This window comes from Stenella coeruleoalba (genome assembly GCF_951394435.1).
Source record: "Stenella coeruleoalba genome assembly, chromosome: 3".
NCBI lineage: Eukaryota > Metazoa > Chordata > Mammalia > Artiodactyla > Delphinidae > Stenella > Stenella coeruleoalba.
Genome location: NC_137148.1, coordinates 48,892,014 through 49,013,909, shown reverse-complemented (window position 1 = coordinate 49,013,909; position 121,896 = coordinate 48,892,014). Strand labels below are relative to the sequence as shown.

The 121,896-nt window shown below is 37.3% G+C and overlaps 2 protein-coding genes and 1 pseudogene across 8 annotated transcripts; 1 reads left to right on the top strand and 2 right to left on the bottom strand.

Annotated features, from left to right (window-relative positions):
* The first annotated feature begins 3,492 nt into the window (after positions 1–3,492).
* Positions 3,493–14,563, top strand: DIMT1 (DIM1 rRNA methyltransferase and ribosome maturation factor). Of its 3 annotated transcripts, XM_079918940.1 has the most exons (12): positions 3,493–3,981; positions 4,340–4,413; positions 5,557–5,643; positions 7,381–7,442; positions 7,527–7,620; positions 7,710–7,759; positions 9,373–9,496; positions 9,633–9,725; positions 10,565–10,629; positions 11,490–11,553; positions 12,801–12,907; positions 14,430–14,563. In XM_079918940.1, the coding sequence occupies exons 1-12, from the start codon at positions 3,903–3,905 to the stop codon at positions 14,470–14,472; spliced, it is 942 nt and encodes a 313-aa protein (XP_079775066.1). In that variant the 5' UTR covers positions 3,493–3,902; the 3' UTR covers positions 14,473–14,563. The 3 variants fall into 3 exon arrangements, with proteins under 3 accessions (XP_079775066.1, XP_079775065.1, XP_079775067.1); XM_079918941.1 differs by lacking the exon at positions 4,340–4,413 and having other exon boundaries at positions 3,828–3,981; XM_079918939.1 differs by lacking the exons at positions 12,801–12,907; positions 14,430–14,563 and having other exon boundaries at positions 11,490–11,791.
* A 2,950-nt stretch (positions 14,564–17,513) lies between these two features.
* KIF2A (kinesin family member 2A) lies at positions 17,514–84,893 on the bottom strand. 4 transcript variants are annotated; one of them, XM_079918934.1, is made up of 21 exons: positions 84,617–84,893; positions 50,428–50,522; positions 49,916–50,035; positions 42,310–42,364; positions 41,203–41,325; positions 40,537–40,637; positions 38,684–38,779; positions 36,925–36,979; positions 36,372–36,534; positions 34,192–34,282; positions 34,029–34,092; positions 33,355–33,446; positions 32,848–32,990; positions 32,340–32,544; positions 31,488–31,598; positions 30,394–30,461; positions 26,993–27,106; positions 25,803–25,953; positions 22,488–22,589; positions 19,942–20,077; positions 17,514–17,651 (listed from the first exon to the last, which is right to left on the bottom strand). In XM_079918934.1, the coding sequence occupies exons 1-21, from the start codon at positions 84,678–84,680 to the stop codon at positions 17,566–17,568; spliced, it is 2,235 nt and encodes a 744-aa protein (XP_079775060.1). In that variant the 5' UTR covers positions 84,681–84,893; the 3' UTR covers positions 17,514–17,565. The 4 variants fall into 4 exon arrangements, with proteins under 4 accessions (XP_079775060.1, XP_079775061.1, XP_079775062.1 ...); XM_079918935.1 differs by having other exon boundaries at positions 41,260–41,325; XM_079918936.1 differs by lacking the exon at positions 26,993–27,106.
* Positions 44,314–47,458, bottom strand: LOC307184447 (poly(A) polymerase alpha-like; annotated as a pseudogene). The gene is made up of 3 exons: positions 46,061–47,458; positions 44,963–45,838; positions 44,314–44,614 (listed from the first exon to the last, which is right to left on the bottom strand). The product of its transcript is annotated as a poly(A) polymerase alpha-like (transcript).
* Positions 84,894–121,896: the final 37,003 nt, after the last annotated feature.

Genomic DNA, 121,896 nt, shown 5'->3' with positions numbered 1-121,896 from the left:
GCTCACAATGTTTTATTTTTATTCTTTATTATATTCCCTGGCACATTAAGAATGTTATCATTTCAAGCATGCTGTGAATTTAAATAATCCTCTTCTACCAAAGCAAATGTTATTGTAATTATTTTTCAAGTTATGATACACTTTGTTAACAAAAAACACTATAAGAATGGCAGTAATCAATTGTGCACACCCAAACTGAAAAATAATTATTTTTAATTAACAAAGGATATAAATATGAAGCAGAGAAGCATAAAATTATTTTTCACAATTACAAAGCCATTCATAGCTGCAAAGATAACTCAAATACATTCCAGCATAACTTGCATACACATTTCTTTAATGCAGCTCATATCCCAGCCTCACACATTCCCTAGGGCTCATGGATCCATGCTGCACCCAATACTGTCTCACTTCTGAATGTTACCTTGGTACTAACAGAAAAAAAAATCCCAACAATTGGATGCAATTTGGCCACAAAAATAAGCAATACCAATTATTAGAACAATTTTCCTGTACTGATGAGGGTGCCCTTCCCATCCTTTTTCAGTTCTGTAGAAATTCCTCAACGAAATATGTTATTTTAGTGCAGAAAGTAGTGAATCCCTACCTGCAGTGTGCATCAGAATCTCCTAGAGGGTCTGTTAAAAATGCATTTGCCAGGGCCAAATCCTATTCTGATCCAGAATGTTTAGGGTGGGCCTTGGGAATGTGAATTTTCATTACATGTGGTATTTGTTTGTGAGGGCTGCCATAATAAAATACCCCAGACTGGATGGCCTAAATAACAGAAATTTATTTTCTCACAGTTCTGGAGGTTAGAAACTCAAGATCAAGGTGTCAGCAGGGTTTGTTTTTCCTGAGGCCTCTCTTCTTAGCTTGCAGATGGCTGCCTTCTGGCTGCGTCCTCATATGGTCTTTCCCCTGTGTATACACATCCCTGGTGTGTCTATGTGTGTCCAAATTTCCTCCTTTCATAAGGATACCAGTCAGATTGGATTAGGTCACAATCTAAAGGCCTCATTTTAACTTAGTAACCTCTTTTAAGGCCCTATGTCCAAATACAGTCACATTCTGAGTACCAGAGTTTAGGGCTTCAACATATGAATTTTGGGGAAACACAGTCCACTATGTAACATGTGCCCTAGTTTTTCGGATATAGGTGACTCAAGGTTCATACCTAAACAAACACCAATTCAGTCTGTAGGTAAGCTAAATGTGCACACTCACCTCAGTCATTTAGTTTTATGTGGCTTATTTTGTGACAACTTCCAGGAGGGTCTTGCTATTTCACTCCTAAAGAAAATTATCATTTGGCTTCCATCCTTATTGTCTATCATGCTACATAAAATAGTCTCTCCCACCCACCCTGTTGATCTCTTTCTCCTCTACTTTACTTTTTTCTTCATACTTATCATCACCTGACATAATGTCTGTTTTTCCTCACTAGAATGTAAGCTCCACTTTGTTTTGCTCACCACTCACTGTACACACCCCCGTGTGCAGAAGAGTGATCCAGGAAGATGAAAATGTCCTGGAGGTGATCTTGCATTCCTTCTGTCAAGAAAAAGCAAGGTCGGGACTTCCCTGGTGGTACAGTGGTTAAGACTCCGCCTGCCAATGCAGGGGACACGGGTATGAACCTTAGTCCAGAAAGCTCCCACAGGCCGTGTAGTAACAAAGCCCATGTGCCGCAACTACGGAGCTCATGTGCCACAACTACTGAAGCCCACACGCCTAGAGCCCGTGCTCTGCAACAAGAGAAGCCACCGCAATGAGAAGCCTGTGCACTGCAATGAAGACCCAACACAGCAGAAAGAAAGGAAGGAAGGAAGGAAGGAAGGAAGGGAAGGAAGGAAGGAAGGAAGAAAGAAAGGAAGAAAGGTGACTGAACTAAGGAAACTAGGCAATTTCACTGTAATAAATAACAAATGTTAAAAAAAAGAAAAAGCAAGGTTTTCTGCTGAGAAGGAGCTGGGGAGGTGGTAGGGCAGGAGGCCTGAGAAGAATTAAGATTTGAAGATCCTTTATGGAGAATGGGAGAGGAAGATTAGAGGGAGTTCAAGAAGAGCTGGCTAGGCAGCATTCAGAATCCAGCTAAATGTAGAGCCCGTGAATGTCTCCTACAGGTACTGTGTGTGAGCTCCAGCAGTTCTCACAGCTGGAGAGGAGTGGAGAGGGAAAATGGATATTTTGATTCCTCAGTGACCACCATTGCTCCTTGGGATAACATTTGAGGCCCTTCACCCTAAGTTTCTATTTACATTACTTGTTTACTTCTCAGCTACATCAAGTTTCTTTTTCTTCCTTAAATACCCTTATATCTTGACTTTGTTAGTACCGTTCCCTTTGAATTCTCAAACTTTCCCTGGCTAATTTTTGGTTCTCTTTTAATGATTCAGCTCAAATATTATATTTTGAAAATGTTACCCAGTTTCCTCAAGTATTAGCCATAGTGCTAATATCATGCCTCTTTTAAAGCACACTGTCTTTGGAATACAGACCTGGGTTCAAGAGGCAGCTGTCATTTACTGTGTGATCTTGAGCAAGACATTTAACATTCTTTTTTTACCCTTCAGTTTCCTCATCTGTAAAATGAACACAACGATAAGCCCCTATTTTAGAGAACTGTTTGAAATGGTGAAATAAGATATCAGCAAATGGTGCTATGTCTTCCTCTATTGATAGAAATTTCTTTAAAAGCAGCAATCAGGTCATGTTCATTCTTAAATTCTTAACATTTGACAAAGTGCCTGGCACACTGTAGATTCTCCAGAATTGTGGAATAAATTAATGATCAGTGGAATTAAAGAGGTAGTTGAAGATGCTACTAGGGTATACAATTTTTTTTCCTAAATTAGAATTACAGCAAAGAAAGAGCAAGGCTTGGGAATGCTCACAATCAATTGTGCAGGAAAGTCTGCTTTGGTAAAAACATAAAAAGATTGTTTCTTCAAGGAAATAAGGTACACACAGAAACATTAAAAACTGAGAACCATTACAATGGCAGGCAAAATAGACATGGACATTGTATTCATGGAACTTACAGTCGGATACATTGTCCTATCACAATACCCAATGCATAACAATTACCACATTTACAGAGTTTCGGACTTTTTGTCTAACTCTCTCAGTAGAATAAACTTTGAGAAGAGCAGTTTCCCATTTAACTTTGAATCTCTAGCAGCCAATAGTGTTTAATACACAGCTAGAGCTCAATATGGAAAAGTTTAGGAAATTAACGACGTGGCACAGAAGGAAGTGAAGCAACTAGTAGCTCTAGTGGAACTAGAAAATTACATTCTCAGAGTTACTTTCTACAACTCAAGCAGCGGAGAACTCACTCCCCTAGAGGAGCAAGCTCCTCTTCCCAAGTTCCTGGGATTCTCACCCCACGATCGGCTGGGAAACAGGAGCGAGGCACGTAACAAAAAGAAACCTTCTTTGGATTTCAGCGATTCCAGAACCTGGCCTGATGAAGCATCCACAGGCCTAACTACGTTAATATAAGTTAAACTTCCTCCACAACCTTGAGGTACCACACCAAAACCTATTTAACCCATTCGGTGTGGGTAGGGGCGAGGCCCCGCCCCCGATTCCAAATTAGCCAATCCAAACTGCCAGAATCGGTAGCGCGGTGTCTTCTGTGATATGTAGGCTTCCGAGGCCAGGCTTTCTCCCAGCTTATGACTTCAGTTCCCGGCGGCCAGCGGGCCCCAAGGTCGGCCCTCTTTCTGGGGGCGCACCACGGAGCAAGCCAGTGGGCGGGTCCTCGCCCCTCCCAGACGTGGCCAGAACCTGTGCTGTTGGTGCGGGCCGGCGATTCCCACGTGGTTCGGTGACTCGCGGTTGCAGGCTCCGGTCCTCTCTAACTTCACCGGCCTGTGGGCCTGCTGCCTGCAGAGATGCCGAAGATCAAGGCAGGGGCGAGCGGCCGGTGCCGCGAGCGGCAACAACAACGGCGGGAGCTGAAGAGCGCAGGAGGTGGGGACAGCCGGGAGGGAGCTGGGGTCAGTCGGGTTGGGTCTTCCGGCAGGACCGAACCCGGGGCGAGGACGGAGTTCTGGGCCGGGACAGTGAGACCAGGCGTGGCCCGTGCTCTGGGAGCCGCGCAAGTCCCGGGTTTCCCGGAGCGCGGGCCGCAGGCCCGGCGCGCAGCCTCTGGCTTCCTTTCCAGCAGAAGGGGTGAACTGAAACTGTCTGTCATCCCGGCCCCAAGCGTGACGTTTGGTGGCTCTCGTTGGCGCACATACTTTAACCCAACTATCCTGCTTTCTTTTCTGGGATGGTCCAATATTTGATTTTAGTTGGGCAGTTAAGGCTGTTTCATGTTTTCTTCCAGGACTCATGTTCAACACGGGGATTGGGCAGCACGTTTTGAAAAATCCTCTCATTGTTAACAGCATTATCGATAAGGTGGGTGTGGAAGAGGAGAGGGAGAGAGTTATTGGGTTACTGATTTTATTCTTAGGAATATCTAAGCACAGAAAGGATGCCTGGCACAAAATAGATGCTGTATAAATACTTGTTGAATGAATTGAGGAACTGTGTAGGATTCACAAGCTGTCTTCAATATGATTTGCTTCCTTCTGTGGGTCTCGGTTTCTCCTGGCTCCAAATTCTTTTATCTTTCTGTAGATTATTTACTTCTTAGCTTAACATTTCTACTTGTTCGATTCCAGATTATTATTATTTTATTCCCAATCACTTTTTCTAGGCACCATCTATCACTGTTAGTTTTTATTTACTCCAGACCCTAAAATTATGTCTAAACAGACACCTTTGGAAGTTTGTTCCCCAGAGAAACCTATATGGTAGAAGCCAATGCCACACATAAACTCTTTGGAGTATTCTTCCTGTATGGGTCTATTGATGTTCTCTTATTGTTTTGGATGATTGGGTGCTAGGACAAGAAACACAGGTGGTGCAAATTACTTTCAGGATTGCAAAGGAAGCATCCTGGAGCTGTAAAAAGAACATTACATAGGTAATCTCGACTTAGTGTCGTTTACAGAATGAGAATTGGCCTAGCTTTTTAACCTTTTTGGCTCATGGATTCCTTTGAGCGTCTGATGAAAGCTATGGACTGCAGCTGTGTGCGTACAGACACCAAGTTTTGTGTAAAGTTTCTGGATACTCCTGCATCCCTGAAGCCATACATGGATGGAGAATTGAGAAATACTGGTACAACGTGTTATGGTTCTCAGGCAAGGTCATCATTTTGACCTTTCCAGTTTGAACTTGGTGATAACAGAGTTGATAACAAGATGCTGTTGGAATCATTTCAAAGGTAGAAAGCAGAATGCAACTCTCAGAAAGAACTGCTATTCCTGCTTTTCTTACTCCTATCTATTGCCCCAAGTTAGGAGAGGTGTTAGATTTCCACTTGCACCTAATGTTAATGAGATAATTTTGTTAAGCACATAGATCATGAAGGAATCTTCTAAAAAGGGAGTCAGGATAGGATCTAACTGAGCACTTTTGAGTAAAGATATTCAGATGTAAATTAAATTATTACAGATGTTCCTGTAAAGCTAAAGTGGTTGTGCTTGCTTGTAGGCTGCCTTAAGACCAACTGATGTGGTGCTGGAAGTTGGACCTGGAACTGGCAATATGACTGTAAAGTTGCTAGAAAAGGCGAAAAAGGTAAAAAGAGGATTTTGGTATCCTCTTGTTTGGTATCAGAAATTACTATGTGAGCAAGCTCAGGTGGCTTACAGATCTATTTAATTAATTGCTCCTTTGCTAGAAACTTTATCTTAGAAAATATGAGCGAACTGGGTGAAGGGGGTCAAAAGGTACCAACTTCCAGTTATAAAATAAGTAAGCCGTGGGATGATGGACATGATGGTGACTGTAGTTAACAGTACTGTGTAGTATATTTGAAAGTTGCTAAAGAGAGTAAAAATTCTCATCACAAGAAAATAAAATTGTAATTATGTGGTCATGAATGTTACATTATGTTGTACACATGAAACTAATGTTATATGTCAATTGTATCTCAGTTTTTAAAAATGGATTAAAAGAAAAAGAAAATATGGGGTATATCAATCAGGAAACAAAACCACATTGGATATTTCAATACAGGGAATTTAATATAGGGAATTGGTTACATGGTTACTAGAGGACTAAGAGAAAAAATGGGAACACTGAGGTAACCCAATAGTAGTAATTACAGAGAGCAGCTACCACCTCTAGGCTCAGGGGAACAAAGCACAGCAATTGGAGTTATTGGACCTTAGTACTTTGGAGGAGATCTAGCACAGGCCTCTGAGATTAGGGTGTCACCTGGCCACCGCTGGTACCTTCTTTGTCTCTTGGCTCACCTAGTTCCAGTTAAATTAGACCACTGTTTTGTCTTCTGGTGGAAGTAGACAACACATTTTAAAGAACTTATCTGAAGAGAGCTCAATGAAGAGACCATTGACAAAATGTGGGAATGTTAAGGGAACCAGTAAACATTAGTGAAAAACCTAGGGACTAGCAACAGCAGGAAATAGTTACTATCCAAAGACCTCAAGGGGCAAGAGGAGGGAAGTGTGTTACCGGAGCCCAGTAAGAGCAGGAGCCATCAAACAGGGGCCACTCATAGCAGAACACAGCCGCTGCCAAAACTTGTGCAAGGCACGGCCAGACATTAGGAAATACTCAACATTGCCCCTTGCACCGGTAATGCCTTTCAGCAGGCCGTTGCCTTTCAGTAGCCAATCCCAACCAGAAGTCAAAGGGCAACGGAGCTGAACTGTATGACCCTACAGGCACAGAGAAAGCTGGAGAATGGACCTGGGAGCTAAACAGACTAAACGGCACATATATCTACTCTGTAGATGTGGTCTTCCTGGAAGTCAGTAAAACCTCAGCTTATATTGAAATAAAATTAAAATTTTAGCCTATCTGGCATCCCTTTTCATTTACTTGAGAAGTTATCCGTGCTGTATGTTCTGGATCTCAGTAGATGAGAGAAGTGATATACTCATTCCAGGAGCAGTTGCTTTGTGTGCTTCTAAGAACATTTACTACAAAGACATATTGTGTATTTTTTTCGTCATCAGTTGAGTTACAAAGCGTGGAGCCATATGAGCACAATACTTCTGTCAATTATTTGGGTAGAACGCTCACATAGTCCGGTTGTCTACTTTTCTGGGTGGTGTTTTTGTTGTTGTTCCCTTAACCCCATTCCCACATTTTGTAAATACTCTCTTCATTAAATTCTCTTAAATAAGTTCTTTAAAATATGCTGGTAGAGTACAATTGAAGGAATATTGATGGTAGAATTGGGAAAAGGAGTTTAATTCATTTAAATCATGTAAGAGTTTCCATTGAGATAACAGGAAAAGATTTATACTCTATAATTAACCTAAAAAAATTTTTTTTTTAATTTAGGTAATAGCCTGTGAACTTGACGTAAGGCTAGTAGCTGAACTTCACAAAAGAGTTCAGGGCACGTGAGTATACATAATAGAATTAAAGTGCATTTCAGTCTCATGAAACAGTATTCTTTTTAATTGCTTTTTTTTTCTTATTATCAGGCCTCTGGCCAGCAAACTTCAAGTAATGGTGGGTGATGTGTTGAAAACAGATTTGCCATTTTTTGATGCTTGTGTGGCAAATTTGCCTTATCAGGTATGTTTTCAAAATGTAGGGAACAGTATATATCCTAAATTGTTTCCTGGTGTGTCTTTCCCAGAACTAACTAGTTTATTCTCTTACAGATCTCTTCTCCTTTTGTCTTCAAGCTGTTGCTGCACCGACCTTTCTTCAGGTTTGTGACAAGAAGAGCAAAGTTACTGCCAAATCTTAGGAAAATTGACAGTTTAGGCCATGAACACAGACAGCCAAAGATTAAGGTTAATTCAGTTGAAAAACTACTGGAGAATTTGTTTTGTAGAAAATACCAATTTGTGTGCTGCTTTCTCTCTCTCTTCTCTCTCTTTCTTTTTCAATTGCCAGAGTTATTTGGGGGAGGTGTGGTCTAAGTCCTGCTCCTGAGACCAGGTGGCCTTTCCCTATTTTCTCATGCTCTTGCCATTAGCCCAGGTCAAACTTTTTATTACCTTATGTCTAGATTCTTACAGTGGCCTCCTAAGTGGTTTCTAGTACAGTCTGTACCAGTAGTTTTTGAATCGCAAGTCAAAAACTCCTTAGTACTTATAAAATAGTGAGCCATGACTGTCATTTTTAAAATATTTATTTATTTTTGGCTGCGTTGGGTCTTCGTTGCTGCATGTGGACTTTCTCTAATCGTGAGCGGGGGCCACTCTTCGTTGTGGTGCGAGTACCTCTCATTGCGGTGGTTTCTCTTGTTGAGGAGCACAGGCTCTGGACACGCAGGCTCAGGGGCCATGGCTCACGGGCCCAGTTGCTCCATGGCATGTGGCATCTTCCCGGATCAGGGCTCGAACCCATTTCCCCTGTATTGGCAGGCGGACTCTTAACCACTGCGCCACTAGGGAAGCCCCATGACTGTCATTTAGAAAAAAATGACATGGAATAGAATATATCAGAGGGCATTCAGTGCATGTCATCGAGGTGATTATAGTTTCGTGAAACTTTTTGTTTGAGTTCCCTAAACATATATATATAGAGAGATTTGTGGCAGGTGTTGCAACGTCAAATGTACTTCTTAGTGTGACTTATTGTCAAAAAAGTTTGAAAGTCAAATCCCAGCTTTGAAGATGCTCTTCTCCTGTTCAGGAGCTTCCCCCTTGCTTGCTGAATAAAAAGTCCACTTTCCTTAACCTGTTAAACCAGGAGGACACTGATGTCACAATCTGCCTCAGCTCTTCCACAGGGATGTTTACCACCCCATGAATACAGTTCAGCTACTGAACCAATTTTGCTCGTTTGGGTTTTGTTTTTTAAAATATTTATTTATTTATTTGGCTGTGTTGGGTCCTAGTTGAGGCACATGGGATCTTTTGTTGTGGCACCTGGGCACCAGAGTGTGCAGGCTTAGTAGTGTTGCCCTGTGGCATAGTGGGATCTTAGTTCCCCAGCCAGGGATTGAACCTGCATCCCCTGCATTGGAAGGCAGATTCTTAACCACTGGACCACCAGGGAAGTCCCTGGGTTTTGTTTTCCTAGAGGGGCTTATCGACTAGTGCTGATCTGAAATACTTTCTCATCATTGAGGGCTTACATTTGCAAGGGGTTGGAGCTACGGCCATTACACAATGAAAAACAAAGGCAGCTGGATCATTTTGTGGTAATAAAGCTCAGGTTGAAAGTGTTCTCCTCCCTTCTGGCCAGCTGGACTAATTATTAACCCCAGATATTGCTTTGCTCTATTTCCCACTTAAGAAAAGTCATTGCAGTTAAAATACATTTATAGTTGAAAATGACCTTGTTCCTTATTCCTTTCTTCTGTCTTTTCAGATGTGCTGTACTTATGTTTCAAAGAGAATTTGCTCTCCGACTGGTTGCAAAACCTGGAGATAAGTTATACTGCAGACTGTCAATCAATACACAGCTATTAGCACGTGTGGACCATCTAATGAAAGTACGTGACTGTTGTTGAAGTAATGTGGCTTAACTCATCCTTGAGCATCTAGCTGTGCCTTCTGGGAGGAAAGCGTATTTGATTACTATTTAAAGTTGTTTTTGAGAGGACTCCTTAAACATTTTCTGATTAATAGGTTGGAAAGAATAACTTCAGACCACCGCCCAAGGTGGAATCCAGTGTCGTAAGGATAGAACCTAAGAATCCACCACCACCTATCAATTTTCAGGTGAGGTTAAAATAACTAGGTCATTCAGTAAAGGGAAAAAAAAGTCCAACCTGGAAGATGTGTGTCTGTAGCAGCAGAAAGGTAACGAGTCAACCTAAATGTCTAAACAGGAGAGTGTTAATTATGATACATCCCTGTGATGGAGTAGATGGAATTATTTGACACAAGATAGTTGTTGAGGACCTCAAGAGCATGGAAAATGTTTGCAAAAGGTAAAAAGATTAGAATGCCACTGCAATTTGCTGAAGATTATAGCTATGGAAAACATGTATCTATTTGAATAAGACATGGAAAACAAGATAAAATGAAAATAGTTGTGTTAAATAGTATAACACTTTTTAATCAAAATTCTAATTTCTGCCATTTAAAAAGAGAAGAAAGCCAGATGATGTGATGTAAAACCTTACTGCAATCACATGGGATAAAAACGTGATTGCTTATGTGGTCAGTAACTGGTGGCAGTGGAGTGGTTGTCAGTTATTCCTGCAAGGTTTACTTAGGTGTGTTGTACAGGCTATATTCTAAATCATGTCTGTTTTGAGTTTTTTGAAAATGATACTTCGATTTAAATAAATGCCATGTTCTTTGTTCAGATGTGGAACAAATATGTATTTTTCTTCTATTTTTAAAATTGAGGGTAAAATATTCAGTGAGGTGCACAGAAGTGTGAAAATCAAGTATGCATCTTACTTTTGCATATGTGTGCCAGCCAAATCAAGATATAGAACATTTTCATCACTCCATCACTCCTTTCATTTTTATATATTAACACAAAATAATACCTAGTAGGTATAGGCAGGTTTAATATTCTGTAAGAAAATATCCATCTACTGTTTCAGGAATGGGATGGCCTAGTAAGGATCACCTTTGTTAGGAAAAACAAGACACTGTCTGCTGCATTTAAGTAAGTATTTTACTAATTTATGATATATGAGGGATCAGTGCTTCAGATACTGTGCTAAGTGCTAGAATTTGGTCCTTTTTCCTGAACAGATACCCTAAAGCATAAACATGATCCATGTCCAGACACATTTTTATCTTTTTAATTTTTTTTTTTTTTTTTGTGGTACGCGGGCCTCTCACTGTTGTGGTCTCTCCCGTTGCGGAGCACAGGCTCTGGACGCACAGGCTCAGCGGCCATGGCTCACGGGCCCAGCTGCTCCGCAGCATGTGGGATCTTCCCGGACCGGGGCATGAACCCGTGTCCCCTGCATTGGCAGGCAGACTCTCAACCACTGCGCCACCAGGGAAGCCCTATCTTTTTAATTTTGTACTTTGTGAGGCAGGAGAACTTAATGAAGAAAAGTTCCTGGACTTGGGAATTAGATCAGGTTTTTGTTTGCAAAATGGGAAATAACCAAAAACTGACCACACATCCTGCCTACTTTTTCCTTGGAAAGATGAGGTATGATGGACCCCTTCCACATTTTTAAAAGATTTATGGCATTTTAACTTGGAAAAATATAGCAGCAATTTGGGGCCCAAGGTCAAAAGAAAGGTGAAAGCCACAATGAAAAAAAAATGTTTGTAGATGATGTTTTGTGGAGTCTAGAACTTCTTTAAGAATGTGAGAGATGTTTATCAGGACTTACTTTTTAAATATTAGTAGTTGCGATTATTTCAGAAGTTTAAATATTCAACACCTTTTTTAGTTCCTTAATTTCGCCATATGGAACGTAAATTTAATCTTATAATAAACTTAAAGGAAATTATTTATAATCTGACTTGGGAATAATAGTGATATCATGTCTTTATGTAATACAGGTCAAGTGCAGTGCAACAGCTACTGGAAAAAAACTACAGAATTCACTGTTCGGTCCATAATATCGTAAGCAGAAAATGTTTCTGTTGTTTCAGTAATTTGTTCTGTTTTAAAATGTCCCTCTATTTCCTATTCTGTTTCATATATCATTACAAGATTCTTAATTTTGAACATTCCATAGGATCCTTAAAAGACAGTATGTCATGTCTAACTAGCACTAGAACTTGAATTCTAACAGGTCATTGCTGCTATGTATTTTGCAGAACATATCTGAACACCCTTGAATACTCCACTCCATCCACTTTTACTGACGTTTTTTTTTTTTTGCCATAAAAAGATTCAGTTGAATCATAATTTTCTCAAAGTTTTAAGCTTGTGTAACTTACTCAGCGTAAAATAATTGTGTACCATTTGCTAGCCTTTGAATTGTGGCCGTCCCTTCTTGCTTGTTGCTTACGTAGCAATTACAAATTTAAAGTTACTATTTTCTCAGTTACTATTTTTTAATACCCAGAAATTGAAATAATTAGAACAAAGTATGAGATAAATAGCAGATTTCTGGTTGTGAACCTCATGTCTCTGTATTATATTATCTGTGCAACATTTTCTTTAACTAGTTGTGTGTGTGAGCACACATAGACATATCCATATATATAATGACTGTGATGTTTGATAACTTTTTAGTTCTTTCAAGCTAATTAAACGGAGCGGACAGATAAAAGCAAATTTCTTTTGTTTTTTTTTACTCAGATCTTACATGGTTTAATGTACCACATTGCTACCTCCATTTTATGAATAAAGTCATTGTACATCTACCTACATAGGAAATATTATGCTGGATTAAGACAAGTTTTTAGATGAAAGATGTAAAGTATGAAATATTTTCAAGGGCTGGAGAGGCCATCTATGAGAAAAACTTAACTAGCTGGTAAAATGAAATTTGTACCAAGAATATGTTACTTTTAAAGAAGTAACAATTGCTGTAAAATTTATGTTATAGTTTTAATTATTTTATGTGTTATGAAGTACTTTGTGACGCCTGAAACAACTATTTCAGAATTTCTAAGAAGAAAAAGGGCAATATACTTGATTTAACTCATTCAAGGTCTTCTGTGTATTTCGTATATGCTAAAAAATCAACCACTTAACTAATGAGAGATCCAAGTCTTAATCTGCACAAACAGGCTTTCCAAAACTATCATGAACTGATAAGGTGACTGTTTATGACTTACTGAACTAAAAAAAAAAAAAAAGAGTCAAAGTGACTTCATTAAAGATATGTTGTTCATTTATTCTGAATCTTATATTGATAGATAATACCAGAAGATTTCAGCATAGCAGATAAAATACAGCAAATCCTAACCAGCACAGGTTTTAGTGACAAGCGGGCCCGTTCCATGGACATAGATGATTTCATTAGGTAACTACATTTTCCTTTTCCTACATTTTTACATATCTTTACTGTGACACCTTCAGATTTAGAAATTTAAAGGCTTTTAAGTGGTATAAGGTGCTACCTGGGAGTTATTGCATAGCACTTCCATGGTATGGAATAGTATTTGGTGTAGAAGACGGAGGCTAGTTAGCTGCAGCAGAGTGAACACTTCTGTAAGAACAGTGGTGGGGAACAGTCCGAGCCTGGAGATAACCTCTGTGGCAATGTGTGTGGTGGTCTGCATGCTCCTCCCCTCTAGCCCCCTCCCCCAACTCCCATTCACAGTTAGTCTTAACAGTTTGTCTCTTCAAAGTAGCCTGTAAGGTAAAAGAATCATAATATATATAGTTGGGTCTTTCTTCTTTATTGAGAATAGCTTTTAAGTATGAAATAATATTAGTTACAATCATATCTGGTTATCATTTCTAACTGGTTCAGTAACTTATTTTGTGGACTGAGGCAAGTTCCACACACCTGAAGCAAAAGAAGGGTGTCATAATTAACTGGGCAATATAGACTGAAATTTGTTTTCCTTGGATTAAGAAAGTAAGTCTTAGCAAAGCAGAGTAAGGCGTCAAATTACCCAGGTAATTATTAACCTGTATTCATTGTTTTTAATCACTAACACTCTGATTTCCTAACTAATAAACCATAATTTTTTTCCTGTTTATCCAATTCATTTTTAAAGCTTCCATGGTCTAGAGGCTGATAAAAAAAGAGGGTAGATTGTTATAAAAGTCATTGGTTTGACTTTTCTATGCTAGAAACACAGTTGTATGTAATTGAGACAAATGGCGCTTATATTTTATTGGCAGGCTAGCAGTACTACTGAGTCTTTATTAGATGTTAATCCTAGGAGTTGAACATTATTCATAAGTACCTATCTTCCTTTTTCAGATATCTTAACCCATCTCGATGGTTCTTATGGGCCATTCTGAAAATAATCTCGGGCAGGTCTAAGTAGAAATATTTCATCTTATTTTCCTTCATTCTTATTAATCTTCTTCAAGGTTACTAAACATGCAGTTTGCTAACTAGGATCTAATAAGTACACAGGTATCCAGAGAGAAGCAGTATTTAATTTGAAACTCAGTAACAGCGAACTCAGAGAGGAAGAATGGACACATGAGATTAGCCATTCATCTCTCTCCTGCCTCTAATTCCAAACAGCTTCACATCCACTTACCAGGTTGAAATGGAACAAGGGCCAGTGTCCTCTTAGGCCAGGGACAGTGTAGGTCTAAGATCATTTTAAATTCATCATGCCTTAAGACATACAGGCTATGACAGAAGAGGCACCAAAATGATGTGGTTTTAACCAATATACATCTCATAAATTTAGTTGAAGAATAAAGTTTCTTTAATGACTAGTGTTAGGAGTGGGTGGGCTTCACAGGTTTGCTGATGTATTTGTGTTTTAGAATTCATGGTATAGGGACTATGTATGCACTGTTACTTGCTACAAACTAGCATTTCAATACCATCCCATTTTGGTTTCTTTTTTCAGATTGCTACATGGATTCAATGCAGAAGGTATCCATTTTTCTTAGGTATCTGCAGAAGAGAAGTTTCCAAACTCAACAAAGTAGAATTATATATTCTTAATAATTTGAGAAGATGAACTATGCTTGGACACTATGTGCTTGACTATTTTTGATTTACTACTGTTGTCACCATTTATTACTCTGAATTTTTAAGGAAGTAAGTCAATTCTAACTATACAGGTTTTTTTTTTTTTTGGATTTGGTTTGATTTTAATACACAACATAGGGCAGGGTCCAATTTATACATGATACTCTTCAAGTTTAAGAGCCGCAGACACGCACAACTTTACACTTAAAAAAGTTATTTCTAACAGTGTATTATATAAAGATGTTACACTAATATTTTCTATGTTACATATTACTATGAGAACCTTTTTTTAGGATTTTAGCTCTTTAGGCCTTTGTTCTTCAAGTCATAAGAAAGTTAAAGTATGCTTAATTTAGTCACATATTCCCCATACCATTTTTTCTTGTTATTCATGTGTACAGTAAAGCAATTGTTTCCTTGTTTCCTAAAATGTTGTTTTGCTTCTCTCATTCTTTCTCTGTTTATCCTATATAATTTCTATCACTGCCTACCCCTTTAGCAATCCTGCAGCATAATAGGCTAGGGTTCTAGGCAAGCCTGAGTCTGCTACTGCCACCACATGGTGCCAGGCATATTACTTCTGGGCATTCCTTACTTGTAAATGAGGATGCTCAACTAGAATGAAATGAACTATAAGATTGTATGTTTTTTCTTGGCGAGATAGTCATAGATTTAAAATTTCAAAGGGTTTTATAAATCAACACTGGCTTTAAAGTTAAAATCCAAATTTTAACAGAGGTACACTGAGTGAACCTAGAAGGAAAAGATAGGTTGTTTGCATAAACAGATTTTTTAGAAATCTGGCTTCAAAGTGATATATTAAAACATTCCTATATAACTAAAATAATGTATATTTTTAGTTAATTATTAATAGGGATATCAGCTTTCAAGTCTGAGAAAGTAAAGAATGTTTAATCCAGATCCAAAAAATTTAAGTTATTCTTTAAATAACTGCACAAAGCCACTTTTGTTACATAAATACTACATAATTAAGAGTAGGTTTTTTTAATCTCACAAAACTACTTAATTAGCAAAGTTCACTTGTACCATCTCTATCCTTAAAGGAAAATTTAAATTTAAGATTTAATTCAGCTTTCCCTCTTATTTCCCTGTCCTCCTATGGACTGCTGAGTTTCAGTCCCTTTTATAACCTTCAGATTTCCCTATCTGTAAAACTGAGGGAATGGATTATACTACCAAGATCTTTTCTGGTACTGATATTTAATACACCTTGAATACTAATCAGAATGAAGCCATTATAGTATAAGGCAGTACATTTCAAATTGAGGAGACCTTCCAGAGATAGTACCCTTCTAATTTAAATAATAAATTAAGACTTATCTGTTGTGCTTTAAAATGAGTAAATTCACATATCTCTATGTCCTTTGAAGATCATTCCATAGATTTAATAATAAGCACACTGTGAAAATCTACACTTGTTCTAGATTTCAAGTTTACAGAGGAGCTTTTCACCATGGTGTTAGGATTCCCACAGCGACCTTCTGAGTTCTGTGGACAGTGAAGTAGGGAATCTGGCTCATGTGACTCTATTCATAGCTTCCCATTAGCCCATATGAATGAGCTGGTAGTTCCCTAGAGTAAATCAAAACAAGACACCCTTGGGAGACTTTTTTGTTGTTAACGTACTCCTAGACACTATCCTGGGAACTGAGGGAAAACTCCTAGAGAGATATATAAATCTTGTAACAAAATATTTACATGAAAAGTGGCCAGTTTTCTTCCTTGGAATAGCAATCTGTAAAAATAAGTGCCACCATTTAAAAAGCAGCATGCCCTAGATGAGCTGATTGGTGAGAATTCAGCGATGCTCATCAAATCATGGTGAAACATCATACGTTAGGTAATGGCTGGAGCTTGGGTCAGATGTGCCTTTCAAGGCACAGTCATCTCTTTCTTAGCTTAAATTCTTTTTCAAGAGAGTTATGTACTGTCTATTCTTGGCTTAAACTAACAGTTCTATTATGGACTACTTTCAATGTACATGTACATATTCATGCATCAGAAGCCAATTTCCTTTAACAGTACCATTTAAAAGGTTCATTTTGGGGTGCTAATGGACACTTCAACTTAAGTAATGGTATTGGTAAAGATCAAATTGCACTATTAGTCTTGTTAATACCACACTGGAACACACACTGCATATATATGTATTATCCTAAGATAAAACTCTTTTCAGAATTTCATTACTTTTTATTATACACCAACTAGTTTATATTTTAGTTCTTTACAAAGAAAATGCTAAGAAAATTATAACCACATGTTATATGGTTTTAAAATCATAATTCCAGATTTTTTTACATATAAGATGGAATGGTCCAGCAGCTATGTCCACTGTCACAGACTTTAGTTCCATTCATTGATATGGCACATCCTGCAAATCTAGTCACACACAAAAAATGTCTCAATTACAGTAAAAATGTACACACAATAAAGGTAATTTACAATGACAAATAAGGAATGTAATTTATCTTGGCTGTGCTTCAGAAATTTAGGGTCAGTAGCCTTAGTCAAGGCACAAAGCAGGAAGAGGTGAGCACAGCTGTTTCTAGAAGTGGGCAAGGTATGTACAATCACTGATGAGGTATGCATGCACGCAAAGGATTTAAAACTGCTCAGTCTTGCTATGAAAATTGAACTGAGTTAAAAGGAAATGCTGTGGCTTCCCCCTACTATTCACCTCTGGATCAAGTCCACAATCTTACTTCATCATACAGAAAATAAAATTGGCAAGGATCTTCAAAAGTAAATCACTATGTGGGTAAATGAAACAAAATGCTTCACTATTCCCAAACCTTGGTTGTGCCTTCTGGACTAGAAGCATCTTGTAGACAAAGGAGTGTTTCACAAAATTGAAATGTCATTCAGGTTGAAGGGACAAGACATTTTCCACAGACACTTAAAATTTCAAACTTTCGAATGGCCCTTACAGCTGAACCATTGTATGTTACAGTAGCGAGGGTTCTGGGAATCCTTTAGCAGCAAATGCTGATTTAAAGGGCACGGGGTCTCTTCGGGTTGATTTGCTTGCTGGCCTGTTCTTCCTCTTGTAGAGCTGCACGAAAAGATTTCACTTTATCTTGGAAAAAGAAAAGAACAAGGGAATAAGTTTTGCATTACATGCAATGCAGCACACAACTTTATGGGTCCTATCAAATCAGCTCTCTTTATTAACTCAGGATTTTTCCTTCTTTGTTGTCCAGAAACTCAGAACAGTGCTCAACTATAGCAACAGACTCATTAGATTCCTGGAAATACTTGTGGGTTTTTTTTGTTATCTTCAACAGATTTCTGTTCCATTTGGCACATTTTACAGCATTCAATTTTAATTTATTTGAATTCCTTTTTGCAGTGTAAAGAGGCTATGTATGTGTGTAAAGTAGACATTTCTTCTCTCAATATTAGAAAATGTCTATTCCCAATTCCTATTTTACCTTTTTAAACTATGAAATTTTAAGATTATTTGCGTTTTTAAGAAGACATGTCATTTTTTCCTTATCAGGGATTGCAAAAGGGCATGATGGGGAAGGGAAATTACAGGACATACATTTCTTGGCCTTACAATTCTGTCCTACTGTCTATCGTGTACTGATTCAGTCACTTAAGAGTAAGAAATACGTAAGTAAACATTGGAGGAGGCAGATAATAGCTGTGTGAAGATGAGAAATCTTTCCATAACAGTGGTTCTCAATTTGGGAGTGATTTTCGCTCCCCTCCCGGGGACATTTGGTAACATCTACAGACATTTTTGATTGTCACGTTGGGGTGGTACTACTGTCATCTAGTCAGTAGAGACCAGCGATATTTGTAAGCATCGCACAATGCACAAGAGACAGCACCTTCCAACAGTTTCCCAACTTAAAATGTGCAAAGATTATGGCTTTCAGAAAAAAGGAGAGATATAAAGTTGGTATCTCAATTTCTTTCCCCTCTTCCTAAGTAAAACGATGTTGAAAAAGTTGACTTTTCTGAAATTTAGAAAGGAATTTAAGGGGACTTCCCCAGTGGTCCAGTGGCTAAGAATCTGGCTTCCAATGCAGGGGACACGGGTTAGATCTCTGGTTGGGGAACTAAGATCCCACATGCCATATGGCAACTAAGCCTGCACCGCAACTAGAGAGAAGCCCGCATGCCGCAATGAAGACCCAGCACAGCCAAAAATAATAAAAAATAAGAAAGGAATTTAAGGACTTCTGGATTTGATGCCTGGTAATACAAGATAATAGCTCTCAAACTTCTTATGTTAATAACAAAATTATCTCTGGATGGTAAAAAAATTTTCTTCTAAGGAAGGACTGAATAATATAATATCTAGGTAGTAATTTCTTCAAAGTTTGCTTGCTTATACATGAATCCTGAGAAAATTAAGGAAAGGAACTAAGTTGAAAGCTACATCTTACAAAGAAAAAAAATTAGGATGCATTGTGATCTGTCTTCTGAATAAAATGCATACCGAAAAAGCTGCTTGTGCATTATGACAGATTAGAAAAATGATCAAAACACTTTAAATCAAGGCTTGAATATGAAGAACATGAAAAACAGCAAATTTTAGAAACCCTACATCTGCACAAACAATTCTAAATTGGCAAAACGGTCACTGCTGACTCTATAAGATACGATTTCAAATAACCAACTTTACAAAGAACCTAGTTTAAAAAATTTGAAGCAGCTTGTCTGATGCTAAAAACTAGCAACTTCAGTCTGGTTTCATGTTGCACTGCATGCACACACAAAGAAACCTACTTGCATATAAATGAAGATAGCTAATTTGCCAAAACCTAAGAAAGCACATACAATACATGCTTATCTGAAGCTGCAGAGAGAAGCTAATTAAAAAGCCGAGAAAGAAGCCATGGCATGTAGGTAAACCACATGCCTCCCTTCATAAGCAAAGTAGAAAGAGTTGTTTTGAAACCTTCCCCTTCATTTTTTAAAACAAGTGTTCAAAGAAAAAACATGACAATATGCACAGAAAGGAGATGCACATAGGAGGCTAAAGAAAGATGACCCGTAATAGACCTAAACCAAGAAAAATAATTCTGAAAAGCATCGGCCCACCAAACTAAAACTCTGAATGGGTATACAAAATTTACAAACTTGTTAAAATATATTGTCCCTCTTTAATCAAAAGATGTCTTTACCTTCTCCAAAGACTAAAAAAAAAAGATGACTAGAGAGCACTTGAAATGATTTTTCATGTTTCATTTTTAGAAAAATCAGAATGGTTCGTTGGTCTTCAATACCTCTAGAAAGATGTTAAATGTACCCATAATTTTCACTTCAGATATCTTCTTACAATATGAAATCCTCCCACTAATTACATACAAATATTAGGCAGATTTCAAACACTAAAATGAAAAAAGAATTACCCCGCAGCTCAGTTAAAATGTCTATTTTTTGCTCAAGAATAGCTTCAAGTTGTGTAGCATATGAATCTACATCATAGTCTACTTCTTCAGTCATCTCTAGGAGAGCCTTTTCATCTTCTAACCATCGAATAGATTCCTGAAATGACCAAGAAAAAAAAAATCAATAATCCAATGAGGCTATTTATAAGACAGAAACCAATTAATAAATTTCATGTTAATCAAACATACTCAAGATAGTATTCTCTAAAATATTAATAACCATAAAACATCTTTATTATAGAGTAAAACTAAGAAATATTTCCTTAAATTTGAACACAAACACCACTGTGACAGGCCAAGTAAGATGACTTCATTTTCCTATTATTACTCTACTTTGAGTGGGGTTTGGGGGAGGGAATGAATCAGACACACACACACACACACACATCAATGAGCATAGTAAATCTCAAACTTCAACAGCTGTCCCTAAAATAGAGACAATGGGTGTAATAATAAAGTTACTGATCAATCTGATGAGGCCTATGGGAGCCCAGAACTTGTAAATCATCTGGAATTAACGTATCTATTTGGGGCCTCACAGTGGTTGAGCCAAGAGGTAATCCTAAATTCTACACACTAGCTCTTCAATATTATCGACTGTAAGGGAACACTGGATAGCCCTTTTTTTTTTTGGCCGCACCGTGTGGCTTGCAGAATCTCAGCTCCCTGACCAGGTATTGAACCCGCGCCCTCCACAGTGAAAGCGCAGAGTCCTAACCACTGGACAGCCAGGGAACTCCCAGGATAGCCCGTTTTAGAAGAGTCAAATGAACCACTAAACAGTAGCTACTTACTACTATTCATAAATGCTTCAAGGAAACCATTCCTTTTTTAAAAAAATAATTAATTAGTTATGTTTGGCTACGTCGGGTCTTTGTTGCTGTGTGCGGGCTTTCTCTAGTTGCGGGGAGCGGGGGCTACTCTTCATTGCAGTGCCCGGGCTTCTCATTGCGGTGGCTTCTCTTGTTGCGGAGCATGGGCTCTAGGTGCGCGGGCTTCAGTAGTTGCAGCACACAGGCTCAGTAGTTGTGGCGCATACCTCATTGTAACAAGGCATTCACAAGTCTACTGCTGGATTCCAAGACAATTCAATTGTGCTGCACACACAACTGTTCTATAAATGTACCAATTTAGTTCTGACACATCAAGTATAAATTTGAGTTTGAAAGCCTCACCTGACTGAGTTTTATGGGTGTCCATATTGTTCTAGCAATTTTCTTAAATTACAAGTGTCCTTTTTTGATTTAATCTAAATACCTAGGCCTCTGAAGAGATTCCCATAATATGGATTTGACTAAAACTGTAACACTTTTAATGTATACGCTATTCTGAAGTTATAAACAGTTCTCTTATGTTTTTGAGACCTTCATCCAAGTGCTTGAATGGCGAGAGCTGAGGAATGTTAATGTCTGTTTACAGATAAATGAAGATTTCTTCAACATCAGAGAAGGAATATAGGTTAACAGGACAAAGGATTTATATACTGTGGGAAGGGGGTGGGGGGCAACCTGACTGTACAGTCTCCATAAATATGTTCAAAATTATCTTCACTTCCTCAAAGGTATCACCCTCCAGAATATTTCCTTTTTTTAAAAAAATAAATTTATTTATTTTATTTTAATTTTTGGCTGCGTTGGGTGTTCGTTGCTGCATGCGTGGGTGAGCAGGGGCTACTCTTTGTTGCAGTGCGTGGGCTTCTCATTGCAGTGGCTTCTCCTGTTGGGGAACACGGGCTCTATTTGTGCAGGCTCAGTAGTTGTGGCACGTGGGCTCAGTAGTTGTGGCTCCCGGGCTCTGGAGTGCAGGCTCAGTAGTTGTGGCACATGGGCTTAGTTGCTCCACGGCATGTGGGATTTTCCCAGACAGGGCTCAAACCCATGTCCCCTGCATTGGCAGGCGCTTTCTTAACCACTGTGCCACCAGCGAAGTCCCCAGAATATTTTCTTGTTTATAAAAAGGGAGAGGGGAGGATCGTATGGTAAAAGGTTTTTTAAAATAGGTTTAACACACAATGGGATAAATACCTAAGGAGTTACTGCTTTAGGAAGGGATATAATACCCCTCAGTCATCTGCCACTGACAGCTCAGTCAGTACAGGAACTCTCCTGAAATACTCCTCCTTTTCTACAAAGACTGACTCTTCCTCAATTGTTCTGATACCCTTTAGCAGAGTTTTTCCTACTGCTGTCAAACAAACTGGCCTACCATGAAGAAAGGGGTAGTGGAGGGTAGAAGTTCAACTCCTCTATAAACGGACAACTGACAAAAGCAAATGAAGTGGGAGAACAGAAGAAATAAAGTAGATCTTTCCATCACAGCTGCAAAGAAAGTTTGTAGTGATCATTCATTCTATTCAAAACGTACTGTGGCATATGCCCTACAAATACACATATACTTACACATAAACGAGTGTTATTTTTAGATTAGTGTGATACTCAAAGAATTACAAAAGTTGGTAGTTAATTTTTCTAGAGAAACATTTGATTAAAGATTCTGTCTTACTTTACCTGGAAGACTGCCCTGTGATCTTCTACAACTTGTTCTTCCATTTCTACCATTTGTGAGACAGCTTCGTGGAAAGTAAACAATTGTGGAGAAACCTCTTCTTCCTTAAAATAAAAATAGTTTAAAAATTATGACATAAGTTTATATTTTAAATGTTATAATAAAAAAGTAGTTTTTCTGTGTCATCTACAAAAATGCAACTTAGAAATTGAGGATGCTTGAATGTTAAAGACAACTAAAACAAAACATGAAAGGCAAAGCCACAATTTCTTTTTATGGGTCAAAAATATTTAACATAACACTCAGTAAGACAAACTTAAACACATCAGTAAGAGACAGTTTTCACTTATCCCAAGCTTTACTGCAGAATTACTGTAAAAAAGCAATCTCTTTTGGAGTGCAACTTTTCAAAAATACATTTATCACAGGCTAGAAATATACTGAAATATTTCCTCAGTGTTGTTTACTTTCCCTAACAATTTAATTCACATATATGTCTTAAATTTCTTTTCACTAGAAGAGAGACGTAAACATAGTATCTTTCATGACTGTGACTATCAAATTGGTATTCTGAAGGATTCAACTCTTACTAAATTTTAATTTCTGAATTGCATTCTACAATTTACTTACTGGTTTTTACAGAAATTTTAATGGACAATTCACAACTTTATCAACAAAAACTCACATATGTATATGCAACATATATTTTGGTCCTACATCAAGTCAAACTTCTCTGGCCTTGCTTTCTTTTTTGAGCTTCCTTCCCAACTCTAACATCTAATGATTTATTTCCTCAAAATGTGGCTGTAGTGATTGAGAAGTACCCTTAAAATTGTTTTATAAAATGTCAGTAGGTAAAGCAACATTTTTCAAATAAAATACACAATTCTAAATATATGTGTATTTTCGTTAAATTAAATATTATAAGTAGACTTTGACTTATTTGACTCTTTCATCAATAAGCTGCCATCCCTAAAAGTTTATATAATCAAGTTGGCTAAAGAATTTTTTATTTTTTCTTTGGGAAAAGAGCCATCTGCTTTTAATCAGGACATGCAGGCATGATTCTCTCATATTCTCTGTCCTTCTGGTAAATACACAGTCAACCACCTTTACTCATTTTATCTGCCCACTTCCCTGCCAAGCCAAGAATGTCCTGTCTTTTCTCTGCTTCAAGATATTATGCAAACTCCTATCACTTCCATGCAGCCCACTCAGAATACTTTTTGTCTATACAACTACTTATGGAATTCTAATGCACTTGATTATCCTCTAGTTTGTCTACCTGTATTACTTTTATCTCCAGGGCATGTCCTGGACACTATCCCATTTTAATCTACCTTGTTAAAATTTAATATAGCAATAAGAATACGTACACATGCACCAATACTTAACTAAAGGCTAATGCTGAACCATCTCAAGACAGTTCCTTGGGGAAGGCAAAGTTGAAAGAAATCCACACTCTTTCATATATAAGGGAGGTTGCAAGAACCCATGATGTCATGCTTAAAGCCTCTGGATTAGTTCTGGTCACCTAGCCAACCTCTCCAAATTAAGGTCCTGCAAAGACCAAATAGATGCAAGAATAAAATGTGAGAGATCTGCTATAGGGAGTGCCTATCTTGTTCTGGTTTTCCATATCTCTGGAAGCACCGTATCTAGGATCAATGCAGGGTTTGCTTTAAGGAATTTTTTTTTTTTGCTTTAAGGATTTAAAAAGCAATTGCAGTCTCTTTCAAACGTTTTGGGGACAGGGGATAGACTAACGCCAGGATTTCATTTTTAGGTCTTTATCCTCTATGGTTCAAAGTTCAGAACTCTTATTTTATTTTTTTATTTTATTTCATTTTATTTTTTGCGGTATGCGGGCCTTTCACTGTTGTGGCCTCTCCCGTTGCGGAGCATAGGCTCCCGTCGCGCAGGCTCAGCGGCCACGGCTCACGGGCCCAGCCGCTCCGCGGCATGTGGGATCTTCCCGGACCGGGGCACGAACCCGTGTCCCCTGCATCGGCAGGTGGACTCTCAACCACTGCACCACCAGGGAAGCCCAGAACTCTTATTTTAAACCAGGTTTCTTAACTTCGACACTACAGACATTTTTGGGGGGAGGAGGAAGGCTGTCCCTGTGCATTGTATGTTTAGCATCATCCCTGGCCTCAACCCACTGGATGTTAGCAACACCATCCCACCTGTGACGACCAAAAAATATCTCCATACATTTTTCCCTGGAGAGGGGCCAAGTCACTCTTGGTTGAGAACTGCTGCATTGAGTCCTACTTTGTAGAGTATTTTGAAACATGATAACAAAAAGTAGGATATCCGTTTGTTTACTCTAGAATATTTTGGACTTTAAAATACCTGCTGGAAAGTACAAAAACATTAACTTAAGTTATACTGTTTCCAAAGAATATCTTATTGCAGCAAGCAATCAATTTAGCTGACCTAAGATTTCACTCTGGTATAAGAAAGACCCAGATTTCAATCCTGCTGGGCTTCAGTACTTACTACTTGTATGATCTTAGTCAAGTTAAAAACAGGGATAATTATAGTATCTACCACACTGAATTGTGAGGACTATACCAGATCATAAGATGCCTAGCAAATATATGTCATGAAGTAAGCAACTAATAAATGCTACCTTTATCATTATAAGAAAATGCCACTATAGGATTCTTAGTGGGAAAAGAATGATACAAAACTATATAGATTATACATTTAAAAAATGAAGTTAAATAACTATGTGAAAATGTGTTTGTGCTTTTTTGTTCTTTATACCTCATTGTCCTTATACAGTGGGCACATATTATTATTTTTAAGTAACAGGGGAATCAGAATTTTAAATTTATGAAATGTCACCAAACATTCAAAAATACAGAAAGCAACCAGATTTAACAAATGTCAGATTTTTTCCATTTTTGATACAGTTCATGAATCCTTTTAATGCATGTGCATGTGTCCATAATCTTGTTCTAAGCTTTATACATGTGATATATTGTATGTACAATTCTTAAACTTGTTTTTTCCCTGTATTACTTTAAAAATCCCCCAATTTTAACATCAGTATAAAATCTGGAAAAAAGAATAGTTAGATCAGGGGTCAGTGAACTTTAGTACATATTTTGGGGTTGTGAGCCATACAATCTTTGTCACCTCTGGTCTTAATGAGCAGGGCCATGTTTCAACAAAACTTTATTTGTAAAAACAGATGGCAGGCCCATAGGCTGTAGTTTGCTGATCCCTGATTTAGATGATAGTTTTCACTTATTCTGCTATGGATGAAATGACTTAGATAATTACAACTATATTATGTCACTTACATTTTGTTCACAAAGAAGTTTTAGATCATCCCTCTGAGGGGAACTCCCCACACCCCACTGTGCCTCTAAATCATCAATCTGATTTGGTGGATGGTGCATTATTGGACGGACATCACTAGCAGCAGTTGGATCCACAGTCAATTCTTTCACCCTATAAACACATAAGAGGTATCTATAATTAACAAAGATTCATGCAGAGGAACAAGAAATATCAACCTATTTAATATAAAAGCAATTCAATAAACATATTAATATTGATGATGTCAGCTTTCCAGATCAAATCTAACTGAAATCTGTTGAAATACTAAAGGTATGTTTAGCTGTGAAGCTTTAGGAATTTACTTAGGTATATAACTTTACAATTACTTCGAACATAATTACTGTGCATTACAAATTGAGAATCAACAAAGTATGCAGATTCAGTATTTCAAAATAAATAAGAGACACTTGTTGCAACTAAATTGCTGAATAGAAAAATGCTAACAGTGGCACTTAGATCAATAAATAAATCACAGTCAAAAATCAGGGATTTTTTTGTTTTTTGGCCGCACTGTGTGTCACACGGGATCTCAGTTCCCTGACCAGGGATTGAACCTGCACACCCAGCAGTGGAAGCGTGGAGTCTTAACCACTGGACCGCCAGGGAAGTCCCCCAAAATCAAAGAATTTAATACACTTTGCAGATTTGGTAGTTAGAAGGCTCAATTAAAATAGCTACATGTGAAATATTTCTAATCTATAAAGATTATAAGCTGTAAAGTTCTATCATTAAAAAAAGTTTACCCCTTAAACTTCAATTTACATATTTGGGAGAGGGTACACTTTTTTTTTTTTAAGTCAAGAGGAGCCTGTGATTTCCTTGCAGACAGAAAGAATGTAAACTATTCATTTTAAATAAGACAGTTTATCCTTCAATGGTAAATATGCAAAGATGACATCATCCTTAAAAAGATGAGAGGGGAAAAGGAAGCCTGAATTCTAAATCAACATTTTAAAGCAAATTAATAAAGTACATAAAAATGAAGATCATGCAGTATAACCACCACCTGCCAAACAAAATGAAAATGAAAAATAAAATGGCTCAGGACAAAAGTATATGGTATGAAAGTAAATGCTATAAAACATGTATACATAGCACAATCCAAAAGAAACTATTAAAATAAACATCTTATGTATAGAATGAAGTAGACCTGGTAATTGAAGGAGAAAAGTCGTCATACTCATAAGAAGGAGAGAGATCAGGGCGACTGCCACTACCCTGTGAGAAGGGAATGTCTGATGGACTAATTCCAAACTCCTTTACTCTGCAGCACCAAAACAGCAACAAATTAAAAGAAAATGCTCTTGTAAAGACAGCAATGCACATTTCAAGTTTGCATTTAGTACTCAGTTTAATTTGTTTAGAAAAGGATCAACGTTGTTATGACAATATATTTACACTATCTTAAAAATAATCAATGTGAAGAGGCTTTTGAACCCGTCTGTTCTATTGACTCCCTACTCCATAGTCCTTCCTTTTCTCATGATCTTTCTAGAAGTTTAACGAGTCCATCACCTAAATTTGAAATGCCCTGTATTTAGCTACATGACCACTCATGTCTAATTTCCTTGTGTAGTCAATACCATGAATATTTTATTAGCATTAATGAGTCCTCAACACTCTTGCAGTCTTTTCAAACAGGACACAAGAGAATTAAGTCCTAATGGCATACACCATTTATAATTAATTAACTTCTTTCCTATGCACCTAGAATGGTATTAGCTATAAAGCAATCCTTGAACAAACTGAGAAAACAGTCACTCAGATAATTTCCTGTGTTTGGTGATTCAGGTGACGAACAATGGTGAAAAAAATCCTTTAGCAATGGAATTTAAATTGCTTTTGCTAATGTCTCTGACAGTTATATTTAACTAAATCATGGCTTTTATTATCCAATTTTTGTGACTCCCTATGTCCTCTTTAGGCCAATCCCATTTCATAACAGTAGGCAATATTTGTTAATTACTTCCTATATATCAGATATTATGATTAATATTTTTAGACATTATATTATTTAATCATTACGACAATATTGCGATATTATTATCACCACTTTACAGATGAGAAATAGGTTCAGAGCAATAAAGTATCTTACCCAAGTTCATTCAATGAGAATGTGGCATAACTGAGGTTCAAACCTAGCTGTGAGTACGAACCTTATGTTTAAACACTTCAATATACTAACCATATTCTCTGTTTTTCTCATTACTTCTCTTAGGTTGAACTAAATGAAATTACTATTGTTATACATCAAAAATAGTCACATAGATCAAACTAATAATTCCTTTTATTTAGAATCTTTATTTGACCTATTGGTAATATCTACTCTGAAAGGTTGAATACCAGATTCCTTTGCCTTTATCCTTTTGGAAAGCTTACTTACACACGTGCTGACAAACCTAAATTTCTAATACTGACTTAATAACTCTTTTTACTCCCAACCCCATTACTTATTCTTTCAGAATCTCCTAATTTAGATACCTATTAGCCCCTAACCACACATTTTTCCTCTATTCAAAGCTCTCTTGCCCAACCTAAACTATTCTATATGCAGTAATTATATTCCTCAAATGAGCTATCAAATGAGGTTGAAAATCTTTATTCCTAGAGATATGGAAATAAAAGACAGAATTATTTGTCCTAGATGGTTAGTAATGGTTGCAAATGAATCACATTACGTGATAATAAATTAAAATATTTTACTTGGACCTAAATGAACTAGAGGAATAACCAGATACAGCATTTTCACATCAGGGGGATTCCTTTGCAGCCAGAAGTCTGAAGACATGGAGGGTTTTAATTCTACAACACGGCAATCATTTTACTACACTAAGCTGTTCCTCATCTCTCCCATGAACAATTCTGAAACAAGAAGCATTTTAAATTAATGAAAAAAACCCCACAATACCAAAAATGTTCACTACAAAGAATGATTAAAAGTACTATAGGGGCTTCCCTGGTGGCGCAGTGGTTGGGAGTCCGCCTGCTGATGCAGGGGACGTGGGTTCATGCCCTGGTCTGGGAAGATCCCACATGCTGCGGAGCGGCTGGGCCCGTGAGTCGTGCCGCTCAGCCTGCTTGCTCCGCAACGGGAGAGGCCACAACAGTGAGAGGCCCGCGTACCGCACAAAAAAAAAAAAAAAAAAAAAAAAGGTACTATAAAGGTTCATAGCTAGAATCTTATAATTCAAAGTTTAAAGGGTATTAAATTTAAAAATAAAGTTCAATTATTTTTAAAAGTTATTATTTTTAATATCTTTACAAAAGGTCAATAAGTTTATACTTTCCAACAGTTTTTACTGATGATTTTTAAAAATCTCTTTAGTTGAAGCAAAAGCAAAATACCAAAGAACAAAGCGTATGATCTAATTTATGTGAAGTTCAAATACAGCTACCTATATTGTTCAGGGATACATTCATAGGTAGTAAAACTATTTTTAAAAAGAGAGAAAGAAAATTGAGAAATTTATTCCACAAAAGTCAGGACAATGGCTACCTTGGGGTAGAAATTAATGGATTTAGGCATGTTATTCAGGATTCGTGATTAGAAAGGGACACATGGGGAATTTTCTGGGGGACTGGAAATGTTTTATTTCTTGGTCCGATGACAGGAATTTTCACTTTGTAAATATTCATTAAATTATTCACTTGTGTTTTGGGTACTTTTCTGTATGCATATGTATTTCATACTTTAATGAAAGATTAAAAATAAAATTTCCATAGTGATTAAAACAAAAAAATAGTACAAATACTCATGTTTAGCAAAATTAAGAGATTCTCCACACTAGAAATGGAATACAAAGAGGAATTTTATCTCTAGGTTAAAATCACAAATGCAATATGTGATAATACAAATTTAAAACTATATATATAGTCATTCAAAACAAGAGCAATGGGAACAAATCTCTGGAACAAATATAAACATGCCTATTACAATCCAAAATTCCAAGGGCATTTTGTGACTATAAGGAATAAACTGCTTTAATAATGTGTAACGCTTTTTGTCCTCTCATTTGTAATAATGCAATTGTCTATTAACGTCTGTAACACTATTGCTGTAAATAATAAAATGTAACCCATACAGAACACCAGAAAGAACTGTGCTATCCCTACTTAAACCCTAGCTTCCCCATGTATAATATTTAAGATTATCAGAAATAATTTTCAGCATATGCAAAACAATTTAAGAAATACGGACTGGCTCCTGATACTCACTTACTTTTGAGTCTTAATATAATAATAATAATTTTCATGATTTAAATATAGTAAAATATTATGAAATATAACTTGGTTAATGGAAAAATACAATCATGTTCTATGATTTTAAGACCTATTCTACTAAAAATATGTCTTCCCAAATTACACAACACATTTCCAATTATTTTTAGAATAAGACAAAATGATTCTAGACATCATTTCAATGAATAACATGCAAATTTTTTTTGAAAATGTAAAGAGCAATGCAGTAAGATTTACCCTATCAGATATTAAATCAAACCATATATTGTTCTATTCCCTTCAAATTTCAAAATAAATAACCATTTCTCATACCTATTTGCATATCTTAATGTATTGAGAGTATTTTCACAGGATGCCATGCCTGGAGAGATTGTGGCAATCTATGGGGGAAAAATGCAAAGGTAAAGAAAATGTTATAAATGATGACAAGTAATACTGACATATGGCTCAGTCAGGTCTAATTTTAATATGGTCATCTAAAAAAAGAGTTATTAATGATACCTTAGCTCCAAGATAATTCACTATCTCATACCCATAATCAAAGAATAATTATAAACTCCAGTTAAAATATAAACAACTCTGATGGCACCACAAAATGATCAAATATCAGGCAGAAAATGGAGGTCAACACCTAGAAGAAGGGAGTAACATTGAGTGACTGTCCGCCCCTACTTTTGATAACTTTTTTTGCCTAAGGGCAAACTCTGCTGCTGTCACACACGACAACTAAAACTTCAATAGAAATCTGGAGTTTCACTGGTTAAACTAAAGGATGGAGTTTGGAGGTAGGCACCATAGCAGCTGGGAAGTGAAGTTTGTCCCAGAAGAGAAATAACCACAGAGGAAGAAACTCATATTCTACATATATATTTATACTACCCAAATCTCTGGCTGACCCCTGAACACAAGGTTGACTGCAAGAAACATAGCTAAGTCTAAAAGAGCTAAACAGAGATTTCAAGGTCAGTTGATGCCCACAGCTGGGGAGACAAGAGTTTGGAGTTCAGCTAAGTTAACTTCCAGCTAAAATAACAACAACAACAATAACAAAATCAATAATCTTTAGAAGAACATAACAGAATCCTGAGTGTCCATAAAATATTCATTCATAATGAAAATTATATAATCCAAAATTCTAGATATATGAAGAAATAGAAAAGTGTGACCAATATGCAAGGAAAACAGAAATCAATGAAAACCAATCTCACAAAGACTCAGATGTTGGAATTAGTAGAATGCATTATAACTACAATATAATCCTATCAGACGGGCAGGGACCACATTTCCAAGTATCGCTGTATCTCTCACAATAGACTTTAAATGACTGTCATTAATGTATTTTATAATTTTCCCATATATACTACATAATTATTCATTTAAGATTAAAACAAAACAAACAAACTTACCATGCAGGTACGAGAGTTTTCACCTATGAATGAATCTCTTAACACCTGAGTGAGTTTACTTGCTCGGAAAGGAGTATGAGGTTTATTTCTACCTAAGGCTCTGATGCACTCCTGAAAATTAAGAAAGCAAATTTCATAGATTTTACTTCTTATAAACAGTAATCTTAATGAACATATTTAAAACATCTCTTACCATAACCCTAACATTTAAGATCTGATCAGCTCTGAAAATTCTATTAAGAGATTTACAGCATAGTAGAAATGTTCCCATAAATCCTAATTCAAGAAAATGAAATTTGGAAAACAAAAAAACCCAATCCAAAAGACTACTTTATTAATTCCAAAAGATTCTTCTGGAGACTATGATTAGTGTTTAGAAGTAACAGGCAGTAGGATAACTGTAAAAAGTTAAACTTTTAAAGTGGTACTACAAAAGAAAAAAATAGAATGCTTTCTTTGCTTTGCTAGTCAAGGAAGATATATAATAGTGGCCTAACTTTTTGAAAGCCATTCCACATTTTTCTGAGAAACTTTCTTAGCTCAGTTTTATGGTTCCTTGCCCTCCTTCAAGAAAAAAGACTGATTAATGATTAAGGCCCTCTGGAATCTCCCTAAGCAGCATTGGAATTGGCCTGCTGACTAACAGATCTTTATCTACCTTAAAAAGAATAAATAATATGTGTAAAGAAAATTTCTGGGTACAATATAAATCTGTAACTGCAAACATAAACAACTAAATTTTGATACCTCTCTTACTTATTAGAAAAAACAAATAGTATAATTTTGTAACTGAGTAAACAAAAATGAAGTCAAAAGTAAAAGACTTTTCACAATTAAATGCACTTTATTTACCTTGAGTGCTAAAAGGCTTTTATTAATTTCAGCACCTTCAAGCCTAGTTTGCCTGTCTGCACTGGAAGTATCAGCTCCTCTTTCATTTCCAGCCAAATCGATGAGAGAAAATTTGCCATGTAGTTTTCCTTTCCTTCTAAGAATAATCTGAAACACTGCATGGCTCCGAGATGAATGTGCATTTGCAGATGTTTGACCGGATGTTCTACAATGTAATTAAGAACATTCTGATATGTAAAAAGTTCAATTTATATGTGCAAACCACAATATTTTCATTAAAAAAAGAAAAAACTATTCAGTTTTTATTATTTAAATACAAAAGAGACATTTTGAATTAGCAACACAAACATAACCAGATTAATACAATTTAATCTGGCATACTTCAAAAGTTTTTATGAGTAATGATTTTACGTCCAAAATGCGCTGAACAACATCCTTGCTTTGCTTTTGAAAGTATCTAAAACTGATCATGAAACTGTTTCGCTTTCTTAATTAAAATGAGAGCTACCTGCAACTGTTGCCTATGTCAATGAGTTTCAGTACATCTTCAACACATTTGACCTCCCGTTCCTGTAATCCCACCACTTGAACCTGCTGTTTTCCATCTTCGAGCACTCTTAATTTTGTTTTCCTGTTTAGCAAGTCAAAAACCTAAAAAAAAAGAAAGAAAGCTAGCTTTAAAAATAAAAAAAAAATAGTTCTATAAAAATGAGTCATTCAGAGTCCGAAAATTATTTCAGAGAATTCTAGTAATAATGTTATTAGAATAATAATGATCGATACTGAAGTTAAAGAGTTTCAAAGAGAATTTTAAAAAATCTCATCACAGAACTTTAACATAATATTCCAAATACGTATAACAATTATGTGGTGGCAATGACTGCCCAACAATGTGAATATTGCTGAACTTCTACGCTTAAAAATGGTTAGAATGGTAAATTTTATGTTATGCATTTTTTAACCATAATTTAAAAAACTACAAAACAAAAAATTATTTTTTTAAGTTTCCACTTACCTTACCACTATAAATTTCAAAAAAGGTTGCATACACTTGAAGTTCTAACTTCTTATAGTTTGGCTTCTTTAGCATTAAAAAAACGTCTCGAGCTGTCAATAATTGCATATGGAGAAAATTTATTAAGATGCAATAAATATTGTTTTAAAAGAGCAATTCAAATTTTCTGTTTTTAAAAAGCAATTCTAATCAACTAATGTTTACCTAGAATGATAGTATCAATAAGAAAAATGAAGATTAAAGTGGATATTAATTTTCAAAAAAAAATAGTAGCAATAGTTTTTCTACATTTAAAGTTTAGAGGCCACTCTCCTTCATATTCAAGAAGAGAATGCTACTACTTATCTTTATAAATAGCATAAAATTATAGGCGGTCATAATAAGGTTACTTTCATAATCATACCAAATGGAAACTTTTCACAAAGCAGTTATTCAACAACAAACGCTAAGCTTCAACAATGTGCCAGATTACAACACAAACATAATCAAGATTTTTGCCCCCAAAGCACAGTTCTTTTCAAAACAGTCCGCTAATCTAAAACTGACATAATATATAGTAAGTATAGCATTAGTTACCCTTAAAATTCTGGACAGTACTTCCAAATCTTATTTCCAAGCCACCTGAATAATATTCAAGAAGAATATTATAAATAATATGCAAAAAGGGGAGTTACCTGCTAATGCATAAATTCCTTTAGAACAGTCTTGGTTCTTTCCTGAAAAGTCACCTCCCATTGTCTATATGTTAAAAAGAAAATAGAATTTAGGTCTTAGAATTAAGCTATAAGGAAAATAAACTGGCTTCATACCAGGATGTAACTGTAATGAATTACTTACATGAGTCTTTCCACTTCCAGTCTGCCCATAAGCAAAGCATGTAGCCATTCCCCTTTCAAATATAGTTTCCACTAGTGGTCTAGCTGTAAACCTTAAAAATAAAATGTACCAGTCAGAACATACAGTTAATATTTAAATTAAACAAATAAACAATAAAACTAATATCAAGTGTTATTATAAGCAAATCTTATACCAAGATTTTTAACAAATCAGTGGGATCAACTGCGAGGCCACAATTGACCACTGATTTAAAATTTTAAATACCTATGTCCTAGGATTGCTTAAAGCTCTTTAAAGCATATTTTCAAGCAATAATTCCGAAATAAACAAGGGCCACAATAATAATGGACAGGGAAAAAAACCTGATAGTAACTGAGCTTAAGACATAATATATAGAAGACAGTAGGAAAGTTTTAAAAAATAACAACAAAATATGGTAATATCAGCCAGACAAGTAGGACAGATATGAAAACCAAAACCAAAACTAAAAACCCCAACCCAACCCAAAAAAAGTATCAATGGTTTCAACAGAAACAGAATCAAGAGTGGTAATCTCAATACAGAAAAGCTAGAGGGGAAAAAAGTACAAAAACATTATCTAAACAAGTATAAAAGTGGTAAAATTTCCTTGAATGTGAGTAAGTAAATATAAATTATGCTTATAAGACAATGAATTCTGAGTTGATAGCCTTGATTCAGGAAAAGGATGCCCAAATATTATGTATTGGTATAATCACTGCTGGAGTTAAAATAAAAAGGTAGGGAGGGACAAAAAAATACTTCAATGAGCAGAGCCCTAAAAGCATGATAGAAAACAAATCTACTTTTTACACAGTCTTCAAAAGAATATATGTAGAACACTTTATACAGCTCTATTGATTTTTTTTTTAAAGGCACAATGGAGAAAGTACAGAACAAAAGGAGCAGAAAAATGTTCTAATCAAAAAGAACTGGAAATGAGTCTGAAGAGTGATCAGACCAAAAAAAAAAAAAAGAAGGCTAACTTCTCAATCCATAAAAGTTAAGGATAAGAGAAAGGGGAGAGAATCAATACTGGTAAAATTAAGAAGCATAAATACAGGGTGAAACACAAAATGTTTACTAAATCTAGCACATACACAGAAACATACTTTTATTTATAGTGATTTCTTGAAAATGGTTACAAAAGTCAGACAGACATATTTTATGAGACAGGAATGGAAGCAGAGAAGGGAGTGAGGGGGGAGGACAGGACTCAGTTCTCAAAAAAGTAAAAAATACACAATTTATAATTACAATTCCCTTTCAAAACAAATTTTTCACAATACCTCTATCTAGCATTCACATGTTCTTTAGTTTTGTCCTCTTTCTTTACAGCTGAACTCCCAGTTTACTGGCTTAAGACCAGTGGAGTTGGTCTTATCTCATTTATAACATCTTCAATTCTTAGGATTCTTATTAACCCTTTAACTTTCTGTTTTCCAGTCAAATTTATAAAATAAAAGGGCAATGAAACATAGCATTCAAGTAACTCAAGACAATTTAATATAGACTGAAATAACAATGCTGCTAAAACTGACCTATTAAATAATAAGAAGTAAATGTTTACAAACTATGTATAAAAATCTAAATTTGGATAAAAATGTGGGATATCAATGCACAATACATGTAAGGTTGAGTTGTTTGTAAGTTGAAAATGTGAACATGCAAGAATTTCATGTACTAAAACTATTCCAAAGCTTAGAAATGATAAAACTAGGGAAATGCAAGTAGATTTACAGAACTTTTTTTTCCTTAAGTGGCCATATGTGCTAAATAAAGATTCAGACAAATAAGTGACAGATGTATAACAGTTATTTCAAATTTCTTCACTACTGCAGAGATCAAAAAGTAAAAAATAGCCACATCCCATCTCTAGAGGTACAGAAAATGTTTTCTAGAAATTCCTTATCCATACATATGGTATGTTATATAGTGTATAAAGTTAATCATTAATGAAAACTGATTTGGGGAGCATTAAAGAAAACAAGTGTTAAAATTCATTATCATGTTTATTAAACATTCTTATTTGTTTAAACTCAGGGGGAAAGAAAAGGATATTACACCTCTGGAGAGATATGCCAAGATCAACATAAGTTTCAGTGGTGGTGGTAAACACACAGTATAAGAACAAAATTCTGATTTAAAACAAATTTACCTACCTGTAAACCATTTCATTAGGAGCAGAGTCATCAAAGGCATAATCAAAACGAAATGTTTGGTTTTCTAGGTACCTTGTTAAATCTACTTTTTGTTTTGGTTCATGTACCATCACAACATCTTTACTAGGGATTGTGATTACATCAAGATCTTTCATTTGAGTTTCTAAAAGAATAAATGAAAATCAGTACCCAGTAATTTTCACAGTATTTGAATTAATGCACAAAAATTATTTTAAGTAGTAAGAATTTCGATAAAAGTAGTAAGTCCTGTAAATATAAATATCCCATAAATATGCCATTCAAGTAAACAGAATATTTCAACAACAGAGTAAAAAAAAAAAAAAAAATCAAGATTTCTGTAAAGCCAGGAATGGCAAAAATTCTTAGAACAGTATCACATCAACAGACCTAACCATAGAAATCTGTATAATGGTTATGTACAAATGAAATGATTTACATTTAACTCTTCCAAACCAATCTGATTTCTGCTATTATCAAAATAAATTGCAAACAGGACAAAAATGAACCCTTGATTAGAACTCAATAAGCATACCTTTTTTATTGAGTGGTCGTTTTCTTACACAAACACATATCCTATGTTCATCAATCTAGAAATAAAATATTTTTTTCCAGTGATTATCAATGGTATATAAAACACTGAAAAGTTAATTATGTAATATTTCCTCCCGAGGTTTTAGAAATTTATGCATAGCATAAATAGGATAAGTAAGCTTAAAAAACAAATTAGCTTGAAGAAATTTTAATAGCCATCAGACACAATTATTTCAAAAATTCTAAGTATAATGGAAACTCGCTTATTTTGTCATTTGGTAAACCACTAGGAAATAACTTTGTAGAGGACATCACCACTCTTAGTAGCAATAGGTTCACGTTAAGAAACTACCTTATTCACTTCAAGATGTGCTGTATACGACAAAAGTAAAATTTCCTACCAAGTGGCATATTTTCAGATTGATTATAGGGAAAATTATAGGCAAAGATAACTAGCTGTAGACAAGAAACACAGTTCTCAGAAGATTATTGGCCAAAATAATTTGAACAATTTTATAATATGCCAATTCTTAGACATTAAATTTTTTCATAAAATTAATGTTCCCAATACTTGCCTTCTAATGATATTTAGTATAAAGCAGAAATTGGCAAAGTACGGCCTGAAAGCCTAATCCAAGCCACTACCCACTTTTGTAAAGTTTTACTGAAACAGCCATACCTATTCATTTATGTATTGTCTATGGCTGCTTTTCATACTACAAAGGCAGAATTGAGTAGTTGTAACAAAGACCATATGGTTCAAAGCCAAAAATATCAGGCCCTTTTCAGAAAAAGTTTTCCAGTCACTGTCATAAAGTATGAGCTCAGATGTAGGTTAAACAAATGAAAGGGTAGCAAGGAGTAAAATATATGAGATGCAAATGTTATGAACTACTCTATTAAATCATATGTAATACACCTGCCTTAACACAGGTGTATTATATGTATTTTGTGTACCCAATACATTCCGTATACACTAGGTCAGATGTATTTTGTGTACCCAATTCATTCTGTATACACTAGGTCAGATGGATCATTTTTCATAAATACAAGTTACTCACAAAAGTATTCCCTGTTCAATAAATTCCCATTCTTCAATAGGAAAGGAGGTGCATAAGACAGAACATTCTTCAAGCACTAGATTTCTAGTTTACAGCAGTCCTCAACAGCCATCACTTATTGTTAAAAGCCAGAGTAACATTTATTTTAAAATAAATTAGTAGTAAGTTGGAATGATGGTGGGATCTACAGCCCAAGCCAAGAGGAAACAAACTTGGAATTGAGATAAAAGTATAAGTGATGGTCAGAAAGGAAAGTGGGTCTTCTGACATCATCCTTGACTGTTGCTCTGTCCTACCAAGGACACAGAGGCTTGCTTTGAAGTGGATTATCTTTGTGAGATGCATGTCTAACGTATCAAATTATGGGAAATAATGAGAAAATAAGGGTAAGTGCGAGTGGTTTCTTTCTTTCTTTCTTTCTTTCTTTTTTTGGATGCATCACGTGGCTTGTGGGATCTTAGTTCCCAGACCAGCGACTGAACCCGGGCCTTTGGCAGTAAGAGCACAGAGCCCTAACCACTGGACCGCCAGGGAATTCCCAACGGTTTCTTGATCTTCTTAAAATAGAGAAGGAGAAGAAGCACCCATAAAGAGAGAAAAAATTACAGAACTAAATACAGTATTAACTTAGGGGGTATCAAACATGTTTTTATTTACAGCATAAAAAGTTCCAGAACAACTGTTAATAAAGAATCTTACAGGATCTGCTGTTGTTAATGGTCTATAATCCAAACTTCCTCTAAAGTCTCTGATCATACACATAATTTCATAATTTGGGTTTGTAGCGTCAACATCCTGTAAGAAGACAGAGAATTCATCATTTATTATAATTACAATAATGTAGTATTTGTTGCGTTTATGTTATATATGGTTTGAAAATTAAATAGGTTGCGTCATTTATAACAGCCAAGACCAAACTCAAACCTGAGATGTGATATAGTTTCAGAGTTCAAGATTAATAGTATGCCTAGGAATCACTTTCATATTAAAAAACACAATTCTGTTAGTCTACATGCCTTCTGTTAACTCCAAACAAAATACTCCTTATTAAAACCACCTTTGACCTATTTCAAATATGTTATACGTATACCTTAATTCTCCTAGAAAACTGAGCAAAACAAAAACAGTGTTCATCCTAAACATCAATAAAGAACTCTAGAAAAGCCGAAATTCTCAGAAAAATGCATTTAATCAGATTCTTCTTCCTAATTCCTAATTCAGTGTTTCAGCAAAGTAGAACTATGGATTCATTTATGTTTATTTCCTATTATTAATGACTCTCTAAAAAAAACTAAGGCATGGTATAATACAGCCCCAAATCAACAGGACATAGAATTTAAAGGAATCAAAAGCCAAGATAATTTTTTAAATCTTTAAAATTCAAACTACTGCATGCTAACTGCAATTTACTATTTTGCTTCAAAACTGAGAAAATTCAGATTAAGATACAAATAGCAACAGTTAACAGCCTCTCCTAGCTATGAGTATAAATTGTTAAACATTTTAGGTCAGGTTCTTTTTCCCATATACTATATGCAGACTTGCTTTGAGTACAACTAAATTTCAAAACTGTTAATGTAACATACTGTCAATTAACCTTTTGGGAAATAACACCAACTATGTCAACTGAGAAGCAGAATGTAAAGAAGAGGTCACAAAGAGATGTAAAAGTATTATGAAGTACCCACAGGAAACACCAGGTGGCATCTGTACTAAGTATCAGCAGATACAAGCATTATTCAAAACCCAACTGGTCATTCTCAGGTCACTTTCAGATATAAGTTGATTTATTCAGGTTGAGTATTATACTGATTCCACAATTCCACAACACAACATCTTTATGATTAAGGGCATTTGAACATACTCCTAAATAAGGAAACAATCCTGGTATTACAGGAAACAAGTTCTGAGAATATAATAGATACTATGCAAGCACAATGGAGGAATTATTTGTACAATAGCATAATTTCTAATATGTGAAGACCTGTAGAGAGATAAAAGACCAGTCTTCTAAGCAACTTTTCCATTGCTAGTAAAGTTTTGCTACTATCTAAAGGAAATGTGAGAAGAGGGGCACATCAGAGATACTCTCAACATCTAGTATAAATCAACACACAACGAATTTCCACCCTTTCATTGTGATATGCTGAACTTATTAACCATGGAAAAACAATAAAATGGATAGTATAACCATATACCTTAACTTGATGTTTTTCTGAATGTATTTTTAGTCCTTTTAAAAAGCCAAAATCCTATTATTCTCAATGTTATACATCCATTAGAGTTCTGTAACACAATGGCTTACTATTCAAAATGGAACAAGCTTTAGGACTAACACATACCCACTAAAACTTGAAAAGTTTATGTAGTAAAAAATCTGTTATGGTAACTTATTTCCCCAAGAGTTTATATTATTCCTCAATATCAATTTAAGGAACTATATTGAAATCTTTAAATGAATGCCTCAATTATTTTTTCATAAGCCAATCACTTTCACTGACACAGTCTAATCCTTGGTTGGTGCATAAACAAAATATGTTTCTGTTACAAACCTGGGCTCTTTTTTCTCTAAGTTCTTGCTGTTGTAGTCTCCTTTTTTCCCGTTTTTCTTGTAATTTCTCTACTTCTTTCACACAATTAGATTTTCTACGTGCTGGAAGAAACAGATGAGCTGTAGAAGCCTAGTTTTCTTTTTAGAGTACCATACTTATACACAAAAATTTTATGTATGAAATTTTACCACACACACCAAAATAAGGTACACAGTGACAAAACATGCCTATGACAAATATGTGAACTTTACTTATGAGCTGCTTTAACAAAGCTAGGAACAGGACAATATACAAATAAGAGTCATGAAAAATGACTCTAACATATTGATACATGTCATCTCTTGGTTTAGAATCAAAGATCTTTGAATTGGAAAGGATCAAGAAGCATAAGCATTTCTTTTATAACATCTGTCAAAATTATCTGGCCATAATTTTAAATTCAAAGCAACTGAAACATTGTTATATTTTTATATTTATAAATTGTTTCCTCCAAAATATACATTTAAAAACCCAATTAACAGACTAAACTAACAACAAAAAAATTTTTCCACAATGGTAAAAATAAAATCTGCAATTAAGTTTGTAATTTGGGGACTTATAAAGTTGACCAAGAGAAAATACATGTATGCCTAAAATGACTGAATCCTTGATACATGATTTACATACAAGGGGGTCCAAATTCCTTTTTTGCAGCTTGAACTGGAGATATATCTGAAACACTACCATTCTGTTGTGCAGAGGAAGACTGTTCAGGAAGTTGACTAGGCCGTGCGCGTGCAGAACCAACCACTGAAAGTGAAACAAAATTTCAAAATATATGTAATAATCAATTCTGTTCAATAAATAAAACTCAATCTGAATAATTTATAAAAAACCAAGCCAAGCTTGATTTTAAATAGTAATTTTTAAAAAGTAAGTGTGCAAAATACAGATTTTATACGCATTCTCATTTTGAAAAACTTACACAATTCAGAAATACAGCAAGTAAAAACATAAAAGTCCTGCAACTCTCCTTTTGTTCTAAATCCCACTCTTTGCTTGTCAAATATGCAAATCCTCAACAGAGAATTTCCCACTGTGGATGTTACAAAAGTGGAAAAAGCAGTATTAAGTTAAATATAAATATCACATTTTACAAAGAAATATAAATGTTCACAAGACTCAAAGAATAGTGCTGAAAGTGCAGGACTTTCCCTCTACCTCCAATCTTTCCTCTAATACCTACACCTGTCCTGCCTCAGCATCCATACATACAGAGGAAACATCACTATGAGAAAGGACCATTCTGTACTGCTGAATAGTAGAAAAGAAATTAACTGTGCTTTATATCACCTAGCTGAAAACATATGAGAGATCTGAAATTAACTGCAATTGATACCTGTTCGACTTGTCTTCAAAGTTACCCATGACATTTTTTGAAAGTTTGTTAGCCAGAAAATAATGTAAAAATATCACAATGACTAAACTTACCCTTGTGAATCAATTAACTACTACCCCATTCCTTTCTTCCTCATAATACTCTCCTCAAATCTGAAAAATTATTGGGTAAATAAGATGCCTCAAAATGGCATATATCACGGAGTTTCACATTCATCACATACCTTTATAAATCATTTTTTTTATATCACTGACATTATTGTGCTGGGAAATCAAGACGATATCAATCTTAAAATTAGCCATGTAACGTTTAAATGAATAACAACATCAAGGGTAATATTTACTTTTGATTTACCTTGTCAGGGCAATAGGCAAAATTAATAGGTAAATTTTTACCTCTATTATCTCTTGGAGGAGGATCATTCTTAATAGAAGCCACAGTCCGTCGATTCTATAGAAAAGAAAATGTTCATTTTACTTTCTCTCTTTACTCCTCATATATATGTCTATCATAATCAGCTTCCTTTATTTATTTATTTTTTGCTGTTTTTTTTAATTGTGGTTTCAATGGAGAAGTACATCATCCACTCACAAAATAGCTCTTGAAAAATACAAGTACAGATACTATAACACAAAGCAAACTCTAGTCATGAGACACTACGTACATCATGCGAAACCAACAGTCTGATCTCCAGGTTATGAAAACTAGAATTAAAAAGTCACTACACAGAAAAGGTCCAAGTTCCCAGCTTGGCAAAACTTGGGTGCGGTTACATGAAATGCTTAATAAACTGAATTCTTTTTCCCCAATGTGTGAACAAAATGACAAGACTAAGTCTGTACCTGGCAATTTCAATCTAACTCTGAAGCTACACAGAACACACAGACACCTTGTAGACTTCACCTGTTAGTCTGACCATCTTTTCTTCTTAGGTGGTAGGAGGAAAGGCAAGGTGACTGTGCAGAGCAAAGATATGGGACGTATAAGTACTGTATACTAGACATTACAAAGTATGGTGAAAAGAAAGCCTCAATTAATGCATAGTCTAAGGGGGAAAAGACTACACTCCAACTTTGGAAAGTTAATTTAGAAGGATAGGGGAAGAGTTTAAGTAATTACAGTTTAACATGAAAAATGTACGTGTGATAGAATGGAACACAATAGAGGATTCATAAAACATGCTCATCAGAAAAATCTGTTGGGTTTGCTTTGTCCAGATTAAGAAAGAATAACTAAGCTTATCAACATCTGGCATCCCTCATATTCTGTAAAGATGAATGCACTGCTGCTTACTTATGTGGAATTATTTATTGACAGGATAAAACAAAATGAAAAAAGGAGTAGAGAGCTGACTAGATGTCAAGTGCTTGCTAGAAATGATTTTTAAACGTTTCTACATGTAAAATTTACTGACAAATTTTAGTCAACCATTTAAAAATCAAAATTTGTTTAAAATTCTTGGAGAAAATGCCTTTTTGCCCACATGTTTAAAATTGAAAATCAACTTTACTATAGACAGGAGTTTTGTGGAGCGTACAAAATTCCTTATATTTAGAGATCAAATGGCCATCCAAGATAGATATCATGTTTCACAGGCATTATTTTTAGTCACCCTAAAATTTCAGCCATGGGACCAAAAGTTAGTGTTCTGTGCCATGTGGCCACAGGGTCACTGCTTTCACATCATGGCTTAAGAAAATACTGGCATTTCGTTTTTTATGAAAGAAGTCCTACCTTATGCATACAAGCAAAAAGGGGAAAAGAAAAAGAACGGGGAGGGAGCAAAACCTTTGTTTCAAAGACAAGATACTGAAGGCAAAAGAATGTGGAGCTTTAACAAGCTCAAAGAAAAATATTCGCTGGCTGATCGCTGATTTGGATGCACTCTAAACAAGTCTATAAACAAAACCAATATAGCATTTCTTAATCATGACCCCATCAAAACGAAGTATCTCCTAATTATTCTTTCAATGTCAAATATATACCCTAGAGTTGACATTTCATTTTTAAAGGTTACAGCTACCTCATAGGGACTGAACTAGATGTACTCTTATCCTTTCTCTGAAGTACAACAGTACACCACTGCACAATGGCATCCAATTTGAAAACTAATGGTAAAGGAAATTCTTCAGGAAAAAATGAAAATCTATCAAGCTTAAAATCTAAAATTAGTTCTACTTTCTAATAAAAAAAAATACATAAAAGTGCATCATCAGAATAAGGAATTCTTATGCCAGCTTGTATTGCAAATTTTCCAAACAATGCAGCAAACATAAACCCAGTCCACATGTCAATTATGAATACAAACACAGCTTGAGGTTTTCTTTTTTTAAAGGCAGTAATTTTTTGAAATAGTTAATGCAACTGTTGCTAACACAATTATCACAGTACTCCTGGCTTCACATACTAACCTGGACTTCCGATCAAGTGCTGATTAGTCCAGTAAGGGAGGTCACAAAAAAAACCTAAATCCATTTTCAGTCATGTCTAGTCTTGTACCCTCCATTCTCCTTTCTTAGCATTTGAAGACAACAGGTTGAGTTGGCAGATATTGTTTATGGGCCCCTGAGGTTGTTTTTACCGATTCAGTCTCAGTTTTATTGAATTCCTGATAACAGAAATAGGATTTGCAGGGAGAGCAGGCCTATCAGAAAGGTCTGTACTGGATGTTTTCTGAGAGGCCAACAGAGAAGCCGCTGTCTGAATGGTTTCCTTTTTTTTTTTTAATAAATTTATTTTTTATTTTTGGCTGCGTTGGGTCTTTGTTGTTGTGCACAGGCTTTCTCTAGTTGCAGTGAGTGGGGGCTACTCTTCATTGCAGTGCGTGGGCTTCTCATTGCAGTGGCTTCTCTTGTTGCGGAGCATGGGCTCTAGGTGCACAGGCTTTAGTAGTTGCGGCTCGTGGGCTCTACAGCGCAGGCTCAGTAGTTGTGGCGCACGGGCTTAGTTGCTCTGCGCATGTGGGATCTTCCCAGACCAGGGCTCGAATCGGTGTCCCCTGCATTGGCAGGCAGATTCTTAAGCACTGCGCCACCAGGGAAGCCCAATCTGAATGGTTTCTGATTGAGTTGTACTTGTCTCTGTATCAAGTTCCTCCTTTGTTTCTGTTTTATCATGCCCACTCAAAGCAAGACAGCATCTTCACTTGTCTCATCCTCTTCTGTTTTGGTTTTCTTGGGACTCTCTTCTTTATGAGGTGAGAATGTCCTTTTGACTCCTACTTTAGGATTAGGTGTCTTTGTTGCTGCACTTTCTGAAGGTCTTGGTGGTGGGTTTATCAGACGTGTTGAAGAAACAACTCTGGAGACCGTAGGCTTTGGTGGTGAAGAAATGGCTGGCTGTGTGGCAGTCTGAGGAATGCTTTCACTTGATGTACCCCCTGAGCTTTCATGGGCATTTACCTGTGGCACAGAAACTTCAGTAGCCTGTATGTTGGTCATAGATGCTGCTGTTACAGCTGGAGCAGGACTGTTTCTGCCCTGAGAACTGCCAGAACTGTTCAATGTACTGGTCTTCATAGCACTGGTAGGTGAAGACACAGACATGCTGTTATCACTGTCCATAGACAAGTCGAGCCTGCTGTCATTCAGAGGTGTCAACCGGACACCTTTTGTTGAACACTTTTTCTTTTTCTGAAGCACATGATTAGGCAGTAGTTGATGGAGTTGCTTTCTTCTTACATGCATTGCAGCAATTTTCATGTCCACCTCAAACATCTTGCTGTTTATTGCTTGCCTATAAAGACTGAATATCGTAGGTGAGACCAACACTGAGATTTTCAGAGTTTTCTGTTTTTTTACAACACTAACCCAATCACCCACACTGTGCGAAATTCTTCCTTGTCAGGATTTTCTTTGGGTGCTGGAAGTGACTGGGGATTCACATGAGCCAGTGTAATAAATTCATTCTTCTCCAAACTTCCAACCAGGATTCAGATTTTTTTTTTTTTTTTTTTTGCGGTACGCGGGCCTCTCACTGCTGTGGCCTCTCCCATTGCAGAGCACAGGCTCCGGACGCGCAGGCTCAGCGGCCATGGCTCACGGGCCTAGCAGCTCCGTGGCATGTGGGATCTTCCTGGACCGGGGCACGAACCCATGTCCCCTGCATCGGCAGGTGGACTCTCAACCACTGGGCCACCAGGGAAACCCAGGATTTGGATTTTTGATTCCACCAAGCCCACCCATTTTAGGCGTTGTTTTTCAGTTGGTGCACTTGCTAAAGTACAATATAATGCTTGTTCTTTTGAAAGAAGTTGGAGCTTCAAAAAGTTTAGACCACTCTGCCTTACTCAGCAATATTTAATCTGTGATAGCAAGACCTTGTTTAAATTCCTCAACCATGACCATCCGTGTTGAAACGCATACATTGTACGTGGAGTTCTGTTGTGGGTATGGTGGTGTAATTATAGGCAGAAGATGGTACCTATCACTGGGATTTACCCTTGGGTCCCATACAGGCAAATTAAGACTGCATTCTTCAGGCTGTTTCAATAGGACTGGATTTGGCCATTCCCATTTAGAAAATATCAAGAAAAGTTTATGTACAAGAGTTGATGCTATTGCATTTGGATAAAGCTGGCAAGTTCCTGCTACTAGCATAGCCCAGGAAACACCACTGAGGAAACCTAATATATTGGAATAGGTGGTGTGGCATTTGGCCCACAGTTTGATAGCTCTCAGGGTTAACCTGAAGTTGTCAGTGTTTGGTACTAGATGCAAAATTTCATCGGTTACCCTGCAACCGTTAAGACTTCCTATGCATCTTATATCTAAATTTTTAAGCAGACTGTCATCTCTTAAGTCCAAGTCTTCTGGAATAGTCTGCAGTGATAATCTTGCAAACAAAATATCAATCTCTATCCCATCAAAACACAGTTTGATAACTGGTACAAGTGCCTCTTCAACAGCTCTTAAATCTTGTACTTCTTCCTGTAATTTCAACTTATAGAATGAGGTGAAAAAGTCACTTCGATCAACATGTCTTGGTGCAACACACAATGCAACAATATCGGCACCTTCTGTATGTACTCCTAATCTATAAGATCCAAATGCAAAAATTTTTCCACCAACCTTTTCAACTACAGATCGTGGAAGAGTCTTGCTTTCACTGATTTCTCATATCCACTCTTTTACCAGGTTATTTAATTTTCCCAAAATTAAAGTCCTCTTCCTCTTCAAAAAGAAAGCTCCTCTTCCTCTTCAAAAACGCTAGAGGGCTTCAGAGTCTCAAACAGTTTCTGTGTAAGTAGGGAGTCAATCTCCTTGGGGGCTGCTAAGCTGATGGGAGAGGTAATGCCACAGTGCTTCTGTGGCGGCTGTGTTTGCGGTGATCCCTGCGTTGTAACTGGAACTGGCATGTCTCCTGAGGTGGCAACGCCCAGTCACTCCCCACCCCACCCCCCTGAAACCGCTGCCATCCTGGGCAAGATCCACTGAGGTGGGGTTGGGGGGTGGGGGGATGTTTAAGCACTTCTCCTCCTTCCCCTTCATCCTAACATGGCCTCAGCTTCCTTTAATTAAACATAAGTGGGTAGACATACAATAATATAAAACTAAATGAAAAAAAGGGAAAAAATTAATGACGAAAAACTAAAATTATCTTCTGATAAACTATCACTAATGTCATCAATATTCAAGTTTTTTTTATATGAGTATCCTGCCACTGCCCCAAAATATTCAGGAATGAAAACGAGCCAGGCACTGTTCTAAGGACCTTATATGTATTAATCCATTTAATCTTCACAACAACCCTGTGACATCATTATTATTGCTATTCTGGTTTCACAGATGAGGAAAGTGAAGCAAAGAAGGATTAAGTAATTTCATTAAAGTGTGTGTTTTTTAATCATCATGCTATCCTGCCAAAATCATGTAATACACTTCATCTCCGGATGTCAGGGGTAAATAACAAAATACTAGTTTTAGACAACTTACAGCCCATTGTTAAACTGAAACATCAAAATACTATGAAATGCACACTGTCGGTTTTTACTAAAAGGTTTCATTAGACTTTCAAAGATTTCAACACTGCATAGATAGGGCAGCAAGTTTTTGGTCCTATTATTTATTTACCAAGACTTTATTTTATTCACCTAAAAAAAAGATATCAAATAATGCAGTGGGTCTCAGTGCTAACTGCACGTTCAAATCAGATGGGTACTGCTAAAAGGATATTGATGCTAGGGCCACCCTTTTTTTTTTTTTAAACTATCTATCTATCTATTTTATGGCTGCATTGGGCCTTCATTGCTGTGCACGGGTGGGCTTTCTCTAGCTGCAGAGAGTGGGGGCTACTCTTCGCTGCAGGGCTTCTCATTGTGGTGGCTTCTCTTGTACAGCATAGGCTCTAGCAACGTGGGCTTCAGTAGTTGTGGCACATGGGCTCAGTAGTTGTGGCTCATGGGCTCTAGAGCGTAGGCTCAGTAGTTGTGGTGCATGGGCTTAGCTGCTCCGCAGCATGTGGGATCTTCCCGGACCAGGGCTCGAACCCGTGTCCCCTGCATTGGCAGGTGGATTCTTAACCACTGAGCCACTAGGGAAATCCCAGGGCCACCCTTTAGATAAAATAAAACTGAATCTCTGCGAGTGGGTCTAGGAATCAATATATTCTAAAAAATTTCCAGGTGATTCTAATGCACACCAAAAGTTGCTAATTATATTCCAAGCAGGATAAACTATGATGATCATTCAAGGTTGTGAAGCCAAGTATGAAAAACAGTCCACTAACAAGGGGTAACTAACTAATGACCTGTAAGCAGTGACTCTCAATATGTTGAATTTATATAAATTGAAAATCTGTCTTATGGTCATATGCATGGTTTAAAAAGCACAATGTTTTGTTGATATTGTTGAGTTTATATCATATTATATGTGGATGCTTATGTATGTCTTCCCTGCAAGATAGTGAGTTCCTATAGGGCTAAAGTCATGTCATATTAATCTTTGTAGAAGATAAAATCAACAATGTAGTAAGAACTTTTGATTAATTTATTTTATTTATTTTTGGCTGCATTGAGTCTTCGTTGCTGCACCCGGGCTTTCTCTAGTTGCAGCAAGTGGGGGTTACTCTTCGTTGTGGTGTGTGGGCTTCTCATTGCGGTGGCTTCTCTTGTTTCAGAGCACAAGCTCTAGGTGCGCGGGCTTCAGTAGTGGCATGTGGATTCAGTAGTTGCGGCTCTCGGGCTCTAGAGCGCAAACTCAGGAGTTGTGGTGCAAGGGCTTAGTTGCCCCGCAGCACGTGGGATCTTTGCAGACCAGGGCTCGAACCCATGTCCCCTGCATTGGCAGGCGAATTCTTAACCACTGTGCCACCAGGGAAGTCCATGTAGTAAGAATTTTGAACACAAAGAATTGCAGATTTAACAACTGCGAGGGACTATCTGATTTAAAGAGTTGTATTCTGATACAAAGTTTTAACACAGAGACATTTCAATAGAGAGGAAGAGGAATTATCTTTTAAAATAATAAAAATCACATGCCTTTTATTTTTGTGAAGATAAAACTGTTAGGGGGCAGAGCATGGTTTTAAAATTTATAAATAAATTATTCTTCACAGATAATACAGAAATAGTTACACTACAATCTGTCATTTCCCATTTTTTTAATAAATGTAAATAGCAGAATTACTATTTCAAAAGACTACTAAAATGGGAATTTATTATGAATAAGAAACTCATTTTTTTTTTTATCAAAGTCATATGTAGTCACTCAACAAATATTATTAGCAAGCAAATGGTTTCGACCCATGTCTCCTAAGAAACAATTAGTCTTAGGAAAAATCCTAATCAGGCATGGAATTTCTAGGATCTTACCTAATGATCGTCATAATTGTGAATTAGACAACTGTTCGATCCTTGAAAGTATGTGTGTATATACACGTATGTAGATGGCAGAAAGAATTAAGGTTTTTCTAAAAAAGCAAACAAATACTTAAACATACTCTTCACAGTCCCATTTCAAACCAAAATACACACACACCCTGCTCTGAATTTGCATCACTAACCTTTACAATTTTGTTTACTTTGGCTGAGGATGCTGGAGGTGGGGGTGTCTCTGGACTGGGCTCAATTTCTTCATCTGGTACAAGGTCAGGGTTAAGTGAAAAGATGCTCTCCAGGTCAATCTGTTTGATAAAATGCATATATTTTGAGAGTGAATTTGGACAATTAACCTCTCATTTTCAAATAAATTTATACACAGAGAATAAATGTTAAACAATTTCAGCCTAAGGAACATTATTACCTTGAAAATTAAATTATCTAGAATTATAACCCACATATATTTAAAAGAATCTCTCTTAAGTTAGTACTTTGTGGTCTTGATCATATGTCCAATCACAAAAGATATGCAGGAGGAATCTACCTTTTTATCAGTGAAATTTTTTAATCACTTGAAAGTTTTTCAAGAATGATAAAGGATACATGCACTATATTAAACTATACAGTTTTCTGCTTTGTTTCATATTCAGAATCTTGATTATAAGACTAGAAATAAAATTCAACCCAGTGATCATACCTCTTTGCCTTTTGTATCTCCATTTTCTATCCATTCAACAGTTACACTTTCATTATCTTCATTTAAAGATGTTACCATTGCTTGATGTATTCGGCCTAAGTGAGAATAAAATATACACTTTTAAAATGCCACAAATTATGGTATTCCTAAACACTGTCAAAAACAATTTTATAATTTACAAACTTACAAAACTATGATACTACTTTCCTTACAAGGGATTTCCACAGATTCTCAGGATTAGGGAATGAATTTTATCTATGGGACCATAAATCAATTTGCCAATTGTCAAGACCAGGAACTCACTATGAGCCAACAGTGATTCTGAAGAACACAGAACAAAAATTAATGAAGCAATTTTTTAATACTACGTAGATATAAATACTTTTAAATTTCACTATCATATACTGTACAATTGATCAAATTGTTTTAATATTATTAAGAAAAGGAATCTGGGTCCAAAAAGTTTGGGAAATACTAATTAAAAATGTTCTCTAAATCCATTCCACTCCTTACTTTCTTTGACGACTACAGTATTTACCATCTATACAGAGAAGACGTTATATATTATGTATTAAACTTGTTTTCCCTCTCCTAATAGACTGTGGATCTTACCTGTTAATAACTATAGATTTAAATATTTTACATTTTTACATAATATTCCATTATGTTTATCACAACTTATTTAATACCTATTGATGGTCAGTTAGGTTTGTGCAACTTTTTTTACTATTATAAACATTGCAAAAAATACTATTGCACATGCTGTCATGCACTTGTCATCGCACAGATCAACAGATATATATATATATATATATATATACACAGGAATATGAGTACTGCGTGTGTATGTGTATTTTTTCACTTATTTCATCTGTTTTCATCTTACCCACCCATTTGATTATTAGTCAAGTAAGGATGGGAATTATTTGTTATATATCTGCATCTTCAATATTATGTAATAAAATGCTGAACATATGGAATTTTCATATGTATTTCCTAAATGAAATCTTTGAGGCATCTATAATTTATCTTAGAATAATTTACAGCTCTAAAATCTTTTTAAAATCCAGATATATAGTATATAAAACAATGTTATTGTAATAACAAGGCATACAGTATCTTTAAAGAAAATATGAATACTAATAAGTTTATAAGTATTACTGTCTATGTATGAAGTTACTGTCAATCAATATTTTTTCTATATGGGCTCATATAAAAATTTGAAGAAGAAATAAATATAATCTTGTTAAAAATTCAAACTTTGAAGATTTAAGTACATACTCTCAGCTTTAATACTGGTGCTTTTTTATGTTTTTTGTTTGTTTTGTTATAAATTTTATTTATTTAGTTAGTTTTGGCTGAGTTGGATCTTCGTGGCTGCATGTGGGTTTTCTCTAGTTGCAGTGAGCGGGGGCTACTCTTCATTGCGGTGCACGGGCTTCTCACTGCAGTGGCTTCTCTTGCTGTGGAGCACGGGCTCTAGGCATGCGGGCTTCAGCAGTTGTGGTGCATGGGTTCAGTAGTTGTGGCTCGTGGGCTCTAGAGCGCAGGCTCAGTAGGTGTGGTGCACGGGCTTAGTTGCTCTGCAGCATGTGGGATCTTCCCGGACCAGGGATCGAACCCATGTCCCCTGCATTGGCAGGCAGATTCTTAACCACAGTGCCACCAGGGAAGCCCTGGTGCTTTTTTAAAAGCTAAAATATGTACTGGCAATCTTTCCATGACAGATCAACATTAATTTTAACAACTTCATAGCATTCTATAAAAGGAATGCATCATAATTTATTCCTTTACTAGAAGTAATTTAAATTGTTTCCAATTGTTTGCCATTACAAGATGCTGCACTGAGTATATGTACATAGGTGTGACTGTTTTCATAAATAAAATTTCTAGAAGCATACTGGGTTAAGGAGATTGAAATTTTGATAGATATTTGAAAATTGTTCTCCATTTATATTCCCATCAACAATGGGACCTATTCCTCCATACCCTATCAACACTGAGCATCATCAATTTAAAATACTTTTACCAACATGATAGACTAGATCTTTCTTTAAGCTACTACTTTGTGAGCACATATATGTCAGAGACTGGCTCATTTAATCTACATTGGTTCATTCAACATAACAAACATACCTATGAAGTGGCTACCTCCCTTTTTAAAATGAAGAAACTGAAGCTCATGGTTATACAGCTAATAACTAACACGGACTTGAACCTCAGTCAGATGCAAAAGCACTTGCTATTATTACTATGCTTCTCTTCTCTCCTAAATCAAGCTGATGAGGAAGAAGACTGTGTGGCTTAAATTCCAAATACCCCTGTAAAAATTCAAAAACTGTAGCACAGACTCTCAACCCTCACTGTGCACCAGAAACTCCTAGGGAGATTTTTTACAAAATAAAATGATGATGCCTGAGTTTTACCCCCCGATACTGTCATTTCTTACCAGTTCCACGGAAATCACCTTGTTGTAAGCCACCAAGGCCTTGATCTTGGATTATTGCAATTCTCTCCCAACTACTCTCTCTCTTCTACCAGATTTGCCCTACTGCCTATTCTCCATAGAACAGCCTAAACATTCCTGGTAAAAACTAAGTCAGATTATTCCTTTGCTCAAAACTTTCCAGTGGCTCCCTATCTCACACAGAGTAAAAGCCAAAGTCCTTCCAAAGGCCTTTTAATGTCATATAACAAAGACCTACATGATCTGACCCCTCATTACCTCTGTGACCTCGTTCATCCCTGACTATGGTAATTCTCCAGTTTTACTGACTGATCCCTATCTCACACAGTATTCTCCCTCCCTCCAAAACAGTTCTAAGTGGGTCAAGGACTAAAATGTGAAAGACAAATGTAAAAGCAACTGAGTAACTCGCGGTGCCATTTACTCAGATTAAGTGTACCTTAGAGGAGAAGCAAGTGTCGGGGGTGGGGAAACGATGAGCTGGAAAAGACTGAGAGGATTCAAGGAAGAGGATTAAAAAAAGGGAAATCAGATAATGCTCACTGAAATTTGATTTGGACAGAAATCAGGTAAATAACCAGTACAAATAGTATATGTCAATTGGGTCCTCTGGGAAGCAGATGTTTAGACAGCTATGAGGACAAGAGGTTTATTGTGAAAGATAAAAGGAGAAGGAAACAGGACTGGTCATGGAAAACTTTCAGACCATGATGCCTATCTGAAACCTCTGAAAGAAAGGAGACATAAAGCAGGATTGAGCAAAGAAAGCCTCAGACCTTGATGCGGATCTGACAGTCTTGGCCAACCCATCAGGGAACTCCAGAGCAAAGACTGACCATTAGAGGAGTGCCACACTGGGCCTAGTACTCACACCATGCTCAGTCACTAGCTGGAGGTTTCCCAGGAAACACAAGGCCTCAGCTCAAAAACTATGGAGCCTTGAAGATATTAACAGCTGAGGCTGTCAGCTAAATGTACTCCCTGAAGCTGAAGAAGTTTTTTTCAAAGGGGGATCCAAGCAGTGTATCTATGATTGCCACAGGATGTGAACAAGAGAAAGATTGAGTTTAACTGGTAATGGAAGCGGAGAGTAGACCCCAGAGAGCCATGAGCTGCCCTGCTATCCAGCATCACAATCTAAGAGGAGCTACCATCTCCATAACACGAGTAGTGAGGCTGAGACCCAACAGCCACTCCCCCCCCACCCCACCGCCCTTGGCAGCCTCACAACAGTAACACCCACTAGTGGGGACAAGAAGATTATTGCTACAAAGGTTTTGGGAAAAGTGAAGTGGTTTAATATAACACATTGACACGATTTCATCAATAGGAAATGACTCCAAAGAAGATGCATTTGAACAATGGACTACCATAAAGAATAACTTCCAGTAGGAAATGGAGAGGCTGTGGTTGAGGTTGTTGAAGAGTACAGATAGAGGTCTCCATGCAATTCCCAACAGAACTACCACAATAATGAGAATAGCACATGCATGTTTCAAAAGGCAAGACCAACACCACCATTCTTATTGTTAAGCATCTAACACAATATTCCAACATTCCTAAGGAGGGAGAAGTGACTTAGTGTACTGATACTAAGTGTGTGAGGAGAGGCAGACCAGTGGGACAATGTCTGTATTAGGATCACAGATTAGGATTTCACAGGGACTTTAATCTCGAAGGACAGCCTTAGAGAGATCAGTAAGGAAAAGGATAAAGAAAATCACGGAGATAACACCCAGTATCAGCAGTCTTCTCAACAATGGTACCTCCACAACTTCCATTACTAATGCAAACACCCAGAAAGCCTTAAGCCACAAGTCAGGAGAGTCAAAAGCAGCTGATCCACCAGTTAAGATGAAGCTCTAGACATCTAGTAGGGCAGGACTGAGAAAATGTTGGCTTATCTCTACCATAGTCCAGTTTACTCAACCAACAAGAAATGAGTGTGTTGTTTATGGTTTCCTTTGTTGTGCAAAAGCTTTTAAGTTTCATTAGGTCCCATTTGTTTATTTTTGTTTTTATTTCCATTTCTCTAGGAGGTGGGTCAAAAAGGATCATGCTGTGATTTATGTCATAGAGAGTTCTCCCTATGTTTTCCTCTAAGAGTTTGATAGTGTCTGGCCTTACATTTAGGTCTCTAATCCATTTTGAGTTTATTTTTGTGTATGGTGTTAGGGAGTGTTCTAATTTCATTCTTTTACATGTACCTGTCCAGTTTTCCCAGCACCACTTATTGAAGAGGCTGTCTTTTCTCCACCGTATATTCTTGCCTCCTTTATCAAAGATAAGGTGACCATATGTGCGTGGGTTTATCTCTGGGCTTTCTAACCTGTTCCATTGGTCTGTATTTCTGTTTTTGTGCCAGTACCATACTGTCTTGATTACTGTAGCTTTGTAGTATAGTCTGAAGTCAGGGAGCCTGATTCCTCCAGCTCCATTTTTCGTTCTCAAGATTGCTTTGGCTATTCGGGGTCTTTTGTGTTTCCATACAAATTGTGAAATTGAGGTGGATGGACCTAGAGTCTGTCATACAGAGTGAAGTAAGTCAGAAAGAGAAAAACAAATACCATATGCTAACACACATATATATAGAATCTAAAAAAAAAAAAGGTCATTAAGTACGTAGGGGTAAGACGGGGATAAAGACACAGACCTACTAGAGCATAGACTTGAGGATATGGGGAGGAGGAAGGGTAAGCTGTGACAAAGTGAGAGAGTGGCATGGACATATATACACTACCAAACATAAAATAGATAGTTAGTGGGAAGCAGCTGCATAGTACAGGGAGATCAGCTAGGTGGTTTGTGACCACCTAGAGGGGTGGGATAGGGAGGGTGGGAGAGAGGGAGATGCAAGAGGGAAGAGATATGGGAACATATGTATATGTATAACTGATTCACTTTGTTATAAAGCAGAAACTAACACACCACTGTAAAGCAATTATACTCCAATAAAGATGTTAAAAAAAGAAATGAGTGTGAAATTCCAGCAATAAGAAATGAATAAAAAGACTGGATCTGAATGAACAAATGAAGTGTTAAGTGTTTGCTTTTTGCCAGGGGATCAGGTAACTAGAAATATCTGGAGTACCTATGCAGCATGGGAGGCTTTATTATTTTTACCAAATGATGTCTCTGAAAAAAAATTTCTAAGACTGAATTTTCCCAATATGCTTTTAAAGGTTTTTGTTTGTTTGTTTTATATATGGCTCAGTTGAGATACTCAAATATCTCATTTTTAATTGTAGTAAAAATTTACAATTTGATTTTTTCAAAAGTCAAATGGTAATCACCTGTTAACAAAGGTGTTAATAAAATAAAAAAGGGACAGATATGAGATTTTTCAAAGGAAAAAAATCATTATGATTTAGTGATAAATAACATATAGGTATTATAGGAAAATTCTGAGCCTGGATGACTGGGAAAATGATGCTACTAGTGGTGGAACAATGATATACTTTCTCCTGAGTCTATGCTGTTAATTACAATCATGCACTGGTGTTATTAAGACAACTACAGATACAGAATTACAAGCTCAGAGTTAGAAATATTTCTAATCAGTGTTAGAAATACCTTTCCCTAGAACCTGTGACAATCTTTCCATGTGGCCCTCCAAATACTATCCTATTTCTCTGATTTGAGAAAATTCTTATACTCCATCCTAATTTGTTGTCCTTTGACTCTGATTCCCCATCGACTTTATTGTAAGTTATATCATACACACATCTACACTTTAAAAAAAAACAGAGCAAACACCTGTGTACCCACCATGAGCCAGGTTAAGAAACAATACCTTTGAAACCCCGTATGTCCCCTTCGCTAAGTGAACCTCCCACTCCCTCTCCTTTTCCCCTCCACCAGAAGTAACCAATACCCTGATAGTTGAGATAATCATACTGTGGCTTTTCTCTATAGTTTTTTCATTTATAAATGTAACACACACAAAAATTTAAAGTTTGCCTATTTTTAAACTGTACATAAATAGACACTACTTGTAAGACCTCTTTCTTTCGGACAACACTATTTTTCCGAGATTCACTTATGTTGCTGTTCACTCATTTATGTTTACTCATTTATGTTCACTCATTTTCACTACATACGAATATGCCAAAATTTATCTATTCTACTACTGTTGATGGACATCTGTTTTTATGTTTTTGCTGTTAGGAAAATGGTGCTGTAGGCATTCCTATACATGTGTACTGATACAAATATACAAGTATTTCTGGAATATACAATGAGAAGAAATACAGAGTAGGAACATCTATAACTTTTCTAGTTAGCGTTAGGATGTCTCCTATAGTAACTGTAATTGCAAAGATTTGCAATACAACTAGCAATTACTTCACATTCACAATAATACTTAGTATCTGTCAGATTTAATATATCATATTGTGGTTCTAATTTCTCTGACTAAATGAGGTTATGCCTATTTTGAGTTCCTTTGGCCATTTGGGCCTTTCATGTGTTTTTTAATTTTTTTACTACTTCTCTACAAAAATTCTCTATATATTCTTGCTAATAATCTTCTGTTATATGTTGTACCAAATACTTTGTCCAAAGTTGTGGCTTATCTTTTCAGTTTCTTTATGGTGTCTTTTGATGACTTTGATGGTTTTTGTTTGTTTGTTTGTTTTTTAAGACGTTGGGGTAGGAGTTTAGTAATTTATTTATTTATTTATGCTGTGTTGGGTCTTCGTTTCTGTGCGAGGGCTTTCTCTAGTTGTGGCAAGCGGGGGCCACTCTTCATCGCGGTGCACGGGCCTCTCACTATCGCGGCCTCTCTTGTTGCAGAGCACAGGCTCCAGACGCGCAGGCTCAGTAGTTGTGGCTCATGGGCCTAGCTGCTCCGCGGCATGTGGGATCCTCCCAGACCAGGGCTCGAACCGGTGTCCCCTGCATTAGCAGGCAGATTCTCAACCACTGTGCCACCAGGGAAGAACCGAGTTTTTAATTTTAATGTAGTCAAATACATATATATATTTCTCAATTATGGCTTTTTATGTCATAAAATTCTTCCTGAGACTCAGGTCATTAAGACAGTTTCTAATATTTTCTTCTAAAGTTTTACAGGACTTACTGTATAGCACATGGAACTGTTCTCAATACCCTGTGTAATGACCTGTATGAGAAAAGAATCTGAAAAACAGTGGCTATATGTATAAGTATAAATGATACACTTTGCTATACAGCAGAAACTAATGCAACATTGTAAATCAACTATAGTCTAATAAAAAGTTTTTTTTAATAAAGTTTTACAAAGCCTTTTATATTCAGGACTGTAACCCACTGTAATTTTGATCTTTGTGTATGGTAACACAATTTCCATTTTTTCCCCATGGAAAACAAATTTTTCCAGCACCACTTCCTGAAAAGCCCTTCCTTCTGCTTATCTGCCTCGCCTTATTGTTCTTTAAGATTTTCTTTGATCTTCTTAGTCTTTTGCAGATCTGTATAAATTTTAGAATCAGCTTGTCAAGTTCCAAAAATAAAATAATAAAAAAAACCCTACTTGTTAGGATTCTGATTAGAATTGCATTGAATATTTTGTTTTAGATTTTTACATCATTATCAAGAGTAATACTAGCCAGCAGTGTTTCTTTCTCATACCAACCTTATTCTGGAATAGTTGGTATAAAATAAGAATTATTTGAAACTTGAGTGTTTGGTAGACGCTGGCTAAAACCATCTTGGCTTAGGGTTTTATTTGTGAGATGATTCAATTTCCTTAATATAGGATTATTGTAGTTTTCTATTCTTTACTGTTTTGATAATTATATTTTTCTAGGAGATTTATATTAAGTTTTCACATTTGGGGCATAAAGTTGTTCATAATTATGTTGAATGCCTGTGGCATCTGTAATGATAATCACTTCTTATTCCTAATTTTTCAACTTTTTTTCCTTGATAAAATCTCACCTGAGATTTGTCAATTTTGTCTTTTCCAAGAACAACAAGGGTTTGTTGAGCCCCTTTATTATATGTTATTAAATACTTAATTACTGCATTTAGTCCTTCTTATTTCTTTCAACTTACTATGGGCATATTTTGCTAGTTCTTAAATTCTTAAGGTGACTGCTTTAGCTCATTCATCTTTATCTTTTTCCTTATAAGCAATTAAAGCTACACATTTCTCTCCAAGAACAGCTTTAGTAGCATCTTAAACATTTTCATAGGTAGTATTTTTGTTATTGTGCAGTTCAAATTCTTTTCTAATTTTCTTTATTATTCTTTGACTCTCGGTATCCTGTTACTGGTTTCTAAAGGTGAGATACATCACCAATCAGAACAGATAAAGCCACAGATAATTGGTATGACTTACCCAGTGCACAGTGGCTGAGTATCACCCCTGTATTTCTACCTTAATGACACTGGACTGCCTCCTTTGGAGGAAAATTTCCTATAAACTTACCTCTGGGAAGCAAATAAGCAGGAATTTTTGATCAGCATCTTTAAAGAGGAGCCACAAGTCTTTGTCTTCAAACAGTGAACCTGACTCTGGTTCTTTTTGTTTTTTAGTCCCCCATCATCCTTCAGGAGTCAAATTTTTCAGGAGTCATCCTTCAGGAGTCAAACCTCGCCTGCTCAGCTTCACTCATCCCTCAGTATTTCTGATCCATTTCTGCTCCATGGTGATATCTTGTTCTTGAGCTCACTATTCCTTTTTAAAGGTTTTCTCTTATATGTCTGGGGCAGATGGATGCCAACACATGAACTTTATTATACTATTTTGACCAGAAGTGCCAATTCATCTTTAAGTCCTATTTCATGTTCACAGAAAATGAAAGTGAGATTTGAAAACTGTTAAGTTCACACTATAATATAAAATCAACACTATTATATAAATTAATGATAACTGTTAGTTTCAAAACTCTATTTTTTAAAACTTAAATCTAGAGACAGATTTAAACGTTTTCAGCTTTACTTCAACCTACTTGTAAAGATAAATTACAGTGTAGAAAATGTCATCTGTTGAGTGTGAAATAAAAAAACAGTTGCAAAGAGTTTTGAGAAATACAGAGAAATCCTGCAGAACATCCCCCCAATCATTTTCCCAGTAGAACACCTCTTGGTTTTTAATACACAAACTTCATAAAAATTATTTCTCAATGTAAGATATTTTGGCCAATATTTAAATAGGAAAAGATTTATATTTGTCCATGCCAAAACTCAATTCGCATTTTAAACAAGAGTGTGCAAAGAAAAGTTCTGAGTTACATTCCAAATATAACTGATAGATGGTCAGAATCACAATTAAAAAAGCATGCCAAGTATCAAAGTGATACAAAACACAGGCATAATACTCAGTGTCAGCCACTTCCTGAGACCGTGTACTTGTCCTAAATGTATTTCCACAGCCTTTTATATTTATTTCATCCTGTTTTCCCCAGTGTTGAATGAGTTCCAAAATATTTAAGAAAATGTTGAAGGAAAATATTGAGGATGGGTAAAAAGCAATTATAATGGAAGAAAAGATTTTACTGTATATGAAATGGATTTGTTACCCTTATTTTTTGTTTGTTAAACATTACAATATTTTACTTATATGTAGGTGAATTTATAGTGTCTGTTACATTTTTGAAATTGGTTAGGAAGTTTGGGTTGATGACTACTGTTTCAATTTTTTCCTATTTAAAATAAAGGCAAACAGATTCCCAGGCAGCATTTTCCACATAAAACATCTGATTTTTAGGAACAGATTCCTGACCTCAGTGGGAGATGAATGTATTGTTTAAAAACAGGATCCTCTTGGTTTCTACTATTGAGAACTAACAGACTTTTACATATAATTAAATCATATGAGAACCACCGTAACTATAAGAAAAAAATCAAGAGTCTATATTTGACCATTTTTAACCTAAAAAAATACAATTTCATATGGTTAAACCTAAGAGAAATGTAAATTTCACCCCAAATTTAGATGTCAGGATAATTTATAAAAATAATATCTACTAGATCAAATAATGTAAATATATAAAATATTTTGAAATCATAATTATTTCAAAGCCATTTATGTTTAGTTCACTTTAAGAAATATCTTTACATCATTTAAGCCTCAACTTTTCATTATGGTGAAATCAAAGAGAGTAAGTTCATATCTCAAATTTTAAAAATCTGTTAGTAAATATTAAGACAAGTGATTTTTTAAAAAGAAAAATCCCCACAAATGATTGAACAGAAGAACAAACACCTGAATTCAAGCCACCTTTGCCCCAGTGAACAAAAATAACAAATATATGCATTCTATATTTCAGGACTTTCTAATCTTTAAAATTAAGACGGCTACTTAAGATTGCTATTGGTGCTATTTAACTTGCCATAAAATCTCATCTATTTATTTAGCTGTCAAAAACACTTTTACATGTTGACAATTGCCTTTGGTCTTTGAAAACAGGATCCTATTATATGTTTCCTAGTTCACAGCTGAATTCACAGCAGCTGTGAGGCTAAGAAATGCCAGCAACCAATTAGGCTGGCATAAACCTTGTCTAGCATATAAAGTATAATTTGGCTGCAAATGCAGAAGGCAAGAGCTAAAATAAAGCAGTCAAGAATACTAATAAAATATCATTACAAGTATTTAAAAGTCGGAATATTTAAAATGCTAACAAATATATGTACATTATTAAAAGGATATAGTGGTAGAAGGTAAGGAAAAATATGAAAAAGTGACAATCAATTCTTTTCAGACCCACACTGTTTTTACAGAGGTTGCAGCTGTTTGTTACATACCTAGGATTACAAACTCCATGTTTTTTTTCTATTTCTAATTACCCTAGAGTTTAGGTATACATAAGCATATGTGCAACAAGTCTTCCTAAAAAGTAAACATTATTTTTATCAGTCCCTCTTGAGCTGTTTCCATAAAATTTTCTTTTCATATTTCTAAAATAGTAAGATGCAAATAAAGTTTTCAAAACTGAAACATGAAAGAATAACACAATATGATTAGTGAAAATAAAACTTGAATTGTGATTGTTTATAATGGCAATTTACAAACCCTTAGAAGTTAATATCTATTTTTGTTTAAAGTTTGATAAATTTAAAGACACTGACAAAAATCAACGCTTTATAAATATCATTAGCTAAAAATATTAAAAATTTTTTACACAAACTTTGGATAAACCAGTAGTCACTGGTCATTCATGTGCATATAGCCATGCAAGGAAAACAAATCTAGATTATATGCTAATAAATTAAAATAAATAGTTCTCTAGTATATCTATTCTTTTCTTTTTTTTTTTTTTTTTGCAGTACGTGGGCCTCTCACTGTTGTGGCCTCTCCTGTTGCGGAGCACAGGCTCTGGACGCACAGGCTCAGCGGCCATGGCTCACGGGCCTAGCCGCTCCAGGCATGTGGGATCTTCCTGGACCGTGGCACGAACCCATGTCCCCTGCATCGGCAGGCGGACTCTTAACCACTGTGCCACCAGGGAAGCCCTAGTATATCTATTCTTGATAAAACATTTAGTAACCTCAGTTTTCAATCAGAATACCACTGCATAATTTGAAAGGCTTTTTTTTTTTTTTTACTGACTTTTTAAAAAACGGTAATAAAAACTAGTTTTCTCCTCTCTGCAAACAGGGACTAAGAGGAAAAGTATAAACATCCATACTAGGAAGAACAAAAAATTAAATATTACTCTGAATTATAAAATCACACATTCAGAAGAAGTGCTTGGCATGATGTTGCTTCCAGAGGGTGAGTAAAATACATATGCTTACTCAAATCAAAGTAGTTGGTAAATAAATATCTGAAAGAAGCACTTTCTTCCAAGTCAGTTCCTACCAGAAGAGAATCCTGATAAATTTTCTTAAAACACACTAACCTCAAAACTCTTAAAACTTCATTTCATGTGATTAAAATCCATCTTAAATAGGCTTATTATTTCTTAAATTTTGTATAAAATATTGATTCCAGTAAAATAAATCACCTGTATAGTTATAAGAACCAGTGCCAGTGTAGAATGCAAATTTGAGTGCATCTTTCCAAGTAGAGTCATAGCAAAATGTGTTACATTAATTAACTTTTGTTGTCTAAGGAGGTTTGTTTTAAAGCTGTCTTTTAAAACATACAATTCCTTTCTTCAACTTATTAAAAGGATGCTCATTCAGGAACATGAAGATATTCCAATGGAAAAAAACTGGGAAAAATGGAGATTTCCACAATGCTGCTTTAAAGTAGAATATGACAATCAAAGGATGTTACTACGAGCATTCTTTGGAAAATGAAAAATGTTAAATACACAGTAATATTCATACATTATTTTTTGTCTTGCCAGTTACCTCAAAGCTGTTTATAATTTATTATTTATATTCTCTACAACAGTAAATGTCAATGTTCCTAGATGCCACTGACCAATAAATGAGGACAGACAATAATCTAGTGATTTTTCAGAGATCATTACAGCAGATCCAGTAGAAGTCACACTCCCGAACTCTGATATCCAGGTTTTGTTAGCTAATCTAAGCAGTGATGAAAAGAATCCTTAACGAGGACTATGTAAGCGTCACACCTTCTTCAACAGCTCTGGTGGAACAAGGAGCCATTAGAGAAGGGCACAAATAATGCCTCAGCTGACAGTGGTTAACAGTGCTGTTGCTGTTTAGTAAATCCCTGGGGAATGTGACTTTGCCAAACATAGAGACCTTTTTGTTTTGGTTTATCACATTTAAGATGTTACTGTTTATAACTAAATTTAAAAGTTTTAGCATTTCCTTTCTTACACTTTAAATACAAAGCTGGAATTCTGAAAAATGGGAATGGTACGGCTAAGAATTTTCACGAAGAAAATACAACTTAAAAATGGGACAAACGTCATTAATACTGTAAACAAACTACACATTTTCAAAGTCTTAACTCGTATGTCCATTGTTTTGAAAAAGGATGTGAAAATTCAATACTGCCCAGTTTCTCTGGGCCGACAGGGAATTTCAGAGCTTGTTGGGTTTTTACAGCAATGATTGAACCACACTGCACGCTAACAATTTGGGTAAAATTATCATTTAGAAGGGCCCATCATGCAGCTTTTAAGAAAATTTCCATCCTTATTTACCTACACGGATAATAAAAAAAAGTCACAAAGGGGCCATGATCCCATTAAAAAGTTTGAAATCACTGTAGTTTCCTGATATTATTATGCATATTTGGGGTTGGGGGAAGAGAGGATTTAAAAAGTGTCCAAAACCACTAGTAAAGAAAACATAAAAACTGAATTTCTAAAATCATAAGTTATCTGATTAGGGTTCTAGCTGAACTAGTGAAAATGTAAACAAACCAACCAACATTTGAAAACAGCACTTAAAAAAACTTCATTAAGTTTATTAACTAAAGTTTAATAACTAAATAAATCTCAATACATTTAATTAAAAGATCATTCTCCTAGGTGACAGAATATCCCAAATACACCTTTATTCATTTGTTTAACGATAAAAGATTTGCAAAGTTTTATAGTGGTGGTGTTAAAATAACATGTTGCTGACAGTCCAAAGTCTTTTAAGATACATGCTCCCGAAGCAAGCACTAATCCAATGTTTTGAAGAACTACTTTTCACAGATACCTGCTGCATATATTGAGCAATGCTATCTAATTGCTCTCTGGCTTAAATTCCTATTTACTCAAAAGGGAATTCCATACCAATATAGCTGCATTATTCTGTGAACTTTTTATATCTACATGTACATATCATCTTCTGTTATGCTTAAATACATCCTAACAAGAGCTAGGGGTATTTTGGAATGTTCTTCAACCGTTTCCAACAGCAGTAACCCAGGTAATGTAGATCTGTGCATATATTTATTAACAAAATTTAAACATAACTCAGAAAGCTGCCAAAAACATTATAACATTATTTAACATTATAAAGCATTATAACATTATTTGTTATAGCAGCCTATGCAGACTAATATGTCCTCTTTCAAATAGTAGAGGACATAATCAGGAAGTAGGAATACAAAGATAAACAGGGCACATTCCCCGTCCTGTGCCAAAATCTCAGTCCATGATTGCAATGTCACTACTTCTCCCAGGAATCTGTCATCACAACCAATCTCTGCTCCACTCTACTATGGAAACCTATGATGGCAGTGGCTCTAACCCAGAGAAATTTCTACTTTTAATGCCTGGCCAGTGTGGATTAAGAGAACAGATAATCACTCCTTTAAACCCTTTTACCACTAAGGTAAAATGTGAAACAGCAAATTCAGTGTGGCTAGAGCAAAAGGTATACAAAGAAAAGTAGAGTCATAGAAGCACATAACACATAAACAAATACAGAGTATATGTAGTATCAAAGTTTCATGGGACAGTGTGATTAGGGGAAAAAATTTAAAACAGCTCTTTGGAGAAGGGCAATAATGAAAAACGGTTTGAAAAACACTGATATAGACAGTACTTAAGGCAAGGAGAGTGGATGTGATCACCAAGAGAATGAGGGTAGACATCCTGGTCTTCAATGTATAGAGTCAGGGAGTTAATGAGATACCAGCAAAGAAGATCAAGAACTTGCCAGAGAAAAATAAGAAAAATCCAAAGAGTAAAGTCCTAAAAGTCAAATGAAGAAGGTATTTCAAGGAAGAGAGAATGAATCAACTGTGTCAAATGCTGTTAACAGATCAAGTATAATAAAAGCAATGTCTAAAAGTGGAAGTGCGATTAAGAGTTATCACTTTTTCAGATGAGAGAAATAACATTCCAATATGCCGATGGAAATAATTCAGTAAAAAAGAAAATATTGATACAGCACAAAGAGAGAACTGATGAAGTAGTAATTTTGGACAGGTGAAAAGGCATAGGATCTAGTGAACAAGTAAAGGAAATTGGCCTAAAATGGGAACAGAAAAAGTTTATCCATGGCAAAGTAAGGCAGGCAGATTTACAGGTGCGGATACTGGTACTTGGTTAGATACAGAAAAGTTGTAAAAGTTCTTTTCTGATTGCTTATATTTCTCAGTGGGGAAAAGGGAAGCAAGGTCATCTGCTGAGAGTGTGGGTGAGTAAATAAACACTAAGGCTTTTATGACAAAAGTCAGCTAGGAAAGAATGAATGGGCTAGAGATATGATTGCTCATTCAAGGAAAGGAGCCATGAATTTAAATTGTGACCAGTAAGCATAATTATGATTTTTTCCCTCCAGTCATTTTCAGACAACCTAGAAAGGGAAATGAGGTTTAAAAAATGTAGAAGGGAGTGATCTAAGGTTTTGCCGATCAAGAGAGGGGGTAAAGGAGTTTAAGTTACACATATAAAGGGAGGGTTTATTAGAAAGTCAGTTCATGAGGGAAAGATAGGAACAATAAAAAGTAGTAGGATTATAAATCCTGGTGGAGTTAAAAGATTAGTGGAGTCAGGATACTAGAGGGAATATGCTGGAAAGACAGAATGGTGACGGAAAACTGGGATGCTTGAAACTGAGATTATGAAGATGTCAGGAATATAGTGAGCTAATTAAGGCCAAGGGTAAGATCACTGGCAGGAAGGAAGGGAGGGAGGGAGGGAGGGGGGGAAGGGGGAGGGAGTGAAGGAGGGAGGGAGTGAAGGAGGGAGGGAGTGAAGGAGAAAGGGAGAAAAGCAGTTCAAAGAACTGAGAGGAGAGGGTACTAGAAAATCATCTATATATGAATGATGCAATTACCAAAAAATATGATAGGAATAGGGTAGGAGACAATAACAGTGAGTCAGGAGCAAAAATCTTCAAGGAATTAGGGAAGTTGGCAATGTCTGAAGTTTCTATCTTGGGAAACCAGGTATATGGTGCTTCCATTAACCAATATAAGGAACACAGAAAACATAGAAATCTGGAGATAAAGGCAATGGATTCCATTTTGATGAGTTTAATTATAAATACCAGCAGGAAATCCATGTGGTAATATCTAGAAGGTGGATCTGAAACTAAACAGAAAGATTAGGTTTGAGGGGGCATTTAAAAAAGTTTTTATTTAAAAATTTTAAATCTATTATGAAAATTACAAACATACTATAAATACCAAATACTCTTCATTTAGTTTCATTAATTTTAACACATAGCCAATCTTATTGCCATTCCTCCCACCACGACTGTATTACTTTGAAGCAAATCCCAGATATATCAATTCATCCATGTTTTTCAGTATGTATGCAGATGTAATTTTACCGGGTTTTTACATTCTCTTTTTAAGAAGAAATACCTTCTTATGAATTTATTTTCCTCTTTTCCCAGACAATTTAGTATAGCTGGAAGGGTTCTTAATAAACTGAACTACATGCCATTGATCTGTTTTAAAATAATATTGAGGATATGATCATGAAAGAAACCAAACCAAAATAAATCATCTTTACCATAATTCAAGTTTAAACTCTACTTCCCACGTAGCTCTCTATGCTTGATTTTGTGCTGTCTTACTATGGTTCCTCTAAATCCCAGACATATACTACATATGCACACCTACACATATAATAGGAACCCTTCAACTCTTGTGACAAAGACAGATGACTTCACAACTAGGATTCCAATACATCCCAAAGCCTTATTAATCCTGTTATCAAAAAACTGCAGTATACTTGGTAACAATGCTAAAATAATCTGCTCTCTATGTTCAAAGGTCAAGAATGGGTGTTAGGATCAAGGAAGAACATATGTAAATATTTTAGGTGATATAGGTCATGGAAAGGACTACAGAAGTAAAAGGACATAAAAGTAGATCACATTTTGAATTAGGCAATGGTTTCTTAGATATAACAAAAGCAGAGCAACAAACGAAAAGAAAGATAAATTGGACTTCATCAAAATTAAAAACTGTTGTGCTTCAAAGGATACTAATCAAGAAAGAGAAAAGACAACCCATGCAATGGGTGAAAATATCTGCAATTCATATAAAACAGTTTCCAGAATATTTAAAGAATTTTTACAGCTCAACAATAAAAAGATAAATAACCTAATTTTTTAAATGGGCAAAGAATTTGAAGAGATGTTTCTCTAAAGAAGATATACAAATGGCTAGTAAGCACATTCACACCCATGAGAATAGCTATAATAAAAGACAGTAACAAGTTTTGACAAGGATGTGGAGAAACTGGAACCCTCACATATTATTGGTTAGAGCGTAAAATGGTGTAGCCATGGAAAACAGTATGACAGTTCCTCAAAATGTTAAACATAGAGTTACATGACCCAGCAATTCCACTCCTAGGTATATATATATATACACCCAAGGAAACTAAAAAACATATGTCCACACAAAAATTTGTAGGTGAATGCTACTTACAATAGCAAAAAAACTGTAAACGACTCAAATATCAACTGATGAATGAATAAGTAAAATGGATTGTTATTCAGGCACAGAAAAGAATAAAATACTGAAACATGCTACAACATGGATAAACTCTGAGCACAGACTGTGCTAAGTGAAAGAACTTAGACATTAAAGGTAACATGTCGTATGGTTCCACCTATACGTAATGTCCAGAACAGGCAAAGTTGATTAGTAGATGTTAGGGGCTGGAGTGAAGGAGGAATGCAGAGTGACTGCTAATGGGTATGGGTTTCTTTTTGGAGCGATGCAAATGTTCTGAGATCAGTGATAATAGTCACACAACTTTGGGAATATACTTAAAATCACTGAATTGTACCCTTTAAAAAGGCGAATTTTTTCCCCTCATCTGGAATTTTATTTTTTTTCCTTTTCTTTACAGAGATATAATTGATATATAACACTATATTAGTTTCAGGTGTACGACATAATGATCTGTATATATTGTGATATGATCACCACAATAAGTTGACATCCACCACCACACACAGCTACAAATTTTTTTCTTGTGATGAGAACTTTTAAATCTACAGTCTTAGCAACTTTCAAATATACAATACAGTATTATTAACTATAGTCACCATGCTGTACATTATATCCTATGACATTTATTGAATAACTGTAAGTTTGTACCTTTTGATCCCCTTCTCCCATTTCACCTACCCCCTCATACTCCACCACCTCCCACTTCTAGCAACTACCAATCTGTTTTAGGCACCCGAGTTTGGTTTTTTGCTTTGTTTTGTTTTTAGATTTCACATATAAGTGAGTCATATGGTATTTGTCTTTCACTGTCTTATTTCACTTTGCATAGCGCCCTCAAGGTCCATCCATGTTGTTGCAAAAGGCAAGACTTCATTCTTTTTTTACGGTGGAGTAATATTCCATTGTGTTTTATGTATATATACACACACACACCTTGTATCTTCTTTATCCATCCAACCACTGATGGACACTTTAGTTGATTCCATATCTTGGCTATTGTAAAATGTTGCAATGAACATAGGGATACAGATATTTTTTTCGAGATAGAATTTTGTTTCCTTCAGACAAATACACAGAAGTAGAATTGCTAGATCATATGGTAGTTTTATTTTTAATTTTTTAAGGAACCTCCATACTGTTTTCATAGTGGCCACACCAATTTACATTCCCACCAACAGTACACGAGGGTTTCCTTTTCTCTACATCCTCACCAACACTTATTTCTTGACTTTTTGATAATAGTCATGCTAACAGGTGAGGTGATATCTCACTGTAGTTTTGATTTGCATTTCCCTAATAATTAGTGATACTGAACATCTTTTCATGTACCTGTTGGCCATCTATACAGATGTCTTCTTTAGGAAAACGTCTGTTCAAATCCTTGGCTCATTTTTTCAACAGATTTCTTTTTTGCTATTAAATTCTTTAAATATTTTGGATATTAAATCCTTATCAGATATATGGTTTGTAAATATTTTCTCCCATTCCGTAGGTTGTCATTTCATTTTGTTGATCGTTTCTTTTGCTGTGCAGAAGGTTTTTAGTTTGATGTAGTTCCACTTGTTTACTTTTGTTTTGTTGCCTAAAAAGGGTGAATTTTACGATATGTGAATTACACTTCAATTTTTGCAAAAGTAGGTAACTAAAAAGAACACAGGGAAATAGGAGATGATCAATGACAGAACTCTGGGAAACATTAACATTTAAGAAGTTGATAGGAGCATGAATTTAGGAGATTAAGAAGAATAGTTCAAAAAGAAGAGAACTCATATAATCAAGCCCAAGAAAACCATTTTAGAAAGAGGAGATTACAATTTGCAAAAAAAAAAAAACAAACAACTTCACCTTTACCAGTAATAATGCAAATTTAAGTAACAATTCACCATTTTGACCTAAGAAAAGGTTTTAAAAAAAAAACTTTATTGAGGTATAATTCACATAACATACAATTCATCACTTAAAGCATACAATTTAATGTTTTTAGCATATTCAGATATTTACAATATTACCATAGTCAATTTTATAACATTTTAATCACCTCAAAAAGACACCCTGTTATCCTTGAGCTATTACCCTCCCGTTCCTCCAATAATCACTAACAATCATAAGCAATCACTAATCTACTTTCTGTCTCTATAGAGATTAAGTTTATTGATTCTGCCCTCAATAGCGAGACAATTTACTTAAGGGAGTTAACTAAGTACAAACTGATAGAAATACAGGCAAGTACTTCATTAGCATAAACTATTTAACTGTATTCAGTTAAATTCAGCTCCCAATCTACACTATTATTTAGTAAGGCTGTTCAAGTTTATTAGGTTAAAAACTATAACGTCCATTTTTCAAATTTTTTAATTAAAAAAATCACTTTCTTCTCATAATCACACACTAGAACTTGAATGTTTTTCATTATATGTCCAGACCTCATAAACACTTTAAAAATTAAACCTGTTATCTTTTTTTTTTTTAATAAATTTACTTATTTATTTTTGGCTGCGTTGGGTCTTCGTTGCTGCATGCAGGCTTTCTCTAGTAGCGGCGAGCTGGGGCTCCTCTTCGCTGCAGTGCACGGGCTTCTCAATGTGGTGGCTTCTCTTTGTTGCGGAGCACGGGCTTTAGGCACGAAGCCTTCAGTAGTTGCAGCACCTGGGCCCTAGTAGCCTCAGTAGCTGTGGCGCAGGGGCTTAGTTGCCCCGCAGCACATAGGATCTTCCCGGACCAGGGCTCGAACCCGTGTCCCCTGCACTGGCAGGCAGATTTCTTATTTTTTTTTGCGGTACACGGGCCTCTCACTGTTGTGGCCTCTCCCGTTGCGGAGCACAGGCTCTGGACGCGCAGGCTCAGTGGCCATGGCTCACGGGCCCAGCCGCTCCGCGGCATGTGGGATCCTCCCAGACCGGAGCACGAACCCGCGTCCCCTGCATCTGCAGGCGGACTCTCAACCACTGCGCCACCAGGGAAGCCCGGCAGGCAGATTCTTAACCACTGTGCCACCAGGGAACCCCAAACCTGTTATCTTTTAAGGGCCATTTAGCTTCAGAACAAAAAAAAAAAAATTCTATAGGCACAGTATGAACTTCATAATCCAAGCTAACAAACCTCAAAAACGTATGTTTGTACACTGTATGGACAAGTGTATGAGGAAACAGGCACTTCTGCAGATAGGACAGTAAATTCACACACTCTCTATGGAAGCAAACTGGCAAGATCTATCAAAATTTAAAATGTACAATTCTCTGACCCAGCAATTCTCCTTCTAGGACTTTATCCTACAGATGTAATCATGTAAGTAAAAAATGACATAAGCTCAAGATTATTCAGTACAGTACTAGCTGTACAGTAGCTACAGAATGGGCATAATCTTAATTGTGGTATAATCACTAATAAAATGCAGCTATGAAAAAGAATAAGTGAAGTAAGTCAGATAAAGACAAATATCATATGATATCGTTTATATGCAGAATCTAAAAAAATGATAGAAATGAACTTACTTACAAAACAGAAATAAACTCACAGACTTAGAGAGCGAATTTACGGTTACCAGGGAGGAAGGGGCGGAGGGACAGATTGGGAGTTTGGGATTGATATGTACACACTGCTATACTTAAAACAGATAACCAACAAGGACCTACTGTATAGTACAAGGAACTCTGTTTAATATTCTGTAATAACCTAAATGGGGAAAGAATTTGAAAAAGAATAATACATGTACATGTATAACTGAAACACTCTGCTGTACACCTGAAACTAACACAATATTGTTAATCAACTATACTCCCAATATAAAATAAAAATTAAACAAAAGAAAAAGAATGAGACTGTTATTTATGTACTCAAAGGTTCTCCAAGATATTGTTGTTATTATTAAGTGAAAATGAAATTAAGAAGCACCAGTGTGTACAATATGCCGTCTGTAGGGAAAAGGTACACATTTACACATGTTGCTATTCAAAACAGGTAATTAAATTTTAAAAAGAAAGTATATGTTAAAAGCAATGACACATACTTTGTTATGTCATACTCTTGATGCCTGGAGGATGAACACTAATCAATTTTTACCAGAATGTCAAAATTTGAACAGACAGAGTGGTGAAAGAACAGCACAGCTACATATTCATTTAATCACTGGTTCAGCAAACAGATAATTTATTAAGGGTGTAGAGATCCTCTGCTAGGCACTGGGGATATGATGAAACTTGACTCTGACCAGAGACAATTAAACACATAATACTGTCCCATGAGTGTTCTGACAGAGTAAATAGAGGGGACGCAGAGAACAGAAAGCAGGGGACCCATCCTGGTCTAGGAATCAAAGAAGGATGAAGTGTTTAACAGACACAAAAAAGTGCAACAGCAGTTAGACAGGTTAGGTACAAGTTCTAAGAGCTCAGTGTCTGGAGTGCCTCAGGTAAGTGGCAAGAAATGAGACTGGAGAGGAAAGTCAGATTGTTCAGGGTCTACAGTAACCTATGTTACAGAGCTGGGTTTTTTTATCCAAAGGGTAAGAGAGGTAAAGGAAGTTATCAGAAAGTTTTAAGCAGGTGATCATGTTTGAAAGGTTATTCTGAAAGAGTAACCAACCAAAGGTAGAGAGACCTTAAGAATTTATTAGGAATTTGTTGCAGCAATACAGATGAGACATAATGCTAGCCTGACCAAAGTATAGTAGAGGGATGGAAAAATGTAAGGACTGAAGAGGTACTTGAGCAGTGAAGAGAACCTGATGATAGGAAACGAGGTCAAGACAGAACAAGGAGTCAAGGAAGACATCTAGGTTTCTAACTGGGGTAACAGGGTGAATGAAAGTAATGAGAGGTACTGAAGAAATAGATTTGGGGAATGGGGAATGGGTTCAATTTTGGACATGCTGTATTTGAGGTATTTATGAGCTATCCAAGTGGAGATAATTAGTAATACATTAGACATACAAACAGTATGTGTCTTCAACTAGCCTGAAGTGAAGAGAAGCATTTAGTTCACCCAGAGAGAATACTGTGCAAGAAGTACTGCAGGGCTAGGACCAAGCCCTGAAGAACACCAACATTTAGAAAATGGAGAGATAAGGATGCAACTGCACAGATTAAGAAGGAAAGGTATGAGGGGTAGGAGGAAAATAAGTTTTATTTAATTTTAATTTAGTTAAGAAATGGCTCTTAATTAAACCCAAAAGAGCATGTAAGGTTAAAAGAAATGTATCTCTTTTTTTTTTAAACCATAGTGACATTTTAGTTTTACACCAAGAATTTTTCTTTTCTTGTTAACTGAACTATAGGTGATTTACAACATTGTGCTAGTTTCAGGTATACAGCAAAGTGATTCCATTATACATACATATATATTCTTTTTCAGATTCTTTTCCATCATAGCTTATTACAAGACACTGAATATAGTTCGTTGTGCTATACAGTAAATTCTTGTTGTTTACCTATTTTATATATAGTGATGTGTTTCTGTTAATCCTATACACCTAATTTATCCTCCCCCTACCTTCCCCTGTGGTAACCATAAGTTTTTTCTATGTCTGTGAGTCTGTAAATAAGTTCATTTGTATTGGTTTTTAGATTCCACATATAAGTGATATCATATAATATTTGTCTTTCTCTGTCTGACTTACTTCACTTAGTATGATAATTTCTTTTTTTGGCTGTGCTACATGGTTTGTGGGATCTTAGTTCCCCAACCAGGGATTGAACCCAGGACACCACAGTGAAAGCACTGAGTCCCAACCACTGGACCACCAGGGAATTCCCCAGTATGTTAATTTCTAGATCCATCCAAGTTGCTGCAAATGGCAATATTTCATTCTCTTTTATGGCTGATTAATATTCCATTGTGTGTACACACACACACACACACACACACACCTTCTTTAACCATTCGTCTGTTTATGGACATTTAGATCATGTCTTGGCTATTGTAAATAGTGCTGCTATGAACACTGGGATGCATCAAATTAGAGTTTTTGCCTTTTCTGGATATAGGCACAGGAGTGGGGTTGCTGGGTCATATGGTAACTCTACTTTCAGTTGCATTTTGTTTTTTTTTAAATGAAGTACAGTTGATTTACAATGTTGTGTTAATTTTTAGTTTTTAAGGAACCTCCATACTGTTTTCCATAGTGGCTGCACCAATTTACATTCCCACCAATAGTGTAGGAGGGTTCCATTTTCTCCACACCCTCTCCAGCATTTATTGTTTGTAGACTTTCTGATGTGTATCACTCAATAAAACTACATCCCAACGTCTAGGGCCATGTCGTAATCAACTCTCAATATCACCTATAACTGGAAAACAATTTGTAAAAATGCAACACACATATTATCCCAAAACAATTTCAAAGAACAGTTTCATAAAAATAAAGATCACTGAACTTAGACAGGCCCCCCAATTAATCAATAATACCAGTGGACTCCTAGCAAGTAGGTCTAATATTGTATTTTCCTGACAATAAAGTTGCTCACCTAATAAGAAGCATTCTTTCACATGCTAGCGTACGTACTTGTCCAAACTCTGGAAAATCTGGGAGTGAGGACCTAAACTTAGGCAATGCAGACAGACACGAATAGTCTAGAACTTTTTTTTTTTGGCCGCGCGGCATGTAGGATGTTAGTCCCCCGACCAGGGATCAAACCCATGCCCCTTGCACTGGAAGCGCAGCATCTTAACCACTGGACCGCCAAGAAAGTCCCTAGAACTTTTTTTTTTTTTTTGCGGTACGCGGGCCTCTCACTGTTGTGGCCTCTCCCATTGTGGAGTACAGGCTCCGGACGCGCAGGCTCAGCGGCCATGGCTCACGGGCGGGCCCAGTCGCTCCGCGGCATGTGGGATCTTCCCGGACCAGGGCACGAACCTGTGTCCCCTGCATTGGCAGGCAGACTTCCAACCACTGCACCACCAGGGAAGCCCCCTAGAACTTTTTTTTTCAAAAGAAATTATATAGCCAGAGTACTTGCACTGAGTACAATAGCTATTTAATATTCCGTTGTAACTGACAAAGTAGCCTTTTCTAGGGGAAAGTCCTGTACCTATTCCCTCAAAGGCATCAGATGAAGGGACTCATAATAATGGTCATGCTGCAAATGATTAATAAAAACACCTGAAGGCAATCTATACTATAGAAAAAAAGAAAGTATTTAATTAATGACCTGACTTCTAATGCCTGGAACATTCGTAGTACACAAAGAACTCTAAAGGAATTAGAATGTACAGGACTTTAGAGGCAGATAATCTATGTTCTGATCTCATATTTGCTACTTTATGTATGACCCTGGACAAGTCAATTTCCTCACTGTAGAAATATAAGCAAGTTTTGACCAATAGCAGTATTTCATCAGAGACCTGTCTGTGGCTAAATTCTAAGACTTACCTCATTAATTAGGGCCTCAAATTGGTTCTAATTTCCTAAAAACCATATAGATAAATTACTATATCCATTTCTCTTTAGCAGTCCATAGTAAACTACAGGCTTAAAAAACTACCTTCCCCACCCCGCAAAATTTAATGCTGTTTGCATTCCCAACTCACTTTTCATAGGATGACATAATTAGATTTCATATGCATATCTTACATCAAGAATTACCTATAGTTTAACTAGAACAGGTAAACTCTTGTTTAAATTAAACCCTGACCAATTTCAAGGATGAAGCTTCTAATACAATGCTTGGACATTTGTCATGCTATTTGAGCTATAAACTCAAAATGTCCATGGGCCAAAGTAAAGAGATGGAGGTAAAGTTGCTAAGCTTATCTGAATCCTCTCATTGCACTTCAGCTCATTTAAAAATTTTGTCAGCAAACCCTGAGTATCTCATATTGGCCAACAGACTAAGCATAACAAAAATGAAGAGTAAAAATTTACCTTAACTGCAACCCTACTGGGTTGATCCTGATTCTTAAAATATTACAAATTCTTGTCACTAGTTGGTCCATTATTTCGAGAGTAGCTCTGACTTTTAACGCCCGAAGTTTGCGTACCTCCCTCCCTTTTAAAAGTAGATTTTTTTAAAGAGCAGTTTTAGGTTTGTGTCAAAATTAGACAGAAGGTACAGAAATTTCCCATATATCCCTTGTCCCCACATACCCACAGCCTCCCATACTATCAACATCCCACACGGGGTACACTTATTACAATCAACGAACCTATACTGACACGTCATTAATACTCAAAGTACATATTTTACATTACAGTGCATTCTTGGTGGTGTATCTCCTTTGAGTTTTGACAAATTTACAACATGTATTCACCATTACAGTATCATAAAGAATAATTTCACTGCCCTAAAAATCCACTGGGCTCTGTCTACTCATCCTTTGCTTACCCATTTTTAAGCCCTAAATTGCAAATAGTACTTAAGAGATTCTAAATGCTGAAATGACATTCAGAACTTGAGGATGAAAAGGGAAAGCAAAAGCCAGGGCAGAAAAAAATAGGCCAAAAATAAGAGCAAAGGAGAAGTAAAGGAGAGCAGCTGCATTTTAAGAATCAAAACACTCCATCCCTTAAAGACGGGAAGCCAGATCCTTTAAGTACTGTTTTTCCTTCCCAATCTCTTCTAGGAGTTCTGAGAGGGTCTTGGCTAATATACTATAACTGAGTCTTCTTAAGTAGGCAAAGCGTTGCAGCTTAAGTAAATTCCTGATCTACATATAAACATTTATTGGAAGTGACTCATACCTTAGACTCACTTATTTTTAAGATACTAATAGCAAAAACTATGAACAGTCTTGAGTTGGATGCTCTTTGATAGCACATTGTACACTGGCTCTGCAGTCCTCTAGGCTGTATTCATGAATAGGATTAGCTTGATTAAACAGATTGAAGAAATTTTATAATCGACACTCAGCCTTCCCAAATGTTAAGTCCATTCCTTTCAACACATCTGCCCTTTATTCAGCACAAGTGATATATTGACTATAGCACCAATTCTTTTTACAGTGTTCTGTATTTCATCTGTTCCTTAACCACTGTTTACCCTCCTTGACTAATGCAATCTTATCCTTGCTAGCTCTCATTTTCAGTACTACTCTCCCTCTAATCTATCACTAATCACTAGCTAACTCCTATTACTGCTCTTAGGAGATTAAGTCCTACAGTAGTTTCCAAGTGTCCTAGAAATTAATTCCAAGATGCCTTACCTTACCTTCGTTGCCAAGTCTTTAATAAGGTGTCCCAGATTACTCCTCCTTCCTACCTTTCCTCATCTATCACCCTCTGGTATGCCTGCTTTAAATGCCCTTTACCTGACAGCCCTCCATTTGCAGCTCACATGTTGTGCCACAGGCCTAGAATGCCTCCTTCCCCCCAAGGCAATCTACTGGTCATCTTCCTCCCATCATTAAAACTTCACTTGCCATGAGGTTTTGTCAGATTACTGTTAGGAGATGCTACTTTTTCTAAAATAATGGATCACAGCCCTGGGTGCATACTGAAATCACCAGTGTGTGAAGTTAAGTTTCACCAGCGTATGGGATGTTTTAAAATAAAATACTGAGGCCCTGGCTCCATATCAGACCAATTAAAATAGAATCTCTAGGCAAAGGACCCAGATACCAGTAGTGATAGGTGGGGAGTTGTTTATGTTTGTTTGTTTGTTTCCAAAGCCCCACAGGTGATTCTGATAAGCAGTCAGGGCTGTGAACCACTACACTAATCCTACCCAGGCTAGAAACAGAACTCCCATAACATTTATCCAATATGTTCTCTAAATATATCCATATCCCACATCCCAAAAATACACTTACCACATAGCCTTGACCAATATATATACTGTAAATATCTAAAATTCTCCTTCATGAGGCTTAAACACTTACAGTAGTTTATACACTTGAGCACAGGGTTTCTCTTGTAAGATGGGAAGATACTGTCTACATTATAGGGTTGTCATGAAAGTCAAACAAGATACTGGATTTAGCAAAGCAACTGACTTATAAAGGGCACAAATGTTAAATCCCTTCAGGTATCAAGATTAACACCTGGATTCACTTTTTAAGAAAGAAACAAAACTCAAGTGGCAGTATGGAAGATACAAGCTATCTGGATGAGGCTGAGTAGATAGCTCCTGGCCAAGAGTTCTAATCAAAGGGGTCATTCTTTGCATAATGTAGACACTCAACAAATTTCACCAGAAGTGTATCCCATCCTGATCCAACCCTTCCTTTAAAAAAATTTATATAGGTGAAATCTGGTTAAAATTAATGCCAAAACCAATAGAAACCTGGAGAAAAAGTCTTTGAAAGTAAGTAAAATATAGCCCAGGGAGGTGCCTGATTCTCACAGTCCCTTGGCCACACTGTGTGAAGAGGCTGTTCCCAAATTACACAGAAGCACCATCAGCTGGCTCTGTCTGCTTCCTTGGTCCCTGCGTTTACAAGCACCCCAACACAGGATATCTAGAGAGGAATCTGCTGCCAGAGACTGTTCTGCCAGAAATTTAAAACGGAATAAACCTTATTCCTTTAAGTATCAAAACAAAGGTTAAAAGTTATAAAGTCAAAACTCAAATGAGTATTAGAGAACAGAAAATAGGCCAGTAATGACAAATAATGCCAATTTCGATTGACTGACAAGGGCTACCAGGACTGGTGGTGCTGTCTTTTAAGAAGAATTCTGAGACTGAATATATGTGTTTATCAGGAAAGCATGCCACGAGAGATAATGGATATTGGTCATGGGAAGAGGAGGTGAAAAGGACAGCATGTATGACATGTATTTTCCATCCAGAAGACTCATAACTTCAAGAGTCTAAAAAGTCTAAACCTAAAAAGGTAAGTGGTAATGATGTACACACAGAATGGCATAGTTCTATCAATACTAATCACACTATGTTATCAATCATTTGTTTCTGAGGGCAGGAAGTATGTGTATCTTATTCTTTTTTTTATCTCCAACATGCATCAGAATGACCTATATTTAACAGACTGTTAACAAAAGTATACTTAATTAACTCTGTAATAAGAAAACAGAGAATTATAAGATCACATTATTTTGTGATATGACATAATCACGTAAGGTCTATACACCAAAATACTCTCACACCCTAATAAATGCCCATTTGAACTACAAGCTTGATTGCAGTAGGTAGGTGGTGAGAAAAACAAGCAGTACCCAAAATGGGAAAGCCCAGGACTAGATTTAGAAGCACAACTTTTAAAAGGGACACCTCTCCCCTCATTTTACTCTTGGGAGATAGAAGCAAAAAGTTAAACCAACAGTGAAATGATACTCCATTTCATTTTGCATAAGTTTTCACTAGACAAATCCCAATCACCATGACTTGTATTTAGTTCTCGTACATGGCACAATATCCACTATGTGTAATCAAGCACTTAAATATTTAATATGGTGAGGTTCTAATGTCTATTTTCACTTAGGAACTACAATACCATTAGTACTACTTTAATTAAAAGAGCTATTGTGTGATAGAAGAGCAACCTTCCCACAATTGCTCCACAATTGGACCAGAAGAGCGAAAATTGGTTTTACTCAGGGCTTAAAAGTTTTATCTATTCTCAAGCTCAAAACTACAATATCAAAACAAATAAACACCTTAAAAGATTATTTTAGGTTACAGGATAGAAGTGTTAAAAGCAAAGTTGGTGGTTAATTCCAAAAATTAAGCCTTGCAAAAAATTAATGTAATATTAACGACAAGTATACTTGTGACTAGAAAGAATGGGTCTGGATGATCTCTCAAGGAATCTTTTTCTGGATTTTCCACACTTGTGCCTCCTTCCCTATTTGAAGGGACACAAGCTTAACTGGCTCTTTGCTATTTTCTCTAGATTTTTGACACACAAACAAGTTAACCTTGTTAACGTGCCTTTCCCCACAGTTCCAAAATTTCTGTCATAAGAATCAAGTGACTAGGCAATGAATATAGATTTCTTTCTGTGGTAGTTCTGGAAGCAACAAGTGATTGACTATTGGAAAGGGCTTTAAAGCCTTAGATTGCTGAATCTTAATGCTTATAGTTAATAAAATATCAGACATCAATTTGATCTCACCAATAGGGCAAATTTAAGCAACATTATTAATTGTAGGTTATCTGAGCAAAAGGGGCTTTCATATCTCAAAAAAGAAAAAAAAAGAAAATCAAAGTACACAAAGTGATCAACTTCATACCATCATCAGCAAACATGTGCCAGCATTTGAAGAGAGCTAGGAGTAAAAGGACTTCGGTTTTGGTCCAGACTATGCCTCTTATTAACCATGTGATCTTGCAAGTAATCCAACCTCAGATTCTTCACCTATAAAACAATGAATCTGCCACCACCTACCCTACTTACCTCACAGGGTTTCTGTGAGGATCCAATTAGATAACCTATTTGGAAAACTATGAAGACCTAAAATATATATATATATATATATATATATACATATATATATATATATATATATGGAACCACCATCATGCTAATCACCATGTAAAAAGAAATCACTAGTCCACAATTTCCTCCATTCTACCCACTTCATAATCAAAATCACATAACTGTACCAAAAGGAACTATATTGCTATGTGGTTCATTTTTATTACCTAAATTCAGTCTGTTCTCCAAAAGCCTATATAACGACATGTAAAGATGAACTAGCAGAAGAATATATGTGGCAAAGTACGTAGAGAATTAAGTCATTGAAATCTTTTCTAAAGATTGCCTGCCCCAAACTCAAAGACTCCTGATGGGTCCTTTGAAATCTTCACTTTCCTCTGGATTTCAGATGCTCAATTAAAGCACTCTTTTCAGCATTTAATTAAGACACAGGAATATTTTTTCTCCCACAATTCTGAGTTTTGTGACCTTCTAGTAAACATACCATAACAGTTTTTACTGGATCATTACAATTGGGCTCTATAATACTGCTCTCTAGTGGCTTTCCCATGAGTGAGACACAATTTCCCACGTCTTGACTGGGCTGTAGAAAGCTGGATATGGTTCCCAAATAATAGAGAATTCTTCCTCTACTGTCACAGTTCTTGATAGTATGGTTTCTATGCTATGTAAGTCAGGTTCCTGGCTGCCACTGTATGAAGGTGTATGAATCTAGACAGGTCACTTATAGTGACTTGGGACTCAGTTTCCACATCTATAAGAATGAGAACTAGATCATGTCCAAGGATCTGTCTGGTTGAAATAGTGTATGATTCTCTTCAGATCACATTTATCAATCCTGCAACTAAGAGACCCCAAAGAACAATCCCATCATAGCTGCAGCTTCGAAATATGCAAAACATATCTCATCACTCCCCCAGCCCCCAAACAATAGTCACAGCTACTGTAGAACGAATAAGGAATGTTTTAACAGTGCATGGTGTTTTGTTGTGTTTTTTTGGGGGGGGGCATCTCCCAGTGAAAACTACCTAGTTACACAACAGTTAAGACTGCAGTTTTCAGGGTCATTAGATTCCAAAAAGAAACTGAATCAGAAAGATAATAGGAAGACACATGCAAGAAAATAAACATGAGTGTTCATTTCCAGAAACCAGTCCAATTTCACACCAGGTTATCTCCTGTGGCTAGGGATAATCTGAGGAGTCCAAGCCTAACCTCTGTCACTTCTAATCTTAGAATACCAAAAAAGTCAGCAAGCTTTCACAGATCACTCAGTTTCAATCAACTCTGGGAGTCTTGAATAAGAGGCCTGTAGGAGGTGTGGTGGGCATGGGGGGTAGAGAGGGAAGTGGCTCACAGGATGAGCACAGAGGCAAGGGTCTCCCTTCCAGATAAGACTTCATCTTAATGGTTAATTAAAATAATGTTCGAAAACCAAAATCCAATAATGAATGATTTGCTCAAAAACTAAATACAAGGAACTCAGCTAGGAACATGATTGGATACGCAGATGAATTCAGGGAATTTAAAATTCCTTAATGCTCTGGCTCTGGTTGAAGTGGGCACAGGGAGGCTGCCATCCCTCAATTGCGTTCTCCACACTACCCCTTGTCTGGTCAGTTTGAAAATATAATATTGAGAAAAATGTACCCAAATATTAATGCTTAAGGAAATATGCTGTCTCACGAGTCTCCTAATGACTTAGGAATTCAGTGGCTGACTGGCCATCCAGCTTTAGTAATCAATGAAGACTTAGCAGGGATTAGTTTTGAGCAGGGTATTGAAAGAGAGTAACAAGTCTACTTTAGTTACCTGGGAATATATATTTTTTAATATAACATAACGGATGGGAGAAGCATGCTCGGAAACAAGGACAAGGATCACCATTAGCAAGCATGCAGAAAAACATCAAGTCACCAGTTAACAGCAGTCTAGCAGCCCTTCTTCATCCTGTGGTTTCCACTGTCTCAGGCATTACATTCATGCTCAACCAACTACAAAGTTTATTTCTGTTACAATGACCACTACTGTTTCATCTAAAACACTTACGCTATAGAAATGGGAAGAAACAAAACAGCTTCTTTAAAGTGAAAAAGGGAAAGCTTGGGGGGGCGTCTCCCAGACATCAATTTCTACTGTGAAACACCACCACCCAATGCAAATGATCATTCCCTTCTTTTCAAGCTCTCTGCTTATCTGTTACCTTCAACTCTACCATGCATCTGAGGAGCATAAATATGTACTATAAGTTGAGATGATATACATTGTAATGATTTCCATTATTTCTCAAGGACAAACTGCTTTGAAATGTGATTTTAGGTTACTTGCACTTATGTAAGAACACAAAGCTCTTAAATGTCTGGGTTTCTAGTACAGGCAGAAGGTTAAGGCAGAAAGAGTATTAAAAGCCTCTATCCTAGAACCACCCACCCAAACCAAAATTGTTTCCAGTCCGATACATTTAAATAAAAAGGTGTTACCCCAGAAAATATAAAATTATCCAAACCTTTCAAATATCATCATACTTCTGATAGATTCTACAGTAACACCTATAATCATAGTTAAAGGCTTAGAATGTAAAGAACTTACACATTTTTATGCCCTTCCCCCAAATTTAAAATAACATATAAACCCTACTTTTGCTAGTATACGGTGAACGTGCATTTACCTCAAAAAGAAACTGCAGTTAACAGCACTGCTTAAGAAAAGTTATTTGAAGAGAAAATATAAAGTAACCCCAACCCAAGTAAAAGAGACATCTCTTTCCCACTAGTGTTGCTGGTAACTTCTAAAGCTCTAAGTGGTATAATTCATCTTTTCACATACAGGATAATAATGCTTCCAGTTGTTAACACAAATTATGTCAAATATAACGAAGGGGAAAAAATCATCAGCTATACAAGGTCTTCCAATACATCACATAGATAACATGAAAGTCAATCTCAGCTTCACATAACTTGGTCAAACCTGGTAGAAACCAAGAGGGTGTGGATGTACCAGCGACAGTTACCACCGACTAGGCTAAATGATAATAAGCCACAAATTAAAGGTAAGGTATAAGGAACACCGCACACCTCTCGATATTACACACCTCTACTTTCTTCAATGCGTGGATTGAAAGAAAATAATTTATCCCCCTCCATGCGGTTTCTCCTTTACAATATAAATTATTTCCAAGCCTGGCTGGCTAGTGACATAAAACATTTTCCCCAAGAGAAACCTACAGAAAGATACAGAAGCCTAGGGCTTTCTAGGCTTTTTTAATTAAGCCCGTGCCTCGTCTTACACTTTCCTCTAGGTTACCTCTCCGGAGGGTGTGAAAATATCAACAGACGGTCCCCCAGCCCCACCCTCCCAGTAGTGCCTCGCACTGACTAGGTTCATCCCGCTCCTTCCCTTTCAGCCTCATCACCTTTGAGAAGCTTATCGAATACTTCTCCCCATTTATACCCGCACCCTTATTCATGCCTGAGCACGACAAGCTCCGCATCCTTCTTCCAAGGAAGGGACTAGCAAAAAAGAAACAGGCATGCTCGAGAAACGACTGACGAAGAAACGTGACAGCCAGACACTTTAAACCAGCGGGGTTGGCCTTTCTCCCCCACCTCAGCCTGGAACCAGCAGTCGGTTCCCTAAATACTGAAATCTCTGGTCTTCACGCTCTCCCCACCCCCGCAGAGATGAGGCCGGAAAATGAAAAGGCCGGGGTGAGACGCAAGGCTGGGTCAACCCTAACGGAGCCCGCTGCCCCCACCCTCCGGGCTGGCGTCCCCGGGGAGGATGGAGATCGCGGGAGGAGCGAGGGCTCCCGGCCCGGGACCCGCCAGCGCGCCCGCCCGACGCCCCCAGAGACGCAGCCCGCTACACCCGGGCCCTTCCCCGCCGGCCTCCCCCGGCCCAGCCCCCCGAAGGGCCCCTCCCCGCCCCGGCACTGCAGCGGCACCCGGGGCGGACCCCAAGCTGGCCTCACTCGCACACAAGCCACACACAAAAGCGCCGCCGCCGCCGCCTTCCCGCCCCCACTGCGCGGCGGAGTAATCAATGAGGCAGCCGGCGCCCGCGTCTCCTCCGTGCACGCCCGAATGCGGGGCCCGGGCGGCAGGGGCGGCGGCGAGACTCACCATCGCTCCGCTTGATCTCCACGTAAATCCCGATCTGGATCTTGCCGAAGTTGGCCGTTGCCATCACCTCATCTGGAGCAGCGGCGGCTGGCCGAGGGAGGGGGACGCGAGGGCGGAAAAGGCGGGGAGGGGACGGGGTAGGTGTGGGAGGGGGAGCGGTTGCCCGCGGCCGCGCCGGCCCGGGCGACAGCGTGAACGCGAGCCGGGGCCGCGAAGAGCAGCGGCGGGCTGGCAGGCGGAGGCCCCGGGCCTGCAGGCCGGCGGGAGGACGCGCACGCCGGGGCGTCGGGGTGAAGCGAGGGCCGGGGCCGTGAGGCGGCGCGGGCGAAAGTGGGAGGGCCCGCGCCGCCCGCCCTGGAGCAGACGCTGGGGAGGCGGGGCGCCGCGCGCCTGCGCAGAGCGCTCCTCCCGCGTCTCTTCCTCGTCTGCCTGCCTTTCCCCGCTGCCTCGAGGGGGCCCCGCCCGCAGTGAGGTCGGCAGAGGGAGCGGAACGCTGGCTCTACGGGTCGCAGCGAGCCTGCGTCTCGGTTGATTTCGGCGTGCGGCCTGGAAGAGGCAGGACCCCGCGCCCCGGTGCCATCCGGCCTCTCTGGCACCCAAAAATTGGCGCTCTTGCTGGAATGGATTAAGGACCCTGTGGTTTCTGGGCGTTCCGGCTGGAGCGCGTGGCTGAGGGATGAATTTAGGGGTCGGCCATTGACAGCATGGGTTCAGTGTTTCATCTGAGAGTGTCACCTCTGTTGCTACTTAGAGGTGGCCTGTCCAAGTAACCGTCCCAAGGTTTCCCATCCAGTTGTGGAAGAAAAGAAGAAACACCTTTGAGGAGTCACCCACCCTAGGTCAGAATGAAGGTCCTCTTTTCATGGCTTTGACTTAGCTCATCACCACTCAAAAAGAAACCCTGTGGTATGGGGGCGGGGAGGGGGGCTTGACTGCTCGGTTTATGATGCATCCGATGCTGGTGTCTTGTCTCTGCTGTAGGGTTCAAGACTATTTGCACTGGACCATAAAACCAGTAACTATGATTCAAGGACAGAGGGCAGACACAAGGTTGACTAAGGAAGGTGTCTTTCCTGCAGTCACTTGATTAGTCTGACCACATCAGCATGTGGAGAGCGGGATTCTTCATCCTGGCAGAGCAGGAAGGCCATGTGGACAGGGACCATAGAAACTATGTTTACAGGACTGTGTAAAACAAACCTCCAAACGTGTGACTTTTGCTTCTAGTATTAGGACTTGATATGGAGGAAACACACTTATCGTGCTCTGCTTTCTCTAGTCATTGTTAATCTCCCTGTAATATTAATTAAAAACAGTTTTAAAATTTAAAAATTGGAAACTGGATACATGTGTGTTAAGTGCGTGTGTGGATATATGCAAATGGCTAGAGTTTTCAACCTAATATAAGTAATCAAGTCAAATAGATCCTAAAAGAATTGTTGAAAGATTCAGACTACGTTTGTAACTTGAATATATTAAAGGCATAGTTGTCAAAAGAAGAAAGTTTCTTAGATCCAATCTAAAGTAAAAATAATGTCTATGAAAAAAACACTGGGTAGGGATTCCCTGGTGGCGCAGTGGTTGAGAGTCCGCCTGTCGATGCAGGGGACACGGGTTCGTGCCCCGGTCCGGGAAGATCCCATATGCCGCGGAGCGGCTGGGCCCCTGAGCCATGGCCGCTGAGCCTGCGCGTCCGGAGCCTGTGCTCCAGAAGGGGAGAGGCCACAACGGTGAGAGGCCCGCGTACCACAAAAAACAAACAAACAAAACAAAACAAAACAAAAAAAAACACTGGGTAGACAAGTTAGAAAATAACCGGCTTTTACATTCCAGAAATGACATTACTGTAAATCTCAATTCAGGACCTCTGTTTCAAAATAAGATTTGACCAAATCAAGATTCAGGGTTTTTTTTTAATAATCTTGAGAGTTTTATCTGAACTCTTTGAGCTTCTGTCCAGTAGAACTCATTCCCTGATGTCTCGATGACTGAGGTATACAGCATCTATTTATTTGCTTGCAAATTCTTTAAAGAATACAAAGAAATCAAGCTATACACCTATTAAATTTAAAATTGCTTCATAAAATATTATGTTTTATCACGGTTACTGACACATACTTTGCACCCTGTGGGAAGTTTTCATGAGGGTCAAGTGAAATAAAATGTGATAGTACTTTGTATTTATAATCAAGTTAAAAAACAAAGTAAACCACCCTACAAAAAATAACCTAGTACTCTACTGTAATCTTCAAATCATTAATTCAAATTTTATATCCAATGATGTAAAATTAAACACTTTGCAATTTGCCTCTGGCCCTCATCACCTCACACTTGAGAGGATAGCAAGAGCTTTACAGACCTGTCTATATTCTTTTACCCACTCGAGTCCATCCTAACTTAACTGACAGAATAATCTTGCTTAAGGATAATTTCCATCAAGTCATATCCTATTAATAGTGGCTGCTGTTGTCCTACCCTATCCTGAGTTGATAAACCATTTCAAAAAAATCATAGTTATTGTCATCGAGCCAAGCCAATCTCTTTATAAGGCCTAGATTAAAAAAATTTTTCCTCTACTTTGGGGTCATTAGTACATAAACGTTAAGAGATTATTCCAAGGAAGAGGCTGTTAAGCCAGTGAGCAGGATTTGAAGCAGAAGCCAACACTCACCTTAACCAGTTACCTGCTCCTCTGGGGAAGAGCAGAGGCATGACTTGGCTCCAGTTCTAGCTCAAATTATACATGTGTGTCTACATCTTCTTACTTGAAGTTTTCCATTCAGTGTTTGCATCTATTCTCAATTACACAAAGTTTGTGGATCTAGGATCAAATGAAGAAAATGGATGCAGTTGACAGAAACTCTTCGACTTTGTTGTCTCCTTTCTGTCCTGTGCTGCTTTGGAGACTTTTCGGTTGTCAGTGTTTCCCATTCCCATTAAATTTACTTACATTTTAATTCTAATTAAACTGGTGTAATTTTATTGTAATATATTTTAGTCCTTAAACAAATACATTAAAAACACCTGGGAGATATAAATCCCAATTTTACCCGCTCTGAATATTTGCTCTGTTCTTCTCTGTTGGATTTCTCTTCCTGCCTGCAAACATTTTCAGGCTCCTTTGTCTTGGAAAAAAAATCTTTTGATCCTTCTCTTCCTATTTAAATTCCATTCTATTTTTTACTTTCCTTCCCCTGCCAAATTCTCAAATGACTGCTTTAAATACCCACTACCTTGATTCCCCATCACTCATTCATTTCCTAACCCCTAAATCTGGATTTAATCCTCTACTGAATTATATTTTTTTAAGTCAACATTTACTTGTAATTACCTCATTCAGTATACACTACCATCTTATTTTTGAATTTTATTTATTTATTTTTTATACAGCAGATTCTTATCTATTTTATACACATTAGTGTATATATGCCAATCCCAATCTCCCAATTCATCCCACAACTACCACCATCACCATCACCCCCCGCCCTGCTTTTCCCGCTACACTACCATCTTTATTTGCCTTGAATTCATTGAAGAACGGCCTACCTGCTCTCTCCCAAACAATACCGTTCCTGCCTCAGTTTCTGCTCATATAGTAAGTGATTTACTCACCTCTATTTTTATTTTTGGCTGTGCCACATGGCTTGGGGGATATTAGTTCCCTGACCAGGGATTGAATCCATGCCCCCTGCAGTGGAAGCACAGAGTCCTAACCACTAGACAACCAGGGAAGTCCCTTACTCTGCTCTATTTAAAGCCTTTCTATGTGGCAAGGCACAGCTGTAGTCTCCCTTCTTTATGGTGCTTTCTCCACCCAATCCAATTTATAATGACGGTCCTATCTGGGTGATTCTCCCCCCAGCCATGATCATCAGAAGCACTTAAGAAATATTTTAATAAAAATATGTAAGCACAAACTCTACTCCAGGCCTAACAGTTTAAAATTTCCAGGGGGGAATTTAATGTGGTCTGTTTTTTTTGTTTTGTTTTTTTGTTTTTTGTTTTGGCTGTGTTGGGTCTTCGTTTCTGTGCGAGAGCTCTCTCTAGTTGCGGCGAGCGGGGGCCACTCTTCATTGCGGCGTGCAGGCCTCTCACTGTCGCGGCCTCTCTTGTTGCGGAGCACAGGCTCCAGACGCACAGGCTCAGTACTCGTGGCTCATGGGCCCAGTTGCTCCACGGCATGTGGGATCTTCCCAGACCAGGGCTCGAACCCGTGTCCCCTGTATTGGCAGGCAGACTCTCAACCACTGCGCCACCAGGGAAGCCCATGTGGTCTGTTTTTTAAAAACTCATCAGGAGATTCTGAGGTGTATATATAACTGGTTGAGAACCAGTTGATTACCCTTGAATTTCCATAATTTGATATTTTCTATACATTGCCCACGTAGGGACTGAGTACTGAATAGACACTGATTGGTTATTTACCTAGTCCACCTTCTTCATTATAATTCTTTCATGTATACTTTTTTTTTTTTTTTTTTTTTTTTGGGGTACGCGGGCCTCTCACTGTTGTGGCCTCTGCCGTTGCGGAGCACAGGCTCCGGACGCGCAGGCTCAGCGGCCATGGCTCAGGGGCCCAGCCGCTCCGCGGCATATGGGATCTTCCCGGACCGGGGCACGAACCCGTGTCCCCTGCATCGGCAGGCGGACTCTCAACCACTGCCCCACCAGGGAAGCCCTCATGTATACTTTTTGATAGTCTACTTATCAAACTTATTTTGATAGTATACTTTCACTTATACCTTTTGATAGTGTATTGGATTGTATTAACAGTAAGCTTTTGGTACAAAGCTAATTTACAAAGCCTTTTAAGGTCCATATTGAATTTAGATCTATATAGAAATATCAAATAATGTGGTGTCATATTCCATCATTGTCTACATTGAGGTATTCCTAATCTTTATACTTATTAATCAAATATTTGCCTTAATTTTCATTTACATAACGAATTCCTCTCAAGTATAGGAAGTGTAGAGGTTTCCCCTTACACCAGATTTTCAGTAATTTGATGAGTATGAACTCATAAGTAACAGGAGGTGGTCTTTTCACCATTTGTAGTAATATATCCAAGTTGAAAATGATTTATATATTCTTACATAGTTCTTATTAATTCGGGAGCTTAGTAAGCTCTTATAGAGTTGTCATGGAGCATCAGCGATGTAAAACAAAATGATTGATGGTGTGCTACACATTCTCATTATTTTAAAAAACTATGGCCGGTGTTAGTTTTTTCAATGTATTCAGTCTAAGTCAAGTATAACTAGAGAGAACAGGTTTCCCTGAAATATTTCTTGTTGTTAAAGGATAGCACTTGATTTTTTGGTTGCTGTTTTGATGTAATCAACTTAACAGAAAGCAAATTTTCCAGTAAATATTAAGGTCCCAAACATACCTTATTTCCCTAATCTTTGTTAATATGCATACTTACTTTTATGGCTGTTTGAATTCCTTCTTTAAATTGAAAATATATGTTATATACTGTGAGTAGAGCCTAGCTAGGCCATAGTAAATACATTTTACAACAGTGGAAATAAAGACATTTTTCATTATAGATTTAGTCTCTTAAAATAATTGTTTTGCTTGACTTCACTTCTTATGACTATTTCAGTGTGTTTTTATAGTCCATATGTCCATATACTTATAATTTTTAATAGCCATATACTATTCCATATATATGTATATTTTTGACATTGCTTCATGGCATGCGGAATCTTAGTTCCCCAACCAGGGATCCAAACATGTCCCTTACAGTGGAAGCACAGAGTCCTAACCACTGGACCGCCAGGGAATTCCCATACTATTTGATATATTTCTAAATCATTTTTTGCTTACACATTCACTGTATTGTTGAGTTATCTTCAATATAAAATTCTAATTATGAACATCTTTGTAAACCTTTTTTGTGGGAAAATTCCTCTAAATGAAAATATCAGGTCAAAGGATATGAAAGTTATACTTAAAATATAAAAGAGATAACATCACTTCCTTCTTAAAATCAATCACCAGCTTCCTAGAATAAAATCTAAATTCTTTACAGAGCTATACATGATCTAGCTTTGGCTACCTCTCCACCCTTGTCTGGTACCACACTCCTGCTCATTCTGCTCTAGCCTCACTGAGTTCTTTTCTTTCCCTTAAATATGTCAAGCTCTTCCCCAGATCAACATTGTGGCTCTTGCTTAACTTTTCATATGATTGTTTCTTGTTATCTTTCAGGTCTTAGTCAAAAAGCACCTCCTGAAAAATGTCTTCCCTTACCCTCCACCTCACCCCCACTTTACTCTCTATCACTCTGTAACTTAACACCACCTGCAATTACCTTGCTCCATTATTTACTTTTTCATCTGTCTCCTCCCCCATTCTAAAGTAAGCTCCCTGAGGGTAGGAACCTTGTCTAATGTTCTTTGTTACATCTTCAGCACATAGAACAGTACTTGGAACACAGATGCTCAGCAAATATTTGTTGAATAAATTAAGGAAGTTTAACTCTGTTTTATATTGCCAAATTTATACTCTTTGATTTGATAGTCTTTTCTTGAATGAGGTAAACTGGTAATGTATTTCCTCATTTACATGACCTAGAAAATCAAAATTTAATGTTTCCATCTTCTAAATCTCAAAATCTCTACTAGGTATAGATTATTACATAAGTAATAAATTCTCATAAAGAATTTTATTTTATTTTTAATTTAATTTTTATTTCATTTTAAAATATAGCTGATTTCCTTTTTTTATTATTTTCATTTTATTTTTTTATTTTTTAACATCTTCATTGGAGTATAATTGCTTTACAATGGTGTGTTAGTTTCCACTTTATAACAAAGTGAATCAGCTATACATATACATATATCCCCATATCTCCTCCCTCTTGCGTCTCCCTCCCATCCTCCCTATTCCACCCCTCTAGATGGTCACAAAGCACTGAGCTAATCTCCCTGTGCTATACGACTGCTTCCCACTAGCTATCTATTTTACATTTGGTAGCATATATATGTCCATGCTACTCTCTCACTTTGTCCCAGCTTACCCTTCCCACTCCCTGTGTCCTCAAGTGCATTCTCTATGTCTTCATCATTATTCCTGTCCTGCCCCTAGGTTCTTCAGAACCTTTTTTTTTTTTTTAGATTCCATATGTATGTGTTAGCATACAGTGTTTGTTTTTCTCTTTCTGACTTACTTCACTCTGAATGACAGACTCTAGGTCCATCCACCTCACTACAAGTAACTCAGTTTCATTTATTTTTATGGCTGAGTAATATTCCATTGTATATATGTGCCACATCTTCTTTATCCATTCATCCGATGATGGACACTTAGGTTGCTTCCATGTCCTGGCTATTGTAAATTGAACTGCGATGAACATTGTGGTACATGACTCTTTTTGAAATATGGTTTTCTCCAGGTATATGCCCAGTAGTGGGATTGCTGGGTCATATGGTAGTTCTGTTTTTAGTTTCTGAAGGAACATCCATACTGTTCTCCATAGTGGCTGTATCAATTTACATTCCTACCAAGAGTGCAAGAGGGTTCCTTTTTCTCCACACCCTCTCCAGCATTTATTGTTTGTACATTTTTTAATGATGGCCATTCTGACGGTGTGAGATGATACCTCATTGTAGTTTTGATTTGCATTTCTCTAATGATTAGTGATGTTGAGGATCCTTTCATGTGTTTGTTGGCAGTCTGTATATCTTCTTTGGAGAAATGTCTATTTAGGTCTTCTGCCCATTTTTCGATTGGGTTGTTTGTTTTTTTGGTATTGAGCTGCATGAGCTGCTTGTAAAATTTTGGAGATTAATCCTTTGTCACTTGCTTCATTTGCAAATATTTTCTCCCATTCTGAGGGTTGTCTTTTCATCTTGTTTATGGTTTCCTTTGCTTTTCAAAAGCTTTTAACTTTCATTAGGTCCCATTTGTTTACTTTTGTTCTTATTTCCATTTCCCTAGGAGGTGACTTAAAAAGGATCTTGCTGTGATTTATGTCATAGAGTGTTCTGCCTATGTTTCCCTCTAAGAGTTTTATAGTATCTGGCCTTACCTTTAGGTCTTTAATCCATTTTGAGTTTATTTTTGTGTATGGTGTTAGAGAGTGTTCTAAATTCATTCTTTTACGTGTAGCTGTCCAGTTTTCCCAGCACCACTTATTGAAGAGGCTGTCTCTTCTCCATTGTATATTCTTGCCTCCTTTATCAAACATAAGGTGATCGTATGTGCGTGGCTTATCACTGGGCTTTCTATCCTGTTATATTGATCTATATTTCTGTTTCTGTGCCAGTACCATACTGTCTTGATTACTGTAGCTTTGTAGTATAGTCTGATGTCCAGGGGCCTGATTCCTCCAGCTCCGTATTTCTTTCTCAAGATTGCTTTGGCTATTCAGGATCTTTTGTGTGTCCATAGAAATTGTGAAATTTTTTATTCTAGCTCTGTGAAAAATGCCATTGGTAGTTTGATAGGGATTGCATTGAATCTGTAGATTGCTTTGGGTAGTAGAGTCATTTTCACAATGTTGATTCTTCCAACCCAAGAACATGGTATATCTCTCCATCTGTTTGTATCATCTTTCATCACGGTCTTATAGTTTTCTGCATACAGGTCTTTTGTCTCCTTAGGTAGGTTTATTCCTAGGTATTTTATTCTTTTTGTTGCAATGGTAAATGGGAGTGTTTTCTTAATTTCTCTTTCAGATTTTTCATCATTAATGTATAGGAATGCAAGAGATTTCTGTGCATTAATTTTGTATCCTGCTACTTTACCAAATTCATTGATTAGCTCTAGTAGTTTTCCGGTAGCATCTTTAAGATTTTCTATAGTATGTCATCTGCAAACAGTGACAGCTTTACTTCTTCTTTTCTGATTTGGAATCCTTTCATTTTTTTTCTTCTCTGATTGCTGTGGCTAAAACATCCAAAACTGTGTTGAATAACAGTGGTGAGAGTGGACAGCCTTGTGTTGTTTCTGATCTTGGAAGAAATGGTTTCAGTGTTTTGCCATTGAGAATGATGCTGGCTGTGGGTTTGTCATATATGGCCTTTATTATGTTGAGGTAAGTTCCCTCTATGCCTACTTTCTGGAGGGTTTTTATTATAAATGGGTGTTGAATTTTGTTGAAAATTTTTTCTGCATCTATTGAGATGATCATATTGTTTTCCTCCTTCAATTTGTTAATATGGTTTATCACATTGATTGATTTGTGTATACTGAAGAATCCTTGCATCCCTGGGATAAATCCTACATGATCACGGTGTATGATCCTTTTAATGTGCTGTTGGATTCTTTTTGCTAGTATTTTGTTGAGGATTTTTGCATCTGTGTTCATCAGTTATATTGGTCTGTAGTTTTCTTTCTTTGTGACATCTTTGTCTGGTTTTGGTATCAGGGTGATAGTGGCCTCGTAGAATGAGTTTGCGGGTGTTCCTCCCTCTGCTATATTTTGGAAGAGTTTGAGAAGGATAAGTGTTAGCTCTTCTCTAAATGTTTGATAGAATTCACCTGTGAAGCCATCTGGTCCTGGGTTTTTGTTGGAAGATTTTTTAATCACAGTCTCAATTTCAGTGCTTGTTATTGGTTTGTTTCTATTTTCTCTTTCTTCCTGGTTCAATCTCAGAAGGTTGTGCATTTCTAAGAATTTGTCCATTTCTTCCATGTTGTCCATTTTATTGGCATGTGGTTGCTCGTAGTAATCTCTCGTGATCCTTTGTATTTCTGCAGTGTCAATTCTTACTTCTCCTTTTTCATTTCTAATTCTATTGAATTGAGTCCTCTTCCTTTTTTTTCTTGATGAGTCTGGCTAATGGTTTATCAATTTTGTTTATCTTCTCAAAGAAACAGGTTTTAGTTTTATTGGTCCTTGCTATTGTTTCCTTCATTTCTTTTTCATTTATTTCTGATCTGATCTTTATGATTTCTTTCCTTCTGCTAACTTTGGGGTTTTTTTGTTCTTTCTCTAATTGCTTTTGGTGTAAGGCTAGGTTGTTTATTTGAGATATTTCTTATTTCTTGAGGTAGGATTGTAATGCTATAAACTTCCTTCTTAGAACGGCTTTTGCTGAATCCCATAGGTTTTAGGTCATCTTGTTTTCCATTGTCATTTGTATCTAGGTATTCTTTGATTTCCTCTTTGATTTCTTTAGTGATTTCTTGGTTATTTAGTAGTGTACTGTTTAGCCTTCATGTTTGTATTTGTATTTTTTACAGATTTTTTCCTGTAATTGATGTCTAGTCTCATAGCGTTGTGGTCGGAAAAGGTACTTGATATGATTTAAATTTTCTTAAATTTACCAACGCTTGATTTATGACCCAAGAAATGCTCTATCCTGGAGAATGTTCCATGAGCACTTGAGAAGAAAGTGTGATCTGCCGTTTTTGGATGGAATGTCCTATAAATATCAATTAAGTCCATCTTGTTTAATGTATCATTTCAAACTTGTGTTTCCTTATTTATTTTCATTTTGGATGATCTGTCCATTGGTGAAAGTGGCATGTTAAAGTCCCCTACTCTTATTGTATTACTGTCAATTTCCCCTTTTATGGCTGTTAACATTTGCCTTATGTATTGAGGTGCTCCTATATTGGGTGCATAAATATTTAAAATTCTTATATCTTCTTCTTGGATTGATCCCTTTATCGTTATGTAGTGTCCTTCCTTATCTCTTATAATAGTCTTTATTTTAAAGTCTATTTTGTCTGATATGAGAATTGCTACTCCAGCTTTCTTTTGATTTCTATTTGCATGGAATATCTTTTTCCATCCCCTCACTTTCAGTCTGTATGTGTCCCTATGTCTGAAGTGGGTCTCTTGTAGACAGCATATATACGTGTCTTGTTTTTGTATATCTTCAGCCTGTCTATGTCTTTTGGTTGGAGAATTTAATCCATTTACATTTAGGGTAGTTATCGATGTGTATGTTCCTATTACCATTTTCTTAATTGTTTTGAGTTTGTTGTTGTAGGTGTTTTCCTCCTCTGTATTTCCTGCCTAGAGAAGTTCCTTTAGCATTTGTTGTAAAGCTGGTTTGGTGGTGCTGAATTCTCTTAGCTTTTGCTTGTCTGTAAAGATTTTAATTTCTCCATCAAATCTGAATGAGATCCTTGCTGGGTACAGTAATCTTGTTTGTAGGTTTTTCCCTTTCATCACTTTAAATATGTCTTACCACTCCCTCTGGCTTGCAGAGTTTCTGCTGAAAGATCAGCTGTTAACCTTATGGGGATTCCCTTGTATATTATTTGTTGTTTTTCCCTTGCTGCTTTTAATATTTTTTCTTTGTATTTAATTTTTGATAGTTTGATTAATATGTGTCTTGGTGTATTCTCCTTGGATTTATCCTGTATGGGATGCTGTGCTTCCTGGACTTGATTGACTATTTCCTTTCCCATATTAGGAAAGTTTTCAACTGTATTCTCTTCAAATATTTTCTCAGCCCCTTTCTTTTTCTCTTCTTCTTCTGGGACCCTTATAATTCGAATGTTGGTACATTTAGTGTTGTCCCAGAAGTCTCTGAGACTGTCCTCAGTTCTTTTCATTCTTTTCTCTTTATTCTGCTCTGCAGTAGTTATTTCCACTATTTTATCTTCCAGGTCACTTATCCATTCTTCTGCCTCAGTTATTCTGCTATTGTTTCCTTCTAGAGAATTTTAAATTTCATTTATTTTGTTGTTCATCATTGTTTGTTTGCTCTTCAGTTCTTCTAGCTCCTTGTGAAACGTTTCTTGTATTTTCTCCATTCTACTTCCAAGATTTTGGATCATTTTTACTATCATTACCCTGAATTCTTTTTCAGGTAGACTGCCTATATCTTCTTCATTTCTTTGGTCTGGTGGGGTTTTACTTTGCTCCCTCATCTTCTCTGTGTTTCTCTGTCTTCTCATTTTGCTTAACTTACTGTGTTTGGGGTCTCCGTTTCGCAGGCTGCAAGTTTGTAGTTCCCGTTGTTTTTGGTGTCTGCCTCAGTGGCTGAGGTTGGTTCTGTTGGTTGTGTAGGCTTTCTGGTGGAGTGGACTGGTAACTGTGTTCTGGTGGATGAGGCTGGATCTTGTCTTTCTCGTGGGTGGGACCATGTCCAGTGTTGTGTTTTGGGGTGTCTGTGACCTTATTATGATTTTAGACAGCCTCTCTGCTAATGGGTGGGGTTGTGTTCCTGTCTTGGTCGTTGTTTGGCATTGGGTGTCCAGCACTGTAGCTTCCTGGTCGTTGAGTGGAGCTGGATCATATTGTTGAGATGGAGATCTCTTGGAGAACTTTCGCCGTTTGATATTATGTGGAGCCGGGAGGTCTTTGGTGGACCAATGTCCTGAACTCGGCTCTCCCACCTCAGAGGCACCGGCCTGACACCCGGCCAGAGCACCAAGACCCTGTCAGCCACACGGCCAGGTATGTGTGGAGTTTCTTGCCTTTTGGGAAGTCTGAGATCTTCTGCCAGCGTTCAGTAGGTTTTCTGTAGGAGTTGTTCCACATGTAGATGTATTTCTGGTGTATTTGTAGGGAGGAAGGTGATCTCCACGTCTTACTCCTCCACCATCTTGAAGGTCTCTCCCTCATAAAAAGTTTTAAAATGCAGAAGAGTATAAAGTAAAATGAAAGGGAAAACTCCTGGTCCTCCACCAACCCACCCCTCACACACTCCTCCACCCTTGCTTGCCCTCCAATTTCCCTGGCCTGGGTGGAACCCCTGTTAATACTGTATTAATCCAATAATCCTCAAACTGTATTGGGCACAAGATTCATGTGGGCTGATTGTTATGAAGAGTCTGGGGTTCAATCACCAGAGATTGTGATTCTGTAAGGTTTAGTATACTAGTTCAGTAGCAGATCTTGTATGATGTAGTAGATCAGTAGATCTAGTATGAAGTCCAGGAATATGTATTTTTAACATGTACTCTAGGTGATTTTTATACAAATAGTCAGATAATAATGCTTCGAAAAAATTCTTTTAAAATGTCATTAAATATACGTAATAATACCTGTGTAATTTATATTTTAAAGAAATCATGCTGTATATACTACTTTGAACGTTTCTTTTAAAATATATTTTGGACCTCTTTCCATGCCAGTGTTCATAGATCTATCTCCCTTTTAATAGCTGGTTATTATTCTACTGTATATGTGAATAGTAGAGGAAAGTGTAAGCAAACTGGCATTTAGATAGCTATTTTGGTTGTTTCCATTTTTATCTCTTGCTCTTTTCAACAGTATTTAGTACATTCACTTTGTACAGTTGTGTGAATATTTCTTTAGGATAACATCCTAGAAGTGGAATTGCTGAGCCAAAGGATAGTCACGTTTACAATTTTGGTAAAATTGAGCAATTTTTTTGTTGTTTTGATGTTATTTTGAGGTTTTTGATGTTACACATCAATTATATTTCACACATTATTTGAACTAAGCATAGTATATCATCATTTTTATTGTTAATCCATGCCCTGATATACCCTCTCATTCCTGTAGATCTCTAACCGAATTCTTGGCTTTGACATACTGCCTTGTTTTGACTTCTAGCTTTTGTACAAAGCCTGCCTCAGGAGTTGCTCCAGACCCCTACTCTAAATTCACAGCCCAATTTTCTGTAATTTTCCAGGACTAGCTGTTTCCATGCCTCCCTTGCACTCATTGCTATATCATGATTCTGTAAGTCCCCACCCCAGCCCAGGACTCCATAAAACAATTCCACCTACATCCTTCTCACCTACTCTTATACATATGGAACAATAACAAACAATATTAACAATTTGTAGTTATGTGCTAATTGTGTGGTGTAGGCTCCAAGTAGAGAGGAAAGTCAATGCGAACTAGAGCAGTTAGAAAAGATTTTTAAAATGCTCTTTTTGTTTTTATGTTTTGTTTATGAACATTGAAGAAGTTCAGTTTTAAAAAGAGAGTAGGGATCAAGAGGTGTGATTTCAGGTAGGCCCTGAAAGATGACTGAGATCTAAATAGACAGCTAGCAGAGAAGAAAGCAAACATGGCAAACAAACAAACAAAAAACAGAAGTAGGGAATTTTTCACATGACCACTTTGATGAAGCCATTTTGATGACAGGTAGGACAGCCCAGTTAAAATGTAAAAGTCACGATTTCCTTTTTAAATCCAAGTAATGTGTGCAACCAAACATCTATAACCTGTATTCTACCTCTAATATTCACTCTAAATATGGTGGACTTCCATTTTCTACTTTAGTCACTTTTATATTGCTTGACCTTTAAGTTAGCATGTACTGCTCTTTTTTTTCAGATGTTTTAAAAAATTAATTAATTAATTAATTAAGTTTTGGCTGCATTGGATCTTCGTTTCTGCGTTCAGGTTTTCTCTAGTTGTGGTGAGCAAGGGTTACTCTTCAGTGCAGTGCGCACGCTTCTCATTGTGGTGGCTTCTGTTCTTGTGGAGCACAGGCTCTAGGTGCATGGGCTTCAGTAGTTGTGGCTCGCGGGCTTAGTTGCTCTGCAACATGTGGGGTCTTCCTGGACCAGGGCTCAAACCCGTGTCTCCTGCATTGGCAGGCGGATTCTTAACCACTGTGCCACCAGGGAAGTCCCAATATGTACTGTTTTTATAATCAAGATTTTTTTCGCAAAAATGTAGGATCACAAACGTTTATGGGAGGGAGACTGAAGATACATATCTGATAAGAGATGTACAGCTTGAAAGTAACTAAAAAAATCTTTAGGTGGATATCATTATGGTGGGCTTTGAACGCCATGCAGAGACATTCACCCTTGGTAGGGACATCGGTGGGAATTCCTTTCAGGACAGGTATGACAAAGGAAAAACCAATTTATTTAAAGCTACAATTTACTTTATATTTTATTTTGATAGAATGTCCAAGTCAGTCACTTTAGATTCAGTACTGCAGTGAACATTTATTGCTTCCTTCTCAATAATCTCTTCTTTCTTCCTAGTAATACCTTGAATTTCTCAATTATATGGTTTGAGTGGGATTGACCCCTCCTCCAACAGTTCCAAGGGTAGTCCCTGATTAGCATAAGCCTGTCAGTGTATTTCATCCCCCTGACTCAATGATTGGTTCATAGATGAAAACATTCCAATAAGGTGCAAAGAGTCTCCTTTCTCAGACTTGGTTTGAGTAATTGGGGAAGCAAACTCTCACTTTTCTGCTAGAAAATGGACCTGAAGAAAGTAGCTCCAAAGTTGTTAGCAACCATCTTTGTGACCAGAAAGTGAGGACCTGGTAAAAATGGAGTCAACGTTGACGAAGCAGAGCCAAACTTTTGAGGGAGAGAAACTGGGTACTTGTTCTGAGCTCTGTAGGACATTGTCAATATCATGTCTTATGTACAGGAAATGGATGTCAGGTTAGGGTTTGAATTTGTGCTTTGACAGAGTTTATAGCAGAAGCAGAAGTCACTAAGGTGCACATTTCCAAAGGGATATAGAATCTTTAGCAGAAGTTAAAATAGTCTCAATAGATTTATTACCAGTTGGCTTCTAGAAATTATTTTCAGAAATCTCCTATCAAGCTTCAGCTTACCATTTAAACAAGTACTAGAAGAGGTGGGGCTAAAGATGTAAAGCAGTTTGGGTAATTTTAGTTTATTTTCTAATCTCTTGATAAGAAGTATTTGCGCTACATTAAAAGATGTAAAAAAATGAGAAATTTAAGGTTTCGTTTTGAAATCAACTCACTTGGTTTTACATAAGATCCCAACTACAATCTGAAGATATAAGGTGCTATTTGAACCAGTCATTGAGTAAACATATGTTCTTATTATTGAACTTGAAGATTTGGGAAATCTTCTTAAAGAAATGATTTTTCTCAGAATGTAGGAGCAGTTTCCTATAAATCATGTTAGTCCTGAAGAAACGATAGCAGGGGTGGCCCCAAGCCTTGTGGTATTTGTAAGAGTTGCTGTTGAAGGGCTAGCCAGCGCCATGGTTAAAAGAGTGATAACTAAGAAAATGAAGACTATCTGAAGAAAAGAAAAGAAAATACAAGTATTGATAAAACATCAGTTGATGTCAGAGAATCCATGAAGGTTTAGTTTATGGTTTTGAAACAGGCATGGCTGTGATTGTGACAAAGGCAGTCAGAGCAGTTCAAAGAGAAAAAGTAAGTGGATCCTTCGGGAGTTTTAGGAACGTTTAGGTGGAGTGTTGTCATGGTCAGTTGCTGGAACTATGACGTAACTATCAGTACCTGTCCAGGAATTAAAAGAACTTCAGAAAGAGACTTTTGAGGAACAATCAGAATGTGTACACATACTGGATATTAGATATATTAAAGAATTGTCATTAATTTTATTGGGTATGAAATCACTGTTCTGTTTTTTAAAAAATACCATATTTAAAAAATCCCTTATTTGCTAAAGATACACACACACCCTACAGAGACTTTTTTTTTTTTTTTTGCGGTATGCGGGCCTGTCACTGTTGTGGCCTCTCCTGTTGCAGACCACAGGCTCCGGACGCGCAGGCCCAGCGGCCATGCCTCACGCACCCAGCCGCTGCGTGGCATGTGGGACGCCCCGGAACCAGGGCACGAACCCGTGTTGCCCGCATCAGCAGGCGGACTCTCAACCACTGCGCCACCAGGGAAGCCCCAGAGACTTTTATTAAAGTGGAGAGACCATGAATCTTTTAAGATCTTTAATAAAGATGGAATTTTCAGTCCTTGCAGGTTGAAGGTTGGTACAAGAATGTCACATGTCATGGAAAATGGAAGATTTGAAAGTCACAGGTGTTCTTTAAATGAGTAGCAGAGGCTGCTAGTGATCCTCAGCCTTCCTTGTCTTAGCGTGGCCGTACGACAGAGTTCTGGCCAATGGAATGCTAGTAGAATTGATGTGCACTCTTTCAAGCCATCAAACCTTCTATGCCTTTTTCTCATTTTCTTTCCTCATCTGTCAGCTGAAGGACAGAACTCCTAGAAAAGGGTGGAGCCAAAAGCTGGAAGGAGTCTGGATCCCTGAATGACTGTCCCTCTCCCCACTGAACTGCAATGCACCATGGGATGAGTAAGAAGCAAATTTTTATTGGGTTAAGCCACTAACATTTTGAGATTGTTTATTACAGAAGTTAGTCTGCTATGACTAATACACAAGTCACCATCAAAATTTTATTTTATTAAATGATAACTAAAAGTGGTGGTTTGATTATGACCAAGAGAATTCTCACAGGTCACAGGTTTACTAGGAAGCAGACTCTGAAATAGATATTAGCATGTAGGAAATTTACTGGGAAGTGGCTTAGGGATCAATACCTTTGGGAGAGTGAAAGAAACGGGACTGGGTGGAAGGAGAGTTGAACTGTGATGCGGTGACAACAAAGGCCACTGCAATTGCATGGATAGCTTTAGAGCTAGGATAGTCTTTCAAAGTTTCTGAAGTTGAAATAAGGGAGCAATTTTACCCCTTTACGTGGGCCAATTTTTGCCTATGGGTACTCCTGGGGGAGGGGAGTAGATGTTAGATGAGGCAGCGCCTGACGAGGAATTCAGCTGTGAGTCCTCAGTAGCCAACACTCCTATAAATGGGGAAATTAATGCCTTGGTTTTTGGAGTACAGGCTTCGGACGCGCAGGCTCAGCAGCCATGGCTCACGGGCCCAGCCGCTCCACGGCATGTGGGATCTTTCCGGACCGGGGCTCGAACCCGCATCCCCTGCATCGGCAGGCGGACTCTCAACCACTGCGCCACCAGGGAAGCCCAATGCCTTGGTTTTAAAGATGCGTCTGGGCAGTGCAACACATGCCCACTTCAGGAATATTCCAGGAGCTGGTTTGTGAGTAGCAATGTGCTTTTTTTAAAAAATAATTTATTTATTTTATTTATTTTTGGCTGCGTTGTGTCTTCGTTGGTGTGCGCGGGCCTTCTCTAGTCGTGGAGAGTGTGGGCTACTCTTTGTTGCGGTGTGTGGGCTTCTCATTGCAGTGGCTTGTCTTTTGCGGAGCACAGGCTCTAGGCTCACGGGCTTCAGTAGTTGAGGCTCACGGGCTTCAGTAGTTGTGGTATGCGGGCTTTGTTGCTCCGCGGCATGTGGGATCTTCCCAGACCAGGGCTCGAACCCATGTCTCCCCCATTGGCAGGCAGATTCTTAACCACTGCGCCACCAGGGAAGCCCTGCAATATGCTTTTAATGAATAGGCCAAGGAGCTATTTATTGTTTATGAAGAAGACTGCCTACTGAGGCCAAGGGATTAGTAAAGTCTGTATTGAATGCCAAGGAGTTTGAGAAAATAATATTAAGACGCCAGAAGATGGTAGATGGAGGAAGTAAGAGAATCTTCTGGAGGTTTTAACCGAGAGAGACGAGGCTAAAGATAACTGCATGAACTAAAATACAGCTTCTCATTGTTACCCTCCACTGACTTTCTGATTATCTATTTGATGATAATTATCAAGTCTTATTGAAAACCAGTTGGAGGCTATTAAAATGATCAAAACAGGGGTTCAGTGAGGTCTTTAAATCTTGATTCATAATACATTTTTAAAGAAGGCAATCTTTCTCTTAATGAATCTTTATTATTTGTTGCAGAACAGTGTCTTGAAAGGGTAGAAAAGTTGCCCAAAGATAAACTCCACTTAGAGCGTTAAGTCTAATGTTTTAAAATTACAATCTCTACTTGCTTCACAAAGCCAGAATGAGTGAGGGGTAGATTGATCAAGGGCAACATTACTCCAGGGGTAACAAAAGAACTGCCGTGTTGGAGTATCTACCTTTTTCCTCAGTTATTAACATACCCACCCCAAACAAAAAGAGAATATAATTAACACTCACCACCACTTATTAATAACTAATAATTAGTTAGTAAATAATAATTAGTATTTTATTCATAGTCAAAGATCTTTTTTACTTGCAAATGTTTTAAAATTGTTCTTTATTTTTTATAAAAATGATTGGTTTAAATTATACTCAGTCATAACCCCATTACTATCTTTCTAATTCACACAATGACATTTAGATAACCTTTGCTAACTGTTAAGACAAATGAAAAAGTGGGAACTTGCCCATGAGAGGAAAGCCCCCTAAGAGTTCAGAGCTACAGAAATAAATCCTCAGGCCAACTCCATGGGTGCTCAGTTGATCTAGTTCATGTTTCTATTGGAGTGCTGACTTCAAAGTAAACTTCCTGAAACCTCACAAATACTGACCTCTTTCAGAAGCTGGTAATATGAAGCAAAACAAAGTTTCCAAACTCAGCTGCAATGAATTGTACTTGAGAACAGACGGTTCCTGTTAGAAGTAACTATACCCTATCATGTAGCCCAGCAAACTGTCCTGGATTACCACACTTGAGAAATTCAGGTTTGCTTTTTCTAAGTTTCCTATTCTCGGGAAAATCAATCTTTTTCAATGGTCATCTCATTGGAACAGAAATCACAGGGCTTACATATTAAATAAAGCATTATAATCTTTATAGATGTGTGTGTGTGTGTGTGTTGAGAGAGAGATAGTGTATGTGTGTGTATATGAAATGCTAATGAATGTAAACTATAAAAGGAGTGATTTAGGGTACTCCATAAAAATACATGACCAATTTTTTCTTATTGGATTGTATAGAATATATAATATTAGTGAATCTGCTGCCAAGGAATTCTTTTCAAACTATTTCTGGAATTGGGGGTCCTGAAGAGTGAATTCTGAAAAATTCTCCTTGAGAATTATTCACTCATTCAACAAATATTTACTGAATGCCTGCTCTGTGCCAGGCATTATTGTAGGTGCATGGGACACATTATTGTACAAAACCAAGATCCTTGTCCTCATGCTGTTGGGATCTTACATCCTACTGTAAAGAAAATAGATAAAAACATAATAAATAACTAAGTGATATAGTATATTAGAGGGTGATAGGTATATGGAAAAAAGAAAAAGTAGAGCAGGATGAAAAGGATCAGAAGTGTTGGTGGGGCACATAGTCTACAGGATTAAGTAGGAGAGTCAGGGCAAGGCGCATTGGGATAGTGGGTTGTGAACAAAGACCAGAAAGACATGAAGGAATTTAGCTCTGTGACTACGTGGGCGAAGAGCACCGCAGCCTGAGGGAGCAGCCACACGAAGGCCTGTCTGGTTGGTTTGAGGAAGAGCAGGAGTGAGCAGAGGAACAAGTCCAGCTGTGATGCAGCTGTGGCCAATCCCTCAGAGATGTCTTGAGTTAGGCCAAAATGGTCAGGCCTTTATACTCCCACGGTGATCTGTCAATGGATGTGGGCCACCCTGGAATGGCTGTGACCTTGAGCAAAGTGGCTCTCTGCAGCTGAGGGGGCTGAGAGTTGTGGGCTATCTACTGCCATCACTCCTAGCAGCATTCATTGAAGAAGTTGCTGGGAGGTACATCTCAGTATCAGTCTCTGTGGCCGCCTCATTCCCAAGGTCACCTGTGGTCCATGACGGCTGATGTAATTCCAGTATTCCAACCAGCTGGAAAAAGGGAGAGAATGAAAAGGAGATATCCCGGTAGTTGCATGTGCTACTTCTGCTCAGTCTGTTGAAAGAATCTAAACACATTGCCATATCTAGCTTCAAGGAAAGCTAGGTTATGTAGCCTTTATTCTTGGTGGACTAGGACAGCAAACAAACAGGCAAAAGGGATATCAAAGTACAATTAGCAGTCTCTGCTACTATCATACTCCCCATTTTTGTAGGGAAGAGAATGTGGCTTCACCTCATGGAAGAATAAATGAAATGTAGTCCTTTTAGCTTATTTGGGATTTCATGATTTGGGGTGTTGGGGAATTGAGAGGCAGCAAAGAGACAATATTATCTTGAAGAGCTCATAGAAAAGAAGACTTTAGGGGAGAAGGGTGATAGCAGCTATACAGATAAAGGATCAGGCCTGTGAAGTCTGGGAATGAATGTGAAAAGATTTGTATCCGTAGGCTGGTGGGGCTTGGGTTCAGTCGGGAGGTATTAATACAGCATAAATTACTATAGAACTAATTCATTCTGGATCCCCTCCCTTGGCTTGCCTCTCCTGACTTTTCAATCTTCTTTACTGGCTCTTCTTCCCATTCTTGACTCTTTTTTTTTTTTCGGTACGCGGGCCTCTCACTGTTGTGGCCTCTCCCGTTGCGGAGCACAGGCTCCGGACGCGCAGGCTCAGCGGCCATGGCTCACGGGCCCAGCCGCTCCACGGCATGTGGAATCTTCCCAGATCGGGGCACGAACCAGTGTCCCCTGCATCAGCAGGCGGACTCTCAACCACTGCGCCCCCAGGGAAGCCCACACAGGCATATTGAACTTAAAAATCTATCATACTGAACTCATTATTTTCAAATACATTCCAATCTCATAATCTGTATTTCCAACTGTATTTTTTTTAATCTAATCCACCTAATTACTCAGGGAAAAAAAATCTGGGAATCATCTTGGATTCTCCTTGGCCTCCCTACTGTCCCAATCACCAGATTTTATATTTTAGATTTTACTTCTCTCCAGAATCTCATCACTATTTCTATTGCTTTAGTTGAGGCCACTACTACCTCTTATTTGGATTATTACAACAACTTTCTAATAAATCTCTTTATATCCAGATTTACCTTCCTCAAATCCATTTTGCATACTGCATCTAGCATAATCTTTCTAAAATTCAGACCTCATGAAGTGATACTCCTGCCTAAAACCCTCCAGCAGCTCCCCACTGTACTATGGTGTTTATCAAATGTGGTCCTTAGAACACGTTTGACTAGAATCACTTGGATGGCATATTAGAAATACAAATTCTTAGGCCTTATTGAAGACTTAGAATCTCTGGGGATGGAACCCTGAAGTCTGCATTTTTAACTTGTATTTTTAGAAAGTGGTTTTTATGCACAAATTTTTTGTGTGAATGCTAATCTGTAAGATAAGTCTAAAATCCTTTTCAGGGTATACAAGGCTCTTTAACATTTGGCTTCTATTGTCTCTTTAATTTTTTTGTCCTACCACTACCTCTGCCATTTGTGGTCTAGGAAACACATGTTTCCTAATAAGCCGATTCATACTTCTTTGTCTTTGAATATGCTAGTTTCTTGGATTGGAGCATTTTTCTCCCTCACCTCTCTTCCACCTCATGGAAACCTTTTTATCCTTCAAAATCTTATTACTTTCTCTCTCTCTCTCTCTCTCTCTCTCTATATATATATATATATGTATGTATATATATGTTCTCATGACATGGTATCTGGTTTCCCCCAGAGTTAATGATCTAAAGGAGCAAGACAGACACTGTAACACTTTCGTTTTTTTAATATATTTTTTATTAAAATTTATTTTTTATCGAGGTATAATATATATAATAATATATATTATAAAGCTGTAATATTTTTTATGACCTAGACGTCATACTCTGTTTTTCCTTAATATCCTAATAGTTATATAGGTCATCCTCATTCGGTGTGGGAGGAGACTACACAAGTGTGTGAATGACAGGAGGTGAAATTCACTGGGGGTAATCTGGGGGGCTGGATCCCAAGGGCATTGTAATTTTCACAGCTTGCATTAGGTTCCTAGTCTATATGGCCAGAGTGAAGATAAAATATGAGATCATGTGAGAACATTCAACTCCTTTGAGGGAAGAAAAGAGGCACTATGTGGATGGAGAAGGTGAAGAAGAAATATCTAGAAAAATTGGGGGAAGAATGCTGGGAAAAAGATGTGTCGATTACTAGTCACAGTGTTGAAAACTCCCTTGAACAAGAGAGTTTTTGAATGCACCTCTGTGGTACCACTTGGCATAGTACATCCCAATCATGAATTTACAAATATTTCTTTGCTACTAGATTATGAGATCTCTTCCTTCATCTTTGAGTTTACATCACCATGTACGTTGTCTGGCACAAAGTAGATGACCAAATATATGTGAACTGAACTGAACTAAACAGATGAGGACATGAGCAAAGTTCTTAAATAATTAAAGATATGGTTAGGATGAGCACAAAATTAACATCAAATCTCAAATTAGAAGGCATTTCCTGACTTTAAAGACATGCTCTTTAGATGAAATGAGTCAAAAAATTTTGAAACTTGTATATTCAAAAGTTAGAACAGCTAAAGTATGAATAATTTATGTTAAATATTAAATAAATACAATTTATTGAATAAATGAACATTAGTTGGGACTTTTATTTCTTGGTGCCAGGAACAGAAGCCAGCTCAAACTAGCTTAACAATAAAAAGAGGGTGGATTTATTGGAAAGTAACTGGAGTAGTTAATGGAATCCAAGAGGCACCAGATTCTCAAGAATAGAAACACTAACTGTAGCACAAAAGGAAACTCAGAAATTCTTCTCCTTGTGACCCTTATCTCTACTCTCTCTCTACATCTGCTTCACTTTCTCAGTGTAGACCAGTTTTCTTGTTTGCAAACCACATGCCAGTAGGAAAAATTCTCAAGTTAACATTTATAGTGCAGCCACTAGAGAGAGATGATCTGTTCCTCTCGGTTCCAGTTTTAAAATTCCTGGGAAGTGACCAATAGACTCATTTAAGTTCAAGTGACCACTCCCAAAACTAACTGATCATGCTTGGGGGGCAGTGTCACATTATAAAAATATTGCAAAACCTGCTGTAACCCTAGAGGTTGGACAATGGGGTGGGGGCAGTTCCTGGAAAATAACTCCTGGATATACAAAACAATAGGTATCTGTTCCATGAAGATTTAAACGTTAAGGGATGACATATTCATTCTAAAACACGAAGTTTGTTCAAGGTCCAACACAGTCTCTGGAGCTTGATATGAAATCACAAGATAGTTTCAGTGTCATTGTGAGAAATGATTGGCTGGAATCTTGGTCTGAGGCAGGGTAACATTTCTCATGTTCTGGTCATTATTACAACATTGTCCTGGCCAGGGTGAAAGCATTGTCTGCATTGCTACATGTAATGAAAAGGGTTTAAGATTTTAATTTCCTTTGCTGATGTATTGAGGAAGGCGTCAGAAGAGATTAACTATAGATTACAGCTTTAACTACATTATTTAGCCATAATGGAGGATTCAGATGGCTTTTATAACACGTACTTCCTTCTAAGATTTTGGTGACAACAGTAGTAGATTTGCTAATAACTGACTTCAGCATCTGAGAGTTTAATGCCTATGTTTAAACGCAAATGTTTTTTGATGCTACCTAGTCTTTTTTGTTTCGTGTACTTTGGCAAAAAAGAAAATGTCTCTAAAAGGTTTTAAGACTGCCATTACAAATGTGGTTATTATAGTAAAAGTAGAAAATATAAGGCTATTGTACGTGAAAATATGGAAGAATATGTTCTTGATCTAGTTTTTAAAAGGAAGAGAAGTTATGATCAGAGTGAAGTTACCTCTGTAATACATTACTTTCTTAGTCTGTTTGTACTGTTATAACAAAATACCAGAGACTGGTAGCTTATGAACAACAGAAATTTCACATTTCTGAAGGATGGGAAGTCCAAGATCAAGGCACTAGCAGATTCAGTGTCTGGTGAGAGCTGGCGTCTTTGATGGATGTCTTTTTGTCATAACCTCACATGGCAGAAGGGGCAAGGAAGCTTTCAGGGTCTCTTTTATTTATTTATTTTTATTTTATTTTATTATTATTATTATTATTTTTGCGGTACGCGGGCCTCTCACTGTTGTGACCTCTTCCGTTGCGGAGCACAGGCTCCGGACGCGCAGGCTCAGCGGCCATGGCTCACGGGCCCAGCTGCTCCGCGGCATGTAGGATCTTCCCAGACTGGGGCACGAACCCGTGTCCCCTGCATTGGCAGGCGGACTCTCAACCACTGCGCCGCAAGGGAAGCCCTATTTTTATTTTATTTTTAACATCTTTGTTGGAGTATAATTGCTTTACAATGGTGTGCTAGTTTCTGCTTTATAACAAAGTGAATCAGCTATACATATACATATATTCCCATATCTCCTCCCTCTTGCGTCTCCCTCCCTCCCACCCTCCCTATCTCACACCTCTAGGTGGTCACAAAGCACCGAGCTAACCTCCCTGTGCTATGCGGCTGCTTCCCACTAGCTATCTATTTTACGCTTCGTAGCGTATATATGTCCATGCCACTCTCTCACTTTGTCCCAGCTTACCCTTCCCACTCCCTGTATCCTCAAGTCCATTCTCTAGTAGGTCTGCGTCTTTATTCCCGTCTTGCCCCTAGGTTCTTCATGACCTTTTTTTTTTTTTTTAGATTCCATATATATGTGTTAGCATACAATATTTGTTTTGCCTCTTTCTGACTTACTTCACTCTGTATGACAGACTCTAGGTCCATCCACCTCACTACAAATAACTCAATTTCGTTTCTTCTTATGGCTGAATAATATTCCATTGTATATATGTACCACATCTTCTTTATCCATTCATCTGTCGATGGACACTTAGGTTGCTTCCATGTCCTGGCTATTGTAAATAGAGCTGCAATGAACATTGTGGTGCATGACTCTTTATGAATTATGGTTTTCTCAGGGTATATGCCCAGTAGTGGGATTGCTGGGTCATATGGTAGTTCTATCTTTAGTTTTTTAAGGAACTCCATACTGTTCTCCATAGTGGCTGTATCAATTTACATTCCTACCAACAGTGCAAGATGGTCCCTTTTCTCCACACCCTCTCCAGCATTTATTGTTTGTAGATTTTTTGATGATGGCCATTCTGACTGGTATGAGGTGACACCTCATTGTAGTTTTGATTTGCATTTCTCTAATGATTAGTGATGTTGAGCATCCTTTCATGTGTTTGTTGGCAATCTGTATATCTTCTTTGGAGAAATGTCTATTTAGGTCTTCTGCCCATTTTTCGATTGGGTTGTTTGTTTTTTTGATATTGAGCTGTATTAGATGCTGGTAAATTTTGGAGATTAATCCTTTGCCAGTTGCTTCATTTGCAAATAATTTCTCCCATTCTGAGGGTTGTCTTTTCGTCTTGTTTATGATTTCCTTTGCTGTGCAAAAGCTTTTAAGTTTCATTAGGTCCCATTTGTTTATTTTTGTTTTTATTTCCATTTCTCTAGGAGGTGGGTCAAAAAGGATCTTGCTGTGATTTATGTCATAGAATGTTCTGCCTATGTTTTCCTCTAAGAGTTTTACAGTGTCTGGCCTTACATTTAGGTCTTTAATCCATTTTGAGTTTATTTTTGTGTATGGTGTTAGGGAGTGTTCTAATTTCATTCTTTTATATGTAGCTGTCCAGTTTTCCCAGCACCACTTATTGAAGAGACTGTCTTTTCTCCACTGTATATTCTTGCCTCCTTTATCAAAGATAAGGTGACCATATGTGCGTGGGTTTATCTCTGGACTTTCTAACCTGTTATATTGATCTATGTTTCTGTTTTTGTGCCAGTACCATACCATCTTGATTACTGTAGCTTTGTAGTAAAGTCTGAAGTCAGGGAGCCTGATTCCTCCAGCTCCGTTTTTCTTTCTCAAGATTGCTTTGGCTATTTGGGGTCTTTTGTGTGTCCATAGAAATTGTAAAATTTTTTATTCTAGCTCTGTGAAAAATGCCATTGGTAGTTTGATAGGGATTGCACTGAATCTGTAGATTGCTTTGGGTAGTATAGTCATTTTCACAATGTTGATTCTTCCAATCCAAGAACATGGTATATCTTTCCATCTATTTGTATCATCTTTAATTTCTTTCATCGGTGTCATAATCTTCTGCATACAGGTCTTTTGTCTCCTTAGGTAGTTTTTTTTTTTTTTTTTTTGCGGTACACGGGCCTCTCTGTTGTGGCCTCTCCCGTTGTGGAGCACAGGCTCTGGACGCGCAGGTTCAACGGCCATGGCTCACGGGCTCAACCGCTCTGTGGCATGTGGCATCTTCCTGGACTGGGGCACGAACCCATGTCCCCTGCATCGGCAGATGGACTCTCAACCACTGTGCCACCAGGGAAGCCCTCCTTAGGTAGGTTTATTCCTAGGTATTTTATTCTTTTTTTGCAATGGTAAATGGGAGTGTTTTCTTAATTTCACTTTCAAATTTGTCATCATTAGTGTATAGGAATGCAAGAGATTTCTGTGCATTAATTTTGTATCCTGCTCCTTTACCAAATTCATTGATTACCTCTAGTAGTATTCTGGTAGCATCTTTAGGATTCTCTATGTGTAGTATCATGTCATCTGCAAACAGTGACAGCTTTATTTCTTCTCTTCCGATTTGGATTCCTCATTTCTTTTTCTTCTCTGATTCCTTGGCTAAAACTTCCAAAGCTATGTTGAATAATAGTGATGAGAGTGGGCAACCTTGTCTTCTTCCTGATCTTGGAGGAAATGGTTTCAGTTTTTCACCATTGAGGATGATGTTGGCTGTGGGTTGCACACAGCATGCCCAGGGTCTCTTTTAAAAAGGCACTAATTCCATGGGTGAGGGCTTTGCTTTCATGACATAATCATTTCCCAAAGACTCTACCTCCTAATACCATCACCTTGGATGTTAGGATTTCAACATATGAATTTGGGTGGAACATAAACATTTAAACCATAGCAATTACTATCAAGTGAATGGCTTCCAATCAGCAGGAATATTGTGTGTGTGTGTGTGTGTGTGTGTGTGTGTGTGTGTGTGTGTGTGTGTTGTGCTATGAGGGGAGGGACTGGGAAGAATGAAGACTATTCTTAGATCCTTTCTCCAATGCTCCCAAATCAACACTTTCTATTTTATTGTTTATCATATACGACACTCCCCTTTCTTTTGGTAGTACCACTGAAGTCAGCGTTAGAACCAGGGAAACATGATCTCCACAACATTAGTGTTCTCTGTTCATTCCTGCCTTTGCGTGGGCTGAGGGAGGAGGAGGCATATACCAACCTCCTCCACTGCCTATTAAGTTACCTAGCTCATTTTTTTCCCTGGGCTTCCATGTTTCCTGACTTTAGGCTTTTTCACATTGCTGGGACTGTGATTCATGCCACTAGCTCTTTCCATTAAGGCCTAGTGAAGGCTTGTCATTCATTGATTTGGTTTCTACTTTGAGGTTCAAATTTTGATGTAATGCTCTTCTCAGTCAAACTCATCAATGCCAGCATTTAATGCTCATTATAATTATGATTCTATTTCCTTTACATAATCAATGATCAACTCCTGAAAGCGATTTCTATGAATTTTGGCAGATTTACATTTTTTATGTCTTCTCTTTCTTTTCAGGTATTTTATTATCAAAACGTCTCACATTTTGTAAAATCTGTGCATTCTCTCCACTCGTGAATATAATTTTTTAAGTGAATAATAGACAAAGTAAATGTGTTCTCAGCTTCTAGGTAATTAATCCATCCAGTGTCTGTAGTCTAGATGAGAAAAATTATAAAGCTTTTGTCAGTCCTACAGAGAGACAGACAACCCAAAGGGAGGTAGGACCATTATACTCTGTAAGACTCTGCACAAAGATGGGGAGACAGAGTCCCAAACTAAACTGCAATTCACGTTTGGACCTGCCCAGTATTAGTCATCTGTCAGCCTGATTATATAGTAATCAGAAGCTTAGTAGCAACAAATTACATAGTGCTAAGAAAACCTTCAGATGGATTTGTCCCTAAATTCATGGCTTTTGTCATGTCATTATTTTTGTAGCATTTATGTTGTGGTTTAAATTAATACTTTACTATGTTCTGTGTTTCCTTTTTAAACTCATCCCCCCAAATTCCTCCCAAACACTTTTGACTTAGGAATTTGTGCATGGAACAAAGTAAGTTCCAATAAATATTTGTTAAATGAATGAATATAAATTGGACAGAATAATAGATTCTTTCACTTTTGCGACTAGATTTCTTCGGCAATCTAATGAAGCCTATGGACCCTTCTCAGAATAATGTTTTTAATGTATAAAATAAAATACATAAGATTACAAAGGAAATCAAATATATTGGAGAAATGAAGTAGTTCTGAAAACTGAGAAAAAATAATACATGGATTTCTTTATCAATCCATTAAATTAAGTGATTGTATCCAATAACTACCATAATTTCAAAGTACATAATGATGAATATAATGATTTTTTTGAGATATCTGCAACAACTGTAATGAGGTATGAAAATATCTGAAATTTCCATTGGTGACAGTGTCTGTGCTAAAGTTGCCATCTCCTGATGTTGTTGACATCTACTCCGTGACTCTGGGTCTGTGTCCTTTCTAACCTGGGCCCCAAAGTAACCCTATTTGTATCCAGAGTTTCTGAAAGTCTCTCACGAAGGTTGACCCTTCAGACTTTTGCTCTTTGCCTTTCATCTCCTGGAAGCAACCCTCAGAAGTTCCCCGATTCCCATCCTCTCCAGAGGAATAGGTGATACTTCAGACAAGTAAAGGAATGTTAATTCACCACTTCCTGCCTGCCCTCCAATCAACAAAATCTTAAAGACATAGTTCTGATTTTTGTCTTTCACCCTGTGTGGTTTCAGTTCTTTAGATGACAACATCATCTTATTTATTTTGGATTTGTTTGCAGTCATTCTGGTTTTAGAATTTTAGAATTTATATTGATTGTCTCTCCCTGTATTTACTGACATCACAACCCAGAAGTTGTGCTCTTACCCAACTGGCTGGAATGATGGTTCCAGCTGCTTCTAGACTTACTGGACAGCCACCTACATCTTAATACCAAATGCAGAGGGGTCAGTATGTTGCAACCATATTTTACAGTAAAACTTAAAATAAACTGTTTTATCTAAGACTTGACCCCACTTTAAACGTTATGGATATTCCCAGGGTTCAATCCGTAGCACTCTTTACTTATCTTCCTAATCTTTAATAATTCCCAGGCCTGGTTTCTCTGGGTTCTTCACTCCACTCCCTTGCTTCCTTCTCTGGAGAGCTGGATCCTGCATTTTGTGATCTCTTTCTGTTGGCTGGAGTCCTATCATGAATAGACAGTGTGATGGTTAATTTTATGTGCCAACTTGGCTAGCCTATGGTATCCAGTTGTTTAGTCCAACATTAGGCCAGATATTGTTGTGCAGGTGTTTTGAAGGTGTGATTAAAATTTAAATCAGTACACTTTGAATAAAGTAGATTACCCTCCATTATGTATGGGTGGGCCTCATCCGATTGGTTGAAGGCCTTGAGAGAAAAGACTGAGGAAGAAGGAGTTCTGCCTCTAGACTGCCTTATGGGTCTCTAGCCTGCTGGCCGACCCTGCACATTTCATACTTGCCAGCCTCCACAGTTGTGTGAGCAACTTCCTTAAAATCTCTCTTTCCGTCCTAATGGTTCTATTTCTCTGTAGAGTACAGATTCATTGTCCTGAACCTTGATGAGTTTACCCCCTGACTTTGAGTTTTGTTCCTTTGTTTGGGCTTCTCCCACTGTCATGTTATTTGGATCTGTCCCCATCAATATCTATACATGCCTGTCCCAAACATGATTTTTTCCATTTCTTGGAATATTGGACATTTTATTTTCCAGCAGCATTTGCCGGCACCCGCTCTGCAGCAGGATCATTTTCCTCCTAACCTCTCCCATTGTTTCTAGTTTTTTCTGTCTTCTCCCCAGACTAATTTGATGAGGTCCCATGAAGTCTAGTGCCTGAGTCTGAGGAATCTTGATCCTTCTAAACATAGAACATATTCTAAGCACGTCATTAGTTCCAGTTATTAAAACATGTATATTTTCCTTGGTAAGTGAATAGATTCATAATCTGCTTTTCAATTCATTTCTTGTGAATTTGGCTAGTGGGACGTAGTCATCCAGAACCAGTGCGTGTATGACTGAGCTAATGAAATTGAATTTTCAGGACCAGCAAAGTTGAGTTGATGAATTGAGTAAAGGTACTTGTGTTAGCTTCCTAGGGCTTCTGTAATAAATTACCTCAAATTTTGTCACTTAAAGCAAAAGAAATTTATTCTCCCTCAGTTCTGGAGGCCAGAAGCTCCAAAATCAAGGACTTCTCTCTAGAGGCTTTAAGGGCAATTTCTTCCTTGCGTCCTCCAGCTTCTGGTGGCCGTTAGCATTCTTCAGCTTCCTTGGTCTGTGGTCCCATCACTCCAAGCTTTGCCTCCATCTTCACATCGCCTTCTCCTCTATGTATCTGTGTCAGATTTCCCTCTGTATTTCTCTTGTGTTGCCATTAAGGCCACCCATGTAATCCAGGGTAATCTCACCTAAAGGTAACATTCACAGGTTCTGGAGATTAGGATGTGGGCGAATCTTCAGGGAGTTTACCTACCACAATATCCTTTTGCAACAGCCAACTCCCTCTTTGACTTCCCTTAATTTCATGAGCAGTTTCTAATAAAAGTTCTTTCTGAAAAATGCAGGTGGAGTTCTTTGAAATGGGTCAGTATAATGTGTAAATTACACAGTCTACAGAATGGGGATGGGAGATATATCAAGAATGTTATATCCACATTTTTAGTAGATTTCTTTGCAGATTCAATCATATGAGGCAGAGAGACTGTAAGAAATTGACCTCGATAGGTCTTGCCATGCAAAATGCATCAAAACAAGGCCCAGGAGCAAAGAGTGTCTGTCATTTGACTTCTAGTGACCCTAGTTACTCACAAGATAATGAAATCCAAATATATAATTTCAGATTCAGGATGAGATAGATGCTGTAGTGAAATGGATGTTTGTAACACTACTAGAAGTACAAGAAAGCAGTCAGATCCAGTAGTGATGTATGAAAAATCAGCAAAAAGACTTTCTACAACATTTTTCTTAATAATATTTTAATAATCAGTGAAGCTTTTGCTCAATAAATATTTGCTGGGTGAATGAATGGATTTCATGGGTATCGTGATATTGCTAGAGGCTGTGGTGGGACAGTTTGTGCTTTCCCTCACTGTTACAAGGCGGTAAGCAAAAGTGTTTTAAGAAGGAACTTTGCCACACCACTAGGAATCTATGTTAGGAAATCTAACACCATTTATAGCTTTGCTTTTCCAAGGTTTTTTTTCCTGGATGGGTCATCTCCAAGGGAGAATTAGTGTCATTTCTTTTGCATTCAGTCCTTGCATCAGTATCCTTAAAACTAAGAAATAAACTTTTTATTTGATGGATTATTGATAAATTTAAATATTAACATGTCACACTTAACCAGTGACATTTACCTAGTGAAAGCCACCAAGTGTATCAATACATTTGATTATATTCAATGAAAATTATGACTTGGCCTTAAAATATTTCTTTAAAATGTTTTGAATTTGAAAAACTGACTTATATATCCCATTTTATTGATTGATGCCTGTACTAGCAAGTTCTCATAACTTTTGGTGGTGTGCATTACCTCCCACTTCAGTTTTGGTGGGAAAGTTATTTTTCTGTACACATCCTTTCCCTAGAAGATTGCTTTGGTTATTAGAGGATGTTGGTCAAAACACTGAACAAGCACATCAATTTTTTTTTCTGAGAGTAAAAGCAATGGCACTTTAGGAGATATTCTAGTGAGTAACTGCTCTGACTAAGCTTTCACAGATGTTTGCCTTCATTGGCTGCTATTTTGGGTTCACACTATCAGCAGGAACCAGAAATGTGATTCTCTTTTGACCCTCAATTTTAGCAGAAAATGTACACTGAAGAAGCATGTGGAGGGGGGAAATACGATTAGGAAATACCAGTAGTAGCAATATAATCAACATGCTCAACTAAAGGTATTTTCTTGTTTTAAAATATCCCCGAGAATTTTAACACCACAGTAAAAGTGCACTCTCAAACATTTTTTGGTTTAGGGAAGACACAAATGGTAGTCTATATTGTAAGGCATCCTCAGGATTCAACATAAAACACTGTGTAGGAGAAATTATATTCTCTTTACATTAGGCCAAGTGGCTTGCCTACTAGTCAGGTTTTAAAGAATGAGATGAACTATGTGTTTTCCTTCTTGCATTGAAGCAAATTAAACTTTGTTATTGAACATGACAGTGATTTTTGGAATATCTAGCACATATTTTTTAGTATTTTATTTTTATTTCATCTGAATTTGTATTTAAGGCGAGAATATTTTCTTACAGTGTAACTCATTTTTATAACTTTCAGAACATCAAAAATCTTTGAAATGATAAAAGCAAAGAAATATCTTTTTTGTTCACTTATTTTTAATTTTTATGCATCAAAAGTCCTTTGAATTTGTTTCCTTTTTCTTGAGTTTATCTGAAATATGCACACTCAAACACTAATAAGAGTTGTAAACATGTCCACATTCATAGTTCCCATCAAAAAAGAGATATTTCTGAAAAAGGTTACAGTATTCTAAATTTTCTTACCAAGAGTAAAAATATTATGTATTCCAAATTCATGTTAATTACCTATTATAAAAGCCTTGTAAAGTGAAATATCTTGTGAATCCATATCTATTTCCATCTATATCTATATCTTTTTTGTTTATTTTTAAATTTTTTTAACATCTTTATTGGAGTATAATTGCTTTACAATGGTGTGTTAGTTTCTGCTTTACAACAAAATGATTCAGTTATATATATACATATATCCCCATATCTTCTCCCTCTTGCGTCTCCCTCCCACCCACCCTCCCTATCCCACCCCTCCAGGCGGTCAAAAAGCACCGAGCTGATCTCACTGTGCTATGTGGCTGCTTCTCACTAGCTATCTAACTTACGTTTGGTAGTGTATATATGTCCATGCCTCTCTCTCGCTTTGTCACACCTTACCCTTCCCCCTCCCCATATCCTCAAGTCCATTCTCTAGTAGGTCTGTGTCTTTATTCCTGTCTTACCCTGAGGTTCTTCATGACATTTTTTTCCTTAAATTCCATAGATATGTGTTAGCATGTGGTATTTGTCTCTCTCTTTCTGACTTACTTCACTCTGTATGACAGACTCTAGGTCTATCCACCTCATTACAAATAGCTCAATTTCATTTCTTTTTATGGCTGAGTAATATTCCATTGTATATATGTGCCACATATTCTTTATCCATTCATCCGATGATGGACACTTAGGTTGTTTCCATCTCCAGGCTAATGTAAATAGAGCTGCAATGAATATTTTGGTACATGATTCTTTTTGAATTATGGTTTTCTCAGGGTATATGCCCAGTAGTGGCATCGCTGGGTCATATGGTAGTTCTACTTGTAGTTTTTTAAGGAACCTCCATACTATTCGCCACAGTGGCTGTATCAATTTATGTTCCCACCAACAGTGCAAGAGGGTTCCTTTTTCTCCACACCCTCTCCAGCATTTATTGTTTGTAGATATTTTGATGATGGACATTCTGACTGGTGTGAGATGATATCTCATTGTAGTTTGTTGTTGTTTTTTTTTTTTTTTTTGCAGTATGCGGGCCTCTCACTGTCGTGGCCTCTCCCGTTGCGGAGCACAGGCTCTGGACGCACAGGCTCAGCGGCCATGGCTCACGGGCCCAGCCGCTCCGCGGCATGTGGGATCTTCCCGGACCGGGGCACGAACCCGTGTCCCCTGCATCGGCAGGCAGACTCTCAACCACTGCGCCACCAGGGAAGCCCCCTCATTGTAGTTTTGATTTGCATTTCTCTAATGAATAGTGATGTTGAGCATTCTTTCATGTGTTTGTTGGCACTCTGTATATCTTCTTTGGAGAAATGTCTATTTAGGTCTTCTGCCCATTTTTGGATTGGGTTGTTTTTTTTTTTTATTAAGCTGCATGAGCTGCTTATAAATTTTGGAGATTAATCATTTGTCAGTTCTTCATTTGCAAGTTTTTTCTCCCATTCTGAGGGTTGTCTTTTGGTCTTGTTTATGGTTTCCTTTGCTGTGCAAAAGCTTTGAAGTTTCCTTAGGTCCCATTTGTTTATTTTTGTTTTTATTTCCATTTCTCTAGGAGGTGGGTCTAAAAGGATCTTGCTGTGATTTATGTCATAGAGTGTCCTGCCTATGTTTTCCTCTAAGAGTTTGATAGTTTCTGGCCTTATATTTAGGTCTTTAATCCATTTTGAGCTTATTTTTGTGTATGGTGTTAGGGAATGATCTAATCTCATACTTTTATATGTACCTGACCAGTTTCACCAGCACCACTTATTGAAGAGGCTGTCCTTTCTCCACTGTACATTCCTGCCTCTTTTATCAAAGATAAGGTGACCATATGTGCGTGGGTTTATCTCTGGGCTTTCTATCCTGTTCCATTGATCTATCTTTCTGTTTTTGTGCCAGTACCATACTGTCTTGATTACTGTAGCTTTGTAGTAAAGTCTGAAGTCAGGGAGCCTGATTCCTCCAGCTCCATTTTTCGTTCTCAAGATTGCTTTGGCTATTCGGGGTCTTTTGTGTTTCCATACAAATTGTGAAATTTTTTGTTCTAGTTCTGTGAAAAATGCCAGTGGTAGTTTGATAGGGATTGCATTGAATCTGTAGATTGCTTTGGGTAGTAGAGTCATTTTCACAATGTTGATTCTTCCAATCCAAGAACATGGTATATCTCTCCATCTATTTGTATCATCTTTAATTTCTTTCATCGGTGTCATAGTCTTCTGCATACAGGTCTTTTGTCTCCTTTGGTAGGTTTATTCCTAGATATTTTATTCTTTTTGTTGCAATGGTAAATAGGAGTGTTTTCTTGATTTCACTTTCAGATTTTTCATCATTAGTGTATAGGAATGCCAGAGATTTCTGTACATTAATTTTGTATCCTGCTACTTTACCAAATTCATTGATTACCTCTAGTAGTTTTCTGGTAGCATCTTTAGGATTCTCTATGTATAGTATCATGTCATCTGCAAACACTGACAGCTTTACCTCTTCTTTTCCGATATGGATTCCTTTTATTTCCTTTTCATCTCTGATTGCTGTGGCTAAAACTTCCAAAACTATGTTGAATAAGAGTGGTGAGAGTGGGCAACCTTGTCTTGTTCCTGATCTTAGTGGAAATGCTTTCAGTTTTTCACCATTGAGGACGATGTTGGCTGTGGGTTTCTCATATATGGCCTTCATTATGTTGAGGAAAGTTCCCTCTATGCCTACTTTCTGCAGGGTTTTTATCATAAATGGGTGTTGAATTTTGTTGAAAGCTTTATCTGCATCTATTGAGATGATCATATGGTTTTTCTCCTTCAATTTGTTAATATGGTGTATCACGTTGATTGATTTGCATATATTAAAGAATCTTTGCATTCCTGGAATAAACCCCACTTGATCATTAATGATGATTAATGTGCTGTTGGATTCTTTTTGCTAGTATTTTGTTGAGGATTTTAGCATCTATGTTCATCAGTAACATTGGCCTGTAGTTTTCTTTCTTTGTGACATCCTTGTCTGGTTTTGGTATCAGGGTGATGGTGGCCTCGTAGAATGAGTTTGGGAATGTTCCTCCCTCTGCTATATTTTGGAAGAGTTTGAGAAGGATAGGTGTTAGCTATTCTCTAAATGTTTGATAGAATTCACCTGTGAAGCCATCTGGTCCTGGGCTTTTGTTTGTTGGAAGATTTTTAATCACAGTTTCAATTTCAGTGCTTGTGATTGGTCTGTTCATATTTTGTATTTCTTCCTGATTCAGTCTTGGCACGTTGTGCATTTCTAAGAATTTGTCCATTTCTTCCAGGTTGTCCATTTTATTGGCATAGAGTTGCTTGTAGTAATCTCTCATGATCTTTTGTATTTCTGCAGTGTCAGTTGTTACTTCTCCTTTTTCATTTCTAATTCTATTGATTTGAGTCTTCTCCCTTTTTTTTCTTGATGAGTCTGGCTAATGGTTTATCAATTTTGTTTATCTTCTCAAAGAACCAGCTTTTAGTTTTATTGATCTTTGCTATCGTTTCCTTCATTTCTTTTTCATTTATTTCTGATCTGATTTTTATGATTTCTTTCCTTCTGCTAACTTTGCGGTTTTTTTGTTCTTCTTTCTCTAATTGTTTTAGGTGCGAGGTTAGGTTGTTTATTCGAGATGTTTCCTGTTTCTTAAGGTAGGATTGTATTGCTATAAACTTCCCTCTTAGAACTGCTTTTGCTGCATCCCATAGATTTTGGGTCGTCGTGTCTCCATTGTCATTTGTTTCTAGGTATTTTTTGATTTCCTCTTTGATTTCTTCAGTGATCACTTCGTTATTAAGTAGTGTATTGTTTAGCCTCCATGTGTTTGTATTTTTTACAGATCTTTTCCTGTAATTGATGTCTAGTCTCATAGCGTTGTGGTCGGAAAAGGTACTTGATATGATTTAAATTTTCTTAAATTTACCAAGGCTTGATTTGTGACCCAAGATATGATCTATCCTGGAGAATGATCCATGAGCACTTGAGAAGAAAGTGTATTCTGTTGTTTTTGGATGGAATGTCCTATATATATCAGTTAAGTCCATCTTGTTTAATGTATCATTTAAAGCTTGTGCTTCCTTATTTTCATTTTGGATGATCTGTCCATTGGTGAAAGTGGGGTGTTAAAGTCCCCTACTATGAATGTGTTACTGTTGATTTCCCCTTTTATGGGTGTTAGCATTTGCCTTATATATTGAGGTGCTCCTATGTTGGG

Coding starts and splice junctions, on each gene's coding strand:
- DIMT1 (XM_079918939.1), top strand. CDS start 3,903: ATGCCGAAGATCAAGGCAGGGGCGAGCGGCCGGTGCCGCGAGCGGCAA. Junction 5,644..7,380: donor TGCTAGAAAAGGCGAAAAAG/GTAAAAAGAGGA, acceptor TTTTTAATTTAG/GTAATAGCCTGTGAACTTGA. Junction 7,443..7,526: donor CACAAAAGAGTTCAGGGCAC/GTGAGTATACAT, acceptor TCTTATTATCAG/GCCTCTGGCCAGCAAACTTC.
- KIF2A (XM_079918934.1), bottom strand. CDS start 84,680: ATGGCAACGGCCAACTTCGGCAAGATCCAGATCGGGATTTACGTGGAG. Junction 34,283..36,371: donor CCTAATGAAATGGTTTACAG/GTAGGTAAATTT, acceptor TTTATTTTTAAG/GTTTACAGCTAGACCACTAG. Junction 32,991..33,354: donor TTGAAATTTATAGTGGTAAG/GTAAGTGGAAAC, acceptor CTTTTTTTTTAG/GTTTTTGACTTGCTAAACAG.